This window comes from Salvelinus alpinus, chromosome 26, assembly GCF_045679555.1.
Source record: "Salvelinus alpinus chromosome 26, SLU_Salpinus.1, whole genome shotgun sequence".
NCBI lineage: Eukaryota > Metazoa > Chordata > Actinopteri > Salmoniformes > Salmonidae > Salvelinus > Salvelinus alpinus.
Window position 1 is genome coordinate 46,638,355 of NC_092111.1, and position 144,179 is coordinate 46,782,533.

Sequence of the window (144,179 nt, forward strand, 5' to 3'; positions counted from 1 at the left end):
ATCCAAAATGTCCCCCACCGGTACCCAGCACCTCTCCTCCGGACCGTACCCCTCCCAGTCCACGAGGTACTGCAGGCCCCTCACCCGGCGTCTCGAGTCCAGAATGGCCCGTATCGTATACGCCGGGGACCCCTCGATGTCCAGAGGGGGAGGAGGGACCTCCGGCACCTCACCGTCCTGCAGGGGACCAGCTACCACCGGCCTGAGGAGAGACACATGAAACGAGGGGTTAATACGATAATAGGAAGGGAGTTGTAATCGATAACACATCTCGTTTATTCTCCTCAGGACTTTGAAGGGCCCTACACACTGCGGACCCAGCTTCCGGCAGGGCAAGTGGAGGGGCAGGTTTCGGGTCGAGAGCCAGACCCTGTCCCCCGGTACAAACACGGGGGCCTCACTGCGGTGGCGGTCAGCACTCCTGGACGGCCCTCCAGGTCTCTTTGGAGCGCTGCACCCATTCCTCCACCGCAGGAGCCTCGGTATGGCTCGGATGCCATGCTGCCAGGACCGGCTGGTACCCCAATACACACTGAAAGGGGGACACGTTAGTAGAGGAGTGGCGTAGTGAGTTCTGGGCCATTTCGGCCCAGGGGATGTATCTCGCCCACCCCCCTGGCCGGTCCTGGCAACACGACCGCAGAAACCTACCCACCTCCTGGTTCACTCTCTCCACCTGCCCATTACTCTCGGGGTGATAACCGGAGGTCAGGCTGACCGAGACCCCCAAACGCTCCATGAACGCCCTCAATACTCGGGACGTGAACTGGGGGCCCCGATCAGAAACAATGTCCTCCGGCACCCCGTAGTGCCGGAAGACGTGGGTGAATGTTTGGCCCTGTCCGGGGGTATCATCGGATGGGGCCACAGTGTCTCCTGACCCCTCCTGTTTCAGCCTCCAGTATTTATGCTGCAGTAGTTTATGTGTCGGGGGGCTAGGATCAGTCTGTTATATCTGGAGTACTTCTCCTGTCTTATCCGGTGTCCTGTGTGAATTTAAGTATGCTCTCTCTAATTCTCTCCTTCTCTCTTTCTTTCTCTCTCTCGGAGGACCTGAGCCCTAGGACCATGCGTCAGGACTACCGGGCATGATGACTCCTTGCTGTCCCCAGTCCACCTGGCCTTGCTGCTGTTCCAGTTTCAACTGTTCTGCCTGCGGCTATGGAACCCTGACCTGTCCACCAGACGTGCTACCTGTCCCAGACCTGCTGTTTTCAACTCTCTAGAGACCGCAGGAGCGGTAGAGATACTCTTAATGATCGGCGTTGAAAAGCCAACTGACATTTACTCCTGAGGTGCTGACTTGTTGCACCCTCGACAACTACTGTGATTATTATTATTTGACCCTGCTGGTCATCTATGAACATTTGAACATCTTGGCCATGTTCTGTTATAATCTCCACCCAGCACAGCCAGAAGAGGACTGGCCACCCCTCATAGCCTGGTTCCTCTCTAGGTTTCTTCCTAGGTTTTGGCCTTTCTAGGGAGTTTTTCCTAGCCACCGTGCTTCTACACCTGCATTGCTTGCTGTTTGGGGTTTTAGGCTGGGTTTCCGTACAGTACTTTGAGATATCAGCTGATCTAAGAAGGGCTTTATAAATAAATTTGATTTGATTTGATCAGGTGTTGAATAATATAAGGGCTGCAAACCATTACAGACTACAAAGGGAAGCACAGCCGAGAGCTGCCCAGTGACACGAACCTACCAGACAAGCTAAACAACTTCTATGCTCGCTTCGAGGCAAATAACAGTGAAACATGCACCAGCTGTTAAGTATCTGGAGCATCAGCATTTGTGGGTTTGATTACAGGCTCAAAATGGCCAGAAACAAAGAACTTTCTTCTGAAACTTGTCAATCTATTCTTGTTCTGAGAAATGAAGGCTATTCCATACGAGAAATTGCCAAGGAACTGAAGATCTCGTACAACGCTGTGGACTACTCCCTTCACAGAACAGTGTAAACTGGCTCTAACCAGAATAGATAGAGGAGTGGGAGGCCCCAGTGCACAACTGAGCAAGAGGACAAGTACATTAGAGTGTCTAGTTTGAGAATCAGACGCCTCACAAGTCCTCAACTGGCAGCTTCATTAAATAGTACCCGCAAAACATCAGTCTCAACGTCAACAGTGAAGAGGTGACTGCGGGATGCTGGCCTTCTAGGCAGAGTTGCAAAGAAAAAGCCATATCTCAGACTGGCCAATAAAAAGAAAAGATTAAGATGGGTAAAAGAACACAGACACTGGACAGAGGAAGATTGGAAAGAAGTGTTATGGACAGACACATCTAAGATTGAGGTGTTCGGATCACAAAGAAGAACATTCGTGAGATGCAGAAAAAATGTAAAGATGCTGGAGGACTGCTTGACGCCATCTGTCAAGCATGGTGGAGGCAATGTGATGGCCTGGGGGTGCTTTGGTGGTGGTAAAGTGGGAGATTTATACAGGATAAAATGGATCTTAAAGAAGGAAGGCTATCACTCCATTTTGCAACGCCATGCCATACCCTGTGGACGGCGCTTAATTGGAGCCAATTTCCTCCTACAACAGGACAATGGCCCAAAGCACAGCTCCAAACTATGCAATAACTATTTAGGGAAGAAGCAGCCAGCTGGTATTCTGTCTGTAATGGAATGGCCAGCACAGTCACCGGATCTCAACCATATTGAGCTGTTGTGAGAGCAGCTTGAACGTATAGTACGTAAGAAGTGCCCATCAAGCCAATCAAACTTGTGGGATGGAGGATTCTTTGACGAAAGCAAAGTTTGAAGGACACAATTATCAATTCATTTAAAAATCATTATTTATAACCTTGTCAACGTCTTGACTATATTTCCTTATTCATTTTGCAACTCATTTCATGTATGTTTTCATGGAAAACAAGGACATTTCTAAGTGACCCCAAACTTTTGAACGGCAGTCTATATATTTTTTTACATCGTTTGCAAACTGATATGTGACATGTATTAATGCCAAAATAACATTCAAAACAGGCAACCCCCCAAACAATATGGGGCTCAAAACATGACTGAAGATTAGTAACAACCATACAGTAGAACATATGGCTGAAACTTAACAAAGTAACAGGAAGTAATTAATGGTAATTACCTATTATTACACAGCATGTAAACTCACCAATAAATTCCCCCTGAACTTACATTTTGATGCAAGTACAATCACACATTGGTGTTACTGTCGACAATAAAAAAGTCCTCAAATGTGCATCTTCTCCCTTCGGAAGACTCTGACCTGAGTGGGCGGGTGCAGTACCCAGATGCGCATTTCCAAGCGCTCTGATTGGTTTGGAATGGCAGGGCTCTGATGGGTGAGGGATAACTTAGGTAGGCTGAGCAGCCAAACAAACATGACCTTTAAGAGAGTAGAGCTACGGGGCACAGAAGAAGAGCTACGGGGCACAGGAGAAGAGCTACGGGGCACAGGAGAAGGGCTACGGGGCACAGGAGAAGAGCTACGGGGCACAGGAGAAGGGCTACGGGGCACAGGAGAAGGGCTACGGGGCACAGGAAAAGAGCTACGGGGCACAGGAGAAGAGCTACGGGGCACAGGAGAAGGGCTACGGGGCACAGGAGAAGGGCTACGGGGCACAGGATAAGGGCTACGGGGCACAGGAGAAGAGCTACGGGGCACAGGAGAAGAGCTACGAGGTACAGGAGAAGAGCTACGGGGCACAGGAGAAGGGCTACGGGGCACAGGAGAAGGGCTACGGGGCACAGGAGAAGAGCTACGGGGCACAGGAGAAGAGCTACGGGGCACAGGAGAAGAGCTACGGGGCACAGGAGAAGAGCTACGGGGCACAGGAGAAGAGCTACGGGGCACAGGAGAAGAGCTACGGGGCACAGGAGAAGGGCTACGGGGCACAGGAGAAGAGCTACGGGGCACAGGAGAAGAGCTACGGGGCACAGGAGAAGGGCTACGGGGCACAGGAGAAGAGCTACGGGGCACAGGAGAAGGGCTACGGGGCACAGGATAAGGGCTACGGGGCACAGGAGAAGAGCTACGGGGCACAGGAGAAGGGCTACGGGGCACAGGAGAAGAGCTACGGGGCACAGGAGAAGGGCTACGGGGCACAGGAGAAGGGCTACGGGGCACAGGAGAAGAGCTACGGGGCACAGGAGAAGAGCTACGGGGCACAGGAGAAGGGCTACGGGGCACAGGATAAGGGCTACGGGGAACAGGAGAAGAGCTACGGGGCACAGGAGAAGGGCTACGGGGCACAGGAGAAGGGCTACGGGGCACAGGAGAAGAGCTACGGGGCACAGGAGAAGAGCTACGGGGCACAGGAGAAGGGCTACGGGGAACAGGAGAAGGACTACGGGAAACAGGAGAAGGACTGTGGGGCACAGGAGAAGGGCTACTTGAAGGTGATTTGGCCATTTACAAAAAACATGCTCACTTGCCCCCATCCATTCCATTGATTGTTAGCTGAAGTTTATCGTGGCTATTTAAAGAACTCAACCATGGATTACAGTTTATTTTGGCCCAAAGACTACTTTCAGGGTGAGAAACCATCTAACATCAAGATGTAAAATAGTGAACTACTCCTTTAACACACACACTGTTCTCTGCACATTTCCAGCCCCATCAATTATCAGATCGATTCATCTCGCATTAGTGCCTGTGTCGGCGTGTTTTGCACCGGGTGAAAGTTGATTGCATTCGTTTTGGAACTGGGCTGCTTCCAGGGCTTGAGTCAGTTGTCCCATTCCATTCAAAGCCAACAGTGAAGTCGACTCAAAACAAAGTGATGTAGGAACACGTGGAGGAATGAGTGGCATTCTGTGTTTTCACATGCAAAGTGATGGCGTTTGAGCTTTATCTGCCTTCCCAATGAAAACGAATTAGAAAATTCAAACATTTATTTTATGGAAAAGAGATGTTGTAGGTTTCTGGACGATGCACCATGCTGCTTTTTTGACCGAGCGGCACAGATTACTGTTCGATTTATCAAGGCGCTCTTTAAAAACTTTTTTTAAATTAACAAATCAATACAGGAAGTACATGGGGGAACACAAGTATATATACATAATATACAAAGGACAATTGGGCTAGGGGGTACAATATCACATTACACAAGGACCTTAAGGGGCATTCACAGCTTTTTTGTTTGTAGAGTATTTGTCTTAAAATATAGTTAAATGTATTTTTGTAATGTAAGAAAATGTGGTGTTTTGTTTGTAAATGTACATTTGTGAATATGAAATTTGTCCAAAAGAATAATGAAATGAATTACATAAAATTGTTTCAACTTATTTCTATCATAGGTAAAGAATCAAAGCAGTACATCTCTCCACAATAGTGTAAAATCTTCATAAATGTGTTCAATTATAAATCTACTGGTGTCTTGCCACAGTTTTCTTACATGTAAACAATGGCAAAAAAGATGCAACACTGTTTCTGGGTGGTCATTACAAAAGGAACAATTTGAGTTGATGTTTTCCTTAAACTTCTTCATATAGTGGTTGGCAGGATAATAATTATGAATCATTTTAAATGAAACTTCCTTAATTTTGTTAACAAGTAGGTATGTGTGTGGCAACATCCAAACCTTTCCCCAACAGATAATATCAATTGAACCGTTCTGATAAGGCATGAGATAAGGGTATAGACACAACATCCTCGTATCGCTCTGTTGTTGAATGGAACAAAAGAGAACCAAATCTTTCCTACTGATGAGTCAACAGGGTTAATATGACAGGGAATGTTTGTTCTGAGGGTCTTAACGCGTTCCTGAATAATAAAGCAACACCTGACGGAATGGCATCTAAAACAATTGCAAAATCTTTAGGTGTTTCAGGGATCTTGTAAAGTGATCAGAATTCCTTATAACTAAGTTGTTTTTTAAAAACTCTGCATTTACAAGTTGGCTCACCAATAGGATATTATTTCGGAACCAATATTCTCAAAACAAATAAGTATTTTATACAATATATCCCGATTTTATCAAGGCGCTCCCCCCGCTTTCTCTCGATGACGTAACTGGCCTTTCCCGGTGCCCCGCCGCCCGCCCCGCCGCCTCCGCCCACCCCGCCGCCTCCGCCCACCCCGTCGTCCGCACCGCCGCCCTGTAAACAGCTTGTCAGACCGTCCAAGCCCCTCCCCCAGCTAGCAGCGGTAGCTAACAAGTTAGTGGTGCTAGCAGTGGCTAAGCTACATGCTAGCTGGCGCTTTGAGAAGATGGCAACGGACTGGCAAGCTTCAGCTATAGAGCAAGCCGAATTGATATCCAGTCGTCTAAGAGAGCTGTTATCCACCGGGGAGGGGTATATCCGATCGGAGTTTGGGGTGGAATTGGGCCTGACGCCTGAGCTGTACCCGTCATGGGTGATTCTCTCCACGGCGGTGGTTGGGCTGCTGGTGCTGCTGGTTCTGTCGTGGGCCGCGGTCTGTGGCGGACTCTTCGGTGGGAAAAAGCTAGGAGCTCCAGTTACACAAGACAGTGGTGATTCCCTCAAGGCCCAACTGAATAAGATTGTGAAGCCCGAGGCACAAAATAAAAAGACTAAAAAGAAATCTACTGAAAAGGTAGCTTCACATATAGCTAACTAGCTAGTTGTAAATGGCCATTGTCGTGGCACTGGCAAACTTCCATTCAGCTGAGTTTTGTGTTGTTGGCCGTCTAGCTAGCTGAATATCGAAACCATTTCTAAGATTTTGCTTTGTTTTGAAAGTTTACCTTGCAGATAGCTCTCTTCGTTAGTATGAGTCATCGTATTCTCATGTAATGTTAGTTAGCTATCAATTCCATGTGAATCATAAATTACCTACTAGCTTTGCAAGTTTAACTAGCTAGCCAATTTAGCTAGTTTGCGTAGTAAGCTGTCTGGCTGGTTAACCATAGCTTGTCTGATCACCGTCAGCCTGCCAGATGTCTTGGTTTATCATGTTATAGTTCAATATGTCGTTTCTCTCTCGGCCAACAGAAGGCTCAGTATAATGGACGAACAGTGCCAGAGCCTCAGGAGGAAGTGAGAGAAGAGATTACCAAACCTTCCCCAGAGATTAAAACTGAGGTTTGTACCTAACAATAACACATTTTTAAGTCTTCTGAAAGTGTATTTTGGATGACAAGGGGGAATGTATTTGTCATCCAATTCCAAAAGGCTAAGCGATCCTTGCACCTGCAAATCAGCATCTGTAGCAGTTAGAGTTGATGAAAGCCCTGTGTCCACAGTAGTTAGTTGATGAAAGCCCTGTCTCCACAGTAGTTAGTTGATGAAAGCCCTGTCTTCACAGTAGTTAGTTGATGAAAGCCCTGTCTTCACAGTAGTTAGTTGATGAAAGCCCTGTCTCCACAGTAGTTAGTTGAAAGCCCTGTCTCCACAGTAGTTAGTTTATGAAAGCCCTGTCTTCACAGTAGTTAGTTGATGAAAGCCCTGTCTCCACAGTAGTTAGTTGATGAAAGCCCTGTCTCCACAATAGTTAGAGTTGATGAAAGCCCTGTCTCCACAGTAGTTAGTTGATGAAAGCCCTGTCTCCACAGTAGTTAGTTGATGAAAGCCCTGTCTTCACAGTAGTTAGTTGATGAAAGCCCTGTCTCCACAGTAGTTAGTTGAAAGCCCTGTCTCCACAGTAGTTAGTTTATGAAAGCCCTGTCTTCACAGTAGTTAGTTGATGAAAGCCCTGTCTCCACAGTAGTTAGTTGATGAAAGCCCTGTCTCCACAATAGTTAGAGTTGATGAAAGCCCTGTCTCCACAGTAGTTAGTTGATGAAAGCCCTGTCTCCACAGTAGTTAGTTGATGAAAGCCCTGTATCCACAGTAGTTAGTTGATGAAAGCCCTGTCTTCACAGTAGTTAGTTGATGAAAGCCCTGTCTCCACAGTAGTTAGTTGATGAAAGCCCTGTCTCTACAGTAGTTAGTTGATGAAAGCCCTGTCTCCACAGTAGTTAGTTGATGAAAACCCTGTTTCCACAGTAGTTAGTTGATGAAAGCCCTGTTTCCACAGCAGTTAGAGTTGATGAAAGCCCTGTCTCCACAGTAGTTAGTTGATGAAAGCCCTGTCTCCACAGTAGTTAGTTGATGAAAGCCCTGTCTTCACAGTAGTTAGTTGATGAAAGCCCTGTCTCCACAGTAGTCAGTTGATGAAAGCCCTGTCTCCACAATAGTTAGAGTTGATGAAAGCCATGTCTCCACAATAGTTAGAGTTGATGAAAGCCCTGTCTTCACAGTAGTTAGTTGATGAAAGCCCTGTCTCCACAATAGTTAGAGTTGATGAAAGCCCTGTCTCCACAGTAGTTAGTTGATGAAAGCCCTGTCTCTACAGTAGTTAGTTGATGAAAGCCCTGTCTCCACAGTAGTTAGTTGATGAAAGCCCTGTCTCCACAGTAGTTAGTTGATGAAAGCCCTGTCTCCACAGTAGTTAGTTGAAAGCCCTGTCTCTACAGTAGTTAGTTGATGAAAGCCCTGTCTCCACAGTAGTTAGTTGATGAAAACCCTGTTTCCACAGTAGTTAGTTGATGAAAGCCCTGTTTCCACAGCAGTTAGTTGATGAAAGCCCTGTATACACAGTAGTTAGTTGATGAAAGCCCTGTATCCACAGTAGTTAGTTGATGAAAGCCCTGTCTCCACAGTAGTTAGTTGATGAAAGCCCTGTCTCCACAGTAGTTAGTTGATGAAAGCCCTGTCTCCACAGTAGTTAGTTGATGAAAGCCCTATCTCCACAGTAGTTAGTTGATGAAAGCCCTGTCTCCACAGCAGTTAGTTGATGAAAGCCCTGTCTCCACAGTAGTTAGAGTTGATGAAAGCCCTGTCTCCACAGTAGTTAGTTGATGAAAGCCCTGTCTCCACAGTAGTTAGTTGATGAAAGCCCTGTCTCCACAGTAGTTAGTTGATGAAAGCCCTGTCTCCACAGTAGTTAGTTGATGAAAGCCCTGTCTCCACAGTAGTTAGTTGATGAAAGCCCTGTCTCCACAGTAGTTCGTTGATGAAAGCCCTGTCTCCACAGTAGTTAGTTGATGAAAGCCCTGTCTCCACAGTAGTTAGAGTTGATGAAAGCCCTGTCTCCACAGTAGTTAGAGTTGATGAAAGCCCTGTCTCCACAATAGTTAGTTGATGAAAGCCCTGTCTCCACAGTAGTTAGTTGATGAAAGCCCTGTCTCTACAGTGGTTAGTTGATGAAAGCCCTGTCTCCACAGCAGTTAGTTGATGAAAGCCCTGTCTCCACAGTAGTTAGTTGATGAAAGCCCTGTCTCCACATTGTAATGAATGTATTGCTTTGTGCCGAGAAGGTGACACGGTGGCTCCAACACAGCACCCCTATCATTCATCTAGTGTGTATATACATCATTTCAATACACCCATTACCAGTGAATGAGCATAAGGACTACTATTGCTTGCGCTTTTTGAAAGTTTGACTTTTTGTTGTCTTTAATTGAATAGGTGAAGAAAACCAAGAAGAAAGACAAACCCGAGGTGAAACCAGCCAAGAAGGTTTCTGCTCGTGATGGCAAAGAGCCTGATGATGGTATGACCTTTAACCCCTGTATGAACCTGTCACCTTGGTTGACTTCTTTATACCCTTGTAGCTAAATGTATCCTGAGGAATTCTACTGATTTCATTCAGACTGTGCCGTTGAAGACCCTTGTATAAGGCCACAATGGCACTGTTAGGGGATTAGGCAGTGACTCACAGGACGCGTCTGAAATGGCATCCTATTCGCTACATAGTGCACTATATGGGGACTAGGGTGTAATTTGGGACGCGTCCCTAGTGTCCAACTGAACTTGCTTAGTCAGCTGGGTGAGAGGTTATGACTAATGGTTCTGGTCCAGGTCAGGAGTTCCAAACTTCATCTGGAAAGTGGCAGTTGTTTGGCCCAATCTGTTGCTTAATTTAAGGATTGTAAAATCATTCAGCGCGTTGTGTCAAGATCACAGATTTTAGAGAAACAACAAACGTCGGTACATATAAGTGTCTTATATCGCCTGAAAGCTTAAATTCGTGTTAATATAACAGCACTGTCCAATTTACAGTAGCTATTACTGCGAAAAAATGCCATACTATTGTTTGAGGAGAGCTCCTAACAACAAAAGTTTACACCGAGATAGGTTTGATAAATTCACCTCTGAAGGTGAAATGTGTACTTACATTCTGAAATCTTGCTCTGATTTATCATCCAAAGGGTCCCAGAGATAACATGAAGTGTCGTTTTGTTAAGATGAAATAATTGTTAATATCCTGAAAAGGTCCATATAGCAGAAGCACAATCGATTTAGTTTTTCCACTTGTTCAATTTGCAAAGAAGGGAGTCTGTGAAAATCTAACCCTAAACGTTGTTTCAACCAGTCAAATCACGTTCGTATTTATTCCTCAGAGATCCTAGAAGGTAACAAGACTTCACTATTTCATTAGGGCTGTAGTATATCCTATAGGACACCATATTTGGTCAGTGAGCGACGCCTTCATGGCACGCCGATGACGCTGGCAGCCATCTCTTGAACGACCAGCTTTGTCAAATAAGCACCAATCGGGGGTCAAACAAAGCTAGCTAGATAGCCAATGAGCTGGGCTTTACGGGAGTACCCGGAAACCATGTATATGTCATATAATGTAGCTACCAACCTTGTACGACAGCAAGCCTTTTCATTTTGGACAAAAATTATAAGGATTTTCAGAGTTATGAAAACTGGTTGTTTTGCAAATGTTGAACTTATATGGCTACTAATAATGGGAAAGCTAAATCAAAGTCCAAGTATACAGATTTGACGATATTCTTGCAGAAAAATTGAATATGAATGCGAATGTCTCCTTCACCATTTGCCCAAATGTACCCGTGGACTTCATATGAAGTGTTGAGGATCAGTCATACTTCAAGTTATCCATCTGAAACAGTGCACATACACTGCTGCCACCTTGTGGACACTATCAGAATTACAACCAGAGTGATGGCTATAACAGTGATCTTTCTCTTGCATTTCGAAGATGGTGGTTAAAAAAAACACTGGTTGTTTTAAAAATATTTTTTATATTTTCTTCTACCAGATCTATGGTGTTATATTCCCCTACATTCAATTCACATTTCCATAAACGTCAATGTGTTTCCTTTCAAATGGTACCAATAATATGCATATCCTTGCTTCAGGGCCTGAGCTACAGGCAGTTAGATTTGGGTATGTCATTTAGTTTGAAATTGGGGGGGGGGGAGGGGCTGTCCCTAAGAAGTTTTTAACGATTGATGTCATTTGACCTTGATCTTTGTAACATCAAGCTGTGTATAAACTTCCATGTTGGCCAAGCAGTAATTAAGGCTATGCAACTATCTGTATGATGACAGTCATTAAAACCTTTAAAAATCATCTTTTACATTAAGAGATGTATAAAGGTGGTCAAGGGGGGGGTGATGTTTCCCATAGATGCTGATCTTGGATCAGGTCAGGTCATTTCCATGTAAACGGACAACCAACATGACAAATGAAAGCTATGATAGTTTGTATTTGTGAGAAATTAAAGTGTTAAATTATACTGTGCATTCGTAAAGTATTCAGACCCCTTCCCTTTTCCACATTTTGTTACTTTACAGGCTTATTTTAAAATAAATATATAAAAATAATTTATATATATATATATAAATGTTAAAACATTTCTAAAAACCTGTTTTCGCTTTGTCATTACGGGGTATTGTGTGTAGATTAATGATTTTTATATATATATATTTTTTTATATACCTTATTTACGTAAGTATTCAGACCCTTTGCTATGAGACTCGAAATCAAGCTCAGGTGCATCCTGTTTCCATTGATCATCCTTGAGATGTTTCTACAACTTGCTTGGAGTCCACCTGTGGTAAAAGGCCTCACAGTTGACAGTGCATATCAGAGCAAAAACCAAGCTATGAGGTCGAAGGAATTGTCCGTAGAGCTCTGAGACAGGATTGTGTCGAGGCACAGATCTGAATGCCAAGCATCATGTCTGGAGGAAACCTGGCACCATCCCTACGGTGAAGCATGGTGGTGGCAGCATAATGCTGTGGGGATGTTTTTCAGCGGCAGGGACTGGGAGACTAGTCAGGATCGAGGAAGGGAAAGCTGAACGGAGCAAAGTACAGAGAGATCCTTGATGAAAACATCCTTCAGAGCGCTCAGGACCTCAGACTGGGGCAAAGGTTCACCTTCCAACAGGACAATGACCCTAAGCACACAGCCAAGACAACTCAAGAGTGGCTTCGGGACAGGTCTCTGAATGTCCTTGAGTGGCCCAGCCAGAGCCCGGACTTGAACCCGATCGAACATCTCTGGAGAGACCTGAAAATAGCTGTGCAGCGACACTCCCCTTCCAACCTGACAGAGCTTGAGAGGATCTGCAGAGAACAATGGGAGAAACTCCCCAAATACAGGGAAAGGAAAAGGGGGGATACCTAGTCAGTTGTACAACTGATTGCCTTCAACTGAAATGTGTCTTCCGCATTTAACCCAACCTCTGAACCAAGGAGGTGCGGCTTCGGCGCCCGGGGAACCGTGGGTTAACTGCCTTGCTCAGGGCTAGAACGACAGGTTTTTTACCTTGTTAGCTCGGGGATTCAATCCAGCAACCTTTCGGTTACTGGCCCAACACTCTAACCACTGTGTGCCAAGCTTGTCGTGTCATACTCAAGAAGACTCAAGGCTGTAATCGCTGTCAAAGGTTCTTCAACAAAGTACTGAGTAAAGGGTCTGTATACTTATTTAAATGTGATTATTCTTTTTGTTATTTTTAATACATTTGCTAAAATTTCGGATAACTTTTTTTAGCTTTGTCATTATGGGGTATTGTGTGTAGATTGCTGGGGGAAAAAATGTATCCCTTTTTATAATAAGGCTGTAACGTAACAAAATGTGGAATAGTCAAGGTGTCTGAATACTTTCCGAATGCACTGTATTTTACATTTCCAACCTAAAAAATAGGAATAAGCAAATGCTTTGATTTCTGGTCAAACAGGAAAAGGAAACGTCTAAGAAGGTATAAATAAACACAATAATGTTGACGTACAGACCCCTGCCAACTAATATGAACACTTATATTTAGTTAGACATTATTTTGCCTTATGTACGTTTTAAGAAACATTGCCTTGTGCCTTGAAATTCCATTACCAAAAGCCCACATATTTAAGATATAAAAATAAAAAAATCTCCCTCGTGAAGGAGGATAATGAAAGTTCACAGAAGGAACAAGTAAAGGACCTATCAATTAATTTGTTTGATATCAAATTTGTTTATGAATTAAGTGATTACAACTTAATTCTGTTCTTAAACTGGTAACAGAATTTCTGCAATTTTTAAATTTGCTACAATGGGAAATCAAAGTGGTCACCAACCACAGTTGGGTTCACAAGTTTGGACGGCACAGTAAAGTAAGAGTACTGTAACGTAGAGCACATGAGTTGAGTACAATATAATGTACTATAGTGGACTGGACTGAATCGTTGTTCACAGTATACTGAAACCAATGCACTTTTGATACACAGAAACGGTTCAGTACTATAATTTATGTTTGTTACTTCTGTCGAATGGATGGACTCTCAATCAGAATATCGCCAAGAGCCAAGAGCTCCACTTCCTCATTCTTTGCTAGAGCTGTCTGGCTGCATTGTTCGCTCTGACAATGACTGTGTGTACACTGAACAAAAATATATGTTAACATCCCTGTTAGTGAGCATTTCTCCTTTTGCCAAGGTAATCTATCCACCTGACAGGTGTGGCATATCGAGAAGCTGATTAAACTGCATGAGCAGTACACAGGTGCACCTTCTGGTGGGGACAATAAAAGGCCACTCTCAAATGTGCAGTTTTGTCACAATGCCACAGATGTCTCAAGTTGAGAGGGAGCGTATAATTGGTATGCTGACTGCAGGAATGTCCACCAGAGTTGTTGCCAGAGAATTTAATGTTCATTTCTCTACCATAAGCTTCCTCATTTTAGAGAATTTGTCAGTACGTCCAACTGGCCTCACAACCTCAGACCACGGCACACCAACCCAGCACCTCCCCATCCGGCTTCTTCACCCTGGGATCATCTGAAACCAGCCACCCAGACAGCTGTTGAAACTGTGGGTTTTCACAAATGAAGATTTTCTGCACAATCTGCCTTCGATGGCCACTGGCACACTGGAGAGGTGTGCACTTCAAGGATGAATCTCGGTTTCAACTGTACCAGGCAGATGGCATCGTGTGGGTGAGCAGTTTGCTGATGTCAACGTTGTGAACAGAGTTCCCCATGGTGGGGTTACGGTATGGGCAGGCATAAGCTACTGACAATGAACACAAATTGCCATCGATAAAATCCAATTGAATGCACAGAGATACCGTGATGAGATCCTGAGGCCCACTGCCGTGCTATTCATCCGCTGCCATCACCTCATGTTTTAGCATGATAATGTACGGCCCCATGTCCCAAGTTATCACATCATGTTTCAGCATTATTCATTTGAACTTTTTTTAAAACAAGCACACATAAAACTTGAAAAAGCCATACATGCACATGAATAAAATCATTGAGGATAACACACAATAAAGTCTGGGACTTACAAGGATCTGTATACTTCCTGGAAGTTGAAAATGTTTCATTTCTTCCATGGCCTGCATACTCACCAGACATGTCACCCATTGAGCATGTTTGGGATGCTCTGGATTGACGTGTACAACCACATGTTCCAGTTCCCGCCAATATCCAGTGACTTTGTACAGCCATTTGAAGAGGAGTGGGACAACATTCCACAGGCCACAATCAACAGCCTGATCAACTCTATGTGAAGGAGATGTGTCTCGCTGCATGAGGCAAATGGTGGTCACACCAGATACTGACTGGTTTTCTGATCCACGCCCCTACTTTTTAAAGTTAACTGTGACCTAAAGATGCAGGTCTGTATTCCCAGTCGTAAAATCCGTAGATCATGACCTGATGAATGTGTTTACATCAGCTGATTTCCTTATGAACTGTAACTCAGTCAAATCTTAATAATTTGGCATGTTTATATATTTGTTCAGTATATGTGAAGACTCTAGCGCATTTGCGAACAAGGAATTCTGATAAACATGGCGTCTCATGTGGGAGATCTATGTGGACAAAACATGTGCAGTTTGAGCTACTCCAGGAAGTGACGTTGCAGGCTAGCTCAGTGCTGCCCCCTCTCATTGAGCTACTCCAGGAAGTGACGTTGCAGGCTAGCTCAGTGCTGCCCCCTCTCATTGAGCTACTCCAGGAAGTGACGTTGCAGGCTAGCTCAGTGCTGCCCCCTCTCATTGAGCTACTCCAGGAAGTGACGTTGCAGGCTAGCTCAGTGCTGCCCCCTCTCATTGAGCTACTCCAGGAAGTGACGTTGCAGGCTAGCTCAGTGCTGCCCCCTCTCATTGAGCTACTCCAGGAAGTGACGTTGCAGGCTAGCTCAGAGCTCAGGCCGACCAGGGTACTGCAGGCTGCCATTAGCTACTGATTCTTAAAGTAATGGGTTCAAGGCCAATACATCTGGAGTAATGGAAAATAAATTATTGGTACCATGATTGTCTTTGAAATGTCTATTTATTTACACGAAGATTGGCATTTTCCCATTCACTATAATGGGGATCCTGTTTTCTGTAAACAATGCCTGCAGTACTGCGGTCGACCCTGAACTTTGGCTTCAATGAGGGGGGACAGTCGTTCTCCCTGCTCCGCACTCATGCTGCACAAAAGTTAACATACTTTAATAATTTAACATGGCATGTAGAAATGTTGAAACTGTTCATTACTGTTCGCAAAACAGCAATAGAATGCAAGAGGTACCAGTATTTTAAAACATTTAAAAAATAAATGTAACTTTTTATTTAACTAGGCAAGTCAGTTTTAGAACACGTCCTCATTTACAATGACGGCCTACCCCGAATTCGGACGACGCTGGGCCCATTGTGTGGAAGCTATGGGAGCTTCCAGCTTTAATTGGAGGCTGACTTCCCTTGCTAGCTGACGCTAACATTATTTCACTACCCTACTACTTGGTTTGTGATATGCTAACCATAGTGCAAAATATACTGATTTCAAAGCTGATTGTCCCCAAAACTTTATTAATCACTTCTTTGTTTCCCTCGCCTCCCGTCTGGTTTCCACTAGATGCCACAGCCACGTTCTGCCTCCCGTCTGATTTCCACTAGATTCCACAGCCACGTTCTGCCTCCCGTCTGGTTTCCACTAGATTCCACAGCCACGTTCTGCCTCCCGTCTGGTTTCCGCTAGATTCCACAGCCACGTTCTGCCTCCCGTCTGGTTTCCACTAGATTCCACAGCCACGTTCTGCCTCCCGTCTGGTTTCCACTAGATTCCACAGACACGTTCTGCCTCCCGTCTGGTTTCCACTAGATTCCACAGCCACGTTCTGCCTCCCGTCTGGTTTCCACTAGATTCCACAGACACGTTCTGCCTCGCGAATAACGTCATTACTTTCTCAGAGACAGCGCACACGTTTTATAAAAGAGATTGCTTCTTCTATGCAAATGTCAATCAGTACAATAACATATGTTCTCTTAGCATTTGCCAATAAAATCTGTCCTTAATTCAAGGGGTTGTTTGTCATCTATAGTCCCATGATACCAGCTAAAACAGGCTGACTAACTCAATGCATTCATTCTCCTATTGAATATGTGTTAACCTGTATTGGGACTAGACCTAGGCCACATCTTGATTTACCCAGTTTATCAAAAGAGATATACATTTGTACCGTTGTTGTTTTGTAGTTAGATTGGTAAGTCAAATGGATTGTATCATTGATTCATTAATGCATACATAGCTGTCTCTAAAACAATTTGACAAACATTTTCAAATGTAATGATATTGAACAGCGCAGTAGCTGAGATGATCTGTCTGGATAAAGTGTCATTCTGGGACTTTTTGGCTAATACGCCTTTGTTTTTGTGTCATGATGGTATCGGGTATCATGATATTTAAACCTGGTATCGAAGTAAAATTCTGATATCATGACGACACTAGTACTGGACTGTAGTCTAATCTACTATGCTTTGATGTCCAAACTTGTCAAACATGGAAGTCTATGATTGGTTCGGACCAACCAAATTTGTCATAGCTGACACCCCATTTCTTTCTGCAGACATTTTTGAATCTTAATCCAGAGCAGGTATTTAAACGTTTTTGGAAAACGTGGACACAACTTTTTGTGAAATTTTACCGAAATTCTGTTACCAAACTTTGCAAATGCACAGCTCTTTCAGTCAATGTTTTTGTAAAATGTTAGAAGTAGTCGTGCATAGAGTTGTATGGTTTGTTAAACTTCTAAATATTTTTTATTTATTTGGCATTGATTTGAAATGGAAAATCAGTCTCGGCGCAAATCCATTTCCTTGTAAATACCCTCAAGGTTAGAATGGGGGAGGGGACGCTGATCCTATATCTGGTTACCATGGAAATACACTCAAGATTAGAATGGGGGAGGGGACGCTGATCCTACTTCTGGTTGCCATGGAAATACCCTCAAGATTAGAATGGGGAGGGGACGCTGATCCTACTTCTGGTTACCATGGAAATACCCTCAAGATTAGAATGGGGGAGGGGACGCTGATCCTACATCTGGTTACCATGGAAATACCCTCAAGATTAGAATGGGGAGGGGACGCTGATCCTACTTCTGGTTGCCATGGAAATACCCTCAATGTTAGAATGGGGGAGGGGACGCTGATCCTACATCTGTACCCAGGGGAAAATTCACCCCAGATCTCTTAAAGTTAGGGAGATGAAACAACATTTATAATCCTAGTAGATTTAAAGAAACCAAACCCCTGCTCTCTCTTCCAGGTACGTGGGAGACTAAGGTGAGTAACCGGGAGAAACGGCAGCAGAAGAGGAAGGAGAAGGGGCCTGACGGGTCAGGAAGCCTGGAGGGGGTGGAGGTACCTCACCGCCAGGTGGAGCAGCCCCCTCTCACCGCCCCGGTCAACAGGAAGAACAGAGGTATGCCATCTGTATTAGGCTGGTAACTTTCCCACGTTTCCCAGAAATCCTGGTTGGAAGATCATCAGAATCAGTAAGGAATAAATAGGAAATCTGTGACTCTGGGCATTTTGGGAAAGTTACTGAGAGCTTGCAACCCTAGCACTGACTCACTGTGTCCTTTGTCTTCATAAAGTATGTCAGAGGCTCTCAAGGATATGTACCGGTGTGTAGTTAAAACATGTACTACATTGAACAGAGACGTGTGTAAGAAGCCGTTTACAGGGCCAGTTTATTCCAAAGCAGATGTCAGATTTCACTCCCCTTTTAGTTGGATTTGAACACCTGAAACTCCTTTCACTCATCTCCTGAGGAGGGCTCCGGTGTCATGTGATCTCCTGAGGAGGGCCCCGGTGTTATGTGATCTCCTGAGGAGGGCCCCGGTGTTATGTGATCTCCTGAGGAGGGCTCCGGTGTTATGTGATCTCCTGAGGAGGGCCCCGGTGTTATGTGATCTCCTGAGGAGGGCTCCGGATGTTGGGCATCCGTGATAGGTGCCTTTCAGAACCGCTGTCTGTTTGGTTGTCAGTGATTTTCTTTCTTAGTTCCCTTGTGAGCAACATTTTCAGTTTGTTCTCTCCATTGAGACAGTGTCTTCTCTTCCCCCGTAGAGCCCTTGCACCTGAGGACTGGGAAAGGAGATTCTATCACGACACCAGGTAAAGTACCGCTGTCTCCTAGTCTGATTCTTGTCCCGTCAATAACTAAACTGTTCAATCCTGTACAGACATATTTGATCCTGGACTGTCCTTTCCTGTGAAGAACAGCTTGTTGCATCCAGCTGAGTGTGTCCATGGAAGGATAACATATTTTCACTAAGCCAAAGTAACACTGACCGATCCATGTCTCCCTCTAGTGTCCACCAGCTGGAGAGAGGAGCCGTCAGTGAACGGTGGAGGGTGGCCAGATATCTCCATGAAGCTGCCCACCCATATATGCCCTTCAGACGGGGAGAAGTGGCCGGCCATCCCTAAAGGTCCCCGACACTTGAACTCCGAACCCACCTGGAGACAGGGCACTGAAGGTAACCTACTGGGCTTAACCCTAACCCACCTGGGGACAGGACACTGAAGGTAACTTACTGGGCTTAACCCTAACCCACCTGGAGACAGGACACTGAAGGTAACCTATTGGGCTTAACCCTAACTCACCTGGGGACAGGACACTGAAGGTAACTTACTGGGCTTAACCCTAACCCACCTGGGGACAGGACACTGAAGGTAACCTACTGGGCTTAACCCTAACCCACCTGGAGACAGGACACTGAAGGTAACCTACTGGGCTTAACCCTAACCCACCTGGGGACACCTAACCCACCTGGGGATAGGACACTGAAGGTAACCTACTGGGCTTAACCCTAACCCACCTGGGGACAGGACACTGAAGGTAACCTACTGGGCTTAACCCTAACCCACCTGGGGACAGGACACTGAAGGTAACCTACTGGGCTTAACCCTAACCCACTTGGGGACACCTAACCCACCTGGGGACAGGACACTGAAGGTAACCTACTGGGCTTAACCCTAACCCACCTGGGGACAGGACACTGAAGGTAACCTACTGGGCTTAACCCTAACCCACCTGGGGACAGGACACTGAAGGTAACCTACTGGGCTTAACCCTAACCCACTTGGGGACACCTAACCCACCTGGGGACAGGACACTGAAGGTAACCTACTGGGCTTAACCCTAACCCACCTGGGGACAGGACACTGAAGGTAACCTACTGGGCTTAACCCTAACCCACCTGGGGACACCTAACCCACCTGGGGACACCTAACCCACCTGGGGACAGGACACTGAAGGTAACCTACTGGGCTTAACCCTAACCCACCTGGGGACACCTAACCCACCTGGGGACACCTAACCCACCTGGGGACAGGACACTGAAGGTAACCTACTGGGCTTAACCCTAACCCACCTGGGTACAGGACACTGAAGGTAACCTACTGGGCTTAACCCTAACCCACCTGGGGACAGGACACTGAAGGTAACCTACTGGGCTTAACCCTAACCCACCTGGGGATAGGACACTGAAGGTAACCTACTGGGCTTAACCCTAACCCACCTGGGGACAGGACACTGAAGGTAACCTACTGGGCTTAACCCTAACCCACCTGGGGATAGGACACTGAAGGTAACCTACTGGGCTTAACCCTAACCCACCTGGGGACAGGACACTGAAGGTAACCTAGGCTTGGGTTTGGATGGTGGATTCATCATCTTGGTCCTGTTTAAAAGTTTTGGTTTTTCCATTTTAAGAGGTTGGACTTTTAGCACGTATAGCATTTTAGCACGTATAGCATTTTAGCACGTATAGCATTTTAGCACGTATAGCATTTTAGCACGTAAGGTGCACAGATTGGTGTCACCTCGTCAGTCAGTATGCGTTACACCTGTGCTGGTTGCCATCTCGTTAGTGGGAAAGTGTTTCACCTGTTGGCCCAGGTGCTATTTAGGAGTGGCTGGCCCAGTGCTCCAGTGGAGTTTAAGAGATGTTGGGGAGACACTTCACATCAGCTGAGGTGTGAATTCAAGCTCAAGCTATATAAGGTTGAAAGAAGTCTGAGTTTTGGTTTTCCCTGTTCGTTTTGCTCCATATTCTTTTTACTCCCTGTCCTAAGTTGTGTGTTTTCACCGCCCTTCATCCAGGACCAACCCCCTGGGTCAAAAAGCAGACCTTCCTACAGAGCACCAATGGGGAGAAAGAGCTCACACCTCCTTTCTACGTAACGTCTCAGTCAGGTCTGCGGTAGGAACCTCACCGACAGGTCTTGGTCTAAGATCTGCCTCGTCAAAATCTACCCAACAGGCAACCGAGAGAGAGCAGGGAAATTCTATACCATCCTCGACGAGAAAAGCAACATATCATTGGTGGTTCTTCGATATCTTCAGGGTACAAGGCCCCAGCTCTCCCTACTCCCTTAAGACCTGCGCTGGAGTGATGGAGACAAGTAGGAAGAAGAGGCAACGACTACCAGGTAGAATCTATGGATGGGCAAGTCAGTCTTCCACTGCCAACTCTCATCGAGTGTAATGAGATCCAGAACAACCGATCTGAGAAAGCAACTCCAGACGTAGCACTCCCCATGCTCACCTGAAACCCCCTGCTCACCTGAAACCCCCTGCTCACCTGAAACCCCCTGCTCACCTGAAACCCCCTGCTCACCTGAAACCCCCTGCTCACCTGAAACCCCCTGCTCACCTGAAACCCCCTGCTCACCTGAAACCCCCTGCTCACCTGAAACCCCCTGCTCACCTGAAACCCCCTGCTCACCTGAAACCCCCTGCTCACCTGAAACCCCCTGCTCACCTGAAACCCCCTGCTCACCTGAAACCCCCTGCTCACCTGAAACCCCCTGCTCACCTGAAACCCCCTGCTCACCTGAAACCCCCTGCTCACCTGAAACCCCCTGCTCACCTGAAACCCCCTGCTCACCTGAAACCCCCTGCTCACCTGAAACCCCCTGCTCACCTGAAACCCCCTGCTCACCTGAAACCCCCTGCTCACCTGAAACCCCCTGCTCACCTGAAACCCCCTGCTCACCTGAAACCCCCTGCTCACCTGAAACCCCCTGCTCACCTGAAACCCCCTGCTCACCTGAAACCCCCTGCTCACCTGAAACCCCCTGCTCACCTGAAACCCCCTGCTCACCTGAAACCCCCTGCTCACCTGAAACCCCCTGCTCACCTGAAACCCCCTGCTCACCTGAAACCCCCTGCTCACCTGAAACCCCCTGCTCACCTGAAACCCCCTGCTCACCTGAAACCCCTTGCTCACCTGAAACCCCATGCTCACCTGAAACCCCCTGCTCACCTGAAACCCCCTGCTCACCTGAAACCCCCTGCTCACCTGAAACCCCCTGCTCACCTGAAACCCCCTGCTCACCTGAAACCCCCTGCTCACCTGAAACCCCCTGCTCACCTGAAACCCCCTGCTCACCTGAAACCCCCTGCTCACCTGAAACCCCCTGCTCACCTGAAACCCCCTGCTCACCTGAAACCCCCTGCTCACCTGAAACCCCCTGCTCACCTGAAACCCCCTGCTCACCTGAAACCCCATGCTCACCTGAAACCCCCTGCTCACCTGAAACCCCCTGCTCACCTGAAACACCATGCTCACCTGAAACCCCCTGCTCACCTGAAACCCCCTGCTCACCTGAAACCCCCTGCTCACCTGAAACCCCCTGCTCACCTGAAACCCCCTGCTCACCTGAAACCCCCTGCTCACCTGAAACCCCCTGCTCACCTGAAACCCCCTGCTCACCTGAAACCCCCTGCTCACCTGAAACCCCCTGCTCACCTGAAACCCCCTGCTCACCTGAAACCCCCTGCTCACCTGAAACCCCCTGCTCACCTGAAACCCCCTGCTCACCTGAAACCCCCTGCTCACCTGAAACCCCCTGCTCACCTGAAACCCCCTGCTCACCTGAAACCCCCTGCTCACCTGAAACCCCCTGCTCACCTGAAACCCCCTGCTCACCTGAAACCCCCTGCTCACCTGAAACCCCCTGCTCACCTGAAACCCCCTGCTCACCTGAAACCCCCTGCTCACCTGAAACCCCCTGCTCACCTGAAACCCCCTGCTCACCTGAAACCCCCTGCTCACCTGAAACCCCCTGCTCACCTGAAACCCCCTGCTCACCTGAAACCCCCTGCTCACCTGAAACCCCCTGCTCACCTGAAACCCCCTGCTCACCTGAAACCCCCTGCTCACCTGAAACCCCCTGCTCACCTGAAACCCCCTGCTCACCTGAAACCCCCTGCTCACCTGAAACCCCCTGCTCACCTGAAACCCCCTGCTCACCTGAAACCCCCTGCTCACCTGAAACCCCCTGCTCACCTGAAACCCCCTGCTCACCTGAAACCCCCTGCTCACCTGAAACCCCCTGCTCACCTGAAACCCCCTGCTCACCTGAAACCCCCTGCTCACCTGAAACCCCCTGCTCACCTGAAACCCCCTGCTCACCTGAAACCCCCTGCTCACCTGAAACCCCCTGCTCACCTGAAACCCCTTGCTCACCTGAAACCCCATGCTCACCTGAAACCCCATGCTCACCTGAAACCCCCTGCTCACCTGAAACCCCCTGCTCACCTGAAACCCCCTGCTCACCTGAAACCCCCTGCTCACCTGAAACCCCCTGCTCACCTGAAACCCCCTGCTCACCTGAAACCCCCTGCTCACCTGAAACCCCCTGCTCACCTGAAACCCCATGCTCACCTGAAACCCCATGCTCACCTGAAACCCCCTGCTCACCTGAAACCCCATGCTCACCTGAAACCCCATGCTCACCTGAAACCCCTTGCTCACCTGAAACCCCATGCTCACCTGAAACCCCATGCTCACCTGAAACCCCATGCTCACCTGAAACCCCATGCTTACCTGAAACCCCATGCTTACCTGAAACCCCCTGCTCACCTGAAACCCCCTGCTCACCTGAAACCCCCTGCTCACCTGAAACCCCCTGCTCACCTGAAACCAAGCAAGTTAATGGGTCCCATGACTCACCATACGCCCACGCCCAGAAGCTTGACCTCGGGTGGGTCATAATAGGCAATGTCTGCCTGTGGAGCGTTCACTAGCCTCTCTCAGTGAGTACTTTTTACACAAACACTTTGGAGAAAGGACGCCCTACTCTCGTCGAGCCATGTCTCAAACTCTTCTTGGTGAAAGAAAGATTGCGGAATGTCCAAGCTCCCGATCAACCTGCATAAAGTCATTTCTTACAGTCCAAGATGCAGTCAACCTGCTCAAGAGAGCACAAGAGATTCTCGCCAACTCTAATCTGAGGTTACACAACATTGCCTCAAGCAAGGAGGTAATGGAAGCATTTCAATCTCAAGATCACGCAAATTACCTCAAAGATCTTGACATAGGGTCAGACACTCTGCCTATGCAGCGCAGCTTGGGTCTCAACTGGGACCTCAGGACCGAGACTTTCACCTTCAAGGTAGCCGAAGATGAGAAGCCCTTCACACACCGAGGAGTGCTATCAACTGGGAACAGCCTGTACGACCCACTGGGATTTGTGTCCCCTGTCACCATTCAAGGCAAGTCTATTCTCAGGGAGCTCACAATGGCCAACGGCGAATGGGACTCCCCCCTGCCTCCAGAAATGGAGGAGCCATGAGTTGCATGGAGAGAGTCTTTGAAAGAGCTATGTAACCTACAAAGCCCTTGGGCCACCACTAAGGTCTCACCCTCAGAAGCGAGACGAAGAGAACTATGCATATTCTCGGATGCATCCACGAAGGCAATAGCCGCAGTTGCCTACCTCAAAGTGACAGACGTCAAAGGTTTGAGTCACATGGGCTTTTGTTATGGGTAAAGCAAAACTGACGGCACGCCCAGAACACACGATTCCAAGGTTGGAACTCTGCGCAGCAGTCGAGTTGGCCGAGCTCATCACCTCAGAAATAGACATGGAACTTGATGATACAACCTTCCACACAGACAGCGAGGTGGTGTTAGGCTACATCTACAATGAGACCCGGCGTTTCTACGTCTGTCAGTAATCGAGTCCATCGGATAAGGAGATCTACACGTCCAGAACAGTGGTGCTATCTACCTACAGATCAGCATACCTCTGACACAACCTGGCTCTCTGGCACAGCGTTTCTGACACGCCAGTCTCTGTCTTGAAAGGGATGCTTTCCCCCCCCCCTCAGAGAGCTGACGTTTGCCCCACAAGTGTCCACACTGAAAGACAAATTCCTTACGCTTTTCAAGGTTCTCCACGTGGAAGTTGCCGACTCGTGCCATCACTCACCTCGTCCACATCCCTCGTCTCTTCATCAACACTACAGCGGGAAAAAACAGCAACTGAAAGGGCTGGCACTACTGTCAGACAGCATGCACACCAGACAGATTCTCTCAGTCAAAGGATATCGTCATACGGACAGTCCAAGAGGAAATCAATCCAAGAGAGTTTGAGTGGATCAGGAACCAGGAAAATAATCCCTAATAAAGCTCTCAGAGCCTTAGATCCATTAATTGATAAAGACAGCCTTCTGAAAGTTGGGGGTCGCGTCACAGAAGCAGAACTTGGACATGACGAGAAGAACCCCCTGATCATCCCGGGGAAGCATCACGTCGCAACTTTACTGGTGAGGCTTTAACACAAACGGATCCAACATCAGGGATGCCTTTTCACAGAGGGAGCCATCGGTACAACCGGTCTTTGGGTAGTTGGCGGTAAAAGGTGCGTGAACAGCATCATCCACCAGTGTGTCACCTGTCGGAGACTTCGCTGTCCTCCTTAGGCACAGAAGATGGCCAGCCTTCCTGCTGATCGTCTTTCCACCGAGCCTCTGTTCACCCATGTCAGCCTGGATGTGTTTGGTCCATGGACCGTTGCCTCTCGCCAGACAAGAGGCCTCGCCCACAGTAAGCGGTGGGCCGTCATATTCACCTGTATGAGCGCGAGAGCCGTTCATATTGAAGTCCTTGAGTCACTGGATACATCAAGCTTTATCAGCGCCCTGAGGCGTTTCTTCTCGATCCGAGGCCCAGCAAATCAGATTCGTTCCAACCATGGGACCAATTTCATTGGGGCCTGCAGGGAACATAAGATCCCCTCGAACATCAACGACGACTCCGTGGATACCTACCTGTCAGAATAGGGCTGCATCTGGATATTCAACCCGCCACATGCCTCTCACATGGGTGGTGCCTGGGAGAGGATGATTGGTGTAGAATCCAGGATTCTCCTTGCTATGTTCCTCCAACAGGGTCATTCAACGCTAAGTCACGAAACGCTCATTACTCTGATGGCAGAAGTGGCTGCCATCATCAATGCCAGACCTCTGGTTCCAGTCTCTACAGATCTAGATGACCCGCTCATACTTACACCTGCTGCTCTCCTCACACAGAAAGTGAGTATCCCTTCGAGTCCTGCTGGCGACTACGGAGCCAAGGACCTCTCTAAGCGGCAGTGGCTTCAGGTTCAACATCTTGCAAATACCTTCTGGGATAGGTGGAGGAAGCCATACCTGTCTTCACTTAAGATAAGAAGGAACTGGCAGTCAAACCAGCCCAACCCTGAGCCTGGAAGCATTGTGCTCCTCAAAGACAAACAAGTCAAGAGGAATGAATGGCCTGTTGGACTGGTCACTCAGGTCTTCCCCGGCAAGGATGGTAAAGTCGAGGTTAGACTCTGCAAGCAAGAAGGAACTATGCTCTTTCTTAGGCCCGTCCTTCTCCTCCCTCCAGAGGTCTAAACAAACAAGTTCTCTTATATGCACATTCCATAGTTATCAGAGTAGTTATCAGAGTTCTAATACTTACCTATATTACTAACCTTGAATTTAGCTCCCCATAGTGTTGATCTGGAGTATTTTCCTTTACTGGGAAAATGGACCTGTTTGGAGGAAGTTGTTCATTGTTGCCTCATGTAGAGTTCAGAGTGCTCTGTTTCAGTTGTCTGCTTACGATCTTCGTCCATCCATTACATTGTACGCCTTAGGAAGCTTTGTCAGTATTTTCATTCCTTTTGCATACATCTTTCCTTTCAAAGCATTATTTGGATGTATGTTTACTTTGTGGAATAGATGGACAGCACTAGCTTAATGCTACAGTGTGTTAGCCTAGCTTTTGCTTGTTGTCAGTGTGAGCAAAAAAATCAAGTTACGTTCATATCTAGTTTGTATTTTAGGACAGATTATATTGTTTTATGCAGACATTGTCTTTGTCTCAGTTTCACGCCGTTTCAACTCAATACATCTTGTGAACATGGAGATCATGCTTTGAGGATTATTGATGTGAATGCGTTTATTTTGCTGTCAAAATATGCACTGTAACGCATATGGAGGACAGTACAGTGTGTGTCAGTGCTGTGTGTACGTTGACTATGCAAATAACTTGGAATTTCCAACACATTGACTGTTCCTTATAAAAACATGAAGTGATGCAGTCTCTCCTCAACTCTTAGCCAAGGGAGACTGGCATACATAGTATTAATATCAGCCCTCTGATTATAATGAAGAGCAAGACGTGCCGCTCTGTTCTGGGCCAGCAGCACCTTAACTAGGCCTTCCTCTGCAGCACTGGACCACATGGCTGGACAATAACCAAGAGTGCACTGTACCTGGCATATGGCTGAGGTTGAAAAGCCAAAATTACAACAGGTTATGGTCAATAACATCAAAGGTTGCACTGTTGGTTCCCATCAGTTGGTATAGCCCACCTTATCATTCCATTTAATGACATTGTTCCCATCAGTTGGTATAGCCCACCTTATCATTCCATTTAATGACATTGTTCCCATCAGTTGGTATAGCCCACCTTATCATTCCGTTTAATGACATTGTTCCCATCAGTTGGTATAGCCTACCTTATCATTCCGTTTAATTACATTGTTCCCATCAGTTGGTATAGCCCACCTTATCATTCCATTTAATACCCTTGTCCCCATCAGTTGGTATAGCCCACCTTATCATTCCATTTAATACCCTTGTCCCCATCAGTTGGTATAGCCCACCTTATCATTCCATTTAATACCCTTGTCCCCATCAGTTGGTATAGCCCACCTTATCATTCCGTTTAATTACATTGTTCCCATCAGTTGGTATAGCCCACCTTATCATTCCGTTTAATTACATTGTTCCCATCAGTTGGTATAGCCCACCTTATCATTCCGTTTAATTACATTGTTCCCATCAGTTGGTATAGCCCACCTTATCATTCCATTTAATACCCTTGTCCCCATCAGTTGGTATAGCCCACCTTATCATTCCATTTAATGACATTGTTCCCATCAGTTGGTATAGCCCACCTTATCATTCCGTTTAATTACATTGTTCCCATCAGTTGGTATAGCCCACCTTATCATTCCGTTTAATTACATTGTTCCCATCAGTTGGTATAGCCCACCTTATCATTCCATTTAATACCCTTGTCCCCATCAGTTGGTATAGCCCACCTTATCATTCCATTTAATGACATTGTTCCCATCAGTTGGTATAGCCCACCTTATCATTCCGTTTAATTACATTGTTCCCATCAGTTGGTATAGCCCACCTTATCATTCCGTTTAATTACATTGTTCCCATCAGTTGGTATAGCCCACCTTATCATTCCGTTTAATTACATTGTTCCCATCAGTTGGTATAGCCCACCTTATCATTCCGTTTAATTACATTGTCCCCATCAGTTGGTATAGCCCACCTTATCATTCCATTTAATGACATTGTTCCCATCAGTTGGTATAGCCCACCTTATCATTCCATTTAATACCCTTGTCCCCATCAGTTGGTATAGCCCACCTTATCATTCCATTTAATGACATTGTTCCCATCAGTTGGTATAGCCCACCTTATCATTCCGTTTAATTACATTGTTCCCATCAGTTGGTATAGCCCACCTTATCATTCCGTTTAATTACATTGTTCCCATCAGTTGGTATAGCCCACCTTATCATTCCGTTTAATTACATTGTTCCCATCAGTTGGTATAGCCCACCTTATCATTCCGTTTAATTACATTGTCCCCATCAGTTGGTATAGCCCACCTTATCATTCCGTTTAATGACATTGTTCCCATCAGTTGGTATAGCCCTCTAGTCCTCTAAACGCTGTCACAGCCGTGTTGCTGAGAATCATTAGTACCAGTTGATAATATTGATATAAAAGACAGGCTAATTAAATCATTCTGCAGCGCAGTTTGAACCCGGCGCATGGTGTGATAGTTGGCTGTGTCATCACACAGTTCCATGATTAGTGCAGGTAATAGACCAGGGTATAACCTCCTATTGTACACTATTCTCCCTGTTATAACAGTCCCATGGTTAGTACAGGTAATAGACCAGGGTATAACCTCCTATTGTACACTATTCTCCCTGTTATAACAGTCCCATGGTTAGTGCAGGTAATAGACCAGGGTATAACCTCCTATTGTACACTATTCTCCCTGTTATAACAGTCCCATGGTTAGTACAGGTAATAGACCAGGGTATAACCTACTAGTGTACACTATTCTCCCTGTTATAATTATATGTACACTAATCTTCCAACATTACCATGGGTTGAAGAACTGAATGAATCAAACCACCATTTTCTTTATTTTGTGTGAAGGCTTTCCAGGCCAGTTTATGATTCATAAATACTTAACTTAACCTAAATAATCTACACAGAGTATTTTTCAATCTACCATTTGGTGCTGAAATGGAGACACATATTTAGATGACTTTCTTTGAATGACATTTATTCAGAGTGGGCAAGGTAGCCACACCTACAGAGCGTGTTACACGACAGAATAGAGCCCCACAGTGGATGTGTCATAAAACCTTGTGGTCAAACGGAAATGGTTCCAATCGTTTCCCCACCATTTATTTTAGAAACATTTAAAATAAGGGCTGTGTTTCGTTTAGGTTTGCCCTGGCGTGATGTTTTGATAACCGTGTAAATCTAGGACAAGGTGACTTTTATCAATATATTTGGCTCTATTTACTCTGATTCGAAAAAATGCTAATTAGCATCAAAGTAGACCTCATGCAAAACTACAAATCCCAGCATGCTCCTGCACCTCATCTCTAGCTGACACCTTTGCTAACAGGTATTTTGTCAATTAAAACTTACACAAGACTGTTCACAGAATTGTACATTTTTAAAGCAATTTATCCTATTTAATCTTTACTACTGTTAGTCTTTGGTTTTTCCATTTATATTGCGAGGTTGGACATGAGCACATAGGGCGCACCGATTTGGTGTTGCCTCGTTAGTCAGGATGTGTTACACCTTTGCTGGCCCAGGTGATATTTAAGAGTGGATGGCCCAGTGCTTCAGTTGTCTTGAGAGGTGGAGGGTTAACACCTTCAGTTGTCTTGAGATGTGGAGGGTTAACACCTTCAGTTGTCTTGATGTGGAGGGTTAACACCTTCAGTTGTCTTGAGATGTGGAGGGTTAACACCTTCAGTTGTCTTGAGATGTGGAGGGTTAACACCTTCAGTTGTCTTGAGATGTGGAGGGTTAACACCTTCAGTTGTCTTGAGATGTGGAGGGTTAACACCTTCAGTTGTCTTGATGTGGAGGGTTAACACCTTCAGTTGTCTTGAGATGTGGAGGGTTAACACCTTCAGTTGTCTTGAGATGTGGAGGGTTAACACCTTCAGTTGTCTTGAGATGTGGAGGGTTAACACCTTCAGTTGTCTTGATGTGGAGGGTTAACACCTTCAGTTGTCTTGAGATGTGGAGGGTTAACACCTTCAGTTGTCTTGAGATGTGGAGGGTTAACACCTTCAGTTGTCTTGAGATGTGGAGGGTTAACACATTCAGTTGTCTTGAGATGTGGAGGGTTAACACCTTCAGTTGTCTTGAGATGTGGAGGGTTAACACCTTCAGTTGTCTTGAGATGTGGAGGGTTAACACCTTCAGTTGTCTTGAGATGTGGAGGGTTAACACCTTCAGTTGTCTTGAGATGTGGAGGGTTAACACCTTCAGTTGTCTTGAGATGTGGAGGGTTAACACCTTCAGTTGTCTTGAGATGTGGAGGGTTAACACCTTCAGTTGTCTTGAGATGTGGAGGGTTAACACCTTCAGTTGTCTTGAGATGTGGAGGGTTAACACCTTCAGTTGTCTTGAGATGTGGAGGGTTAACACCTTCAGTTGTCTTGATGTGGAGGGTTAACACCTTCAGTTGGCGCGTCCTATTTGACTTGTAAAAAAAATTAAAACGTATTTTTTTTAAATTTTAAAAGTCCTTTATCTGATCTTCATTGTTTTTGTTTTGCTCCACTTTTTTGTTTACTTCCTTGGTGTGGGTTTTCTTTGTGTTTTCCTCTTCTTGGGTACATTTAGTGGGTCTCATGGTGGGTGTCTTTTAGGTCCCAGTTGTTGTTACTAGTCATCTTTCAGTGGACACCCCCATGAGTATCTTTCAGAACCGCTCCTAGAACTCCACCTGTTTTGGTTGTTGATGATTCTGTTAGTTCCCTCTTCTGTTTGAGATACATTATTTGGTTTTCTTGCTGGGAAACGTAACACTACAGTTAGCTAACATTAGTTAATCCAGAGATTCTTACCTTTGTCTCGATTCGTCAGTCTCGTCCAGATCATCATGGTATTTGTAGTTCTTTATGATAGCCGCATTAGCAGCTAATTAGCATTTCATTATGATAAAAGTCACCTTGTCCGAGAGAGATTTACATGGTTATCAAAACGTCACGCCGGGGTAAACCTACAAGGGGTTCTAAAATTCCCTTTGGGAATAAGAAATGGTGGAATAAACGATTGGGAAAATGACCCTGTTTGACTGCTAGGTTTTATGGGTATTATGACTCATACTGTGGTACTATAAGGTAAGTCTGAATACCAAATACTGAGAAGTGTGTACATTCATAAGTCTGAATCGGCCCCTTAACGTTTCCATCCGTTAGATGGATTTGAGAATAGCAACTGAATTTCAAAGCTTTTGTGTTTTTGGTTTCTATTGGTTTATTCCTTTTCCTTTTTCTGGATGTTCTGTGGGAATAACAGTCTCTATTGGTTTATTCCTTCCAGGGTCGTGGAGTGGGGTTGATGGGAGGATGAAGACTGAACTCAACACATTACCCTCTGTACTTGGACTGAAGACTACAGGTGATTAACACTGATGTCAGGGACTGTAGAATGGACTATTCTGTATGGTTTAGGAAGGCTAAGATGCTCTCTCTGTCTTCTCCAGAGCACATCACCCATCCTGCCTCTGAGCTACAGTGGGAATGCCCCTCTCCTTCTGATGAGTGGTCAGGATTAAGTAAGAAACAATTAGTTTTGAGTAAATGTGCTGTGATTTCTGCCTTCACTGGGCGGGTACGATATGTAACTTGGTATTTTCTCTGTTCTGTTTCCAGACGGTATTGCAGCAGCGGACCCCAGCTCAGACTGGAACGCCCCGACAGAGCCGTGGGGGAACTATGAGGGACCCCCGGTGGGAGAGGCCCCCGGCCCCCCGCCCCAGGACCCTGTACCCAACCACCCCCAGGGGGAACAGGGGTCAGACGATGACAAGGAGGATGACTCTGCCGGGGGGGCTGCCAGGCCCAAGAAGAAGAAGAAGAAGAAGAAGAAGAGGGCTGAGGAAGGTGTTGGTACAGGACAGGTAACAGACAGGTGGTGGTACAGGACAGGTAACAGACAGGTGGTGGTACAGGACAGGTAACAGACAGGTGGTGGTACAGGCCAGGTAACAGACAGGTGGTGGTACAGGACAGGTAACAGACAGGTGGTGGTACAGGACAGGTAACAGACAGGTGGTGGTACAGGCCAGGTAACAGACAGGTGGTGGTACAGGACAGGTAACAGACAGGTGGTGGTACAGGACAGGTAACAGACAGGTGGTGGTACAGGACAGGTAACAGACAGGTGGTGGTACAGGCCAGGTAACAGACAGGTGGTGGTACAGGCCAGGTAACAGACAGGTGGTGGTACAGGCCAGGTAACAGACAGGTGGTGGTACAGGACAGGTAACAGACAGGTGGTGGTACAGGACAGGTAACAGACAGGTGGTGGTACAGGACAGGTAACAGACAGGTGGTGGTACAGGCCAGGTAACAGACAGGTGGTGGTACAGGCCAGGTAACAGACAGGTGGTGGTACAGGCCAGGTAACAGACAGGTGGTGGTACAGGCCAGGTAACAGACAGGTGGTGGTACAGGCCAGGTAACAGACAGGTGGTGGTACAGGACAGGTAACAGACAGGTGGTGGTACAGGACAGGTAACAGACAGGTGGTGGTACAGGCCAGGTAACAGACAGGTGGTGGTACAGGACAGGTAACAGACAGGTGGTGGTACAGGACAGGTAACAGACAGGTGGTGGTACAGGCCAGGTAACAGACAGGTGGTGGTACAGGCCAGGTAACATACAGGTGGTGGTACAGGACAGGTAACAGACAGGTGGTGGTACAGGCCAGGTAACAGACAGGTGGTGGTACAGGCCAGGTAACAGACAGGTGGTGGTACAGGACAGGTAACAGACAGGTGGTGGTACAGGACAGGTAACAGACAGGTGGTGGTACAGGCCAGGTAACAGACAGGTGGTGGTACAGGACAGGTAACAGACAGGTGGTGGTACAGGACAGGTAACAGACAGGTGGTGGTACAGGCCAGGTAACAGACAGGTGGTGGTACAGGCCAGGTAACAGACAGGTGGTGGTACAGGACAGGTAACAGACAGGTGGTGGTACAGGACAGGTAACAGACAGGTGGTGGTACAGGACAGGTAACAGACAGGTGGTGGTACAGGACAGGTAACAGACAGGTGGTGGTACAGGACAGGTAACAGACAGGTGGTGGTACAGGCCAGGTAACAGACAGGTGTTGGTACAGGCCAGGTAACAGACAGGTGGTGGTACAGGACAGGTGGTGGTACAGGCCAGGTAACAGACAGGTGGTGGTACAGGCCAGGTAACAGACAGGTGGTGGTACAGGCCAGGTAACAGACAGGTGGTGGTACAGGCCAGGTAACAGATGTGTCTGCATCCCAAAGAAAGCTGTAATGAATATCTAGTGTTCTACATGACAGAGAATGATGTGTTGTATTTCCAGTGTCCTGTAACGTCTTGAACAGTTGAAACAGGATGTGAAAGGTGTGTGCCTGGTCATATTGGCAGCCTATTCCCTATATACAGGTAGTGCAGTGCTTTTAACCAAGGCCCTGGTCAAAAGTAGTACACTATAAAGGGAGTAGGGTGCTATTTTGGACGCAGACCTTGACTGTAGTGTGTTTTGTAACCAGCTATGACATGGTGTGACTTGTCCCTCTCTGTACAGGTGACCTCTGACAGCATGACAGTTACACCGGTGGAGAGTCCAGCACTTCCCCCAGCAGGGACCAAACAGTCCCAGCCGTCCTCACAGAGTAAGATACTAGTCGTAGCAACCTTAACCATAGTTTTCGTCCCAAATGGCACCCTATTCCCTTTATAGCGCACTACTTTCTAAATAGGGTGCCTTTTTGGGACAGTCAGTATGTTGCTACTCGTGTGTATCAGCACCAAACAGAAGGCAGATCTCTTATTGTGAAGCCAAACTATTTTCTTACAATGGTTGGCATCACTACTGCCGACTTTCCAAAGATCTCCCTGAAATTAAATATGGATGTTTTATTTCCATAATAAATATCATGTCTTTGTGTTTTTTGACATGCTGTCCATTCTTTTCTCTTCAGAAATATCCGACCCGAGCTTCGATGCTCCCAAGCCGTCCCAGAAGAAGAAGGTCCGGAAAGAGACAGGAAGTTAAGAAACAAGAACCCACATGAATTATTATGCAAAAGGATTGTTCAATGTGTTTATAAATGCAATCAATCATTTGCAAGTACAGACTTTTATACAGAATAGTTTGACTGTACTTTTTAAATATCCCCAAAAAAGAGAGAGAACAGTGAGTGTCCAGCTCATTTAGCTGGGGGTCTGGCGTCCAGCTCATTTAGCTGGGGTCTGGCGTCCAGCTCATTTAGCTGGGGGTCTGGCGACCAGCTCATTTAGCTGGGGGTCTGGCGTCCAGCTCATTTAGCTGGGGGCCTGGCGACCAGCTCATTTAGCTGGGGGTCTGGCGACCAGCTCATTTAGCTGGGGGTCTGGCGACCAGCTCATTTAGCTGGGGGTCTGGCGACCAGCTCATTTAGCTGGGGTCTGGCGTCCAGCTCATTTAGCTGGGGTCTGGCGACCAGCTCATTTAGCTGGGGGTCTGGCGACCAGCTCATTTAGCTGGGGGTCTGGCGTCCAGCTCATTTAGCTGGGGTCTGGCGTCCAGCTCATTTAGCTGGGGTCTGGCGTCCAGCTCATTTAGCTGGGGTCTGGCGTCCAGCTCATTTAGCTGGGGGCCTGGCGACCAGCTCATTTAGCTGGGGGCCTGGCGACCAGCTCATTTAGCTGGGGGCCTGGCGACCAGCTCATTTAGCTGGGGGCCTGGCGACCAGCTCATTTAGCTGGGGGCCTGGCGACCAGCTCATTTAGCTGGGGGCCTGGCGACCAGCTCATTTAGCTGGGGGCCTGGCGTCCAGCTCATTTAGCTGGGGGTCTGGCGTCCAGCTCATTTAGCTGGGGGTCTGGCGTCCAGCTCATTTAGCTGGGGGCCTGGCGACCAGCTCATTTAGCTGGGGGCCTGGCGACCAGCTCATTTAGCTGGGGGCCTGGCGACCAGCTCATTTAGCTGGGGGCCTGGCCCTATCAGCCTAATCGAACCTATGTACACTATATGCTACACTGAAGTGGAATAGGGGGGAGGTTATTAACTTGCGGTGAGGTACAAGTTTGTGAATTATTCAAAAGTAGTTTGTGTACCAGAGTCCTAGCTAGCTAGTACAGTGTTGCTCCACCTCCCACCTGTGTACCAGAGTCCTAGCTAGCTAGCTAGTACAGTGTTGCTCCACCTCCCACCTGTGTACCAGTCCTAGCTAGCTAGTACAGTGTTGCTCCACCTCCCACCTGTGTACCAGAGTCCTAGCTAGCTAGTACAGTGTTGCTCCACCTCCCACCTGTGTACCAGAGTCCTAGCTAGCTAGTACAGTGTCGCCCCACCTGTGTACCAGAGTCCTAGCTAGCTAGCTGGTACAGTGTCGCCCCACCTCCCGCCTGTGTACCAGAGTCCTAGCTAGCTAGCTAGTACAGTGTCGCCCCACCTGTGTACCAGTCCTAGCTAGCTAGCTAGTACAGTGTCGCCCCACCTGTGTACCAGTCCTAGCTAGCTAGCTGGTACAGTGTCGCCCCACCTCCCGCCTGTGTACCAGAGTCCTAGCTAGCTAGTACAGTGTTGCTCCACCTCCCACCTGTGTACCAGCGTCCTAGCTAGCTAGTACAGTGTCGCCCCACCTCCCACCTGTGTACCAGAGTCCTAGCTAGCTAGTACAGTGTCGCCCCACCTGTGTACCAGCGTCCTAGCTAGCTGGTACAGTGTCGCCCCACCTCCCACCTGTGTACCAGAGTCCTAGCTAGCTAGCTAGTACAGTGTCGCCCCACCTGTGTACCAGTCCTAGCTAGCTAGCTAGTACAGTGTCGCCCCACCTCCCACCTGTGTACCAGAGTCCTAGCTAGCTAGTACAGTGTCGCCCCGCCTGTGTACCAGTCCTAGCTAGCTAGCTGGTACAGTGTCGCCCCACCTCCCGCCTGTGTACCAGAGTCCTAGCTAGCTAGTACAGTGTTGCTCCACCTCCCACCTGTGTACCAGCGTCCTAGCTAGCTAGTACAGTGTCGCCCCACCTCCCACCTGTGTACCAGAGTCCTAGCTAGCTAGCTGGTACAGTGTCGCCCCACCTGTGTACCAGAGTCCTAGCTAGCTAGTACAGTGTCGCCCCACCTGTGTACCAGAGTCCTAGCTAGCTAGTACAGTGTCGCCCCACCTGTGTACCAGAGTCCTAGCTAGCTGGTACAGTGTCGCCCCACCTCCCACCTGTGTACCAGAGTCCTAGCTAGCTAGTACAGTGTCGCCCCACCTCCCACCTGTGTACCAGAGTCCTAGCTAGCTAGTACAGTGTCGCCCCACCTCCCACCTGTGTACCAGAGTCCTAGCTAGCTAGTACAGTGTCGCCCCGCCTGTGTACCAGTCCTAGCTAGCTAGCTGGTACAGTGTCGCCCCACCTCCCGCCTGTGTACCAGAGTCCTAGCTAGCTAGTACAGTGTTGCTCCACCTCCCACCTGTGTACCAGCGTCCTAGCTAGGTAGTACAGTGTCGCCCCACCTCCCACCTGTGTACCAGAGTCCTAGCTAGCTAGCTGGTACAGTGTCGCCCCACCTGTGTACCAGAGTCCTAGCTAGCTAGTACAGTGTCGCCCCACCTGTGTACCAGAGTCCTAGCTAGCTGGTACAGTGTCGCCCCACCTCCCACCTGTGTACCAGAGTCCTAGCTAGCTAGTACAGTGTCGCCCCACCTCCCACCTGTGTACCAGAGTCCTAGCTAGCTAGTACAGTGTCGCCCCACCTCCCACCTGTGTACCAGAGTCCTAGCTAGCTAGTACAGTGTCGCCCCACCTCCCACCTGTGTACCAGTCCTAGCTAGCTAGCTGGTACAGTGTCGCCCCACCTCCCACCTGTGTACCAGAGTCCTAGCTAGCTAGTACAGTGTCGCCCCACCTCCCACCTGTGTACCAGAGTCCTAGCTAGCTAGCTGGTACAGTGTCGCCCCACCTCCCACCTGTGTACCAGAGTCCTAGCTAGCTAGCTGGTACAGTGTCGCCCCACCTCCCACCTGTGTACCAGAGTCCTAGCTAGCTAGTACAGTGTCGCCCCACCTCCCACCTGTGTACCAGAGTCCTAGCTAGCTAGTACAGTGTCGCCCCACCTCCCATCTGTGTACCAGAGTCCTAGCTAGCTAGTACAGTGTCGCCCCACCTCCCACCTGTGTACCAGAGTCCTAGCTAGCTAGCTGGTACAGTGTCGCCCCACCTCCCACCTGTGTACCAGAGTCCTAGCTAGCTGGTACAGTGTTGCTCCACCTCCCGCCTGTGTACCAGAGTCCTAGCTAGCTAGCTAGTACAGTGTCGCCCCAACTCCCACCTGTGTACCAGAGTCCTAGCTAGCTGGTACAGTGTTGCTCCACCTCCCGCCTGTGTACCAGAGTCATAGCTAGCTAGTACAGTGTCGCCCCACCTGTGTACCAGTCCTAGCTAGTACAGTGTCGCCCCACCTGTGTACCAGAGTCCTAGCTAGCTAGTACAGTGTCGCCCCACCTCCCACCTGTGTACCAGAGTCCTAGCTAGCTGGTACAGTGTTGCTCCACCTCCCACCTGTGTACCAGAGTCCTAGCTAGCTGGTACAGTGTCGCCCCACCTCCCGCCTGTGTACCAGAGTCCTAGCTAGCTAGTACAGTGTCGCCCGCCTGTGTACCAGAGTCCTAGCTAGCTAGCTGGTACAGTGTCGCCCCACCTCCCACCTGTGTACCAGGGTCCTAGCTAGCTAGTACAGTGTCGCCCCACCTGTGTACCAGCGTCCTAGCTAGCTGGTACACTGTCGCCCCACCTGTGTACCAGAGTCCTAGCTAGCTAGTACAGTGTCGCCCCACCTGTGTACCAGCGTCCTAGCTAGCTAGTACACTGTCGCCCCACCTCCCACCTGTGTACCAGAGTCCTAGCTAGCTAGTACAGTGTCGCCCCACCTGTGTACCAGCGTCCTAGCTAGCTGGTACACTGTCGCCCCACCTCCCACCTGTGTACCGGAGTCCTAGCTTAAATATTGACCAATTGAAGTATAAAGATGGGTGAAGATATGAAGTATTTCCAGACACCAGTAGGGACAGTATGACATGAAGTACTTCCAGACACCAGTAGACAGTATGACATGAAGTACTTCCAGACACCAGTAGACAGTATGACATGAAGTACTTCCAGACACCAGTAGGGACAGTATGACATGAAGTACTTCCAGACACCAGTAGGGACAGTATGACATGAAGTACTTCCAGACACCAGTAGACAGTATGACATGAAGTACTTCCAGACACCAGTAGGGACAGTATGACATGAAGTACTTCCAGACACCAGTAGACAGTATGACATGAAGTACTTCCAGACACCAGTAGACAGTATGACATGAAGTACTTCCAGACACCAGTAGGGACAGTATGACATGAAGTACTTCCAGACACCAGTAGGGACAGTATGACATGAAGTACTTCCAGACACCAGTAGACAGTATGACATGAAGTACTTCCAGACACCAGTAGGGACAGTATGACATGAAGTACTTCCAGACACCAGTAGACAGTATGAGACATGAAGTACTTGCAGACACCAGTATGAGACATTAAGTACTTAGACACCAGTAGGGACAGTATGACATGAAGTACTTCCAGACACCAGTAGTATTGTGCCCCTCTGTGTATGAGAGGGTTCTTATCTTAAAACCTCTTCTCTTCCAACCTATCTGGTGGGAAAAGGCCATGCCATATGTACAGAATACAAGGGCTTTTCCTAATGTGTAATTTTTCTGGGATTGATTGATTGCACTGTCAGGCTGGATCCTATACGTTGTCTTTGTCTTTTCATGATTCTTTTTTAAAACGACCGTTTAGCAGAATGTGAAGGTGTAATTCCTGGTTGTGACTTTAGATGGAAGTCAATGTGCTGATGAGGGGGAGGAGGTGATGGGGTCCTGAAGATGAGAAGTCGTGTGGAGCAGCTTTAATTCCATGTCAGTCATTTTAAAGGTATCAGGAACTGAATTGTATTGCCTTAACCTGTAGTATATTAGTATGTGCATTTTATTTACATCTCTTTTGTGATAGTTTTCAGATCAAGGGCTGGGGAGTTACCGCATCCATCCTATTGCAAGTTTGGTTCTAAAAAAAAATGTATTTAGTCTCTTGACTGACGACCGTACTCATACAGTACGATTTAAAGAATGGGCAGGTCACTACTTCTGATTGGTACTTTATCACTCACTGTATATAGCCTTGAATGAGCGGAACGACTGGGCTTGAAGATTGAGGGCTGACAGCCTGCCCACGCTTTAGCTGAAATCAATTGGACTGTATTATTGGTAGCTTTTGAGTGTGTAAAGAAGAGCGTTGCCGAATGGAGGCTCTGAGCTCAGTGTTTTACATCCCATAGTTCTCTGTAGACTAGATCAGTCTGGTGACGCTGCACTCACCTGACTCTCTGTTGATTATTAACCTTTTAAAAGATGATTCAATCATGTATTTATACCTTCTCCTTTAGAAGAATGATTTTGTTTTATGAAGAAATGCAATGATTTTTCAAGGTTTGTTGAAATAAAACAATAAAACTCCTAATGCTTTACTGCAACTGCGACCAGTCTCTTATTAGACAGCAATTCAACACATTCACAGCAATTAATGTGTACATAATAGAGCTTGGGGTGATTTGGCCTAAAAATCATATCGCCATAATTTTTTTCAAACTTTATATAAAGATGAAATGTTTTCTCTTTGTTGTACAATTTAACAATCAAATACACTGCATTTGAAACAGTCAGCTATAATGTAATTAATTCAGGGCTTGTTGAGTTATACCTAGGCTAGATAAACCTTCCACAACACCCACTAATAATTACATTATTTTATCAAAAACGTTTAATCAGCTTTTTTTGGCAATAATCACTGTCGCTATCAAGTCTGTCTGAAAATACGCTTTTGTTACAGATTTAATCAGAACCATGCATAATGCACATTCACTAATAAAGACTGACTTGTTGTAGCAGCCATTATAGAACATTAGCACAGGTCTCAACTATCTCTCAAGCACAAGTCCACGTGCTAGTAAGTAGCCAGCTCATCTCTATGGGAATCTAGTGAGTAGCCAGCTCATCTCTATGGGAATCAAGTTATTGTTCATAGAAGGAAAAGAGTCAATTAAAATAAATTAATTAGGCCCTGATCTATGGATTTCACATGACTGGGCAGGGGTGTGGCCTGGGAGGGCATTGGCCCACCCACTGGGGAGCCAGGCCAAGCAGAATGAGTTTTCCCCCCACCAAAGGGCTTTATTACAGACAGAAATATTCAGTTTCATCAGCTGTCCGACGATCCCGCAGGTGAAGAAGCCGGATGTGGAGGTACTGGGCTGGCGTGGTTACACGTAGTCTGCGGTTGTGAGGCCGGTTGGACATACTGCCAAATTCTCTACATTGGCCTATGAGCTTCTGATAGGCTAATTGACATCATTTGAGTCAATTGGAGGTGTACTGTATTTCAAGGCCTTCCTTCAAACTCAGTGCGTCTTTGCTTGACGGGAAAATCAAAAGAAATCAGTCAAGACCTCAGGAAGTCTGGTTCATCCTTGGGAGCAATTTTCAAAAGCCTGAAAGTACCACGTTCATCTGTACAAACAATAGTACGCAAGTATAAACACCATGGGGCCAAGCAGACATCATACCGCTCAGGAAGGAGATGTGTTCTGTCTCCTAGAGTTGAACGTACTTTGGTGCGAAAAGTGCAAATAAATCCCAGAACGACAGCAAAGAACCTTGTGAAGATGCTGGAGGAAACGGGTACAAAAGTATCTATATCCACAGTAAAATGAGTCCTATATTGACATAACCTGAAAGGCCGCTCAGCAAGGAAGAAGCCACTGCTCCAAAACCGCCATAAAAAAGCCAGACAACGGTTTGCAACTGCACATGGGGACAAAGATCGTACTTTTTTGGAGAAATGTCCTCTGGTCTGTTGAAACAAAAATAGAACTGTTTGGCCATAATGTCCATCGTCCAACTTGTAAGTCGCTCTGGATAAGAGCGTCTGCTAAATGACTTAAATGTAATGTAAATGTTATGTTTGGAGGAAAAAGGGAGAAGCTTGCAAGCCGAAGAACACCATCCCAACCGTGAAGCACGGGGGTGGCAGCATCATGTGGGGGTGATTTGCTGCAGGAGGGACTGGTGCACTTTACTTTTCCTCATGATGCCATCTATTTTGTATGGATATATTGAAGCAACATCTCAAGACATCAGTCAGGAAGTTAAAGCTTGGTCGCAAATGGGTCTTCCAAATGGACAATGACCCCAAGCATACTTCCAAAGTTGTGGCAAAATAGCTTAAGGACAACAAAGTCAAGGTTTTGGAGCGGCCATCACAAAGCCCTAGCCTCCACATTGACTCTGTACCGTAACACCCTGTATATAGCCTCCACATTAACTCTGTACCGGTACCCCCTGTATATAGCCTCCACATTGACTCTGTACCGTAACACCCTGTATATAGCCTCCACATTGACTCTGTACCGTAACACCCTGTATATAGCCTCCACATTGACTCTGTACCGTAACACCCTGTATATAGCCTCCACATTGAAGCTTGGCTTCCTGAACTCGTTAGGAACTCACCTTTCATCTCATATTAATTGTGTACATCTATGACAGTGTTTGTTTAAAATATATAAACTCTTAGATGAATGGCTATAAATCGATCTCTGGATGTGCTGCCACCGCTCTCTCCTGCTGCACTACGATGTAACAATTGCAGGCATGTGCTTGGTCAACAGCTGTGGGGTAGGGTTCAGCCAGGAGGTAGTCTGAGGAGCTAAGTACATGGTAGGAGGGACATCCCAGCTTCAAGTGGTTTCAGGTCCTATGTCTCAGAAAATAAACAACCGTGTCCGTGGTAACCAACGCTATCGCTCAATGCAAGCCACGTCTTTCACTGGTTGAAATCTGGTCGGATGTTTTACAACCACAAAACAACCAGATTTAAGATGTAATTTTGACCTCGTGAAAAATGTCTTATTTTGGTTGATATCCGATTGAACTACTGACCAGTTATCTAAACGCTACTCAATTAGTAGACAAACTACACTGAACAAAAATATAAACGCAACATGTAAAGTGTTCGTCCCATGTTTCATGAGTTGAAATAAAAGATCACAGAAATGTTTCATACTCACAAAAAAACGAATCAAATGTTGCACAAATCTGTTTACATCCCTGTTACTGAGCATTTCTCCTTCGCAAAGATCATTTGCTGATGTCAACGTTGTGAACAGAGTGCCCCATGGTGGCGGTGGGGTTATGGTATGGACAGGCATAAGCTACTGACAACTCAAAAGCATTTTATCGATGGCAATTTGAATGCAGAGATACCGTGACGAGACCTGAGGCCCATTGTCGTGCCATTCGTCCGCCACCTTGTTTCATCATGATAATGTAAATCCCCATGTCGCAAGGATCAGTACACAATTCCTGGAAGCTGAACATGTCCCAGTTCTTTCATGGCCTGCATACTCACCAGACCTGTCACCCATTGAGCAAGTTTGGGATGCTCTGGATTGACGTGTAGGACAGCGTGTTCCAGGATTCAAATGGTGGTCACACCAGATAGTGACTGGTTTTCTGGTCCACGCCACTACCTTTTAAGGTATCTGTGACCAACATATGCATATCTGTTTTCCAAGTCATAAGAAATCCATAGATTAGGGTCTAATGAATTTCCTTATGAACTCAGCAGTCTTTGAAATTGTTGCATGTTGAGTTGATATTTTTGTTCAGTATAATATACTTTTCCAGTCAACACATTCCAGGGTTTTTATTTGTACTATTTTCTACATTGTAGAATAATAGTGAAGACATCAAAACTATGAAATAACGTAGTAACCAAAAAGTGTTAATCTAAATATATTTTTCAAAGTAGCCACCCTTTGCCTTGATGAGAGCTTTGCACACTCTAGAATAATAGTGAACACTAACCAAATCACAATGTAGAAAAGAAAGAATAACCCTTGAATGAGTAGGTGCGCTCTTTCCATGACAGACTGACCAGGTGAAAGCTATGATCCCTTATTGATGTCACCTGTTAAATCCACTTCAATCAGTGTAGATGAAGGGCAGGAATCAGCTTAAAGGATTATGAAGCCTTGAGACATGGATTGTGTGTCATTCAGAGGGTGAATGGGCAAGACAAAATATTTAAGTGTCTTTGAAGGGGTTATGGTAGTAGTGCTGCTGGGTTTCACGTTCAACAGTTTCCTGTGTGTATAAACAACGGTCAACCACCCAAAGGACATCCAGCCAGCCAACTTGACAACTGTGGCCGTGTCATTATAGAATGTAGCCGTATTCTATCCTGTGGCAGTAGGCCGTGACATTATAGGATGTAGTCGCATTCTATCCTGTGGCAGTAGGCCGTGACATTATAGGATGTAGTCGTATTCTATCCTGTGACAGTAGGCCGTGACATTATAGGATGTAGTCGCATTCTATCCTGTGGCAGTAGGCCGTGTCATTATAGAATGTAGTCGCATTCTATCCTGTGACAGTAGGCCGTGACATTATAGAATGTAGTCGCATTCTATCCTGTGGCAGTAGGCCGTGACATTATAGGATGTAGTCGCATTCTATCCTGTGGCAGTAGGCCGTGTCATTATAGAATGTAGTCGCATTCTATCCTGTGGCAGTAGGCCGTGACATTATAGGATGTAGTCGTATTCTATCCTGTGACAGTAGGCCGTGACATTATAGAATGTAGTCGTATTCTGTGGCAGTAGGCTGTATTTATCCTGTGGCAGTAGGCTGTATTTATCCTGTGGCAGTAGGCCGTCGTATTCTGACACCGTCTACTGCAACAGGATAGAATACAAGTAGCTAAATGTTTGTGCTCACTAAGAAAGACAGACCAAAGAAACACCATTCAACCAAGTTTATTTGTAACATTAAGAGTGAAAGGTCTACTTCTCCCCCTGCGGCTGGTCTGGCATACTCCTGATGATGTCAGAATCACCTGTTAATAGACCAATATTACATTTAGCATACAAGATCCAATCAACAACAGGTGATACAGGTAAAACCAGTGGTGTAAAGTACTTTAGTATCAACACGTTTGACTTTTTACTACATTCATTAAAAATATATATTTTTTACTCCATACATTTTGAATGCGTAGGACAAGAAAACGGTTTGATTCACACACTTAAAGGGAACGTCCCTACTGCCTCACTAAACATATGCTTCATTTGTAAATTGCAGCATGCCCCCTGCTATCCGTAAATAAATAGAAAATGTCTGCTTTGCTTAATATAAGGAATTAGAAATTATTTACACTTAAATCAAAAGTACAAGTATATTTAAAAACCAATACTTTCAGACTTACTCAAGTAGTTTTTTACTGGGTGACTTGAGTCATTTTCTATTAAGGTATCTGTACTTTTCCAACCACTGCTTAAAACTAACCAAGCTTTAGTTTGACAGAATCTAAGCTATATGGAATTGTGTTATGGTCATACCAAGGACCATTATGCTACTGATTTAAGACCTCTTGAAGTATTATATTATTTGATAGCCGGATCCACTAATTTTAAGGAGTGTCCACATACTTTTGTGGTGTAACTAGCTAGCCAGCCCATAGAGAGCGTTGTTGATTTTGTTGACGACTTGATTTCCCATGTTGCTACCATCCTTATTATAAAAAGCCAAAATGAAAGTGTTATTTAACACTACATTACAGGAATGAGAGTTTGTGGATTTTCCCTGTAGTGGTGGTTTTACATTTTGTACACCAGCTTCAAACAGCAGAAAATGTGAGATTATTGAAAACATTTCACATCAGTTTAGATGGTACAATGATTCTCTACACTATACTTTTTTGTTTTGTCACAAAATGAAATTAGGCAAACTTCAAATTTTAGCAACCAGGAAATGGTGGAGCAATTTCTGCATAGTGTATCTTTAACTTGAGGAGAACTAAGGCACCAATGAAGCAGGAAGTAACCTGAGCAGAGCGCCCAGTCAGTTCAGGTGAATGCACCATTGGGTGTTTAGCTAGTGAATCACTACTGCTGGTCAGACCCCCATATACCCAACTGGAGCAAAAAGCCACAATGGGAAAATTGGTGAGCAACAGTGTAAGACAAAAACATATACACATGTGTGAAACACGATTAAATCAAACACTCATGTCATGTGACAGCAGTTTGACAAGGTTGTGTTCACCATTCTCCTGATCTTCATGTCATCTCAAACTGCTCACTACTAAAGGATTGTCCAACTCTGCAGACAATACATCAACAGAATGGGCGTGGTAAACAGGACGTGCAGTCTGATTGGACACTCACCGGGGTCGATGATAGCCAGTGTGCACACCCGGAAGTACTTTCCGCAGGCCGTGCCCAGCTCGATGTTGTTCCCACTGTAGTGATGGACGCCAGTCTTGGCTAACATGGCATAGTACTCCACTTCAGACTTCCTGAGGAAGGACAAATACCTTTTAGCAAAGTATGACCACAGGTGTGCATTTATATATATTATTGTTGAATGAAACATGATCCCGTGTGTGTGTGGGGAAAGCAACATGAACACAAGTCCACTGCAACAGTGATCCACTTCTAATGCTGTAGTTGTGTGGGGCTCCCGAGTGGGACAGCGGTATATGGCACTGCATCTCAGTGCTAGAGGCGTCACTACAGACCCTGGTTCAATGCCAGGCCGTGATTGAGCGTCCCATAGGGTTGCGCACATTTGGCCCAGCATCGTCCGGGTTAGGGTTTGGCCGTCATTGTAAAATAAGAATTTGTTCTTCACTGACATGTCTAGTTAAATAAAGGCAGAGAATAAAAGGTGTCTGATTGCTGAATGACCAACTGCAGGTGCAGCCAGTAACAGACAATCAGCCCTCATTTGAATGTTCCTCCTGTTCTTACACACCTGCAAGCAGACCAATACAGGTGTGCCTTTGTAGGAGGAGTACAGAAAAATAAATTACCCATAAGAACACACAAGCAACACTTGATATGCTTATTTGGTTAATTCAATGTGACTTGTTCAATATCTAACTATTCTAAACACTTATGGAAGTAGAAATGGAACTATTAGGATTTCTGGGATCCCATTAGGAAGATTGTAAGTCCATCACACCAAGCTTAACTACCGGGCTGGCTTTGAAAATCCATTCACATGGTTCCGGACACTATGGTGGATGAGGGACCTGACGTGTATTCATTAAAATCGGTTTCCGTTGCAAGACGTGAAGTCTATTGCAAAACCCTTTGCAACGGGAACTGTTAACCATTTACTCGAGGGACTTCCATGAATTCGTCCAACAGCAACTCTAGTTTCCATTTGGGTAAACGGTTTCTGTTGCTAAATGTTTCGTAACGGAATCCGACTAATGAATACAACTCAGGCCAGCACAGTAAACTTTAGCTCACCAAGTTCGCGTGAAACGTGTATTATTGATAGCTTAAACTTCATTAGCTAATACTGCTACATAATTGTGATGTAGGCCCAACTAGTTACCTGAGGGCAGGTGTGTTGTTGGCCAGGATGACCAGCTTGGCTTTGCCCTGGCGGATCATCTTCTGAGACTGCTTGTATCCCAGAACATATTTACCGCTCTTCATCACCAGCTGGAGACGGGAGTTGATGGACTCCAGGGACTTTTTCTAACACCAAGAGACAAACATTTGTGAACTATGAATATAGCCCACATCCATTGAACCAAACATGATACGGTCTTCTAATTGAGATACGTGTGATTTGAGTGCATATAACATGCTAGTTTATTTCTTAATCTGCTTGGTTAACTATCAACATCCCACCCAACTGAGTAACGTTAGCTAACTAATTATACACGCCGACATGGTGTTGCAGAAGAGCTGTTAATTAGCTAGCTGGATTTAACATATTTCCGTTAACAGTACTGTTACATAGCGTTTCTCGATAAGCCAACTCAAAATACCCCAATGCAACCATTCAAATAGCCGTTTGGCTAACTAGTTCACGTTAACTAGTTGCTAACTGGCAAGTCGGCGAATGTTACGATAGAGCTAGCTATATGCCTAGATTAAGCAAATTGGCAAAAACTAAAAACTAATGTCCTGGGAATAAGAAAAAAGTGTATGTTGGGGCAAGTTAAACATTTGTACGGTCAACATTGACAGTTAGCTCAACACATGTGATGGTTTAGCCCAGATAGCACCACGATTCCACGTGAATTGCTTTCCACCACACACGCGTTCATGAGACCTCGACTCACCGTCTTCTTTGCGGCAACCATAGCTGCGATTTAGTCCGTTCTGGCCAACCTGAACAAAACATTTGAGATTGGACAATCGTACGTTAGTAATCAACCGGGTGATGTGCACCAAAATGGCCTAAATATATTTATTTTTAAAGAATAAACACAGAGCTGAACTTACAAGTATGTCTCTCCAATATGGCCTCGGAAAGAAAGGAAGTCCCAGCGTGCTTTGCGGCCCATTGGCTTGATCACGCGGGACCGCGTGGGGTGGTCCTGCGCAGACTCGCTGATCTGTGGAGAATGAGTATTAAATAAAGCCGGTGTGCGCCATTTCAGGTGATTTGTAGATCAGATCATGTCCACAGCGCCCTACCAGCCCGAGCATGTTATCGCGAGAAAGCAAGGGCCAATACACTACAGATCTAGAAACAGCTTTTATAATGGAAAGTGTTTATTTACCAACTAGAGGACAAACACAAAACTGATCCTGGTCTGTTTTTAGAGTCTGCTGTGTGTGTCATAATAATGGAACAGAAGGAAGAGAAAGGCCCACCTCGGCGGAAAATATGTCTCTCTCTCAATGAGTGTGTCGAATTTGGTCAACAAAAAAATTTATGGTTTATTTGCTACGTGAGATTTATTTGATCGAATAGAAGTTTCGTAATGCTTAAGTTGTTAAGAGTGTACTGATATAAGTAGGACACGTGACATCCCGGTAACTTTATATCGGAGTTGTCTCGAGATGGCTATGCATATTCATGAAATGATGCTATTAGCATAGCATCTCTCTCTCCATTGAATACAGGCGGTTGACATCACCAACCCTCGTCGATTATTTAAAAAAGTATTATTTCAATAATGATATCTAGCCCTATAATTTGTGACCACATGTCCCGGGATTGTGCGGGACAGTCCCGCATTTTGGCCCAAACAATCATGTCCCACATTTGATCAACAAATCTAAACACCACAACAACAACAAAGAAGTTGATTTGTCCCGTATTTCAGTCAGACATTCCGACTGGTCTCTTGCATTCACATTGAGTTTATGAAAAGAGTTATAGGCTATCATACGGATGTGGAGGACTAAGCCACTGGTGATGTTAAACACTTGAGTTCTGATATTCTGCAGAGCACAAGAGGAGATGTAGGCCGATCCTCAACCCATATTTCTCACATCTTTTCGGGCTAAATTCCAGCTGAATTTGGAGAGGACAGTGAGGCCTAACAACTTACAAAAAGTGTGCTGCTGATTAAGAGCTACAACAGTAACTATATAGCCGTATTAGCCTGAAAGGTAAGTAACTACATAGCCGTATTAGACTGAAAGGTAATTTCTTCAAACTTGTGAGGCTCTCCATCCTCATTATTTGCTCATGTAACGGATGTGAAATGGCTAGCTAGTTAGCGGGTACGCGCTAGTAGCGTTTCAATCAGTTACGTCACTTGCTCTGAAACCTAGAAGTAGTGTTTATTGCCCTGGCCACATCTGCAGTACTCATGCCTCCTTGCAGCATGCCAAAAGCACATTCACGCAGATGAGCAGGGACCCTGGGAATCATTCTTTTGGTGTTTTTCAGTAGAAAGACCTCTTTAGTGTCCCAACTTTTCATAACTGTGACCTTAATTGCCTTCCGTCTGTAAGCTGTTAGTGTCTTAACGACCATTCCACAGGTGCATGTTCATTAATTGTTTATGGTTCATTGAACAAGCATGGGAAACAGTGTTTAAACCCTTTACAATGAAGATCTGTGAAGTTTTTACGAATTATCTTTGAAAGACAGGGTCCTGAAAAAGGGCCGTTTCTTTTTTTGCTGAGTTTAGATGCGTGTTGACTGATTAGGACATGGGAATATAAGAGCATATGCTAGGCTAAATTACCAAACTAGTCATGCATAGCTCACCATATGATCCTCAAACCTGATAGTGAAAGAATCCAACATTATGCTACTTTTCAAACAAAGTCATTCGTTTTGTCTCCTATAGAAGGTTGTAGCGTAGCCTCCTCAATATCACAGAGACAAACTAAAGATATCCCATATGCATCGACCACGTCTTTCCCCGGCATTTTACAGCTTGTTTCTAGCATAACGCATTGTGTACTAAAGCGTTGCAATAGATTGCTTTATATAAATCAGGTCCAATTATTTAACAAAAAAAACACAATACCCTCACGTGCCGCCTCACTTCGAGCCCTGGTTTTAATTAAACACATCAAGCTCTTCACTGACACTGAGATATTTAAGGAGTGCATGGTAACTAGGGTTGAATAGCAGTACCGGGTTACCGAGATTTCCCACCCAAACCCACTCCGTTTTCCAGGAATAAATAACTGAGGAACCAGTAAATGATAATACATTATTTATATGAACAGCATGATGTAAAATGGAACTGTTAAATGATATGTGATGTCTAAATCTGGCTTCCCTTTGGCCTTCTCTCTGCTCTCTGCATGATCAATCCTCAACGCTCAGGGTGGGGACAGACAGTGCATTTCAGTATGGAGTGCAGTTCACAATGCATGTAGACCCATCATCTGATCATGGTTACATTTTTCTTGTGACAGGGTGTTGCAACACAATCTCACACTCAATTTGTGCACATATGTACAAAAAGTATTTCAGCAGATTTCGTGAGTTTTGTGTGGCTTAATTCGTGTGAAAAGACACATTTTTGTGCGACTTAATTCGTAGGAAAATTTATTTATTGGGGGCAAACTTCGGAACAATCTTTTGAAAGTTATTAGAGCAATGCATGATGGGCAATGGTGTTCTACACTTCCTTTTGTGTCACACATTTATTTATATAAAAAAACAAAAACAGGTTGTCACATAATAGTAGCCTCTATATAGCCTCATTACTAACCGGTACCCCCTGTATATAGCCTCATTACTAACCGGTACCCCCTGTATATAGCCTCATTACTAACCGGTACCCCCTGTATATAGTCTCATTACTAACCGGTACCCTCTGTATATAGCCTCATTACTAACCGGTACCCCCCTGTATATAGCCTCATTACTAACCGGTACGCCCCTGTATATAGCCTCATTACTAACCGGTACGCCCCTGTATATAGCCTCATTACTAACCGGTACCCCCTGTATATAGCCTCATTACTAACCGGTGCCCCCCTGTATATAGCCTCATTACTAACCGGTGCCCCCCTGTATATAGTCTCATTACTAACCGGTACCCCCCTGTATATAGCCTCATTACTAACCGGTGCCCCCCTGTATATAGTCTCATTACTAACCGGTACCCCCCTGTATATAGCCTCATTACTAACCGGTGCCCCCCTGTATATAGCCTCATTACTAACCGGTGCCCCCCTGTATATAGTCTCATTATTGTTATTTTACTGCTGCTCTTTAATTACTTGTTACTTTTATTTCTTCTTTTTTTTAACGGCATTGTTGGTTAGTGTCTCGTAAGCATTTCACTGTAAGGTCTACACCTGTTGTATCCGGCGCATGTGACTAATAAAATTGGCTCAGAATATCAAGCAGAACAGGAAAGGATAAACAACTAGCAGACGTTCCAATGAACAGGGGTTAACTTCTCGGTGCACATAAGATCACATCCCCTCCATTAGGTTTTCAGATCGAGTTCCTAATGGGAGAAAAGATTCTGTCCACTCAGATCACATGAATTCATTGCTTTTTAAAAACAAACCACGTATTTTAAGGCATTTATTCTCATCCAGTTAGTCTTTGGTAGTTGACAAACCTCAACAGTTGTATTATATACAGTATTACATCATAACATATCAAATACACACCACAGGGTTTCCATCGAAGCACTAGTCTATCATCCCCCAGGCAGGCTGCCACTACCATAGTGGAATGTACCAACTGCTATGAATAGTAGGGCTATATTCAAGGTGCGACCGTCCATGTAGAATGTCCCACCCACGTGGTAGCTAGGTGAATTACAACAACTAGGCTGCTTTCCAACCCCTACCCCGCATCCCATTTCCCTGTAACATGGTGGTTTGTGCCATCTGTGTTTAAGGGAACGTCCCTACCCTAAACCATAACACTTACCTAAGCTTGACCATTTTCATTTTCAACTTCAATGGGGTAACGTTAGAGTTACATTCTCAGGACCAATTGTCGTTATGGCTACAGCCTGTACAAGGATACCGGATAGCATGGACAATGGTGGTGGACGTCCAAAGGACCCCGGATAACAACTCACTTTCAGTTTCGTCCAACTTTCAACAGCCGTAAAAAAAATGTTATTGAAAATATATTTTATAGGGATTTAGATGGTTTCTCACACACGTTGTTTTCTCAAACTGAAATTGAGCGTAGAATTGTATCACCTGGAAATGACAGCCATTTCTACATTGGCCGCGCCTCTTAGTGACGCGGATGTAAAGAGGGTGAAGCTTCACATCTTGACAACAAACGAGCTTTTCTTTTCAACTAGAAAGTCTGCCGTTTACAATGCGTTGTTGTATCCTCCTTTAACAGTATTTTCCATATCGCTGGTCATTTCCCAAGAAGCAAATAAACCCAGACAGTATTGATCAATCAGAGGATGCTTTAAAAGGGAAAAACGTATATTTAAGAAAATATGTTAATCAATCATACTTTGGGATATAAGGCTACCTACAGGTTCATAATTAACAGAGGGATGTAAGGCTACCTACAGGTTCATAATTAACAGAGGGATATAAGGCTACCTACAGGTTCATAATTAACAGAGGGATGTAAGGCTACCTACAGGTTCATAATTAACAGAGGGATATAAGGCTACCTACAGGTTCATAATTAACAGAGGGATATAAGGCTACCTACAGGTTCATAATTAACAGAGGGATATAAGGCTACCTACAGGTTCATAATTAACAGAGGGATGTAAGGCTACCTACAGGTTCATAATTAACAGAGGGATATAAGGCTACCTACAGGTTCATAATTAACAGAGGGATATAAGGCTACCTACAGGTTCATAATTAACAGAGGGATGTAAGGCTACCTACAGGTTCATAATTAACAGAGGGATGTAAGGCTACCTACAGGTTCATAATTAACAGAGGGATATAAGGCTACCTACAGGTTCATAATTAACAGAGGGATGTAAGGCTACCTACAGGTTCATAATTAACAGAGGGATATAAGGCTACCTACAGGTTCATAATTAACAGAGAGATATAAGGCTACCTACAGGTTCATAATTAACAGAGGGATATAAGGCTACCTACAGGTTCATAATTAACAGAGGGGTGTAAGGCTACCTACAGGTTCATAATTAACAGAGGGATATAAGGCTACCTACAGGTTCATAATTAACAGAGGGATATAAGGCTACCTACAGGTTCATAATTAAGAGGGGTGTTAGGCTACCTACAGGTTCATAATTAACAGAGAGATATAAGGCTACCTACAGGTTCATAATTAACAGAGAGATATAAGGCTACCTACAGGTTCATAATTAACAGAGAGATATAAGGCTACCTACAGGTTCATAATTAACAGAGGGATATAAGGCTACCTACAGGTTCATAATTAACAGAGGGATGTAAGGCTACCTACAGGTTCATAATTAACAGAGAGATATAAGGCTACCTACAGGTTCATAATTAACAGAGGGATATAAGGCTACCTACAGGTTCATAATTAACAGAGGGATGTAAGGCTACCTACAGGTTCATAATTAACAGAGAGATATAAGGCTACCTACAGGCTCATAATTAACAGAGGGATATAAGGCTACCTACAGGTTCATAATTAACAGAGGGATATAAGGCTACCTACAGGTTCATAATTAACAGAGGGGTGTTAGGCTACCTACAGGTTCATAATTAACAGAGGGATATAAGGCTACCTACAGGTTCATAATTAACAGAGGGATGTAAAGGCTACCTACAGGTTCATAATTAACAGAGGGATATAAGGCTACCTACAGGTTCATAATTAACAGAGGGATGTAAAGGCTACCTACAGGTTCATAATTAACAGAGGGATGTAAGGCTACCTACAGGTTCATAATTAACAGAGGGATATAAGGCTACCTACAGGTTCATAATTAACAGAGGGGTGTAAGGCTACCTACAGGTTCATAATTAACAGAGGGATATAAGGCTACCTACAGGTTCATAATTAACAGAGGGATATAAGGCTACCTACAGGTTCATAATTAACAGAGGGATATAAGGCTACCTACAGGTTCATAATTAACAGAGGGATGTAAGGCTACCTACAGGTTCATAATTAACAGAGGGATATAAGGCTACCTACAGGTTCATAATTAACAGAGGGATATAAGGCTACCTACAGGTTCATAATTAACAGAGGGGTGTAAGGCTACCTACAGGTTCATAATTAACAGAGGGATATAAGGCTACCTACAGGTTCATAATTAACAGAGGGATGTAAGGCTACCTACAGGTTCATAATTAACAGAGGGATATAAGGCTACCTACAGGTTCATAATTAACAGAGGGATGTAAGGCTACCTACAGGTTCATAATTAACAGAGGGATGTAAGGCTACCTACAGGTTCATAATTAACAGAGGGGTGTAAGGCTACCTACAGGTTCATAATTAACAGAGGGATATAAGGCTACCTACAGGTTCATAATTAACAGAGGGGTGTAAGGCTACCTACAGGTTCATAATTAACAGAGGGATGTAAGGCTACCTACAGGTTCATAATTAACAGAGGGGTGTAAGGCTACCTACAGGTTCATAATTAACAGAGGGATATAAGGCTACCTACAGGTTCATAATTAACAGAGAGATATAAGGCTACCTACAGGTTCATAATTAACAGAGGGATATAAGGCTACCTACAGGTTCATAATTAACAGAGGGATATAAGGCTACCTACAGGTTCATAATTAACAGAGGGATATAAGGCTACCTACAGGTTCATAATTAACAGAGGGATATAAGGCTACCTACAGGTTCATAATTAACAGAGGGATATAAGGCTACCTACAGGTTCATAATTAACAGAGGGATATAAGGCTACCTACAGGTTCATAATTAACAGAGAGATATAAGGCTACCTACAGGTTCATAATTAACAGAGGGGTGTTAGGCTACCTACAGGTTCATAATTAACAGAGGGATATAAGGCTACCTACAGGTTCATAATTAACAGAGAGATATAAGGCTACCTACAGGTTCATAATTAACAGAGAGATATAAGGCTACCTACAGGTTCATAATTAACAGAGGGATATAAGGCTACCTACAGGTTCATAATTAACAGAGGGATGTAAGGCTACCTACAGGTTCATAATTAACAGAGGGGTGTTAGGCTACCTACAGGTTCATAATTAACAGAGGGATATAAGGCTACCTACAGGTTCATAATTAACAGAGGGATGTAAAGGCTACCTACAGGTTCATAATTAACAGAGGGATATAAGGCTACCTACAGGTTCATAATTAACAGAGGGATATAAGGCTACCTACAGGTTCATAATTAACAGAGGGGTGTAAGGCTACCTACAGGTTCATAATTAACAGAGGGATATAAGGCTACCTACAGGTTCATAATTAACAGAGGGATATAAGGCTACCTACAGGTTCATAATTAACAGAGGGGTGTAAGGCTACCTACAGGTTCATAATTAACAGAGGGATGTAAGGCTACCTACAGGTTCATAATTAACAGAGGGATATAAGGCTACCTACAGGTTCATAATTAACAGAGGGGTGTAAGGCTACCTACAGGTTCATAATTAAGAGGGGTGTAAGGCTACCTACAGGTTCATAATTAACAGAGAGATATAAGGCTACCTACAGGTTCATAATTAACAGAGGGATGTAAGGCTACCTACAGGTTCATAATTAACAGAGGGATATAAGGCTACCTACAGGTTCATAATTAAGAGGGGTGTAAGGCTACCTACAGGTTCATAATTAACAGATGGGTGTTAGGCTACCTACAGGTTCATAATTAACAGAGGGGTGTAAGGCTACCTACAGGTTCATAATTAACAGAGAGATATAAGGCTACCTACAGGTTCATAATTAACAGAGAGATAAGGCTACCTACAGGTTCATAATTAACAGAGGGATGTAAAGGCTACCTACAGGTTCATAATTAACAGAGGGATATAAGGCTACCTACAGGTTCATAATTAACAGCCCAATAATTGTTTAAAATAGTCCTGAGGGCCAGCAGAGCCATGGGAAGATAGGATAACTCCAGGTCACACTGACTACTGGGGTGGTGATGAGAGACAAAATGGAGGACATTTAATTCCAGACAGCTGTCAGGTCTCTCCTCTCCCTTGGTCAGGTCAGAAAGCACCAGGTCAGAATGCCTTCTCTAAGGTCCTCAGAATTCTGCTGCCAGAGTGCTGATCTAGCATCAGTTCTGCCTTTTCGATCATAAGGAATAAGATTACATGGAAAGTGGACCACATAGATCAGCACTGTGGAATGTGAGACGCTGTATGAACACGGGCCCAGGTCAGAATGTGTTCCTCAGGCTCTTCAGAAGTTCTGCTGTCTGCGTTTCTTGGCGTCCATTGCGTCGAGGATGGGTTGTCTCTTGGCGGTGTAGCGCTGACGCAGCTCCTCGATCTCTCTCTCCATCATGGGGTCCAGAGCCGTCAGACGCAGCTGCAGCTCCTCAAAGTCAAGGTTCTTCAGCTGCTTAGACAGAGAACACACACACAGGGACGCAGACACACACACACACACACACACACAGGGACGCAGACACACACACAGGGACGCAGACACACACACAGGGACGCAGACACACACACACACACACACACAGGGACGCAGACACACACACACACACAGGGACGCAGACACACACACAGGGACGCAGACACACACACAGGGACGCAGACACACACACAGGGACGCAGACACACACACAGGGACGCAGACACACACACAGGGACGCAGACACACACACAGGGACACACACACACACACAGGGACGCAGACACACACACAGGGACGCAGACACACACACACACACACACACACACACAGGGACGCAGACACACACACACACACACACACACACAGGGACGCAGACACACACACAGGGACGCAGACACACACACAGGGACGCAGACACACACACAGGGACGCAGACGCAAACACAGGGACGCAGACGCAAACACAGGGACACACACACACACACAGGGACGCAGACACACACACAGGGACGCAGACACACACACACACACACACACACACACACACACACAGGGACGCAGACACACACACACACACACACACACACACACAGGGACACACAGAGGGAGAAAGGCAACTTTAGAACACGGCACAACCTAAATCACTGTGTCAGATAGGAAGTAAAGACCAAGGGATGGACAGAGATGTCACGCGACTATTGATCACAGAGGTAATGTCACGCGACTATTGATCAGAGGTAATGTCACGCGACTATTGATCAGAGGTAATGTCACGCGACTATTGATCACAGAGGTAATGTCACGCGACTATTGATCACAGAGGTAATGTCACGCGACTATTGATCAGAGGTAATGTCACGCGACTATTGATCAGAGGTAATGTCACGCGACTATTGATCACAGAGGTAATGTCACGCGACTATTGACCAGAGGTAATGTCACGCGACTATTGATCACAGCGATACTGTCACGCGACTATTGATCACAGAGGTAATGTCACGCGACTATTGATCACAGAGGTAATGTCACGCGACTATTGATCACAGAGGTAATGTCACGCGACTATTGATCACAGAGGTAATGTCACGCGACTATTGACCAGAGGTAATGTCACGCGACTATTGATCACAGAGATACTGTCACGCGACTATTGATCACAGAGGTAATGTCACGCGACTATTGATCACAGAGGTAATGTCACGCGACTATTGATCACAGAGGTAATGTCACGCGACTATTGATCACAGAGGTAATGTCACGCGACTATTGATCAGAGGTCATGTCACGCGACTATTGATCACAGAGGTAATGTCACGCGACTATTGATCACAGAGGTAATGTCACGCGACTATTGATCAGAGGTAATGTCACGCGACTATTGATCACAGAGGTAATGTCACGCGACTATTGATCACAGAGATACTGTCACGCGACTATTGATCACAGAGATACTGTCACGTGACTATTGATCAGAGATACTGTCACGTGACTATTGATCACAGAGATACTGTCACGTGACTATTGATCACAGAGATACTGTCACGTGACTATTGATCACAGAGATACTGTCACGTGACTATTGATCACAGAGATACTGTCACGTGACTATTGATCACAGAGATACTGTCACGTGACTATTGATCACAGAGATACTGTCACGTGACTATTGATCACTGAGATAATTAGATTCCTATTAATCACAGAGATAATATTACATTCCTATTGATCACAGACATACTATTACATGCCACCAGGGGTCTTTTCACAGTCCCCAAATCCAGAACAAATTCAAGAAAGCGTACAGTATTATATAGAGCCTCTATTGCATGGAACTTCCTTCCATCTCATATTGCTCAAATAAACAGCAAACCTGGTTTAAAAAACAGAGAAAGCAAAGCCTCTCCCCTATTTGACCTAGATAGTTTGTGTGTATGTATTGATATGTAGGATACGTGTGCCTTTAAAAAATGTTTTGTAGTTCTGTCCTTGGGCTGTTCTTGTCTATTAATGTTCTGTTTCATGTTCTGTGTGGACCCCAGGAAGAGTAGCTGCTGCTTTTGCAACAGCTAATGGGGATCCTGATAAAAGCCCAATACCACTTTTTAAATGTATTGATCTGTATATGTTATGTACACATGTACACTACTGGTCAAAAGGTTGGACACACCTACTCATTCAAGGGCTTTTTTCATTTGGACTAGTGAAGACATCTAAACTATGAAATAACATATATGGAATCACATAGTAACCAAAAAAGTGTTAAACAAAAAAGTGTTAAACAAATCAAAATATACTTTATATTTGAGATTCTTCAAATAGCCACCCTTTGCCTTGATGACAGCTTTGCACACTCTTGGCAGTCTCTCAACCAAAACTAAAATTTGGACTCATATATGTACTTGGTCTTTTACCAAATAGGGCTATCTTCTGAATACCAAACCTACCTTGTCACAACACAACTGATTGGCTCAAACACATTAAGGATAGAAATTCCACAAATTAACTTAACAAGGCATACCTGTTAATTGAAATGCATTCCAGGTGACTACCTCTTGAAGCTGGTTGAGAGAATGACAAGAGTGTGGAAAACTGTCATCAAGGCAAAGCTTGGCTACTTTGAAGAATCTCAAACACTTTTTTGGTTACTACATGATTCCATATGTGTTATTTCATAGTTTTGATGTCTTCACTATTATTCTACAATGCAGAAAATAGTCAAAATAAAGAAAAACCCTGGAATGAGTAGGTGTGTCCAAACCTTTTACTGGTACTGTAGTTCTATAGATGGCTCTACATGCTGTTCTATATGTAGTTCTATGGATGGTTCTACATGTTGTTCTATGGATGGTTCTATATGTAGTTCTATAGATGGCTCTACATGCTGTTCTATATGTAGTTCTATGGATGGTTCTACATGTTGTTCTATGGATGGTTCTATATGTAGTTCTATGGATGGTTCTACATGTTGTTCTATGGATGGTTCTATATGTAGTTCTATAGATGGCTCTACATGCTGTTCTATATGTAGTTCTATGGATGGTTCTACATGCTGCTCTGTGTAGTTCTATGGATGGTTCTATATGTAGTTCTATGATGATTCTATATGTAGTTCTATGATGGCTCTATATGTAGTTCCATGGATGGTTCTACATGCTGTTCTATATGTAGTTCTATGGATGGTTCTACATGTTGTTCTATGGATGGTTCTATATGTAGTTCTATGGATGGTTCTATATGTAGCTCTATGGATAGTTCTATATGTAGTTCTATAGATGGCTCTGCATGCTGTTCTATATGTAGTTCTATGGATGGTTCTATGTAGTTCTATGGATGGTTCTATATGTAGTTCTATGGATGGTTCTATATGTAGTTCTATAGATGGCTCTACATGCTGTTCTATATGTAGTTCTATGGATGGTTCTACATGTTGTTCTATGGATGGTTCTATATGTAGTTCCAAGAATGGTTCTATATGTAGTTCTATGGATGGTTCTACATGCTGCTCTGTGTAGTTCTATGGATGGTTCTATATGTAGTTCTATGATGATTCTATATGTAGTTCTATGATGGCTCTATATGTAGTTCCATGGATGGTTCTACATGCTGTTCTATATGTAGTTCTATGGATGGTTCTACATGTTGTTCTATGGATGGTTCTATATGTAGTTCTATGGATGGTTCTATATGTAGCTCTATGGATAGTTCTATATGTAGTTCTATAGATGGCTCTGCATGCTGTTCTATATGTAGTTCTATGGATGGTTCTACATGTTGTTCTATGGATGGTTCTATATGTAGTTCTATGGATGGTTCTATATGTAGTTCTATGAATGGTTCTATATGTAGTTCCAAAAATGGTTCTATATATGGTTCTACATGCTGCTCTATGTGTAGTTCTATGGATGGTTCTATATGTAGTTCCATGGATGGTTCTATATGTAGTTCTATGATGGTTCTATATGTAGTTCTATGATGGTTCTATATGTAGTTCTATGATGGCTCTATATGTAGTTATATATGTTGTTCTATGGATGGTTCTATATGTTGTTTTATGGATGGTTCTATATGTTGTTCCATGGATGGTTCTATGTTGTTCTATGGATGGTTCCATATGTTGTTCTATGGATGGTTCTATGTAGTTCTATGGATGGTTCTACATGTTATATATGTAGTTCTATGGATGGTTCTATGTAGTTCTATGGATGGTTCTATATGTTGTTATATATGTAGTTCTATGGATGGTTCTATATGTAGTTCTATGGATGGTTCTATGTAGTTCTATGGATGGTTCTATGTAGTTCTATGGATGGTTCTATGTAGTTCTATGGATGGTTCTGTTGTTCTATGGATGGTTCTATATGTAGTTCTATGGATGGTTCCATATGTAGTTCTATATATTGTTCTATATGTAGTTCTATGGATGGTTCCATATGTAGTTCTATATATTGTTCTATATGTAGTTCTATGGATGGTTCTATGTAGTTCTATATGTTGTTCTATATGTAGTTCTATGGATGGTTCTATGTAGTTCTATGGATGGTTCTATGTAGTTCTATGGATGGTTCTATGTAGTTCTATGGATGGTTCTGTTGTTCTATGGATGGTTCTATATGTAGTTCTATGGATGGTTCCATATGTAGTTCTATGGATGGTTCCATATGTAGTTCTATATATTGTTCTATATGTAGTTCTATGGATGGTTCTATGTAGTTCTATATGTTGTTCTATATGTAGTTCTATGGATGGTTCTATATGTTGTTCTATGGATGGTTCTATATGTAGTTCTACGGATGGTTCCATATGTAGTTCCACGGATGGTTCTATATGTCGTTCTATGGATGGATGATTAGGTGTAACTCACAAAGTCAAAGTCTCCGTCCTGAGGAACCTTCCAGTTGTCAGGGAAGACGTTCTTAGCCTGGCTGATGTGATAGCCTGGTTCCTCCTGCTGGTTATGGTTATAGCTCTCCTGTTGGACCTTGTTAGAGTCCTGCTTGTCAAAGTAGTCCATGAAGGAGGGTCTCAGGGCCTGCTGGGAGGTGGGGTGTCCTGTGGAGAGAGGAAACATTTACTCTTCCTAATGAATAACACAACCACACGGTGTGGAGGGAGGTAGAGCTAGGCATGTTGGAGTAATAAACACATGTTAGGGATACTCCTGGATCTTTACGTCCTTTATGTCCAGTATGAAGGAAGTTGGAGCTAGTTTCTATGTCTCGGTGTCCAGAATGAAGGAAGTTGGAGCTAGTTTCTATGTCTCTGTGTCCAGAATGAAGGAAGTTGGAACTAGTTTCTATGTCTCTGTGTCCAGGATGAAGGAAGTTGGAGCTAGTTTCTATGTCTCTGTGTCCAGAATGAAGGAAGTTGGAACTAGTTTCTATGTCTCGGTGTCCAGTATGAAGGAAGTTGGAACTAGTTTCTATGTCTCTGTGTCCAGAATGAAGGAAGTTGGAACTAGTTTCTATGTCTCTGTGTCCAGTATGAAGGAAGTTGGAGCTAGTTTCTATGTCTCTGTGTCCAGGATGAAGGAAGTTGGAACTAGTTTCTATGTCTCTGTGTCCAGGATGAAGGAAGTTGGAACTAGTTTCTATGTCTCTGTGTCCAGAATGAAGGAAGTTGGAACTAGTTTCTATGTCTCTGTGTCCAGGATGAAGGAAGTTGGAACTAGTTTCTATGTCTCTGTGTCCAGTATGAAGGAAGTTGGAACTAGTTTCTATGTCTCTGTGTCCAGGATGAAGGAAGTTGGAACTAGTTTCTATGTCTCTGTGTCCAGGATGAAGGAAGTTGGAACTAGTTTCTATGTCTCTGTGTCCAGGATGAAGGAAGTTGGAACTAGTTTCTATGTCTCTGTGTCCAGTATGAAGGAAGTTGGAGCTAGTTTCTATGTCTCTGTGTCCAGAATGAAGGAAGTTGGAACTAGTTTCTATGTCTCTGTGTCCAGGATGAAGGAAGTTGGAACTAGTTTCTATGTCTCTGTGTCCAGAATGAAGGAAGTTGGAACTAGTTTCTATGTCTCTGTGTCCAGTATGAAGGAAGTTGGAGCTAGTTTCTATGTCTCTGTGTCCAGTATGAAGGAAGTTGGAGCTAGTTTCTATGTCTCTGTGTCCAGAAAGAAACTAGTTCCAACTTCCTTCAATGTCTCTGTGTCCAGTATGAAGGAAGTTGGAACTAGTTTCTATGTCTCTGTGTCCAGAATGAAGGAAGTTGGAACTAGTTTCTATGTCTCTGTGTCCAGAATGAAGGAAGTTGGAACTAGTTTCTATGTCTCTGTGTCCAGGATGAAGGAAGTTGGAACTAGTTTCTATGTCTCTGTGTCCAGTATGAAGGAAGTTGGAACTAGTTTCTATGTCTCTGTGTCCAGGATGAAGGAAGTTGGAACTAGTTTCTATGTCTCTGTGTCCAGTATGAAGGAAGTTGGAGCTAGTTTCTATGTCTCTGTGTCCAGTATGAAGGAAGTTGGAACTAGTTTCTATGTCTCTGTGTCCAGAATGAAGGAAGTTGGAACTAGTTTCTATGTCTCTGTGTCCAGTATGAAGGAAGTTGGAGCTAGTTTCTATGTCTCTGTGTCCAGTATGAAGGAAGTTGGAGCTAGTTTCTATGTCTCTGTGTCCAGAATGAAGGAAGTTGGAACTAGTTTCTATGTCTCCGTGTCCAGGATGAAGGAAGTTGGAACTAGTTTCTATGTCTCTGTGTCCAGTATGAAGGAAGTTGGAGCTAGTTTCTATGTCTCTGTGTCCAGTATGAAGGAAGTTGGAGCTAGTTTCTATGTCTCTGTGTCCAGTATGAAGGAAGTTGGAGCTAGTTTCTATGTCTCTGTGTCCAGAATGAAGGAAGTTGGAACTAGTTTCTATGTCTCTGTGTCCAGAAAGAAACTAGTTCCAACTTCCTTCAATGTCTCTGTGTCCAGTATGAAGGAAGTTGGAACTAGTTTCTATGTCTCTGTGTCCAGAATGAAGGAAGTTGGAACTAGTTTCTATGTCTCTGTGTCCAGAATGAAGGAAGTTGGAACTAGTTTCTATGTCTCTGTGTCCAGAATGAAGGAAGTTGGAACTAGTTTCTATGTCTCTGTGTCCAGTATGAAGGAAGTTGGAGCTAGTTTCTATGTCTCTGTGTCCAGTATGAAGGAAGTTGGAGCTAGTTTCTATGTCTCTGTGTCCAGAAAGAAACTAGTTCCAACTTCCTTCAATGTCTCTGTGTCCAGTATGAAGGAAGTTGGAACTAGTTTCTATGTCTCTGTGTCCAGAATGAAGGAAGTTGGAACTAGTTTCTATGTCTCTGTGTCCAGAATGAAGGAAGTTGGAACTAGTTTCTATGTCTCTGTGTCCAGTATGAAGGAAGTTGGAACTAGTTTCTATGTCTCTGTGTCCAGGATGAAGGAAGTTGGAACTAGTTTCTATGTCTCTGTGTCCAGTATGAAGGAAGTTGGAACTAGTTTCTATGTCTCTGTGTCCAGGATGAAGGAAGTTGGAACTAGTTTCTATGTCTCTGTGTCCAGAATGAAGGAAGTTGGAACTAGTTTCTATGTCTCTGTGTCCAGGATGAAGGAAGTTGGAACTAGTTTCTATGTCTCTGTGTCCAGTATGAAGGAAGTTGGAACTAGTTTCTATGTCTCTGTGTCCAGGATGAAGGAAGTTGGAACTAGTTTCTATGTCTCTGTGTCCAGGATGAAGGAAGTTGGAACTAGTTTCTATGTCTCTGTGTCCAGGATGAAGGAAGTTGGAACTAGTTTCTATGTCTCTGTGTCCAGTATGAAGGAAGTTGGAGCTAGTTTCTATGTCTCTGTGTCCAGGATGAAGGAAGTTGGAACTAGTTTCTATGTCTCTGTGTCCAGAATGAAGGAAGTTGGAACTAGTTTCTATGTCTCTGTGTCCAGGATGAAGGAAGTTGGAACTAGTTTCTATGTCTCTGTGTCCAGTATGAAGGAAGTTGGAACTAGTTTCTATGTCTCTGTGTCCAGTATGAAGGAAGTTGGAGCTAGTTTCTATGTCTCTGTGTCCAGAATGAAGGAAGTTGGAACTAGTTTCTATGTCTCTGTGTCCAGAAAGAAACTAGTTCCAACTTCCTTCAATGTCTCTGTGTCCAGTATGAAGGAAGTTGGAACTAGTTTCTATGTCTCTGTGTCCAGGATGAAGGAAGTTGGAACTAGTTTCTATGTCTCTGTGTCCAGGATGAAGGAAGTTGGAACTAGTTTCTATGTCTCTGTGTCCAGTATGAAGGAAGTTGGAACTAGTTTCTATGTCTCTGTGTCCAGTATGAAGGAAGTTGGAGCTAGTTTCTATGTCTCTGTGTCCAGGATGAAGGAAGTTGGAACTAGTTTCTATGTCTCTGTGTCCAGGATGAAGGAAGTTGGAACTAGTTTCTATGTCTCTGTGTCCAGTATGAAGGAAGTTGGAGCTAGTTTCTATGTCTCTGTGTCCAGTATGAAGGAAGTTGGAGCTAGTTTCTATGTCTCTGTGTCCAGAATGAAGGAAGTTGGAACTAGTTTCTATGTCTCTGTGTCCAGAATGAAAGAAGTTGGAGCTAGTATGTCCAGTATGGATATCGGTATTCGCGAGCATGCTCGCTGTTCCCATAGACTTCCAAGTGATTGCGCTAACGCTAGTTAGCAACTTCCTTCAAACTGTATCCCTTGAATATAATAATTTTCCAACTGTAAAGGTTTATATCTAGGAGGAATAGATAAGGTTTTAAAATATACTGAACAAAAATATAAAAACGCAACATGTTTTTCATGAACTGAAATAAAAGAGCCCAGAAATGTTCCACAATGCACAAACAGCTAATTTCTCTCAAATGCACACATTTGTTTATATCCCTGTTAGTGAGCCTTTTTCCCCCCCCCAAGATAATCCATCCACCTGACAGGTGTGGCATATCAAGAAGCTGATTAAACAGCATGATTATTACACAGGTGCACCTTGCACTGGGGACAATAAAAGGCCACTAAAATGTGCAGTTTTGTCACAACACAATGCCAAAGATATCTATATTTTTTAAGGAGCGTACAATTGGCATGCTGCCTACAGGAATGTCCACCAGAGCTGTTGCCAGATAATTGAATGTTAATTTCTCTACCACAAGCCGCCTCCAATATTGTTTTAGAAAATTTGGCAGTACGTCCAACCGGCTTCACAACCGCTGACCACATGTAACCACGCCAGCCCAGGACCTCCACATCTGGCTTCTTCACCTGCGGAATATTCTGAGACCAGCCACCCGGACAGCTGATGAAATTGAATATTTCAGTCTGTAATAAAGCCCTTTTGTGGGGAAAAACTCATTCTGATTGGCTGGACCTGGCTCCCCAGTGGGTAGGCCTATGGCTGCGCCCCTGCCCAGTGGGTAGGCCTATGGCTGCGCCCCTCCCCAGTGGGTAGGCCTATGGCTGCGCCCCTCCCCAGTGGGTAGGCCTATGGCTGCGCCCCTCCCCAGTGGGTAGGCCTATGGCTGCGCCCCTGCCCAGTGGGTAGGCCTATGGCTGCGCCCCTCCCCAGTGGGTAGGCCTATGGCTGCGCCCCTCCCCAGTGGGTAGGCCTATGGCTGCGCCCCTGCCAAGTCTTGGGTCTAAAGAAGTTATTTCAATTGACTGACTTCGTTATATGAACTGGAACCTAGGAATTGTTGTATTTTGCATTGATATATTTGTTTACAGTAGCAACATTACTAAAGACAGATAAAGCTACAGGACGGACAGCTACAGGACGGAGGTCCTGAGGTTGGGGGTTTAAGTCTTTCTCCATGTGCATTTTGTCTCAAATCAAATAAATCACAAAAACTAGATAATGTCAGCTACAGCCTACAGTACTACACTGACAGCTCACTATAATAAATATAACTAAATGATCACCAAATATACTATGTTACAGCCTACAGTACTATGCTGACCAGCTCTACTCACTCCTCATGGAGCCTTCGTCGTTGTCCTCCTCCTCCTCATCACTGTTGATGACCATGGTTCCCAGGTCTGCCTCTAACATGGTACTGCCGTGCTCGATCATGGTCTGAGCTCCGTCACTCATGGTGCTGGTTGCTCTCATGGTGCCAGCCCCCTCTGACCCAGACTTCACCATGGTGTGGGAGTCCACCTCCACCTCCTCTTCCTGGACGCAGAGAGAGAGGACGGTCAGGTCAATCAAACTAACTTGTAAAGTCCTTTTTACATCAGCAGGTGGACAGTAAGGTACTGGGATTCATTCATACAAATACCCACTAACTGCAGAAAGTGCAGGCCCAAACCTGAGCTGTGTAGAAGGACATGTTACCCAGGAAATAAAATGTTACGTTCAAAGTATCAACTGCAAATATATCAAGTGTGTGCTGGTCCCATTACTCTGCTTTCATACTAGGTATTAACACAAAAACAACATTTTAAGTGAAAAATAAGCCTTGGTCTTAAGCAACAAAAGGAAATTCACACAAGCACCAATGTGTAATCCACCCATGCTCTACCAAGGTTTTTCCCAACACACAGCGTTGACCTACTACAGTAGTTATGTTGGTCTATTGTACTTCAACAGTATGTAGGCAGGTTGCTTAGGATTCAAACCTTCTTTGTGGAAGAACGTAGGACTGGCATTTGGACATGAGCTAGCTGACGTTATTCTAAAATGGATTAAATTATTTCAATCAATCTACACACAATACCCCATAATGACAAAGCAAAAACAGGTCGACATTTTTGTAACTTTATAACAAATAAAAAACAGATATACCTTATTTACATAAAAGGTATTTCTGGGGGGTCTGAATACTTTCCGAATGCACTGTATGTTGAATGAGCATGGAGACTAGAGAGCCTCACAAGTTTGACGAAATGACCTTTATATATTTCAGTCTAACACGGATATTTATTTACTTACTTTTGGAGCACCAATTATATTACCAAAGACATCTTAAATTTGTATTCAATAATTTTTTGACACGTATAATATAACAGCACAATAATTTTAATTCAGGGTTTTTTGGGGGCTCATATATAGGCCTATGCATATGGGTGTTGGGAATTAAAAGCACTGTCCATTTTGTTGTGTATCAACTGTAATACTGTTGTGATGATAAGTGTTTGATGTGACTTTAGATTGCATTGACGTCAGAGTGGTTAGAGGGACAATAGAGCCCTGAGTACCAGGTTTACTGCGGTCATGACTCGTGACTGCCGGTGTGGCAGTAATACGGCCACCGCACCAGCCCTAGTTGCATCCCCCCCATTAGAGTCCCAGACACTTGTAGAATCTATGCCAAGACGCATTGAAGCGGTTCTGGCTCGTGGTGGGCCAAGGCCCTATTAAGACACTGTTGGTGTTTCCCTTATTTTGACAGTTACCTGTAGCTTCTATGTGAAGTGTTGAGGTCAGCTGTTGTTGTCTAGCTAGCTAATGGCTAAAGTAATTTGTGTAAATGTTCCATGACCAAATGAAGCTCCCTTTTCTTTTCCTGTTCAGCAGACTGGTGGTAGCTAACTATTAAGATACGTTTTATTGGTGTCATATTGGCTTAGATGGAATGGGAGAAATATTTTAATATAACATTCAGCATCAACCAATCCCTACTTGTAGTTGACTATCATCAGAACTATAATGCCCCTAGAAGACCAGCCATTAAGGCAGCTTGGTGAACATGTCTGAACCCAGCTGCTTTAATGGCTGTGTACTGTGTACATAGATCCTAGACTAGACGTACAGAGTCGTCCTCCTGCTCCAGCTCTCTCTGCTGCTCCTGGTGTCTCTTAACCTTCATCTCCATGGACTCAGTGATCAGGTCTCTCAGGATGGTGACTGGCTTGGCTACCGTGATGAACGGATGCTACAGGAGAGAGCGAGAGGAGGAAGACAGTGATCAGTGATCAGGTCTCTCAGGATGGTGACTGGCTTGGCTACCGTGATGAACGGATGCTACAGGACAGAGCGAGAGGAGGAAGGCAGTTAGTTGACGAAGCGCCACATGCCTGCCAGTGGTTTAATATGTTGGTAGAGGAAGGGACAGCATAGACAGATAAATGTCTGATGAGCTACAGAAGACCACATTATGATGTTCTACCAGGAGTCTGTCTGTCTCACCTAGTATACAGGAGTCTGTCTGTCTGTCTCACCTAGTATACAGGAGTCTGTCTGTCTCACCTAGTATACAGGAGTCTGTCTGTCTGTCTCACCTAGTATACAGGAGTCTGTCTGTCTCACCTAGTATACAGGAGTCTGTCTGTCTGTCTCACCTAGTATACAGGAGTCTGTCTGTCTGTCTGTCTCACCTAGTATACAGGAGTCTGTCTGTCTGTCTCACCTAGTATACAGGAGTCTGTCTGTCTGTCTGTCTCACCTAGTATACAGGAGTGTGTATGTCTCACCTGTGATAGTCACCTGTGGTAGTCGTCCGTCTGTCTCACCTGTGGAAGTCGTCTCGTCTGTGTCTCACCTGTGGTAGTCGTCTCGTCTGTGTCTCACCTGTGGTAGTCGTCTCGTCTGTGTCTCACCTGTGGTAGTCGTCTCGTCTGTGTCTCACCTGTGGAAGTCGTCTCGTCTGTGTCTCACCTGTGGAAGTCGTCTCGTCTGTGTCTCACCTGTGGTAGTCGTCTCGTCTGTGTCTCACCTGTGGTAGTCGTCTCGTCTGTGTCTCACCTGTGGTAGTCGTCTCGTCTGTGTCTCACCTGTGGTAGTCGTCTCGTCTGTGTCTCACCTGTGGTAGTCGTCTCGTCTGTCTCACCTGTGGTAGTCACCTGTGGTAGTCGTCCGTCTGTCTCACCTGTGGAAGTCGTCCGTCCATGTGTCTCACCTGTGGTAGTCGTCTGTCTTTCTGTCTCACCTGCCAAAGCAGCAGCTACTCTTCCTGGGATCCAGCAAAATTAAGGCAATTTATACAATTTTAAAAACATTACAATACATTCACAGATTTCACAACACACTGTGTGCCCTCAGGCCCCTACTCCACCACTACCACATATCTACAGTACTAAATCCATGTGTATGTGTGTATAGTGCGTATGTTATCGTGTGTCTGTGACTATGTTTGTGTTTCTTCAGTCCCCGTTGTTCCATGAGGTGTATTTTTATCTGTTTTTACATCTGATTCTACTGCTGCATCAGTTACCTGATGTGGAATAGAGTTCCATGTAGTCATGGCTCTATGTAGTACTGTGCTCCTCACATAGTCTGTTCTGGACTTAGGGACTGTGAAGAGACCTCTGGTGGCATGTCTTGTGGGGTATGCATGGGTGTCTGAGCTGTGTGCCAGTAGTTTAAACAGCTTTCAACATGACAATACCTCTCACAAATACAAGTAGTGATGAATTCAATCTCTGCTCCACTTTCAGCCAGGAGAGATTGACATGCATATTATTAATATTAGCTCTCTGTGTACATCCAAGAGCCAGCCGTGCTGCCCTGTTCTGCGCCAATCTCCACATCTCCACTTCCTCCCCATCTCCACTTCCTCCCCATCTCCACTTCCTCCCCATCTCCACTTCCTCCCCATCTCCACTTCCTCCCCATCTCCACTTCCTCCCCATCTCCACTTCCTCCCCATCTCCACTTTCTCCACTTCCTCCCCATCTCCACTTCCTCCCCATCTCCACTTCCTCCCCATCTCCACACTGTATACAGATGTTTCTATTGTGTACGTTTGTTTATGTGTAACTCTGTGTTGTTGTATGTGTCGCACTGCTTTGCTTTATCTTGGCCAGGTTGCAGTTGTAAATGAGAACCTGTTCTCATCTGGCCTACCTGGTTAACTAGCCTACCTGGTTAACTGGCCTACCTGGTTAACTAGCCTACCTGGTTAACTAGCCTACCTGGTTAACTGGCCTACCTGGTTAACTGGCCTACCTGGTTAACTGGCCTACCTGGTTAACTAGCCTACCTGGTTAACTAGCCTACCTGGTTAAATAGCCTACCTGGTTAAATAAAGGTGTAATAAAATAAATACAAATCTTAGCTACTGTTGTATCAATATGTTTTGACCATGACAGTTTACAATCCAGGGTTACTCCAAGCAGTTTAGTCACCTCAACTTGCTCAATTTACACATTGTTCATTACAAGATGTAGTTGAGGTTTAGGGTTTAGTGAATGATTTCTCCATAATATTTTACGCTGCTGCTACTCTCTATTCATCATATATGCAGTCACTTTAACCATATCTACATGTACATAGAACCTCAATCAGCCTGACTAACCGGTGTCTGTATGTAGCCCCGCTACTTTTATAGCCTCGCTGCTGTATATAGCCTGTCTTTTTACTGTTGTTCACCTAATACCTTTGTTGCACTATTGGTTAGAGCCTGTTAGTAAGCATTTCACTGTAAGGTCTACTACACCTGTTGTAGAAACTTTGATTTGATTTTGTTTTGAAATACAATGCTTTTAGTTTTGGAAATATTTAGGACCAACTTATTCCTTGCCACCCACTCTGAAACGAACTGCATCTCTTTGCTAAGTGTTGCAGTCATTTCAGTCGCTGTAGTAGCTGACGTGTATAGTGTTGAGTCATCTGCATAGACACTCTGGCTTTACTCAAAGCCAGCGGCATTTCGTTAGTAAAGATTTGAAAAAGTAAGGGGCCTAGACAGCTGCCCTGGGGAATTCCTGATTCTACCTGGATTATGTTGGAGAGGCTTCCATTAAAGAACACCCTCTGTGTTCTGTTAGACAGGTAACTCTTTATCCACATTATAGCAGGGGGTGTAAAGCCATAACACATATGTTTTTTCAGCAGCAGACTGTGATCGATAATGTCAAAATCTGCACTGAAGTCTAACAAGTCAGCCCCCACAATCATTTTATCATCAATTTCTCTCAGCCAATCATCAGTTATTTGTATAAGTGCTGTGCTTGTTGAATGTCCTTCCCTATGAGCTGAAAGTCTGTTGTCAATTTGTTTACTGTGAAATAGCATTGTACCTGGTCAAACACCATTTCTTCCAAAAGTTTACTAAGGGTTGGTAACAGGCTGATTGGTGGGCTATTTGAGCCAGTAAAGGGGGCTTTACTATTCTTAGGTAGCGGAATGACTTTAGCTTCCCTCCAGGCCTGAGGGCACACACTCTCTAGTAGGCTTAAATTCAAGATGTGGCAAATAGGAGTTGCAATATCGTCTGCTGTTATCCTCAGTAATTTTCGATCCAAGTTGTCAGATCCCGGTGGCTTGTGGTCGTTGATCGACAACAATACTTTTTTCACCTCGTCCATACTGACTTTACAGAATCCAAAAGTACAATTCTGGTCTTTTATAATTTGGTCCGATATACTTAGATGTGTAGTGTCAGCATTTGTGTGTGTGTCTGTCTGTGTCTCACATGTAGTAGTTGCGTGTGTCTCACCTGTAGTAGTTGCCCGTGTCTCACCTGTAGTAGTTGCGCGTGTCTCACCTGTAGTAGTTGCGCGTGTCTCACCTGTAGTAGTTGCGCGTGTCTCACCTGTAGTAGTTGCGCGTGTCTCACCTGTAGTAGTTGCGCGTGTCTCACCTGTAGTAGTTGCGTGTCTCACCTGTAGTAGTTGCGCGTGTCTCACCTGTAGTAGCTGCGTGTCTCACCTGTAGTAGTTGCGCGTGTCTCACCTGTAGTAGTTGCGCGTGTCTCACCTGTAGTAGTTGCGCGTGTCTCACCTGTAGTAGTTGCGCGTGTCTCACCTGTAGTAGTTGCGCGTGTCTCACCTGTAGTAGTTGCGCGTGTCTCACCTGTAGTAGTTGCGCGTGTCTCACCTGTAGTAGTTGCGCGTGTCTCACCTGTAGTAGCTGCGTGTCTCACCTGTAGTAGTTGCGCGTGTCTCACCTGTAGTAGTTGCGCGTGTCTCACCTGTAGTAGTTGCGCGTGTCTCACCTGTAGTAGTTGCGCGTGTCTCACCTGTAGTAGTTGTGTGTCTCACCTGTAGTAGTTGCGCGTGTCTCACCTGTAGTAGCTGCGTGTCTCACCTGTAGTAGTTGCGTGTCTCACCTGTAGTAGTTGCGTGTCTCACCTGTAGTAGTTGCGTGGCTGTAGCTCTCTGTTCTGGGTTCTTCACCAGACATTTCTTTACAAAGTGTGTGAAGTCATCTGTCCACAGCTCAGGCTTCCTGAACGTAGGCGGTGGGTTGGTTGGGATCATGAAAATAGCCTGACAGTAATACAGACGAAGAAGAGACAGAAAACACCTAGTGAAGCAGGTAGTATAGAAGCCTCTCTGTAACCCTAATGAATGTCTATTGACCGCTTGGTACGGCACCTCTCTGTAAACCCTAATGAATGCCTTTAATTCTAAATAAATCACAGTGTCACCAGCAAAGCCCCCGCACACCATCACACCTCCTCCTCCATGCTTCACGGTGGGAACCACACCATCACACCTCCTCCTCCATGCTTCACAGTGGGAAACACACATGCGGAGATCATCCGTTCAGCCACACCACATCTCACAAAGACACGGCGGTTGGAACCAAAAATCTAAAATTTGGACTCATCAAACCAAAGGACAGATTTCCACTGGTCTAATGTCCATTGCTCGTGTTTCTTGGCCCAAGCAAGTCTCTTCTTCCTATTGGTGTCCTTTAGTAGTGGTTTCTGATTCATGCAGTCTCCTCTGAACAGTTGATGTTGAGATGTGTCTGTTACTTTGTACTCTGTGAAACATTTATTTGGGTTGCTATTTCTGAGGCTGGTAACTCTAATGAACTTATCCTCTGCAGCAGAGGCAACTCTGGGTCTTCCTTTCCTGTGGCAGTCCTCATGAGAGCCAGTTTCATCATAGCGCTTGATGGTTTTTGCGTCTGCACTTGAAGAAACTTTCAAAGTTCTTGAAATTTTCCAGATTGACTGACCTTCATGTCTTAAAGTAATGATGGATTGTTGTTTCTCTTTTCTTATTTGAGCTGTTCTTGCCATAAAATGGACTTGGTCTTTTACCAAATAGGGCTATCTTCTGTATACCACCCCTACCTTGTCACAACACAACTGATTGGCTCAAACGCATTAAGGAAAGAAATTCCACAAATTAACTTAACAAGGCACACCTGTTAATTGAAATGCATTCCAGGTGACTACCTCATGAAGTTGGTTGAGAGAATGCCAAGAGTGTGCAAAGCTGTCATCAAGGCAAAGCTTGGCTACTTTGAAGAATCTCAAATATATTTTGATTTGTTTAACACATTTTTGGTAACTACCTGATTCCATATTCTACAATGTAGAAAATAGTCTAAATAAAGAAAAACCCTGGAATGACCAGTCAAAAGTTGACACCTACTCATTCCAGGGTTTATCTTTATTTTTACTATTTTCTACATTGTAGAATAATAGTGAAGACATCAAAACTATGAAATAACACATATGTAATCATATAGTAACTAAAAAGGGTTATAAAATATATTTGGAAGAATCTAAAATATATTTGTTTATTTGTGATTCTGTGACATCCAAGTGTTTGTGGAGTATTCCAGATGTCTTATTTTTCAGTCACCAGCTCGGTGAATTATTATCAACATGTAGACTAACCTCCCTGAACTGTCCTGCCCAAACTCAGACTCACCCTCATGGGATGTATATCAGCGTAGGGAGGTTTGCCCTCAGCCATCTCTATAGAGGTGATGCCCAGGGACCAGATGTCTGCCACACAGTTATATCCTATCTCCTGGATGACCTCTGGAGCCATCCAGAACGGAGTCCCGATCACCGTGTTCCGCTTTGCCATCGTGTCCTAGACAGGGACAGAATAATATGGACATTAGTCTAACCTATATATAAACTTCTGTGATTCACTGCTACAATCACTACACTAAAATCAAGATAATAAGAACTCCTGATAAAACTGACACCAGATTACATCGGTAGACAGAGTCAGAATTCACTTCAGCGAGACAGAGAGTTGAAGACAGACAGGCATACAGACCGTGAGTTGTCCCGCTACTCCAAAGTCAGCCAGTTTGGCATGGCCCTCTGTGTTGAGGAGAATGTTGCCTGCCTTGATGTCTCTGTGGATCTTCCTCATGAAATGCAGATACTCCAGACCTTTCAATGTGGACTTGAGGATGGTGGCAATCTCATCCTCTGTGAGCTATACAAGAGGAGATGGTATTAATGATTCATTCTGATAATTCAGTAGTCTATGAATACACATTAACATGAGAAACGAATGGTAAAAGGTTACCGAAGCACCAAAGGTCATCTTCATTGTCACACTTTTAGTCAATATACTGACCGTCTTATTGCGTAGTCTGATGATGTCTGAAACAGAGCCGGCTCCACAGTACTCCATCACTATCCACAGGTCTGTGTTCTTAAAGTAGCTGCCATAGTACTTCACCACATAAGGACTGGACAGGAGACAGAACAAACATTTACTGGTGAAAGGTGAGCAAACAGAGTGTGGTACTGGTTCTAGTAACAGAGTGTGTGGTACTGGTTCTAGTAACAGAGTGTGTGGTACTGGTTCTAGTAACAGAGTGTGTGGTACTGGTTCTAGTAACAGAGTGTGTGGTACTGGTTCTAGTAACAGAGTGTGTGGTACTGGTTCTAGTAACAGAGTGTGTGGTACTGGTTCTAGTAACAGAGTGTGTGGTACTGGTTCTAGTAACAGAGTGTGTGGTACTGGTTCTAGTAACAGAGTGTGTGGTACTGGTTCTAGTAACAGAGTGTGGTACTGGTTCTAGTAACAGAGTGTGTGGTACTGGTTATGTGATTATGGAGGAGGAGACTGTTCTCCTCTCACTAGCCTCTGGAGCCATGCTAGCTCTGCCTGTTGAAAGGCTGGGCCAGAGAGTCTATCCTCTCATACAGACCTGTCACACTGCTGCATGATGGATATCTCCTTGATGATCTCCTGGAGGTCTGACTCAACAGGCACCTGTTTGATAGCCACCACCTGGCCTGACTCCTTATGGATGGCTTTAAACACACTGCCATAGGACCTGGGGGAGATGAAGACAGTGGAAATGATGCAGAAAGTACCAAAGACCAGGGCCCAGATTCACAAAACACTTATTATGCAAAAATGTAAGCATCTTAAGGAAAAATAAGAAGTTCCTAAGATAGTTTGTAAGGGCAATTCCTCAACAATATCTTAAAATACATATTAGTTCCATCAGTTGTTGTATAAATAATCTAGTCATTATTATTATGTCAATTTACATGAACATCTATTTATTTTCATTATAAGTGTTATTCAGGTTATAATGCTGTAAGGAAATGAATGATGAATGAATATTCTCACCCTTCACCAAGTTTTTCCAGAACATCAAATACCTCCTCTGGTTGCTTTGTGAGACTGTCTTCACTCAGTTTCTTCAGCTTGCTGTGGAGGAAGTTTGAGCATGAACAATAGAAATATAATGAATAGAACAGGCATCCCCATTCAAGTCAATGATGGCAGACTGGCAGTCAATGAGTGTACCCATGCCTGGAAGTAAAAGCAGGAAGTGTACCCTTCAATCTGCACTGTGATTTGTTGAGTGAACAAAAAAAATACATTCCATGAGCTACATCAGTTAGCATCATATGAATTAGCGTTCTACATTACCATGGCAATCCAGCATCAGTTTTAAGAACATTTTAAATTAGCATGGAAATGATTGCATCACAATACCAGGCAGCAAGTGCGAGTGTTATTTATTCGTTTTCTAGTCAAATTGCCAGGGTTAGGGGTTCAATATCTTTCTATTAATTCAATTTCTACAGTATGAGCAACATGACTGGGATTGTGGAACTGTGTCGACATGGATTTTAATGTAATTTATGTCAAAGTATCTAGCTAGCTTTTCAGGCAAAAATGTAAACATTACATATAATAATTTTCAGCTAATGTTAGACCGTTTCCGTCTAACTAGACAACTAGCTAACGGTGGCTAGCTAGCCGTTAGCTAAATTAAAGTAAAGCATAAAGTGTCTAGTTAGATAACTACAAGTCAAACTTTGACTCAAAATGGTGAAGCTAACACTCTAGCTAGCTAGCTTATAAAACATGACAAATATTGTTAGCAAACTTGCTAATGTGTCTAGCTGGTTAACGAAGCCAACGTTACAGCCACAGATAGAAAAATATTTGCTACAGCTATCAAGGCTAACGTTACTTAATTTAGCTAGCTAGCTTCTACTTTTCCAAGCGAAAGTACACACACACCCTTTGGGCGCTGTCGGCTCCATGGTTTACAACTTCAGATGGTCACCCTGGAGATTAAAACGCTAAAATATAACAAATTCAAACAAATATTTGTGCTATTTTCATTTTCTGTTTCTGTCGTTGTTTTCAGGCAAGAGGGCCAGCTGTAGTGTCAAAGATTCTTCTTCTTTAAGTTTTATTGGCGAATCGCAACCAACTGAGGCGCATACACCGCCACCTACTGTACTGGAGTGTGAGGCCACACCACCCCTACCACCTCCGATACTTCGCCTCCTGTCTTCAGCTCACTCTGCTTACACTTTCTACCATTCTTCTTTAACAAACCATCTCCCATCTCCCTTTTTAACCAATTCAAGCTTACCCTCTTCCTCCCTCTCTCTTAGACCCCTCTGCCTCTCTTTTTCCCTCCATTCCTCCTAATCCAAGTATACGTGTCCTTATGTGTCCTTATGATAATACTGACATATATATTGTTCTTGCCTTCTCAAGGAACGCCATTTAACCGGCTACCACAATCTCCGTAGACGCTGCCGCGGTCATCCCCCTCTTCAAAGGGGGTGACACCCTAGACCCAAACTGTTACAGACCTATGTCCATCCTGCCCTGCCTATCTAAAGTCTTCGAAAGCCAAGTTAATAAACAGATCACTGACCATTTCGAATCCCATCGTACGTTGTCCGCTGTGCAATCCGGCTTCAGAGCTGGTCACGGGTGCACCTCAGCCACGCTCAAGGTACTAAACGATATCATAACCGCCATCGATTAAAGACAGTACTGTGCAGCCGTCTTCATCGACCTGGCCAAGGCTTTCGACTCTGTCAATCACCGTATTCAATAGCCTTGGTTTTTCTAATGACTGCCTCGCCTGGTTCACCAACTACTTTGCAGACAGAGTTCAGTGTGTCAAATCGGAGGGCATGTTGTCCGGACCTCTGGCAGTCTCTATGGGGGTACCACAGGGTTCATTTCTCGGGCCGACTCTTTTCTCTGTATATATCAATGATGTCGCTCTTGCTGCTGGTGAGTCTCTGATTCACCTCTACGCAGACGACACCATTCTGTATACTTCTGGCCCTTCCTTGGACACTGTGCAACTAACCTCCAAACGAGCTTCAATGCCATACAACACTCCTTCCGTGGCCTCCAACTGCTCTTAAACGCAAGTAAAACCAAGTGCATGCTTTTCAACCGTTCGCTGCCCGCACCCGCCCGCCCGACTAGCATCACCACCCTGGACGGTTCCGACCTAAAATATGTGGACAACTATAAATACCTAGGTGTCTGGCTAGACTGTAAACTCTCCTTCCAGACTCATATTAAACATCTCCAATCCAAAATCAAATCTAGAATCGGCTTTCTATTTCGCAACAAAGCCTCCTTCACTCATGCCGCCAAACTTACCCTAGTAAAACTGACTATCCTACCGATCCTCGACTTCGGCGATGTCATCTACAAAATAGCTTCCAACACTCTACTCAGCAAACTGGATGCAGTCTATCACAGTGCCATCCGTTTTGTCACCAAAGCCCCATATACTACCCACCACTGCTCACTCACGATAACAACACCCACCCGTAGCACACGTTCCAGCAGGTATATCTCACTGGTCATCCCCAAAGTCAACACCTACTTTGGCCGCCTTTCCTTCCAGTTCTCTGCTGCCAGTGACTGGAACGAATTGCAAAAATCGCTGAAGTTGGAGACTTTTATTTCCCTCACCAACTTTAAACATCAACTATCTGAGCAGCTAACCGATCGCTGCAGCTGTACGTAGTCCATCTGTAAATAGCTCATCCAATCTACCTACCTCATCCCCATACTGTTTTTATTTTATTTACTTTTCTGCTCTTTTGCACACCAGTATCTCTACTTGCACATCATCATCTGCTCATTTATCACTCCAGTGTTAATCTGCTAAATTGTAATTACTTCGCTCCTATGGCCTATTTATTGCCTACCTGCTCATGCCTTTTGCACACACTGTATATAGACTTTCTTTTTTCGACTGTGTCATTGACTTGTTTATTGTGTTATTGGCTTGTTTATTGTTTACTCCATGTGTAACTCTGTGTTGTTGTCTGTGTCACACTGCTTTGCTTTATCTTGGCCAGGTCGCAGTTGCAAATGAGTACTTGTTCTCAACTAGCCTACCTGGTTAAATAAAGGTGAAAAAATAAATAATAATAATCAATATCTACCTCAACGCTTTTCCATTTTAAAAAAGCGCACTCTTCCAACCACATCCACCCTTCCACACATCCCCCAGTTGAGTTTCCCTTCCTATAGAAGAACAGATTTCCCGCCATGAACCTTTCTTTGAAATCCAGCCAACACTCTCTTTCTCTGAAAGACTATCATGCTATCAAATGTCAAATTATTAAAGTTTTAAAAGCCTTATCACATGCTTCAGTCCACCAAGGAACTATATTTCGTCTACCTTCCCCCCATCTTATTTGAATAGCATATTTGGCATCGTCAAAGATTTTTTATAACTAACCCATTTTATAACTTACTCATTGTGTGGCAGTATCAAAGATAATCAAGACAAACCACAGCCTGTCATTTGCAATGGGAACAATTGAGTCATAGTGGGCAGAACAAGCAACGAGGGGGCAGAGCCATGCACGAGTTAGCCTATTGGTGTGTTCTAGCATATATTTTAATTTTTCCGTTAGGGAACGCCTACTCTGTGAAGTGTTCATGTGCAATAACTCTATTTTATTTTATTTAACCTTTATTTAACTAGTCAGTTAACTAGTCAGTCAAGTCAGTTAATAAGAACAAATTGTTATTTACAATGATGTCCTACCAAAAGACAAAAGGCCTCCTGCGTTTGTTTTAAACTTTGGCAAAGGGTGAAGTCTACAATACTTATTCCACTCTGTTTGTAACATATTTTAGTTTTGGGAACAGAAAACTGTATTGAGATCAAATGTTTCAACGATGAGAACATTTTGTAGAATTTCGGCCCAAATCCCTCGTCCCATCTTCCCACACTGCCCGGCACTGGGCTTCCTGTCATCACCATATTTGGTAGTGAGTGGAAACGCCAAACGGATGCTTCACATTTATACATCCGGTCTCATTGTTCTATCTGTGGTGGTATCGTCTTCTGGTTTGCAGTGTGTAACGGCGCTTACATTAACCGAACAGCTCTCTCTGCTGCTCTGGAGCTATGAACGTAAAATCATCCAGTCCGTCGAGAAAAAAATCAAAGTATAGCTAGTGACAAACATAGAAAGACTCCTATGTACCGATTGTTATATTTAATTTGACATCAAACTGCTAGAAAATATATTGAATAAAGCGTAATTGTAAATAAGAATTTGTTCTTAACTGACTTGCCTATTTAAAAAAAGGTTAAATAAAAAATAAAAACTGGCCAAGCATAATGGACCAATTACAATGGAGGATTAGGTAACCAATCACGAATCACGTTGTTACGACGTCCAGTACGACTGCGCACGCTGGCATGAGAGAAACAAAAATATATTTATCAACTTTCTAAACCGGTAGGCTACCTAAATGAATAATTATTTCATATTGAATTGGTTTTGAACACGCGATATATGCTTTGATATTTCTCCGTTATTATTTTGAAGTTAGCCTGCTAACGCTAGCCAGGAAACCATTCATAGCAGGGTAACTAAGGCTAAACCACAAATACAAGGAGTTAGTTATCATAATATTTGGCGAAATTGCTGTGAGATAATTATGCTTTTGGCTCACTTAGCAAACACACACATGTTCACAATTATTTTGTGTGGTAGTACAGGAGTGGCCTGAGGGCATACACTTATTGTGTTGTGAAATGTATTGTATTGTTTTTAAAATGGCATAACTGCCTTCATTTGTCTGGACACCAGGAAGGCAGCAGCTAATGGGGATTCATAATACATAGAAATACACTCTCAAATGGTACTGACAATCTAGTCTGATTTTTCTCCAGATTCAAGCATGGACGCTCAAAAAGACGTGCAACCCCCCAAGCAACAGCCTATGATATACATATGTGGGGGTAATGTCTGCTGTTCTGAAACTAATATTCTATTATACTGTACATGGGGGTGCTATTTTTCTAAAAATCCATGCTTTGTCTTTGTACTGTAACTAAGACTGTTAGTGACTTTTCATAACATGCCCCCTCCGTTGTCTACTCTTGTTTTGTTCACCCATATCTATACGTGTATCTACGTGGTTGATGTACTACTGCAGCTCCTGCCTTACAGAATGCTTACCAGTATGTCTGCTGTAGTAGTGTCTGAAATGTTGTTTTCTCTCCAAACAGAATGCCACACTGAAAATGAAATTAAGGCTCGTGATCCAATCAGATGCAGAGAGTGTGGATACAGAATCATGTACAAGAAGAGAACAAAGAGATGTATCCTTTTAAATAGTGTTTCTGCTGCACTTATTTTGCCGTGGCGCTGCTATTTGCCAGAGAAAAATCATTGCCGCCAAGCAAAAAAAATATGGAATGTGAAAATATATTTCTGCTGAGGCGCACTTTGAAGTTGGCAGAACAGTAGACATTTTACTTTTCCTGTGCAAATGAAATGAGGGATTAATAGAAAATCTGACAAGCCCATAGTAGAATAGTTGATCTATTTACCAAGTTGGCTTGTGTGTTCTATGCGAAAGGAATATTCTATTGTGTCTCAAGTTATGAGTGCCATAGTGCATTGTGTCAAGAAGCAGTGCGGCTTGGTTGGGTTGTGTTTCGGAGGACACTCGGCCTTCGCCTCTCCCGAGTCTGTACGGGAGTTGCAGCAATGAGACAAGACTGTAACTACCAATTGGATACCACGAAAAAGGGGTACATTTTTTAAAATATTTTTTTATTTTATGAGTGCCATAGGGAATATGGATTCTGACAAGCCGTCAATGAACAACAATTCTCGCAGTCGCAGAAACAAATATTCCCAATATGTTAAAATAATTCTAACAAATAATTTGACCAATGTGTTATTGGGCTCATTTCTGGCTGTGGAAATTCTATTTTAGATGGTGTTTGCATACTTTTATTGTCATTCATTTTGGAGTAGAATGACCTTTTTAAAAGGTCACCAGAACAGAGCTTCGGTCCTTCTACATAAGAATTCTAGGAGGGACCCCCCCCCCCCCCCTCCACAGCCTTTTCCCCTCACACTGCTGCACATTTATCCAGAGGAAACACTGCTTTTATATATATGCACAGATTTGAATTTGATGCTTTGAAACCTCTCTGTACGAGTGAACCATTAGTGTACATTATAGAAAATTGCCCTGTGATAGACTAACATCGTGTCCAGAGGGTGTACTTGTACATCAAGCTGACTCACGCTACAAAAACAGGAGATAGACTCCTGCTCATATTAGCCGTTATGGCTCGCACAAGCCAAGGCTACTTACTATATGAAATAATATTTTCCATTCTTGTTGCTATTCCTCGACTCCCAGACTCCAGTGGTTGTGTTTGACGCGCGGTGAAGTGGACGACTACAACATTGACTCATTTTTGTTCTGTTTTTAGTGTGTCACAGTGTTGCACCAAGTCACCAACACTTCATATTCTTTCTAGGAAACCCCACAGGCTTGGGAAGCAGTGCCAGTATTTGGTGCCCAGTTGGTTGATTATGTTCCTGCAACTGTAATCAATGATAGATATGGTTTATAAAATACATCCTGATTGATTGAACTTGTGGTTTTTGCACATCGAGAAATGAAACAGTGAACAATATTTTATCATTTGTAAATACCAAGATGCACATCTGTTAATTAGAAACAACAGAATCTATATAAATCAGATTTAAACAACAGTTGGCCTTCGACTCAACAACCCTGAAGCAACTATCAGCAGACATAAAATAGATATTGGACACTGGAGGAGAAAAGCACCAGGAATGGACGGCTTTCTCATAGAATTAACATTTTGGGACAAATTAGCCCCCCTATTTACACAAATCACTCAATTTTTTACCTTTATTTAACTAGGCAAGTCAGTTAAGAACAAATTCTTATTTTCAATGACAGCGGGTTCAGATGTCCAGATTTTAACATAACTGAAATAACTGTTTCATACATGGAACTAGGGGGTGCTGAATTGGGCGGCAGCGTAGCCTAGTGGTTGGACTAGTAACTGAAAGGTTGCAAGTTCAAGCTCCCTGTTCAGGGGCAGAATGACAGATTTGTAACTTGTCAGCTTGGGGATTTGAACTTGCAACCTTTCAGTTACTAGTCCAACGCTCTAACCACTAGGCCACGCTGCTGCCCAATTCAGTACTTCCCAGGACTCTGGAGAGTCCCCTGCTCATTATAGATCCATAAGTTTAATAAATTGTGACAAAATAATAACAAAGCTCATAAGCAATAGAATGGCAAATGTCTTATCAGATTTTATACATATCAATCAAACAGGATTTATTAAAAATGTACACAAACAAATACAAGAACATGTTTCAGTTTAATACAATACGCTAAAAAAAACAAGATCTAGATTTATCAATGTCTGTTGATGCCGATAGGCTTTCGGCTATCTTGAATGGCCTTTTCTGTTCAAAACTTTGGAAGCTTTTAACTTTCCAGCTGAAATAATACATTTAATAAAAACATTTCTGTAAATGTCCTAAAGCAAACATATACACAAATAATACATTATCTGATAAAATTTCTTTAGAAAGGGGAACAAGACAGGGATGTTGTCTCCACTCTCATGTTTGCACTGGAAATTGAACTGCTTCCAGAAATAATTAGACAGGACACAAACATCAGTATTGATAAACATGAATATAAACTAAACATATTTGCTGATGATCCCCCCTCATATACCTGACCAATATTGAAAACTCGACCCCCTTGCTAAAAATATTTTCAGAATGTTCTAAAATCTCAGGATATAAAATTAACGTGGATAAAAAAAAGAAAGAAAGCATAACTCATGATCTACAGCAGTCCTTTAAGTTAGGGGTGTCAAACTTATTCCATGGAGGGCCTAGTGTCTGCTGGTTTTTGGTTGTTCCTTTCAATTAAGACCTAGACAATGGAAACGACAGATCTTTTATTGAATATCTACATAGGTGTACAGAGGCCCATTATCAGCAACCATCACTCCTTTCTCACATGGAATAGCCTTCATTTCTCAGAACGAGAATAGGCTGACGAGTTTCAGAAGAAAGCTCTTTGTTTCTGGCCATTTTGAGCCTGTAACCGAACCTACAAATGCTGATGCTCCAGATACTCAACTAGCCAGTTTTATTGCTTCTTTAATCAGAACAACAGTTTTCAGCTGTTTCCAGCTACAATAGTCATTTACAACATTAACAATGTCTTCACTGTATTTCTGATCAATTTGATGCTATTTTAATGGACAAAAAATTAGCTTTTCTTTCAAAAACAAGGACATTTCTAAGTGACCCCAAACTTTTGAACGGTAGTGCACATGTTTTCTGCTGGTTAAGACATCTCCACTACAGGACTTTAATGAGTGTATGAAGAGAATTCTCTTGGTAGATAATGCGGTCGGCATTTGATTGTAAGATATTCTAGGTCAGGTGAACAAAAGGACTTGAGTTCCTGTATGTTGTTATGATCACACCGGAACTCAAGTCCTTTTGTTCACCTGACCTAGAATATCTTACAATCAAATGCCAACCGCATTATCTACCAAGAGAATTCTCTTCGATTATAATCACAGTCGTGTATATATCCCCCCCAAGCAGACACCTCGACAGCCCTGAAAGAACTTCATTGGACTCTATGTAAACTGGAAACCACATATCCTGAGGCTGCATTTATTGTAGCTGGGGATTTTAACAAGGCTAATCTGAAAACATGGCACCCAAAATCTTATCAGCATATCGAAGCGCGACCCGGGATGGCAAAATCCTGGATCATTGTTACTCTAACTTCCGAGACGCATGCAAAGCCCTCCCTCGCCCTCCTTTCGGCAAATCTGACCACGACTCCATTTTGTTGCTGCCAGCCTATAGACAGAAACTAAAACAGGAAACGTGTGCTCAGGTCTGTTCAACGCTGGTCCGACCAATCTGATTCCACGCTTCAAGATTGCTTCGATCACGTGGACTGGGATATGTTCCGGATAGCCTCAGACAACAACATTTACGTATACGCTGACTCAGTGAGCGAGTTTATTAGCGAGTGCATCGGTGATGTTGTACCCACGGCGACTATTAAAACCTTCCCCAACCAGAAACCGTGGCTTGATGGCAGCATTCGCGCAAAGCTGAAAGCGCGAACCACTGCTTTTAATCAGGGCAAGGCGACCGAAAACATGACCGAATACAAACAGTGTAGCTATTCCCTCCGCAAGGCAATCAAACAAGCAAAGCATCAGTATAGAGGCAAAGTAGAGTTGCAATTCAACGGCTCAGACACAAGAGGTATGTGGCAGGGTCTACAGTCAATCACGGACTACAAAAAAAAAAAAAAAACCCTGTCGCGGACATCGGCGTCTCGCTCCCAGACAAACCAAACTTCTTTGCTCGCTTTGAGGACAATACAGTGCCACCGACACGGCCCGCTACCAAAACCTGCGGGCTCTCCTTCACTGCAGCCAATATGAGTAAAACATTTAAATGTGTTAACCCTCGCAAGGCTGCAGGCCCAGACGGCATCCCCAGCTTAAAGATGGCCACCATTGTTCCTGTTCCCAAAAAAGCCAAGGTAACTGAGCTAAACGACCATCGCCCCGTAGCACTCACTTCCGTCATCATGAAGTGCTTTGAGAGACTAGTCAAGGATCATATCACCTCCACCCTACCTGACACCCTAGACCCACTCCAATTTGCTTACCGCCCCAATAGGTCCACAGACGACGCAATCACAATCACACTGCACACTGCCCTAACCCATCTGGACAAGAGGAATACCTATGTAAGAATGCTGTTCATCGACTACAGCTCAGCATTCAACACTATAGTACCCTCCAAACTCGTCATTAAGCTCGAGACCCTGGATCTCGACCCCGCCCTGTGCAACTGGGTCCTGGACTTTCTGACGGGTCGCCCCCTGGTGGTGAGGGTAGGGAACAACATCTCCACCCCGCTGATCCTCAACACTGGGGCCATGCACGCTTCCAACTCAATCATCAAGTTAGCAGATGACACAACAGTAGTGGGCTTGATTTTTTATTTATTTATTTATTTTTATTTAACCTTTATTTAACCAGGTAGGCAAATTGAGAACACGTTCTCATTTACAATTGCGACCTGGCCAAGATAAAGCAAAGCAGTTCGACACATACAACAACACATAGTTACACATGGAGTAAAACAAACATATAGTCAATAATACAGTGAAAAAAATAAGTCTATATACAATGTGAGCAAGTGAGGTGAGATAAGGGAGGTGAAGGCAAACAAATATATGTATAAATAAATAAAAATATAAAAAGGCCATGGAGGCGAAGTGAATACAACACAGCAAGTAAAATAAAAACTAAAAACACTGGAATGGTTGGTTTGCAGTGGAAGAAAGCGCAAAGTAGAGACAGAAATAATAGGGTGCAAAGGAGCAAAATAAATAAATAAATACAGTAGGTAAAGAGGTAGTTGTTTGGGCTAAATTATAGATGGGCTATGTACAGGTGCAGTAATCTATGAGCTGCTCTGACAGCTGGTGCTTAAAGCTAGTGAGGGAGATAAGTGTTTCCAGTTTCAGAGATTTTTGTAGTTCGTTCCAGTCATTGGCAGCAGAGAACTGGAAGGAGAGGCGTCCAAAGGAAGAATTGGTTTTGGGGGTGACTAGAGAGATATACCTGCTGGAGCGCGTGCTACAGGTAGGTGCTGCTATGGTGACCAGCGAGCTGAGATAAGGGGGGACTTTACCTAGCAGGGTCTTGTAGATGACCTGGAACCAGTGGGTTTGGCGACGAGTATGAAGCGAGGGCCAGCCAACGAGAGTGTACAGGTCGCAGTGGTGGGTAGTATATGGGGCTTTGGTGCCAAACGGATGGCACTGTGATAGACTGCATCCAATTTATTGAGTAGGGTTTTGGAGGCTATTTTGTAAATGACATCACCGAAGTCGAGGATTGGTAGGATGGTCAGTTTTACAAGGGTATGTTTGGCAGCATGAGTAAAGGATGCTTTGTTGCGGAATAGGAAGCCAATTCTAGATTTGACTTTGGATTGGAGATGTTTGATGTGAGTCTGGAAGGAGAGTTTACAGTCTAACCAGACACCTAGGTATTTGTAGTTGTCCACATATTCTAAGTCAGAGCCGTCCAGAGTAGTGATGTTGGACAGGCGAGCAGGTGCAGGCAGCGATCGGTTGAAGAGCATGCATTTAGTTTTACTTGTATTTAAGAGCAATTGGAGGCCACGGAAGGAGAGTTGTATGGCATTGAAGCTCGCCTGGAGGGTTGTTAACACAAAAGAAGGGCCAGAAGTATACAGAATAGTGTCGTCTGCGTAGAGGTGGATCAGAGAATCACCAGCAGCAAGAGCGACATCATTGATGTATACAGAGACGAGAGTCGGTCCAAGAATTGAACCCTGTGGCACCCCCATAGAGACTGCCAGAGGCCCGGACAACAGACCCTCCGATTTGACACACTGAACTCGATCAGAGAAGTAGTTGGTGAACCAGGCGAGGCAATCATTAGAGAAACCAAGGCTGTCGAGTCTGCCGATGAGGATGTGGTGATTGACAGAGTCAAAAGCCTTGGCCAGGTCAATGAATACGGCTGCACAGTATTGTTTCCTATCGATGGCGGTTAAGATATCGTTTATGACCTTGAGCGTGGCTGAGGTGCACCCATGACCAGCTCTGAAACCAGATTGCATAGCGGAGAAGGTATGGTGGGATTCGAAATGGTCGGTAATCTGTTTGTTGACTTGGCTTTCGAAGACCTTAGAAAGGCAGGGTAGAATAGATATAGGTCTGTAGCTGTTAGGGTCAAGAGTGTCCCCCCCCTTTGAAGAGGGGGATAACCGCAGCTGCTTTCCAATCTTTGGGAATCTCAGACGACACGAAAGAGAGGTTGAAGAGGCTAGTAATAGGGGTGGCCACAATTTCAGCAGATAGTTTTAGAAAGAAAGGGTCCAGATTATCTAGCACGGCTGATTTGTAAGGGTCCAGATTTTGCAGTTCTTTTAGAACATCAGCTGACTGTATTTGGGAGAAAGAGAAATGGGGAAGGCTTGGGCGAGTAGCAGAGGGGAGGGCAGTGCTGTTGTCCGGGGTAGGGGTAGCCAGGTGGAAAGCATGGCCAGCCGTAGAAAAAAATTACCAACAACGAGGAGATAGCCTACAGGAAGGAGGTGAGGGCACTTGGAGTGTGGTGTCAGGAAACAACCTCTCATTCAACGTCAACAAAACAAAGGAGATGATCGTGGACTTCAGGAAACAGCAGAGAGAGCACCCCCCCATCCACATCGATGGAACAGTAGTGGAGAAGGTGGAAAGTTTTAAGTTCCTCGGCGTACACATCACGGACAAACTGAAATGGTCCACCCACAAAGACAGTGTGGTGAAGAAGGCGCAACAGCGCCTCTTCAACCTCAGGAGGCTGAAGAAATGTGGCTTGTCACCAAAAGCACTCACAAACTTCTACAGATGCACAATCGAGAGCATCCTGTCGGGCTGTATCACCGCCTGGTATGGTAACTGCTCCGCCCTCAACCGCAAGGCTCTCCAGAGGGTGGTGCGGTCTGCACAACGCATCACTGGGGGAAAACTACCTGCCCTCCATGACACCTACACCACCCGATGTCACAGGACGGCCAAAAAGATCATCAAGGACAACAACCACCCGAGCCACTGTCTGTTCACCCCGCTATCATCCAGAAGGCGAGGTCAGTACAGGTGCATCAAAGCAGGGACCGAGAGACTGAAAAACAGCTTCTATCTCAAGGCCATCAGACTGTTAAACAGCCATCACTAACATTGAGTGGCTGCTGCCAACATACTGACTCAAATCTCTAGCCACTTTAATAATTAAAAATGGGATGTAATAAATGTATCACTAGTCACTTTAAACAATGCCACTTTATATAATGTTTACATACCCTACATTACTCATCTCATATGTATATACTGTACTCTATACCATCTACTGCATCTTGCCTATGCCTTTCGGCCATCGCTCGTCCATATATTTATATGTAGATATTCTTATTCATTCCTTTACACTTGTGTGTACAAGGTAGTTGTTGTGAAATTGTTCGATTACTTGTTAGATATTACTGCATGGTCGGAACTAGAAGCACAAGCATTTCGCTACACTCGCATTAACATCTGCTAACCATGTGTATGTGACAAATAACATTTGATTTGATTTGTAGAATAGTGTCATGTTTCTACTGGTCAAGACATCTCCACTACAGGACCTTGATGAGTGTGGATGGTGAATAGTGTCATGTTTCTACTGGTCAAGACATCTCCACTACAGGACCTTGATGAGTGTGGATGGTGAATAGTGTCATGTTTCTACTGGTCAAGACATCTCCACTACAGGACCTTGACGTTGTCCCAGACCTGCTGTTTTCAACTCTTAATGATCGGCTATGAAAAGCCAACTGATATTTATTCCTGATTATTATTTGACCATGCTTGTCATTTATGAACATTTTGAAAATCTTGGCTCTCTCTAATTCTCTCTTTCTTTCTCTCTCTCGGAGGACCTGAGCCCTAGGACCATACGTCAGGACTACCGGGCATGATGACTCCTTGCTGTCCCCAGTCCACCTGGCCTTGCTGCTATTCCAGTTTCAACTGTTCTGCCTGCGGTTATGGAACCGCCACCTGTCCCAGACCTGCTATTTTCAACTCTTAATGATCGGCTATGAAAAGCCAACTGAAAATTATTCATGATTATTATTTGACCATGCTTGTCACTTATGAATATTTTGAACATCTTGGCATAGTTCTGTTATAATCTCCACCCGGCACAGCCAGAAGAGGACTGGCCACCCCTCATAGCCTGGTTCCTCTCTAGGTTTCTTCCTAGGTTTTGGCCTTTCTAGGGAGTTTTTCCTAGCCACCGTGCTTCTACACCTGCATTGCTTGCTGTTTGGGGTTTTAGGCTGGGTTTCTGTACAGCACTTCGAGATATTAGCTGATGTACGAAGGGCTATATAAAATAAACTTGATTTGATTTGATGAGTGTGGATGGTGAATAGTGTTTATTGTATTGACTGAAGGGTTCAGCTGTCTGTTTGTCCCCAAGGAGTAGGAGTCCAAAGTAGGTTCGGACTTTCCTAGTCTAGGAGTATAACCTTACACATCTATACATATGCTAATTATAAGTTAGGAGTTACCTAGTCTAGGAGTATAACCTTACACATCTATACATATGCTAATTATAAGTTAGGAGTTTGCTAGTCTAGGAGTATAACCTTACACATCTATACATATGCTAATTATAAGTTAGGAGTTTCCTAGTCTTGGAGTATAACCTTACACATCTATAAATATGCTAATTATAAGTTAGGAGTTTCCTAGTCTAGGAGTATAACCTTACACATCTATACATATGCTAATTATAAGTTAGGAGTTACCTAGTCTAGGAGTATAACCTTACACATCTATACATATGCTAATTATAAGTTAGGAGTTTGCTAGTCTAGGAGTATAACCTTACACATCTATACATATGCTAATTATAAGTTAGGAGTTTCCTAGTCTTGGAGTATAACCTTACACATCTATAAATATGCTAATTATAAGTTAGGAGTTTCCTAGTCTAGGAGTATAACCTTACACATCTATACATATGCTAATTATAAGTTAGGAGTTACCTAGTCTTGGAGTATAACCATACACATCTATACATATGCTAATTATAAGTTAGGAGTTTCCTAGTCTAGGAGTATAACCTTACACATCTATACATATGCTAATTATAAGTTAGGAGTTACCTAGTCTTGGAGTATAACCTTACACATCTATAAATATGCTAATTATAAGTTAGGAGTTACCTAGTCTAGGAGTATAACCTTACACATCTATACATATGCTAATTATAAGTTAGGAGTTACCTAGTCTTGGAGTATAACCATACACATCTATAAATATGCTAATTATAAGTTAGGAGTTACCTAGTCTAGGAGTTTCACCTATAAATATCTATAAATATGCTAATTATTTTGACACCCTAAAGAGATACTGGAGCAATATCATTCATAGCACTCTATCATTAATATTACTACTTACTGGATATGACTTTGAACTGTATGCAGAGGCCTATGGACCCTGGTCAGAAGTAGGGTACTTCATAGGGAGTAGGATGCCATTTAGGATGTATGGTAGTGCACTACTTAGGGAATAGGATGCCATTTAGGATGTATAGTAGTGCACTACTTAGGGAATAGGATGCCATTTAGGATGTATAGTAGTGCACTACTTAGGGAATAGGATGCCATTTAGGATGTATAGTAGTGCACTACTTAGGGAATAGGATGCCATTTAGGATGTATAGTTAGTGCACTACTTAGGGAATAGGATGCCATTTAGGATGTATGGTAGTGCACTACTTAGGGAATAGGATGCCATTTAGGATGTATAGTAGTGCACTACTTAGGGAATAGGATGCCATTTAGGATGTATAGTAGTGCACTACTTAGGGAATAGGATGCCATTTAGGATGTATAGTAGTGCACTACTTAGGGAATAGGATGCCATTTAGGATGTATAGTTAGTGCACTACTTAGGGAATAGGATGCCATTTAGGATGTATAGTTAGTGCACTACTTAGGAAATAGGATATTTCACTGGTTTCCCAGAGAGTTCTGTTCCTGAAGTGTCCCCAGAGGTAGATCCTCATTCTTCCCTGACATCACCTAACTGCTGGCAGCATAACTGGCTCCTCTCTCCTGCCAAGCACCAGTTCTCCCGCATGCAGTGGCCTCATGAAACATCTCTCCTCTCTCAGCACTGCAATGCAACAACACCGCCCCCTTTTGTGATGTCACTGCTGACTCCACCAGTAGGGGCGTGTCCTGACACCAGATCTTCCATCCAGCTTAGACTAGGCTGCTGCTCTAGGGGGAGGAAAGCTTTGACACTGCAGCGTACAGAGATAATAATGGGGAATGCACAGGATAAGCCCTCTGGAACCGGGGGGGCTAAAACGGACCAGGCCACCCCGGGATTCAGGAGGAGAAGCAGGGCCGGGAGTACGGAGAAGCCCAAGGCAGGGAAGGGTCCCCCAGAGAAGGGGTCGATGGCCAACGGAGCCACCCAGGGGGACAGGAACCAGAGTAAGGACATCCCACCAGACACCAGCTATCTGGACGCCCCTGCTGGAGCTCTGCCTCCCCACCTGGGCCGGCTCAAGAACGAGGGTAACCACCTCTTCAAAAACGGACAGTTTTCAGATGCTGTGGAGAAATACTCTGCGGCCATCGATGGCTGCTGTGACGCAGGTGGAGTACAATCAATAGCAGTGGCTTGTTACCGAGTTAGATGTCTCAGGATGGGGTTTAGTCTCAGAGTTCATGACATCATACATGTCTTTGATGTGTGTTTCATCTCAGCAGGCAGCAGCGTGTTACTCAATCAGGACCGGCTCTAGCCTTTTGGGGGCCCTAAGCTAGATTTGGTTGGGGGGCCTCACACCTTACGTAAGCGGGTGTTTGAAAAGCCAGATATTTCAGCCTGTTTTGATGGGATGGAGTTTTGGCCATCCATGGTGACATCACCATGTGTTAAATTAGTTAATAGACCAATAAGAAGAGAGTTCCCAACCTCTCTCTCAGACCACTCCCGGACAGTTCCAGCAAAATTCTTGATTAAGAAATTGCCTTTTGCGAAGAAGCTATTTTAGTTAAATTTTGAACCATTTTAATTTAAAACAATCCCAGTATGGTACTTAAATGTTACAAGAAATGATTTAATATTGAGATAAAAACTGCTGCATTGGACCGTTAAAGCATGTTTCCTGCAATTCTTATTCTACACATTTTGACATGGGGAGGAGAGAAAGTTGCAATTGTACAACACATTTTATGCAATTCTACCCATTTTACCATGAGATATTTATTTAGCAGTTTTAGAGTAAATTTCCTACAATTCTACACATTTTACCATGACTTATGCCATGTTAATGATATCTGAGTGAGAATGACTAACAAAATCAATGGGGGGCCCCCTGCAGGTCAGGGCCCCTGGACACGTGCCCTGCGGGCCTGGTCGATATTTGGCCGTGATTACTACAAGTTTAGATAGCTGGCAAAAAAATTGTTAGCTGACGGCTAATTGAGTGACTGTCGGTGATGGACATAACAAGACAAACTGCTGATACACAACCACATTTCTAAGTGACACCTTGGTGTGTATTCTACTATTTTAACTCTCAATAGTAAGTTGAGACCCCGACTGAGTTCCTAATTTACAACAACAACAAATGTCAGAGGGCCCTAAGTGACCGCTTATATCGCTTATGCCTGGAACCTGCCCTGAACTCAATATTTCAGGTTCCAGCAGTGAAGGAAAGTGGGTTAGTGCAAAATCCCTTTAATACAACTGAGGAAACAGCCCTACACTAGATGTTTTAACAGGAAACAGGCCTACACTAGATGTTTTAACAGGAAACAGGCCTACACTAGATGTTTTAACAGGAAACAGGCCTACACTAGATGTTTTAACAGGAAACAGGCCTACACTAGATGTTTTAACAGGAAACAGCCCTACACTAGATGTTTTAACAGGAAACAGCCCTACACTAGATGTTTTAACAGGACACAGGCCTACACTAGATGTTTTAACAGGAAACAGGCCTACACTAGATGTTTTAACAGGAAACAGGCCTACACTAGATGTTTTAACAGGAAACAGCCCTACACTAGATGTTTTAACAGGAAACAGCCCTACACTAGATGTTTTAACAGGAAACAGCCCTATACTAGATGTTTTAACAGGACACAGGCCTACACTAGATGTTTTAACAGGAAACAGCCCTACACTAGATGTTTTAACAGGACACGGGCCTACACTAGATGTTTTAACAGGACACAGGCCTACACTAGATGTTTTAACAGGAAACAGCCCTATACTAGATGTTTTAACAGGACACAGGCCTACACTAGATGTTTTAACAGGACACGGGCCTACACTAGATGTTTTAACAGGAAACAGCCCTATACTAGATGTTTTAACAGGACACAGGCCTACACTAGATGTTTTAACAGGAAACAGGTCTACACTAGATGTTTTAACAGGACACGGGCCTACACTAGATGTTTTAACAGGAAACAGCCCTATACTAGATGTTTTAACAGGACACAGGCCTACACTAGATGTTTTAACAGGACACGGGCCTACACTAGATGTTTTAACAGGAAACAGGCCTACACTAGATGTTTTAACAGGACACGGGCCTACACTAGATGTTTTAACAGGACACAGGCCTACACTAGATGTTTTAACAGGACACAGGCCTACACTAGATGTTTTAACAGGACACGGGCCTACACTAGATGTTTTAACAGGAAACAGGCCTATACTAGATGTTTTAACAGGAAACAGGCCTATACTAGATGTTTTAACAGGAAACAGGCCTATACTAGATGTTTTAACAGGAAACAGGCCTATACTAGATGTTTTAACAGGAAACAGGCCTACAATAGATGTTTTAACAGGAAACAGGCCTATACTAGATGTTTTAACAGGAAACAGGCATATACTAGATGTTTTAACAGGAAACAGGCCTATACTAGATGTTTTAACAGGAAACAGGCCTATACTAGATGTTTTAACAGGAAACAGCCCTATACTAGATGTTTTAACAGGAAACAGCCCTATACTAGATGTTTTAACAGGAAACGAAGCCTACACTAGATGTTTTAACAGGAAACAGGCCTATACTAGATGTTTTAACAGGACACGGGCCTACACTAGATGTTTTAACAGGACACGGGCCTACACTAGATGTTTTAACAGGAAACAGGCCTACACTAGATGTTTTAACAGGAAACAGGCCTACACTAGATGTTTTAACAGGAAACAGGCCTATACTAGATGTTTTAACAGGAAACAGGCCTACACTAGATGTTTTAACAGGAAACAGGCCTACACTAGATGTTTTAACAGGACACAGGCCTACACTAGATGTTTTAACAGGACACAGGCCTATACTAGATGTTTTAACAGGAAACAGCCCTATACTAGATGTTTTAACAGGACACAGGCCTACACTAGATGTTTTAACAGGAAACAGGCCTACACTAGATGTTTTAACAGGAAACAGGCCTACACTAGATGTTTTAACAGGAAACAGGCCTACACTAGATGTTTTAACAGGAAACGGGCCTACACTAGATGTTTTAACAGGACACGGGCCTACACTAGATGTTTTAACAGGACACAGGCCTACACTAGATGTTTTAACAGGACACAGGCCTACACTAGATGTTTTAACAGGAAACAGGCCTACACTAGATGTTTTAACAGGACACGGGCCTACACTAGATGTTTTAACAGGAAACAGCCCTATACTAGATGTTTTAACAGGAAACAGGCCTATACTAGATGTTTTAACAGGAAACAGGCCTACACTAGATGTTTTAACAGGAAACAGGCCTACACTAGATGTTTTAACAGGAAACGGGCCTACACTAGATGTTTTAACAGGACACAGGCCTACACTAGATGTTTTAACAGGACACAGGCCTACACTAGATGTTTTAACAGGAAACAGGCCTACACTAGATGTTTTAACAGGACACAGGCCTACACTAGATGTTTTAACAGGACACGGGCCTACACTAGATGTTTTAACAGGAAACAGGCCTACACTAGATGTTTTAACAGGACACAGGCCTACACTAGATGTTTTAACAGGACACGGGCCTATACTAGATGTTTTAACAGGACACGGGCCTATACTAGATGTTTTAACAGGAAACAGGCCTACACTAGATGTTTTAACAGGAAACAGGCCTACACTAGATGTTTTAACAGGAAACAGGCCTACACTAGATGTTTTAACAGGAAACAGGCCTACACTAGATGTTTTAACAGGACACAGGCCTACACTAGATGTTTTAACAGGACACAGGCCTACACTAGATGTTTTAACAGGACACAGGCCTACACTAGATGTTTTAACAGGAAACAGGCCTACACTAGATGTTTTAACAGGACACAGGCCTACACTAGATGTTTTAACAGGACACAGGCCTATACTAGATGTTTTAACAGGACACGGGCCTATACTAGATGTTTTAACAGGAAACAGGCCTACACTAGATGTTTTAACAGGAAACAGGCCTACACTAGATGTTTTAACAGGACACAGGCCTACACTAGATGTTTTAACAGGAAACAGGCCTACACTAGATGTTTTAACAGGACACAGGCCTACACTAGATGTTTTAACAGGACACAGGCCTACACTAGATGTTTTAACAGGAAACAGGCCTACACTAGATGTTTTAACAGGACACAGGCCTACACTAGATGTTTTAACAGGACACAGGCCTATACTAGATGTTTTAACAGGACACGGGCCTATACTAGATGTTTTAACAGGAAACAGGCCTACACTAGATGTTTTAACAGGAAACAGGCCTACACTAGATGTTTTAACAGGACACAGGCCTACACTAGATGTTTTAACAGGAAACAGGCCTACACTAGATGTTTTAACAGGACACAGGCCTACACTAGATGTTTTAACAGGACACGGGCCTACACTAGATGTTTTAACAGGAAACAGCCCTATACTAGATGTTTTAACAGGACACGGGCCTATACTAGATGTTTTAACAGGACACGGGCCTATACTAGATGTTTTAACAGGAAACAGCCCTATACTAGATGTTTTAACAGGACACAGGCCTACACTAGATGTTTTAACAGGAAACAGGTCTACACTAGATGTTTTAACAGGAAACAGGCCTACACTAGATGTTTTAACAGGACACAGGCCTACACTAGATGTTTTAACAGGACACGGGCCTACACTAGATGTTTTAACAGGAAACAGGCCTATACTAGATGTTTTAACAGGAAACAGGCCTATACTAGATGTTTTAACAGGAAACAGGCCTATACTAGATGTTTTAACAGGAAACAGGCCTACACTAGATGTTTTAACAGGAAACAGGCCTATACTAGATGTTTTAACAGGAAACAGGCCTATACTAGATGTTTTAACAGGAAACAGGCCTATACTAGATGTTTTCACAGGAAACAGCCCTATACTAGATGTTTTAACAGGAAACAGCCCTATACTAGATGTTTTAACAGGAAACGAAGCCTACACTAGATGTTTTAACAGGAAACGGGCCTACACTAGATGTTTTAACAGGACACGGGCCTACACTAGATGTTTTAACAGGACACGGGCCTATACTAGATGTTTTAACAGGAAACGGGCCTACACTAGATGTTTTAACAGGAAACGGGCCTACACTAGATGTTTTAACAGGACACGGGCCTATACTAGATGTTTTAACAGGACACAGGCCTACACTAGATGTTTTAACAGGACACAGGCCTACACTAGATGTTTTAACAGGACACAGGCCTACACTAGATGTTTTAACAGGAAACAGGCCTACACTAGATGTTTTAACAGGACACGGGCCTATACTAGATGTTTTAACAGGAAACAGGCCTACACTAGATGTTTTAACAGGAAACGGGCCTACACTAGATGTTTTAACAGGAAACAGGCCTATACTAGATGTTTTAACAGGAAACAGGCCTACACTAGATGTTTTAACAGGAAACAGGCCTACACTAGATGTTTTAACAGGAAACAGCCCTACACTAGATGTTTTAACAGGACACAGGCCTACACTAGATGTTTTAACAGGACACAGGCCTATACTAGATGTTTTAACAGAAACAGCCCTATACTAGATGTTTTAACAGGACACAGGCCTACACTAGATGTTTTAACAGGAAACAGGCCTACACTAGATGTTTTAACAGGAAACGGGCCTACACTAGATGTTTTAACAGGAAACAGGCCTATACTAGATGTTTTAACAGGAAACAGGCCTACACTAGATGTTTTAACAGGAAACAGGCCTACACTAGATGTTTTAACAGGACACAGGCCTACACTAGATGTTTTAACAGGACACAGGCCTATACTAGATGTTTTAACAGAAACAGCCCTATACTAGATGTTTTAACAGGACACAGGCCTACACTAGATGTTTTAACAGGAAACAGGCCTACACTAGATGTTTTAACAGGAAACAGGCCTACACTAGATGTTTTAACAGGAAACAGGCCTACACTAGATGTTTTAACAGGAAACAGGCCTACACTAGATGTTTTAACAAGACACGGGCCTATACTAGATGTTTTAACAGGACACGGGCCTATACTAGATGTTTTAACAGGACACAGGCCTACACTAGATGTTTTAACAGGACACAGGCCTACACTAGATGTTTTAACAGGACACAGGCCTACACTAGATGTTTTAACAGGACACAGGCCTACACTAGATGTTTTAACAGGAAACAGGCCTACACTAGATGTTTTAACAGGACACAGGCCTACACTAGATGTTTTAACAGGACACAGGCCTATACTAGATGTTTTAACAGGACACGGGCCTATACTAGATGTTTTAACAGGAAACAGGCCTACACTAGATGTTTTAACAGGACACAGGCCTACACTAGATGTTTTAACAGGACACAGGCCTATACTAGATGTTTTAACAGGACACGGGCCTATACTAGATGTTTTAACAGGACACAGGCCTACACTAGATGTTTTAACAGGACACAGGCCTACACTAGATGTTTTAACAGGACACAGGCCTACACTAGATGTTTTAACAGGACACAGGCCTACACTAGATGTTTTAACAGGACACAGGCCTACACTAGATGTTTTAACAGGACACAGGCCTATACTAGATGTTTTAACAGGAAACAGGCCTACACTAGATGTTTTAACAGGACACAGGCCTACACTAGATGTTTTAACAGGACACAGGCCTACACTAGATGTTTTAACAGGACACAGGCCTACACTAGATGTTTTAACAGGAAACAGGCCTAGACTAGATGTTTTAACAGGACACAGGCCTACACTAGATGTTTTAACAGGACACGGGCCTACACTAGATGTTTTAACAGGACACAGGCCTAAGAGGCCCACTGTTAGTGATGTAGGATATTGTGGGTACTTGAACAATGAAGGGCGTCATAAGGACTGCGACAGGAAGATCATGTTCCTCCCAGCTGCTGGGTGTAGGCCATGGAGGAAAGGGGTTTAAGACCCAGGTTCACATTAAGTGTCACTCGTTCCTAGTTTCTACAGGGTCCATTTCCTGGCACACAGGCCTCTTTGTTGTCATTGGGCTTTATGACAGTCATCCCAGAGCCCTCATCAGCCAATCCCTTTTGCTGGTAGTGTGCCTGGAGCAGGGGGCTAGTGGCATGCTGCTGCGTAAGCATTAACATTACACTCCTGCAAATTGGATTCAGTTGAATTTCCAAAACATCACGAAAGCTCATGGGTGGCAACACAAATAGATGCTAGTCGCAGGGAAAAACACAACAGCCAACAACATTATCCAGATTGACAGGAATCCATCACTACTGTGTAATCAATGATGATGGTCAACAATGGCTGATGCTGCAGATTGAGCTCCTTGGAGAAAGGGCAGTGGAAAGCTTTTTCCTTGTAAATGGATTGACAATGCAAACTGTACAGTGTGCACACACACCCACTCAACACCATAGCACGTTTGACTGAGATCTGAGCAGAGTACGGACAAAATGCTCTCTGCTATTTTCGTTGCTCGCTTTGTTCTTTTTTAAATTATATTTTTATTTAAATGACTTTGAAATACAAGTTGTGTTTGTTGTTAAAGGTATAGAGAGGACCTGTGTATTCTCTACTCTAACAGAGCTACTTGTTGTTAAAGGTATAGAGAGTGGAGAGGACCTGTGTATTCTCTACTCTAACAGAGCTGCTTATTGTTAAAGGTATAGAGAGTGGAGAGGACCTGTGTATTCTCTACTCTAACAGAGCTACTTGTTGTTAAAGGTATAGAGAGTGGAGAGGACCTGTGTATTCTCTACTCTAACAGAGCTGCTTATTGTTAAAGGTATAGAGAGTGGAGAGGACCTGTGTATTCTCTACTCTAACAGAGCTGCTTGTTGTTAAAGGTATAGAGAGTGGAGAGGACCTGTGTATTCTCTACTCTAACAGAGCTGCTTGTTGTTAAAGGTATAGAGAGTGGAGAGGACCTGTGTATTCTCTACTCTAACAGAGCTGCTTGTTGTTAAAGGTATAGAGAGTGGAGAGGACCTGTGTATTCTCTACTCTAACAGAGCTGCTTGTTGTTAAAGGTATAGAGAGTGGAGAGGACCTGTGTATTCTCTACTCTAACAGAGCTGCTTGTTGTTAAAGGTATAGAGAGTGGAGAGGACCTGTGTATTCTCTACTCTAACAGAGCTGCTTGTTGTTAAAGGTATAGAGAGTGGAGAGGACCTGTGTATTCTCTACTCTAACAGAGCTGCTTGTTGTTAAAGGTATAGAGAGTGGAGAGGACCTGTGTATTCTCTACTCTAACAGAGCTGCTTGTTACCTGAAGGATGGGAGCAACACCGAGTGTATCCAGGACTGCACCAGGTGAGGAGGCCTTGCTATCGTCCCTTCTACAGGCCAATACTACAAACACTACTGCTACTGCTACTACTACTACTACAAACACTACTGCTACTGCTACTACTACTACTACTACTACAAACACTACTGCTACTGCTACTACTACTACTACTACAAACACTACTGCTACTGCTACTACTACTACTACAAACACTACTGCTACTACTACTACTACAAACACTACTGCTACTGCTACTACTACAAACACTACTGCTACTGCTACTACTACAAACACTACTGCTACTGCTACTACTACAAACACTACTGCTTCTGCTACTACTACAAACACTACTGCTACTACTACTACTACAAACACTACTGCTACTGCTACTACTACTACTACAAACACATTATTCACAGACTGTCTGCCTCTGTTCACTACAAACACATTATTCACAGACTGTCTGCCTCTGTTCACTACAAACACATTATTCACAGACTGTCTGCCTCTGTTCACTACAAACACATTATTCACAGACTGTCTGCCTCTGTTCACAGACTGTCTGCCTCTGTTCACAGACTGTCTGCCTCTGTTTACAGACTGTCTGCCTCTGTTTACAGACTGTCTGCCTCTGTTTACAGACTGTCTGCCTCTGTTTACAGACTGTCTGCCTCTGTTCACAGACTGTATGCCTCTGTTTACAGACTGTCTGCCTCTGTTCACAGACTGTCTACCTCTGTTCACAGACTGTCTGCCTCTGTTCACAGACTGTCTGCCTCTGTTCACAGACTGTCTGCCTCTGTTCACAGACTGTCTGCCTCTGTTTACAGGTTAGACAAATGGCATGTGTTTTAGGTTTCCATCCACACACACCATCTCTCTATCACGTGTTTCTAAATGGCAGACATGATCTGCTGCAGCCTAGAGTGTGTCAGGACTGAGGTGAAGTCTTGTCCCACCACCTGGAACACAACGTGACCAACCGCAAAGTGGGGGTTGTGATCCTCTCTCTGTCTCTCTCTGTCTCTCTGATCCTATTAACCCCAGGGCATTGGTGCTGCAGCCCTTCTCCCTGAAGCCCCTCCTCCGCAGAGCCACGGCCTATGAGTCAATGGAACGTTACCGACAGGCCTACGTGGATTTTAAGACTGTTCTGCAGATAGACATCGGGGTGCAGGCGGCACACGACAGTGTCCACAGGTAAACCAAGGATTTAAAGCAGCCCCCCTCAGAGGACATTGTGTATGGCCATACAACCATGATAGTGTCTTACAGAAAATGGGGGTTCCCTTGCAGTGAAATTCTGATGTGAAAATGAATTTGCAGTTGTCTCTGCTCATGTCAAGATGGTGTCAGGGTATATTTTAGGATGTGAACTGTGTGACCTGAGTGTCTTTTCCTCCAGGATCACCAAGCAGCTTATTGAGCAGGACGGCCCTGACTGGAGACAGAAGCTTCCGGAGATCCCTCTAGTCCCACTGTCAGCTCAGCAGCACCACAGGCAGAAAGACCCCAGCGCTGAGCTGGTCCAGGCTAGAGAAGGTCAGAAATCACTTCCTGTTTACTGGCTAGCCACATCACTTCCTGGTTACTGGCTAGCCACATCACTTCCTGGTTACTGGCTAGCCACATCACTTCCTGGTTACTGGCTAGCCACATCACTTCCTGGTTACTGGCTAGCCGTACCGTGAAATTACCAAATATGGAAGACTACTTTCTGTCCACTAGTTCAGACCGAGCAGATATCAACCAGTTTGAACATGTTTCATCGTGATCTAATGACCGGGTATTGAACCTGGGTTGTCCATGCAATTCAAGACAGCTTTAGTCCACTGAGCTAAAGCCTAGGCAATACACAAGTCTTCAGGTCTGAGGGTTACTCATCACAATGAAACATGCGTAGTTGACCAAATCCAAGCAGCTGAAGTTGTGTTCTTGATCTAATAGCTGCAACACAGGGACTCTGAGTGAATGGTAGACGTATTCCTGATGAGGTGTCTCAAGGGGAATCAATGAATTATGTAGAGTGTAACCTGATACCCACGGGTCAGCCAGTCACAGTGACAATGGCACCGGAGGGGACGGCTGACGTTTTACGGGCTCCTAACCAATTGTGCTATTTTGTGTTTTTTTGTGTGTTGTTTGTAACTTATTTGTACATAATGTTTCTGACCGAAAAGAGCTTCTGGACATCAGAACAGCAGTTATTCACCTTCGAACTGGACAACGATGTTGTCTTCAATGAGTCTGACGCGAAGGATGTTGCTCCCGGACCAGGCTCAAATCCACGTCATTCACATGAAGAGGAGACGGAGATCCGATTCCCAGACTTTCCATAACAAAGCCATCACCTACAAAGAGATGAACCTGGAGAAGAGTCCCCTGAGCAAGCTGGTCCTGGGGCTCTGTTCACAAACACAAACAGACCCCACAGAGCCCCAGGACAGCAACACAACTAGACTCAACCAAATCATGAGGACACTAAAAGATAATTACTTGGAAAGAATGAACAAAAAAACTGAGTGAACTAGAATGCTATTTGGCCCTAAACAGAGAGTACACAGTGGCAGAATACCTGACCACTGTGACTGACCCAAACTTAAGGAAAGCTTTGACTATGTACAGACTCAGTGAGCATAGCCTTGCTATTGAGAAAGGTTGCCGTAGGCAGACCTGGCTCTCAAGAGAAGACAGGCTATGTGCACACTGCCCACAAAATGAGGTGGAAACTGAGCTGCACTTCCGAACCTCCTGCTCAATGTATGACCATATTAGAGACACATATTTCACTCACATTACACAGTCCCACAAAAAAAAAATTGTTTGTTGATAAACTCCCATATCTATTGGATGAAATACCACAGTGTGACATCACAGCAGCAAGATTTGTAACCTGTTGCCACAAGAAAAGGGCAACCAGTGAAGAACAAACACCATTGTCATTACAACCCATATTTATGTTGATTTATTTTCCCTTTTGTACTTTAACTATTTGCACATCGTTGCAACACTGTATATAGACATAATATGACATTTGAAATGTCTTAATTTTTTGGGAACTTTTGTGAATTTTATACTTACTGTTCACCTTTTATTGTTTATTTCACTTTTGTTTATTATCCATTTCACTTGCTTTTGCAATGTAAACATATGTTTCCCATGCCAAGGCCCCTTGAATTGAATTGATAAAGGGGGCACAGATCTGGGTGCCTTGTGAGAATTTGTCGGCGAGTGGGTAACCCGCTTCTACCATCCGTTCTACTGGCCAACGTGCAATCACTGGAGAATAAACTGGATGAGCTCCGTTCGAGACTATCCTACCAACAGAGACATTAAAAACTGTAATATCTTATGTTTCACCGACGACACAGATAATATACAGTTGGCTGGGTTTTCCGTGCTTTGGCAAGACAGAACAGCGACCTCTGGTAAGACGAGGGGTGTTGCTTGCCTGAGGTAAAGTACCTCATGATAAGCTGTAGACCACACGATCTACCAAGAGAGTTCTCATCTATATTTTTAATTGTTGCCTATTTACCACCACAAACCGATGCTGGCACTAAGACTGCACTCAACCAACTGTATAAGGCCATACATAATTATTTATTTTTATTTATTTAACCTTTATTTAACTAGGCAAGTCAGTAAAGAACAAATTCTTATTTACAATGTCGGTCTACCCCGGCCAAACCCAGACGATGCTGGGCCAATTATGCGCCACCCTATGGGACTTCCAATTGCGGCCGGATGTGATACAGCCTGGATTCGAACCAGGAACTGTAGTGACACCTCTTGCATTGAGATGTATTGCCTTAAACCGCATTGTCACTCGGGAGCAAACAAGAAAATGTTCATCCTGAAGCGGCGCTCCTAGTGGCCGGGGACTTTAATGCAGGCAAACTTAAATCCGTTTGACCGCATTTCTACCAGCATGTTAAATGTTCAACCAGAGGAAAAAAACTTTAGACCACCTTTACTCCACACACAGAGGCGCGTAACAAAGCTCTCCCCCACCCTCCATTTGGCAAATCTGACCATAATTCTATCCTCCTGATTCCTGCTTACAAGCAAAAATTTAAGCAGGAAGTACCAGTGACTCGCTCAATACGGAAGTGGTCAGATGACGCGGATGCTACACTACAGGACTATTTTGCTAGCACAGACTGGAATATGTTCCGGGATTCATCCAATGGCATTGAGGAGTATACCACCTCAGCCACCGGCTTCATCAATAAGTGCATTGAGGACGTCATCCCCACAGTGACCATACGTACATATCCCAACCAGAAGCCATGGATTACAGGCAACATCCGCACTGAGATAAAGGCTAGAGCTGCCGCTTTCAAGGAGCAAGACGCTTATAAGAAATCCCGCTATTCCTTCAGACAAACCATCAAACAGGCAAAAGCGTCAATACAGTACTAAGATTGAATCCTACAACACCGGCTCTGACACTCGTCGGATGTGGCAGGGCTTGCAAACTATTACGGACTACAAAGAGAAACCCAGCCGTGAGCTTCCCAGTGACTCGAGCCTACCAGATGGGCTAAATTTATTTTTATGCTCGCTTTGATGCAAGCACCAGCTGTTACAGATGCTTTCCATAGCCGGTGTGGGCAAGACCTTTAAACATGTCAACATTCAGAAGGCCGTGGGGCCAGATGAATTACCAGGACGTGTACTCGGAGCATGTGCGGACCAACTGGCAAGTGTCTTCACTGACATTTTCAACTTTCCCTGATTGAGTCTGTAATACCAACATGTTTCAAGCAGACCTCCACAGTCCCTGTGCTCAAGAATGCCAAGATAACCTGTCTAAATGACTATTGCCACGTAGCACTCACATCTGTAGCCATGAAGTCCTTTGAAAGGCTGGTCATTGCTCACATCAACACCATCATGCCAGAAACCCTAGACCCACTCCAATTCGCATACCGCCTCAACAGATCCACAGATGATGCAATCTCTATTGCACTCCACACTGCCCTTTCCCACCTGGACACAAGGAACACCTATGTGAGAATGCTGTTCCTTGATTACAGCTCAGCGTTCAACACCATAGAGCCCACAACGCTCATCACTAAACTAAGGACCCTGGGACTAAACACCTCCCTCTGAAATTAGATCCTGGACTTCCTAACGGGCCGCCCCCAGGTGGTAAGAGTAGGCAACAGCACATCTGCCATGCTGATCCTCAACACGGGGGCCCCTCATGGGTGCATGCTTAGTCCTCTCCTGTACTCCCTGTTCACTCATGACTGCATGGCCAAGCATGACTCTAACAGCATCATTACATTTGCTGATGACATAATGGTGGTAGGCCTGATCACCGACAACGATGAGACAGCCTATAGGGAGAGAACTGGCAGTGTGGTGCCAGGACAACAACTTCTCCCTCAACGTGATCAAGACAAAGGAGATGATTGTGGACTACAGGAAAAGGAGAGCCGAACACGCCCCCATTCTCATCGACGGGGCTGTAGTGGAGCGGGTTGAGAGTTTCAAGTTCCCTGGTGTCCACATCACCAACAAACTAACATGGTCCAAACACACCAAGACAGTTGTAAAGAGGGCACAACAATGTCTATTCCCCCTCAGGAGACTGAAAATATTTGGCATGTGTTCCCAGATCCTCAAAAAATTATACAGCTGCACCATCAAGAGCATCCTGTCTGGTTGCATCACCGCTACAAAGGGTAGTGCATACGGCCCAGTACATCACTGGGGCCAAGCTTCCTCCCATCCAGGAGCTCTATACCAGGCGGTGTCAGAGGAAGGTCCCAAAAATGGTCAAAGACTCTAGCCACCCTAGTCATAGACTGTTCTCTCCGCTACCGCACGGCAAGCGTTACCGGAGCACCAAGTCTAGGTCCAAAAGACTCCTTAACAGCCTCCCCCCTTTTTGTTTTTACACTCGCTAGAGGGTAACCTGATACCCACGGGTCAGCCAGTCACAATGTGGTAGTGATGTAGAGTGTAACCTGATACCCACGGGTCAGCCAGTCACAATGTGGTAGTGATGTAGAGTGTAACCTGATACCCACGGGTCAGCCAGTCACAGTGTGGTAGTGATGTAGAGTGTAACCTGATACCCACGGGTCAGCCAGTCACAGTGTGGTAGTGATGTAGAGTGTAACCTGATACCCACGGGTCAGCCAGTCACGGTGTGGTAGTTATGTAGAGTGTAACCTGATACCCACGGGTCAGCCAGTCACGGTGTGGTAGTGATGTAGAGTGTAACCTGTTACCCACGGGTCAGCCAGTCAGTGTGGTAGTGATGTAGAGTGTAACCTGATACCCACGGGTCAGCCAGTCACGGTGTGGTAGTGATGTAGAGTGTAACCTGTTACCCACGGGTCAGCCAGTCACAGTGTGGTAGTGATGTAGAGTGTAACCTGATACCCACGGGTCAGCCAGTCACAGTGTGGTAGTTATGTAGAGTGTAACCTGATACCCACGGGTCAGCCAGTCACAGTGTGGTAGTGATGTAGAGTGTAACCTGATACCCACGGGTCAGCCAGTCACAGTGTGGTAGTGATGTAGAGTGTAACCTGTTACCCACGGGTCAGCCAGTCACAGTGTGGTAGTGATGTAGAGTGTAACCTGATACCCACGGGTCAGCCAGTCACAGTGTGGTAGTGATGTAGAGTGTAACCTGATACCCACGGGTCAGCCAGTCACAGTGTGGTAGTGATGTAGAGTGTAACCTGATACCCACGGGTCAGCCAGTCACAGTGTGGTAGTGATGTAGAGTGTAACCTGATACCCACGGGTCAGCCAGTCACAGTGTAGTAGTGATGTAGAGTGTAACCTGATACCCACGGGTCAGCCAGTCACAGTGTGGTAGTGATGTAGAGTGTAACCTGATACCCACGGGTCAGCCAGTCACAGTGTGGTAGTGATGTAGAGTGTAACCTGATACCCACGGGTCAGCCAGTCACAGTGTGGTAGTGATGTAGAGTGTAACCTGATACCCACGGGTCAGCCAGTCACAGTGTGGTAGTGATGTAGAGTGTAACCTGATACCCACGGGTCAGCCAGTCACAGTGTGATAGTGATGTAGAGTGTAACCCACGGGTCAGCCAGTCACAGTGTGGTAGTGATGTAGAGTGTAACCTGATACCCACGGGTCAGCCAGTCACAGTGTGGTAGTGATGTAGATGTAACCTGATACCCACGGGTCAGCCAGTCACAGTGTGGTAGTGATGTAGAGTGTAACCTGATACCCACGGGTCAGCCAGTCACAGTGTGGTAGTGATGTAGAGTGTAACCTGATACCCACGGGTCAGCCAGTCACAGTGTGGTAGTTATGTAGAGTGTAACCTGATACCCACGGGTCAGCCAGTCACAGTGTGGTAGTGATGTAGAGTGTAACCTGATACCCACGGGTCAACCAGTCACAGTGTGGTAGTGATGTAGAGTGTAACCTGATACCCACGGGTCAGCCAGTCACAGTGTGGTAGTGATGTAGAGTGTAACCTGATACCCACGGGTCAGCCAGTCACAGTGTGGTAGTGATGTAGAGTGTAACCTGATACCCACGGGTCAGCCAGTCACAGTGTGGTAGTGATGTAGAGTGTAACCTGATACCCACGGGTCAGCAAGTCACAGTGTGGTAGTGATGTAGAGTGTAACCTGATACCCACGGGTCAGCCAGTCACAGTGTGGTAGTGATGTAGAGTGTAACCTGATACCCACGGGTCAGCCAGTCACAGTGTGGTAGTGATGTAGAGTGTAACCTGATACCCACGGGTCAGCCAGTCACAGTGTGGTAGTGATGTAGAGTGTAACCTGATACCCACGGGTCAGCAAGTCACAGTGTGGTAGTGATGTAGAGTGTAACCTGATACCCACGGGTCAGCCAGTCACAGTGTGGTAGTGATGTAGAGTGTAACCTGATACCCACGGGTCAGCCAGTCACAGTGTGGTAGTGATGTAGAGTGTAACCCACGGGTCAGCCAGTCACAGTGTAGTAGTCATGGAACAAGCAGGGTCAGGTTGCCTGTCTGCTGCTGGCTTCATCACCACAACATTCTGTTGATTATCTCACCACAGACCGACCGTTAGTTTTTACCCACTGTCCAGAGTCAGACTGGTAGAAAGAGATTGTCCATGCAGATTATTCAGAAATAGATACAGATGAATAAAACAGGATCCGTCATGTGAGACACCAGCACTCCTTAAGGGAGCATCTTTAATCAGACTTCTCTACCCAGACTACCCAGTGTGCTGAATATGAAATGTAATATCTGTTGAGCAGAATGTTGTGCTGTGGATCAGTAGTTCATCAAGTCACAGCTCCGTTAAACTCAACAGAGGCTCAACCACTCAGCTTTTGCTCATTGACATTAGAAGTCATTGTAGGAAAGTTTTTTTTATATATTTACAGTCAGCTAGAAGTAGTTTGATTAGTTAGAAAAACAAATCATATTGCTATGAGTCTGCAGATTTCCTCTTGCATCACTACTGATAACTGCTTCTCTCTCTCCGCAGCCAAAAAAGCAGAGTCTCGCTTTGCCTCTCTCAAAACAGAAGGAAATGAGCATGTCAGGAGAAGCCAGTTCCACGACGGTCTAGAGAAGTACAGTGAATGCCTTAAGATCAAACCTGACGACTGTTCCTGCTTTACCAACAGGTGACCCCTAACCCTGCTAGCATGCTAACCCTAACCCTGCTAGCATACTAACCCTAACCCTGCTAGCATGCTAACCCTAACCCTGCTAGCATACTAACCCTAACCCTGCTAGCATACTAACCCTAACCCTGCTAGCATACTAACACTAACCCTGCTAGCATACTAACCCTAATCCTGCTAGCATACTAACCCTAATCCTGCTAGCATACTAACCCTAACCCTGCTAGCATACTAACCCTAATCCTGCTAGCATACTAACCCTAATCCTGCTATCATACTAACCCTAACCCTGCTATCATACTAACCCTAACCCTGCTATCATACTAACCCTAATCCTGCTAGCATACTAACCCTAATCCTGCTAGCATACTAACCCTAACCCTGCTAGCATACTAACCCTAATCCTGCTAGCATACTAACCCTAACCCTGCTAGCATACTAACCCTAATCCTGCTAGCATACTAACCCTAACCCTGCTAGCATACTAACCCTAACCCTGCTAGCATACTAACCCTAATCCTGCTAGCATACTAACCCTAACCCTGCTAGCATACTAACCCTAACCCTGCTAGCATACTAACCCTAACCCTGCTATCATACTAACCCTAATCCTGCTAGCATACTAACCCTAATCCTGCTAGCATGCTAACCCTAACCCTGCTAGCATACTAACCCTAATCCTGCTAGCATACTAACCCTAATCCTGCTATCATACTAACCCTAATCCTGCTATCATACTAACCCTAACCCTGCTAGCATACTAACCCTAACCCTGCTAGCATACTAACCCTAATCCTGCTAGCATACTAACCCTAATCCTGCTAGCATACTAACCCTAACCCTGCTAGCATACTAACCCTAACCCTGCTAGCATACTAACCCTAACCCTGCTAGCATACTAACCCTAATCCTGCTATCATACTAACCCTAACCCTGCTAGCATACTAACCCTAATCCTGCTAGCATACTAACCCTAATCCTGCTAGCATACTAACCCTAATCCTGCTAGCATACTAACCCTAACCCTGCTAGCATACTAACCCTAACCCTGCTAGCATACTAACCCTAACCCTGCTAGCATACTAACCCTAATCCTGCTAGCATACTAACACTAACCCTGCTAGCATACTAACCCTAACCCTGCTAGCATACTAACCCTAATCCTGCTAGCATACTAACCCTAACCTGACAAGTGTTCCTGCTTTAGCAACAGGTGACCCCTACCCCTAATCCTTCAGATCAAACCTAAGTTAATACGTACAGTGGATAATAGGAAGTGCTTATAGACAAGATTTACATTTGAGTTATTTAGCAGATGCTTTTATCCAGAGCCACTTACAGTTTATGAATTCATCATAACCACATATCTCAGTCAAGTCAGTTTTTCCTCAGTACTGTCCATGCTAGTAGAGGGAAGTCAGTTTTTCCTCAGTACTGTCCATGCTAGTAGGGGGAAGTCAGTTTTTCCTCAGTACTGTCCATGCTAGTAGAGGGAAGTCAGTTTTTCCTCAGTACTGTCCATGCTAGTAGAGGGAAGTCAGTTTTTCCTCAGTACTGTCCATGCTAGTAGAGGGAAGTCAGTTTTTCCTCAGTACTGTCCATGCTAGTAGAGGGAAGTCAGTTTTTCCTCAGTAATGTCCATGCTAGTAGGAGGAAGTCAAGTGCGAGTGGCATTTATTTGATTTATTTTTATATGATTGTAACCACAGTTCTTTATCAGTGTAGTACTATACACAAATGATGCATGACCACTTTCAAGCCCACTCTCAGTCCTTAACCCCTACCCTTCACCTCCAGAGCCATCTGTTATCTGAGACTGGGTTGTTTTGAAGAGGCCAGACAGGACTGTGACTCCGCCCTCAAGCTGGAACCAACCAATAAGAAGGCCTTCTATAGACGGGCGCTGGCGTTTAAAGGCTTACAGGTGGTTATCTATTATTCAAAGTCCTAGTTGGTTCAGCGCATGTTTTTGTGTGAAGAACAAGGAAAACCAATGAACACTGTGTTTTCCAAAAACAGAAAAACGGCTTGTTTTTTGTTAACTCATTAGATAAACCAAAAACCATTAACAAGTGGGTGGGGTTACATGTGGAATGCATTTCATTGGCCAAATGCACAACCAATAGTTCCTGTCCCTTCAAAATAGGAGTTCACCCTTCTATATTCATCTACTATCTATTAAGTCACCAATTAATAGCTATTTATTCATCTATTAATGTCAAGATACAGTGATATTTCTCCATTTGTATTTTAGATTTACGATTATAAGATAGTCACAACAATGATGGTGATGATTGATCTATTAATGAGTTACTGTAAATGGTTAGCTGGTTAGCAAATTGATCAGAAAAAATCCCCCGCCAGTCTCAACATCAACAGTGAAGAGGCAACTCAGGGATGCTGGCCTTCTAGGCAGAGATCCTCTGTCCAATGTCTGTGTTCTTTTACCCATCTTAATCTTTTCTTTTTATTGGCCAGTCTGAGATATGTCTTTTTCTTTGCAACTCTGCCTAGAAGGCCAGCATCCCGGAGTCGCCTCTTCACTGTTGACGTTGAGGCCGGTGTTTTTCAGGTACTATTTAATGAAGCTGCCAGTTGAGGACTTGTGAGGCGTCTGTTTCTCAAACTAGACACTCTAATGTACTTGTTCTCTTGCTCAGTTGTCCACCGGGGCCTCCCACTCCTCTTTCTATTCTAGTTAGAGCCAGTTTACACTGTTCTGTGAAGGGAGTAGTACACAGCGTTGTACGAGATCTTCAGTTTCTTGGCAATTTCTCGCATGGAATAGCCTTAATTTCTCAGAACAAAAATAGACTGACGAGTTTCAGAAGAAAGTTCTTTGTTTTTGGCCATTTTGAGCCTGTAATCGAACCCACAAATGCTGATGCTCCAGATACTCAACTAGTCTAAAGAAGGCCAGTTTTATTGCTTCTTTAATCAGGACAACAGTTTTCAGCTGTGCTAACATAATTCCAAAAGGGTTTTCTAATGATCAATTAGCCTTTTAAAATTATTAACTTGGATTAGCTAACACAACGTGCCATTGGAACACAGGAGTGATGGTTGCTGATAATGGGCCTCTGTACGCCTATACAGATATTCCATTAAAAATCAGCCGTTTCCAGCTACAATAGTCATTTACAACATTAACAATGTCTACACTGTATTCTGATCAATTTGATGTTATTTTAATGGACAAAAAATGTGATTTTCTTTCAAAAACAAGGACATTTCTAAGTGACCCCAAACCTTTGAACGGTAGTCTACGTACAGACATGGACACACTCGAACACTCCAACATAGTTTGCAAAGGCAGTAATTGTTTAGTGAGTAAAAATAAAACTTATCAACAATATAAATAGTAAAGTAAGGTAAAGATACCCCAAAACACTACTTAAATAGTACTTTAAAGTATTTTTTACTTAAGTACTTTACGCCCCTGGCATTAATATATGACTTAATAGGTATTTATAGATGTCTTGATAGATAGTAGATTAATAGAATGAAGTTGGAAGGATGAACTGCTATTTTGAAGGGACAGGAAGTGTTGGATGTGCATTTGGAAAATGACAGGCATTCAACATGTAACCGCACCCACTTGTGAAAATAGAAACGTTAAGTCGTTTTTTTGTTTATTTGCAAAAAAACGAGATGACAAAAAAACAAGCAATTTTTGGGTCAATGTAAAATAAAAAAATAAAAAGCCTTTTTCACGTTGCGGATTTTTCTGTTATAAACTTGGAAAAAATGGTTTTGTGCCCATGTTTTTGTGTGAAGAACAAGGAAAACCAATGGACACTATCGCCCTTGAGGATTGAAGAGATGCAACATGTTTTTATTATTATTGTCCAGCCATGTGGTCCAGTGCTGCAGAGGAAGGCCTAGTTAAGGTGCTGCTGGCCCAGAACAGAGCGGCACGTCTTGCTCTTCATTATAATCAGAGGGCTGATATAAATACTATGCATGCCAGTCTCTCTTGGCTAAGAGTTGAGGAGAGACTGACTGCCTCACTTATTCTTTCTATAAGAAACATTGTGTTGAAAATCCCAAATGGTTTGCATAGTCAATTTACACACAGCTCCAGAACAAATTCAAGAAAGCGTACAGTATTATATAGAGCCATTATTGCGTGGAACTTCCTTCCATCTCATATTGCTCAAATAAACAGCAAACCTGGTTTCAAAACACAGAGAAAGCAACACCTCACGGCACACCACCTCTCCCCTATTTGACCCAGATAGTTTGTGTGTATTGATGTAGGATACGTGTGCTGTTTTTTAATATGTATGTAGTTCTGTTCTTGTCTATTAATGTTCTGTAATATGTCATGTTTTGTTTGGACCCCAGGAAGAGTAGTTGCTGCTATCGCAACGTCTAAATGGCATCCTAGTAAAATACCAAATACCATTGATTTTGAACCGCTTTTTGACATTTTAACCCCCCCCCCTTCTCTCACTTTTTCTCCCCACACTCTCACCCTTTCTTCATCCTCGCTCTCATTTCCTATACCCTGCTCTCTTCTCCCCCTCTCCTTCCCTTCCCAGGACTACCTGTCTTCCAGCAGTGACCTCCAGGAGGTGTTACAGCTGGACCCTAACGTCCAGGAGGCTGAACAGGAGCTGGAGACTGTGACAGGGCTGCTCAGACAGAGCCTCATGGACGGAGCCCAACTCACACCCAGGGTAGGTACCCAACACTCACCCAGGGTAGGTACCCAACACACACCCAGGGTAGGTACCCAACACACACCCAGGGTAGGTACCCAACACTCACCCAGGGTAGGTACCCAACACTCACCCAGGGTAGGTACCCAACACTCACCCAGGGTAGGTACCCAACTCACACCCAGGGTAGGCACCCAACTCACACCCAGGGTAGGCACCCAACTCAAACCCAGGGTAGGTCCCCAACACAGACCCAGGGTAGGTCCCCAACACACACCCAGGGTAGGTACCCAACTCACACCCAGGGTAGGTACCCAACTCACACCCAGGGTAGGTACCCAACTCACACCCAGGGTAGGCACCCAACACTCACCCAGGGTAGGTCCCCAACTCACACCCATGGTAGGTACCCAACACACACCCAGGGTAGGTACCCAACACACACCCAGGGTAGGTACCCAACTCACACCCAGGGTAGGTACCCAACACACACCCAGGGTAGGTACCCAACTCACACCCAGGGTAGGTACCCAACACACACCCAGGGTAGGTACCCAACTCACACCCAGGGTAGGTACCCAACACACACCAGGGGTAGGTGCCCAACTCTCACCCAGGGTAGGTACCCAACTCTTTATTCCACTTCAGGTTTGATGTCAGAGATGAGACTGAACTCTTTATTCCACCTCAGGTTTGATGTCAGAGATGAGACTGAACTCTTTATTCCACCTCAGGTGTGATGTCAGAGATGAGACTGAACTCTTTATTCCACCTCAGGTTTGATGTCAGAGATGAGACTGAACTCTTTATTCCACCTCAGGTTTGATGTCAGAGATGAGACTGAACTCTTTATTCCACCTCAGGTTTGATGTCAGAGATGAGACTGAACTCTTTATTCCACTTCAGGTGTGATGTCAGAGATGAGACTGAACTCTTTATTCCACCTCAGGTTTGATGGCAGAGATGAGACTGAACTCTTTATTCCACCTCAGGTTTGATGGCAGAGATGAGACTGCCACAGAAGACTGAATAGGAGGCTGATGAAAGAGAGAGAGACTGATGGAGACCTGGGAGTGGCCACAGGGAAGGCTGTTCAGGCCTCAACTCATCATCCCTCACAGAGTTGACGTGAACTAAGGTGAACTATGCTGGATGTTGGGCTCTGACTCCATCTGCCTTCAAAGAGCATCATTAAAGCGTCGACGACGGCAGAGCGTTCTTCAGTAATTCACAGCAGGCAGCTGCATCCTTCATTTCCATTCTGGAGACTCTATAGATACTTTAGATGGAATGCAGCTTCTTACATTTACATTTGTCATTTAGCAGATGCTCTTATCCAGAGAGACTTACAGTAGTGAGTCATTTAGAAGATGCTCTTATCCAGAGAGACTTACAGTAGTGAGTCATTTAGAAGATGCTCTTATCCAGAGAGACTTACAGTTAGTGCATCCTTTACCTCGGCATGCTCAGACTCCCTGCAGCAACACACTGTAGAGAAAGGATGCGTCACAAACGGTGCCCTACTCCCTATGAAGTGCACTACATTTGACCAGGGCTCATAGGTCTATAATCAAATGTAGTGCACTATATAGGGGATAGGGTGCCATTTGGGACTCAAGCCCAAATCTTATAAAGCTAGGAGTGACTAGTTTTCTTGCAGAAGTATTTGATTTCTTCCCACTAACAGCAGATTATGCAGACCGGCGGTATTACAGATTGGAGAAGCGATCGACAGAAGCTCTAGAAGCACACTGGAACACAATGTGGGAGAGATGTGGTGTGCCTTATCGAGATTCAAGTTGAACCAGATATTTGGGAATTGTAATCTGAACCTCAGAGAAATAACATCCTTGTATATATGTAATAAACTGCTGCTTTGATACACTGCAGAGTATTTTACAAAGAGGAAACCAAAAAATATGTTGCCACTGTATTGACTGTCATGTATGTACCTTTTCAACCATAAAAGGGCACTGTTGGCTAATTAATGCATAATGAAAGATGGACAACTGTGTATATCATGTACTGTATGCTTTTAATCTCAGGTTCAGTCTTGAACATGACCATGATTGTATGGTAAATGTTAGCTCTGATCCATGGCGTTAGAGGAATTGTAACAGCCTGGACCAGAGCTAGGTAAATGTGTATAGTAGTCAAACACTGATCTGCTAGTTTTCAGATGATGCTTTATAACACCCCCAAACCCCCTCAGATAGTTATCTGTTGAGTTAGAGATGTCCCCTTCAGATAGTTATCTGTTGAGTTAGAGATGTCCCCTTCAGATAGTTATCTGTTGAGTTAGAGATGTCCCCTTCAGATAGTTATCTGTTGAGTTAGAGATGTCCCCTTCAGATAGTTATCTGTTGAGTTAGAGATGTCCCCTTCAGATAGTTATCTGTTGAGTTAGAGGTCAACCCCTTCAGATAGTTATCTGTTGAGTTAGAGATGTCCCCTTCAGATAGTTATCTGTTGAGTTAGAGATGTCCCCTTCAGATAGTTATCTGATGAGTTAGAGATGTCCCCTTCAGATAGTTATCTGTTGAGTTAGAGATGTCCCCTTCAGATAGTTATCTGTTGAGTTAGAGATGTCCCCTTCAGATAGTTATCTGTTGAGTTAGAGATGTCCCCTTCAGATAGTTATCTGTTGAGTTAGAGGTCAACCCCTTCAGATAGTTATCTGTTAGGTTAGAGGTCAACCCCTTCAGATAGTTATCTGTTGAGTTAGAGATGTCCCCTTCAGATAGTTATCTGTTGAGTTAGAGATGTCCCCTTCAGATAGTTATCTGTTGAGTTAGAGGTGTCCCCTTCAGATAGTTATCTGTTGAGTTAGAGGTCAACCCCTTCAGATAGTTATCTGTTGAGTTAGAGATGTCCCCTTCAGATAGTTATCTGTTGAGTTAGAGATGTCCCCTTCAGATAGTTATCTGTTAGGTTAGAGGTCAACCCCTTCAGATAGTTATCTGTTGAGTTAGAGATGTCCCCTTCAGATAGTTATCTGTTGAGTTAGAGGTCAACCCCTTCAGATAGTTATCTGTTGAGTTAGAGATGTCCCCTTCAGATAGTTATCTGTTGAGTTAGAGGTCAACCCCTTCAGATAGTTATCTGTTGAGTTAGAGATGTCCCCTTCAGATAGTTATCTGTTGAGTTAGAGATGTCCCCTTCAGATAGTTATCTGTTGAGTTAGAGATGTCCCCTTCAGATAGTTATCTGTTGAGTTAGAGGTCAACCCCTTCAGATAGTTATCTGTTGAGTTAGAGATGTCCCCTTCAGATAGTTATCTGTTGAGTTAGAGGTATTTCAGTTCGTGTCTGAAGCTGATGAGTAAGAAGCTGCTTGTGTTGAATGCATTGTGAATGTTCTGCTTTCACCACAGGTCTCTTTACAACATAGAGCCCTCTGAGGTGGTTGTTCATGATTAAACACTTCTGCTTTGTACTGTATACCATGTTTTCATTCTGAAAGAGGTCTAGAGTTGACTTCATGCAGTCAGGTACTGACTTTAAAAAAATATGTTTATTTTAATTTTTTTTAAGTTACAGTCCTACTGTAGGACTGATGATATGAAGCAACTTACTTGATGACTCTCAGTATTTTAGTTGTCCCGATGACAAATCCATTTTGTATGTTCAACAACAAAGTATTAGCCTGAGTCCCAGTCTGTTTGAGCTGTCAGGAGACCACAGATCTGGGACCAGGCTATAGAAGGAGACAACAGATCTGGGACCAGGCTATAGAAGGAGACCACAGATCTGGGACCAGGCTATAGAAGGAGACAACCAGATCTGGGACCAGGCTATAGAAGGAGACAACAGATCTGGGACCAGGCTAACAACTTACATTCAAAACTGAAAAAGGAAATATTAATTGTCCACTTAGAACTCGATTCATGGTTTTATTTTTGTGAAATATGCATTTTACATACCAATTATGAAGCAAATTAGAAAACAAATATACAAATACCATAAGCTCCAATCGCTCTCTACAAGTTAGACACTAGTCTTCAAAGTATCATACAGAATCACATGAAGTGGGAAAAGGAGGGTTGAAACAAACGGACAAACTGCAGCTTGTGGCACGTTACCGATCCAGACGGATAGTTGAGCAGCACCACAACAGCAGATAAATGAACAGTCTGGACTTTTAGTTTAAAACATCCCTCCATGCATTCTGAGCATTGCAGGTACATGAACGTAGATTCCGTCCTAACGGAACTGATTCATTTAACACGTACTAAGACGTCAAAGAAGAGGTTTCCCCTCCTCTCTGAAGACGTCGTCCCTTGTCTCATTCTTGTTGATGAAACGATATCCATTGTTGACGTTGAACCACTTGACTGTACCTCTTTGGCAGGCTAGGTGGTTACCAGTTTGGTGTTTCCATTAGCATTGTTAAACACAATGATGGGGATGGTTAGCATCTCTTAACTCGACTTGTTAAACACAATGATGGGGATGGTTAGTGTTATGTTCCCCAGTTTCTGTGTTGTTGTGGGTTTGTATGTGTATGTATTTCAGGAAATGGCTTCCTGGATTCCCCCAAGCAGCTGATTGGTCGGCACCATTGCAGATTGGAGCTGACTCCGCCCTCTCGTCAGGGGATTCAGCTGTCTGCAATTAAAGACTCCTTCTCCAGCTGTATAAAAGCCAGTGTTCCTTTGCTCAGAGGAGGAGCTTAATGAAATGTCCTGTCTTGGTTGTTGCTCAGAGGGAGCTGATTGGTATGTCCTGTGCTGGTTGTTGCTCAGATAGGTTTTTGTAAAGTATTTTTTAGCTGGTCCTGCTGAGGTATGTTTTTGTCACAGACTGTTTCGATTATTGAAACTGTACACGTTATGTTAGTATTATTCTGTTTTTGTTCCCAGGGGGGACGGGGAAGGCACCTAGGGAGTGATTAGGCAAGAGGCCTGTGGGCATACATATACCCGTAGTATATTCACTGTCTAGGCACCCTAGGTAAGACCTGGGTGGACCATCCCCTGTATTTTAGCTAGTGCGCCAGGTGGTGCTAGTTTGGTAAGTTGTGGGTAGGTAGGTAAGGTAGGAGAGGGGGCTCTTTAACTTTCTTTGCTTTGGTTCCGTCCAGACCCTTTTCCCCAAATTACCATGGGAAGGAAATAAATTCCCTGTAAACGGTAAAATATTCTGCCTCTGTCATCCTTACCCACACCTGCAGTCACATACCTCTTTTACCCACACCTGCAGTCACATACCTCTTTTACTCCACCTGCAGTCACATACCTCTTTTACTCCACCTGCAGTCACATACCTCTTTTACTCCACCTGCAGTCACATACCTCTTTTACCCACACCTGCAGTCACATACCTCTTTTACTCCACCTGCAGTCACATACCTCTTTTACCCACACCTGCAGTCACATACCTCTTTTACTCCACCTGCAGTCACATACCTCTTTTACTCCACCTGCAGTCACATACCTCTTTTACTCCACCTGCAGTCACATACCTCTTTTACCCACACCTGCAGTCACATACCTCTTTTACTCCACCTGCAGTCACATACCTCTCATTCCACGGGGAGTTGCGTGTAGCAGGGTGTTGCGTTCCCTCCAAGAGGCGTGCATAACAGTTAGCATCTCTTGACTTGAGTTGTTAAACACAATAATGATGGTGAGGTTAGCGTCTTGACTTGTTAAGCACAATTATGATGGGGATGGTTAGCATCTCTTAACTCGACGTGTTAAACACAATGATAATGGGGATGGTTAGCATCTCTTGACTTGTTAAACACAATGATGAGGGGGATGGTTAGCATCTCTTGACTTGTTAAACACAATGATAATGGGGATGGTTAGCATCTCTTCACCTGACTGGTTAACCTCACTAGGGCGTGTGGGACGCGACCCACCTGGCCAACATCCAGTGAAATTGCAGAGCGCCAAATTCAAAAACAGAAATACTCATAAAAATTCATGAAACATACAAGTGTTATACATAGGTTAAAAGATAAACGTCTTGTTAATCCAACCACGGTGTCAGATGTCAAAAAGGCTTTACGGTGAAAGCATACCATGCGATTATCTGAGAAAAGCACCCAGCAGACAAATCATTACAAACAGTTAGCAGCCAAGAAGAGGAGAAACAAAAGTCAGAAATAGCGATAAAATGTATCACTTACCTATGATGATCTTTATATGTTTGCACTCACAAGACTCCCATTTACTAAATAAATGTTCGTTTTGTTCGATCAAGTCCCTCTTTATATCAAAAAACCTCTGTTTTGTTAGCGTGTTTTGTTCAGTAAAACACTGTCTCAAACAACAGCCGGTGAAATTGCAGAGCGTGAAACTCAAAGAAACAGAAATTCTCATAATAAACATACATAAAAGATACAAATGTTATACACCAGCTTAAAGATAAACTAATTGTTAATCCAACCGCTGTGTCAGATTTCAAAAAGGCTTTACAGCAAAAGCAAACCATGCGATTATCTGAGAAAAGCGCTCAGCAGACAAATCATTACAAACAGTTAGCAGCCAAGAAGAGGAGTAACAAAAGTCAGAAATAGCGATAAATGTATCACTTACCTTTGATGATCTCCATATGGTTGCACTCCGAAGACTCCATGTTACACAACAAATGTTCGTTTTGTTCAATAATGTCCCTCTTTATGTCCAAAAACCTCCGTTTTGTTGGTGCACTTTGTTCAGCAATCCATTGGAACAAAGTACGGTCACAACAGACAGACGAAAAATCAAAAAAGTACAATAGAAGTTCGTAGAAACATGTCAAACAATGTTTAAAATCAATCCTCAGGTTGTTTTTGTCACAAATAACGATTATATTTAAACCGGACAAAAGCTTCGTCAATAGAAAGGGAGAAACAAGAAAGGCGCATTCCCGATCACTCGCTGGACTCATGTCTGGAAATTTCCACTGTCCACACATTGAAAGTGCTGTATCTCCCTAATTTTTCAGAGTAAAAGCCTGAAACAATGCCTAAAGACTGGCCACATGTAGAAGAAGCCATAGAAATCGTGAACTGGGTCCTAAGTCTTTGTATGGTGGATAGGCTTTCAATGGAAAAACAGCCTTTGAAAATAATAGTACTTCCTGGATGGATTTTCCTCAGGTTTTCGCCTGCCATATCAGTTCTGTTATACACACAGACATTATTTGTACAGTTTTGGATGCATATCCTAGCTTATGGGCCTGAGTAGCAGGCAGTTTAATTTGGGCACGCTTTTCATCCAAATATCCGAATGCTGCCCCCTACCCTAGTGAAGTTAAACACGATGATGGGGATGGTTAGCATGTCTCGACTTGACTTGTTTAAATATATATATTTCACCTTTATTTAACCAGGTAAGCTAGTTGACAACAAGTTCTCATTTACAACGGTGGGTCTGGCGACGAATATGTAGCGAGGACCAGCCGACTAGAGCGTACAGGTCGCAGTGGTGGGTAGTATATGGGGCTTTGGTAACAAAACGGATGGCACTGTGATAGACTGCATCCAGTTTGCTGATTAGAGTATTGGAAGCTATTTTGTAGATGACATCGCCGAAGTCGAGGATCAGTAGGATAGTCAGTTTTACTAGGGTAAGTTTGGCGGCATGAGTGAAGGAGGCTTTGTTGCGAAATAGAAAGCCGATTCTAGATTTGATTTTGTATTGGAGATGTTTAATATGAGTCTGGAAGGAGAGTTTTCAGTCTAGCCAGACACCTAGGTATTTGTAGTTGTCCACATATTTTAGGTCAGAACCATCCAGAGTAGTGATGCTAGTCGGGCGGGCGGGCGAGTGCGGGCAGCGAACGGTTGAAAAGCATGCATTTAGTTTTGCTTGCACTTAAGAGCAGTTGAAGGCCACAGAAGGAGAGTTGTAATGGCATTGAAACTGATCTGGAGGTTAGTTAACACAGTGTCCAAAGAAGGGCCAGAAGTATACTTGATGTGGATTCTACACTTTAGGACTGTTTTGCTAGCACAGACTGGAAAATGTTCCGGGATTCATCCAATGTCATTGAGGAATACACCACCTCAGTCATCGGCTTCATCAATAAGTGTATCGATGACGTCGTCCCCACAGTGACTGTACGTACATATCCCAACCAGAAGCCTTGGATTACAGGCATCGAGCTAAAGGCTAGAGCTGCCGCTTTCAAGGAGCGGGAGACTAATCCGGACGCTTATAAGAATTCCCGCTATGCCCTCAGATGAACTATCAAACAAGCAAAGCGTCAATACAGAATTAAGATCGAATTCTCCTACACCGGCTCTGACGATCGTCGGATGTGGCAGGGCTTGAAAACTATTACGGACTACAAAGGGAAACCCATACACGAGCTGCCTAGTGATGCGAGCCTACCTGACGAGCTAAATGCCTTTTATTTTCGCTACGAGGCAAGCAACACTGAGCTGTTCTGGATGACTGTGTGATAACGCTCTCGGTAGCCGATGTGAACAAAACCTTTAAACAGGTCAACATTCACAAAGCCGCAGGGCCAGACGGATTACCAGGACGTGTACTCAAAGCATGCGCGGACCAACTGTCAAGTGCCTTCACGGACATTTTAAACCTCTTCCCGACTGAGTATGTAATACCTACACGTTTCAAGCAGACCACCATAGTCCCCGTGCCCGAGAAACGAAGGTTACCTGCCTAAATGATTACCGCCCCGTGGCACTCACCCCGGTAGCCATGAAGTGCTTTGAAAGGCTGGTCATGGCACACATCTATAGCATCCTCCCAGACACTCTAGACCCACTCCAATTCACATACCACCCCAACAGATCCACAGATGATGCAAACTCAATCGCACTCCACACTGCCCTATGTCACCTGGACAAAAGGATCACCTATGCGAGAATGCTGTTCATTGACTACAGCTCAGCGTTCAACACCATAGTGCCCACGAAGCTCATCACTAAGCTAAGGACTGTGGAACTAAACACCTCCCTGTGCCACTGGATACTGGACTTCCTGACGGGAGTAAGAGTAGGCAACAACACATCTGCCACGCTGATCCTCATCACTGGGGCCCCTCAGGGGTACGTGCTTAGTCCCCTCCTGTATTCCCTGTTCACCCACGACTGCGTGGCCAAACACGACTCCAACACCATCATTAAGTTTGCAGACGACACGACAGTGGTAGGCCTTATCACTGACAACGATGAGACGGCCTATAGGGAGGAGGTCAGAGAACTGGCAGTGTGGTGCCAGGACAACAACCTCTCCCTCAATGTGAACAAGACTAAGGAGCTGATCGTGGACTACAGGAAAAGGCGGGCCGAACAGGCCCCCATTAATATCAACAGGGCTGTAGTGAAGCGGGTCGAGAGTTTCAAGTTCCTTGGTGTCCACATCACCAACGAACTATCATGGTCCAAACATACCAAGACAGTCAAGAAGAGGACACGACAAAACATTTCCCCCCTCAGGAGATTGAAAAGATTTGGCATGGGTCCCCAGATCCTCAAAAGGTTCTACAGCTGCACCATCGAGAGCATCCTGACTGGTTGCATCACCGCCTGGTATGGCAACTGCTCGGAATCTGATCGTAAGGCGCTACAGAGGGTAGTGCGAACGGCCCAGTACATCACTGGGGCCAAGCTTCCTGCCATCCAGGACCTATATAATAGGTGGTGTCAGAGGAAAGCCCATTAAATTGTCAGAGACTCTCTGCTACCGCACGGCAAGTGGTACCGGAGCGCCAAGTCTAGGACCAAAAGGCTCCTTAACAGCTTCTACCCCCAAGCCATAAGACTGCTGAACAATTAATAAAATAGCCACCGGACAATTTACATTGACCGCCCCCCCCCCCCCCCCTCCCTTTTGTACACTGCTGCTACTCGCTGTTTGTTACCTATGCATAGTCACTTCGCCCCCACCTACATGTACAGATTACCTCAACTAGCCTGTACCCCCGCACACTGACTCGGTACCGGTGCCCCCTGTATATAGCCTCGTTATTGTTATTCTTATTGTGTTACTTTTTATTTTAATCTACTTGGTAAATATTTTCTTCTTCTTGAACTGCACTGTTGGTTAAGGGCTTGTAAGTAAACATTTCATGGTAAAGTCTACACTTGTTGTATTCGGCGCATGTGACAAATAGTTTGATTTGACATTGTGTTCAAACTTGACACTGGAGGTCAACATCATTGCAGAGACTGAATTGTTATGGTTACAGGTAAAACCAGTGGTGAACACAAAAAAATAGGAGAAGACTGAAACAGTGGTGAAGCAATTGCCACTTCAGGGACATGCGCTTTGGTGCTGGAGGTAGATGATCAATCTCACAAGGTTCCTTTAGTCATAGTAAAGGGAGAAAAAACACCTTTCATTGGGTTAAAGTCATGTAACTTACTGGATCTAGTGAAACAGGTCCATACAGTGAATAGTGAAGTTACTAATGTTGAAGATGCTGGTGTTTTTCAGGGATTAGGACAACTCAAGGTGCAACACAAATGGAGTCAGAGCAGCCAAATAGACCAGTGATCCATGCACCTCTCCTTTGTGAATGGAAGTTGCTAGCAAGCTAGCTAATGTTAGCCAGTTAGCTTGAGTGCTTGACGGCTGTTGTGAGGTCAGAACGTTAAGATCAACCCTACTTTTCTTCCAGAGTGTCCAGTGTGCGCTCTGAACGCTCCGAGAGTGAAACGCTCTGAATTTACAAACGGACAACCTGACAACTCTCTGAGTTTATGAACGCCCAGAGCGCACTCTGAGCACACTCTGGCACTCCAGATTAAATTTACGAACACACCCGTAGTATAAACCAGCCTTTAGTCTTGAAGTCTTTGGTTGTTTAGTACATGGCCTCACATGTGAATCCTTAAAGAGATGGGCGGGCTAAGGCTTTAGAGGGTGTGAACGATGCTGAATGGATGTAGACAAAGAAAAACTTGGGGATACAAGTTTATCGACTTTCAAAGCAGAATTACTTTCTCATTGTTTCCTCAACTGTAGTGTATGATATTCAATTTTCTAGCTCTGAGTCTCTACTTTTATCCAATGTAAAAAAAAAATATATATTTTTGCTACATAAGACTGAATCAAGCCGGTCGGTCACACATTGACCTTCTTAGCCAGTTTGCAGGCCTTCTCCGGTGAGTTGAGGATCTCATAGAAGACAGAGAGGTTGAGGGCCAGGCCCAAACAGATGGGGTGGGTGGGCTGCATGTCGCACGCTGCCTGGTCGGCCTTCTGGGAGTTACTGATGATTGCTGAGGCGAGGAGAGAGCGAGAGGAGACAGATATGAGTTTCATTTTGACAATAATCAGAATACAGAAAGTCAGTATTTCCTGTTAATGCAAAAAAAATTTAACTAGGAAAGTCAGTTAAGAACAAATTCTTATTTTCAATGACGGCCTAGGAACAGTTAACTGCCTTGTTCAGGGGCAGAACGACAGATTTTTACATTGTCAGCTCGGGGATTCGATCTTGCAACCTTTCGGTTACTAGTTCAACGCTCTAACCACTAGGCTACCTGCCACCCCTATTTACGAAACCATGTATTAAATTCTAAGTACAATACTAATCCAGAAGTGAAAGACGTTCCAAAATGGAGAAAGAAACTAAAAGGCATGTCATACATTTTGTCTGGACTATCTGAAAACCTGCTGTTTCAAATGAGCCTGCTAGTAGGTGGAGACACAGATCACTCCAAACTGCTTGTTGAGTACCCCCAGGGCATTTAAGGAGTGATAGATGGATGACTCCTCTCAGATACCACCATCTTTGGGGGTCATCATATTCATCATCCTAAAGATAAGTGTTGACAATCAGTCCTTAGCGTAGAGTGGGTTAGTGTTAGTGGAGTAGTTAATGTGTGGGTGAGAGGTCAGAACAGGGACTGTAGCAACACTGAGTAGTGATTAGGGATAGGGAGTCATCAGAAACCAGTTTTAGCTGGGTGAGAGGTCAGAACAGGGACTATAGCAACACTGAGTAGTGATTAGGGATAGGGAGTCATCAGAAACCAGTTTTAGCTGGGTGAGAGGTCAGAAAAGGGACTGTAGCAACACTGAGTAGTGATTAGGGATAGGGAGTCATCAGAAACCAGTTTTAGCTGCTGACAGTATTCAAGAAATCTCCCAGTAGATAATACTCCTGTTCTGTCAATAGGATTGTGAACTGGGTGGTCATACTTCAGAACCATTCCTACACAACCAACTATAGTATAGAATGGACGATACTACTGTGGCATTTACTCTGTAGCTTACAGCGCCTTCTGAAAGTCTTCACACCGCGTGACTTTTTTTGTGTTACATCCTGAATTTCAAATCGATGTATCACTGTTCTACCCACAATACCCCATAATGATGATGTATCACTGGCCTACCCACAATACCCCATAATGATGATGTATCACTGGCCTACCCACAATACCCCATAATGATGATGTATTACTGGCCTACCCACAATACCCCATAATGATGATGTATTACTGGCCTACCCACAATACCCCATAATGATGATGTATTACTGGCCTACCCACAATACCCCATAATGATGATGTATCACTAGCCTACCCACAATACCCCATAATGATGATATATTACTGGCCTACCCACAATACCCCATAATGATGATGTATCACTGGTCTACCCACAATACCCCATAATGATGATGTATTACTGGCCTACCCACAATACCCCATAATGATGATGTATCACTAGCCTACCCACAATACCCCATAATGATGATGTATTACTGGCCTACCCACAATACCCCATAATGATGATGTATCACTAGCCTACCCACAATACCCCATAATGATGATGTATCACTGGCCTACCCACAATACCCCATAATGTCAAAGTGGAATAATGTTTTCATTTTTTTTATAATCTCAAATTAATTAAAAATGAACATCTGAAATGTCGAGTCAATAAGTATTCAACCCATTTGTTATGGCAAGCCTAAATAAAATTTGCTTAACAAGACAAGTCGCATGGACTAACTGTGTGCAATAATAGTGTTTAACATGATTTTTTAATGACTACCTCATCTCTGTACCCCACACATACAATTATCTGTCAGGTCCCTCGGTAGAGCAGTGAATTTCAAACACAGTTTCAACCACAAAGACCAGGGAGGTTTTCCAATGCCTCGCAAAGAAGGGCACCTCCATTGGTAGATGGGTAAAAATAAGAAAGCATACACTGAAAATCCCTTTGAGCATGGTGAAGTTATTAATTACACTTTGGATGGTGTCTCAATACACCCAGTCACTACAAAGATGCAGGCGCCTTTCAAAACTCAGTTGCCGGAGAGGAAGGAAAACGCTCTGGGATTTGAAAATCAGGCCAATGGTGACTTTAAAACTGTTAGAGTTTAATGGCTGTGATAATGGCTGCTGGCCCAGACGGCATCCCTAGCCACGTCCTCAGAGCATCCGCAGACCAGCTGGCTGGTGTGTTTACGGACATATTTAAATCGCTCGCTATCCCGTCTGTTGTCCCCACATGCTTCAAGATGTCAACCATTGTTCCTGTACCCAAGAAGGCAAAGATAACTGAACTAAATGACTAACGCCCCGTAGCCCTCACCTCTGTCATCATGAAGTGCTTTGAAAGACTAGTCAAGGATCATATCACCTCCACCTTACCCGACACCCTAGACCCACTTCAATTTGCATACCGCCCCAACAGGTCCACAGACGATGTAATCGCCATCACACTGCACACTGCCCTATCCCATCTAGACAAGAGGAATACCTATGTAAGAATGCTGTTCATTGACTACAGCTCAGCATTTAACACCATAGTAGCCTCCAAACGTATCATTAGGCTGAAGGCCCTAGGTCTCAACCCCTCCCTGTGCAACTAGGTCCTGGACTTTCTGACGGGCCGCCCCCAAGTGGTGAAGGTAGGAAACAACATCTCCACTTGGATTAACCTCAACACTGGGGCCCCACAAGGGTGCATGCTCAGCCCCCTCCTGTACTCCCTGTTCAAGTTAGCAGATGACACAACAGTAGTGGGCTTGATTACCAACAACGATGAGACAGGCTACAGGAAGGAGGTGAGGGCACTCGGAGTGTGGTGTCAGGAAAACAACCTCTCACTCAACGTCAACAAAACAAAGGAGATGATCGTGGACTTCAGGAAACACCCCCCTATCCACATCGAAGGGACAGCAGTGGAGATGGTGGAAATGTTTAAGCTCCTGAGTGTACACATCACAGACAAACTGAAACCTTTAGACACAAACTGAAATGGTCCACCCACACAGACAGTGTGGTGAAGAAGGCGCAACAGCGCCTCTTCAACTTCTAGAGGCTGAAGAAATATGGCTTGTCACCCAAAACCTTGACAAACTTTTACAGATGCACAATCGAGAGCATCCTGTCGGGCTGTTTCACAGCCTGGTACGGAAACTGCACCACCCTCAACCGCAAGGCTCTCCAGAGGGTGGTGCGGTCTGCACAATGCATCACCGGGGGCAAACTACCTGTCCTCCATGACACCTACAGCACCCGATGTCACAGGAAGGCCAAAAGGATAATCAAGGACAACAACCACCCGAGCCACTGCCTGTTCACCCCGCTATCATCCAGGCGAGGCGAGGTCAGTACAGGTGCCTCAAAGCTTGGACAGAGACTGAAAAACAGCTTCTATCTCAAGGCCATCAGACTGCTAAACAACTCAGAGAGAGGCTGCTGCCTACATTGAGACCTAATCACTGGACACTTTAATAAGTGGATCACTAGTCACTTTAAATAATGCCACTTTAATAATGTTTACATATCTTACATTTCTCATATCACATGTACCTACTGTATTTTATACCATCTGTTGCACCTTGCCTATGCCGCTCGGCCATCACTCATCTATATATTTATATGTACATATTCTCATTCACCCCTTTAGATTTGTGTGTATTAGGTAGTTGTTGTGGAATTGTTAGATTACTTGTTAGATATTACTGCACTGTTGGAACTAGAAGCACAAGCATTTCGCTACACCCACAATAACATCTGCTAACCATGTGTATGTGACCAATAAAATTGTATTTGATTGTGGTTACTTCACAATACTAAGCTAAATGACAGAGTGAGAAGAAGGAAGCTTGTACAGAATAAAAAATACTCCAAAACATACATTCTGTTTGCAACAAGGCACTAAAGTAAATCTGCAAAAAAAGTGGAAAATAAATTTACTTTTTGTCCTGAATACAAAGTGTTATGTTTGGGGAAAATGCAATACAACACATTACTGAGTACCACTCTCCATATTTTCAAGCATAGCGGTGGCTGCATCATGTTATAGGTATGCTTGTAATCGTTAAGGACTGGGGAGTTTTTCAGGATAAAAAAGAAGCTAAGAAGCTAAGCACAGGCAAAATCCTAGTGTCACGCCCTGATCTGTTTCACCTGTTCCTGTGATTGTCTCCACCCCCTCCAGGTGTCGCTTATTTTCCCCAGTGTATTTATCCCTGTGTTTCCTGTCTCTCTGTGCCAGTGTTTTTCCCGTACTCCTTTTGCTATTCTCTTTTTGATAGTCTTCCCGGTTTTGACTCCTGCCTGATCATCCTGCCTGCTCTTCGGTACCTTTTGGACTCTCAACTGGTTTTGTCCCTTTTGCCTGTCCACGACTATTCTCTTGCCTTCCCCTATTGGATTAATAAATATTGTAAGACTCCAACCATTTGCATTTGGGTCTCGCCTTGTGTCATGATACCTAGAGGAAAACCTGGTTCAGTCTGCTTTCCACCAGACACTGGGAGATGAATTCACCTTTCAGCAGGACAACAACCTAAAAAACAAGGCCAAATCTACACTGGAGTTGCTTACCAAGAGGACATTGAATGGTCCTGAGTTGCCTAGTTACAGTTTGGACTTAAACGTGATTGAAAATCTATGGCAAGACTTGAAAATGGTTGTCTAGCAACAGGCTTGGGCAGTATCCAGATGTTAATATCGTCATACTGTCCATCTCTCACAAGGGGCGCCAAAAACGCAAGAAAATCCCATTGGGCCTCCATTACCAGGATGCTAAATGAGCGAAAACAAACAAACTAATGGCAAAGATAGGCAAATCCAATTCATATAATTACTGTATACCAGCACAGCTTAGTAGTCCCATGTAGCTCAGCTGGTAGAGCATGGTGCTTGCAACACCAGGGTTGTGGGTTCAATTCCCACGGGGGATGTATGGACTCACAGTACATTTCTTTTCCACTTTTTTTTGCAGATTTACTTTAAGAGCGTCTGCTGAATTACTAAAAATGTTTTCGTTTTTTAAGTAGTTACCAAATGTAATTTCGGTGGACAATTAAGAGAGAAAGTGAACAAGAGACATTGTGCAAATGAACAAAGTTGTGATGCAGAGGGGGGAAGAACAGAGGAGGAAGAGCAGCATGTGTACACAGAGTAGAGGGGGGAAGAACAGAGGAGGAACAGCAGCATGTGTACACAGAGTAGAGGGGGGAAGAACGGAGGAGGAAGAGCAGCATGTGTACACAGAGCAGAGGGGGGAAGAACGGAGGAGGAAGAGCAGCATGTGTACACAGAGTAGAGGGGGGAAGAACGGAGGAGGAAGAGCAGCATGTGTACACAGAGTAGAGGGGGGAAGAACGGAGGAGGAAGAGCAGCATGTGTACACAGAGCAGAGGGGGGAAGAACGGAGGAGGAAGAGCAGCATGTGTACGCAGAGCAGAGGGGGGAAGAACAGAGGGGGGAAGAACAGGGACAAAATGGCAACTGTACAGATAACTCAGATAAGAGCTCTTTGACATTTTGGCAGAAAGCCATTATAAGATGTCCGATGGCAACATATTCATCACCTCATGTATGCCGTACAACAGAGACTCGCTGATAGATATAGACCGCTGTGGACTCACCATCTCCCTAAGGACTCACCATCTCCCTATGGACTCACCTTCTCCCTGTGGACTCACCCCCTCCCTGTGGACTCACCTGCTCCCTATGGACTCACCATCTCCCTGTGGACTCACCATCTCCCTGTGGACTCACCAGGTCCCTATGGACTCACCAGGTCCCTATGGACTCACCAGCTCCCTATGGACTCACCAGCTCCCTATGGACTCACCATCTCCCTATGGACTCACCAGCTCCCCTATGGACTCACCATCTCCCTATGGATATGGACTCACCATCTCCCTGTGGACTCACCATCTCCCTATGGACTCACCATCTCCCTATAGACTCACCATCTCCCTATGGACTCACCAGCTCCCTATGGACTCACCTTCTCCCTGTGGACTCACCCCCTCCCTGTGGACTCACCAGCTCCCTATGGACTCACCATCTCCCTGTGGACTCACCACCTCCCTATGGACTCACCAGGTCCCTATGGACTCACCAGCTCCCTATGGACTCACCAGCTCCCTATGGACTCACCAGCTCCCCATGGACTCACCATCTCCCCATGGACTCACCAGCTCCCCTATGGACTCACCAGCTCCCCTATGGACTCACCATCTCCCTATGGATATGGACTCACCATCTCCCTGTGGACTCACCATCTCCCTATGGACTCACCAGGTCCCTATGGACTCACCATCTCCCTATGGACTCACCATCTCCCTATGGACTCACAATCTCCCTATGGACTCACCAGCTCCCCTATGGACTCACCATCTCCCTATGGACTCACCATCTCCCTATGGACTCACCATCTCCCTGTGGACTCACCATCTCCCTATGGACTCACCATCTCCCTATGGACTCACCACCTCCTTAAGGACTCACCATCTCCCTGTGGACTCACCATATCTAGCAACAATCAACAACCAATTTGACAGATTGAAGAATTTAAAAAAATAATAATGGACAAATGTTGCACAATCCAGGTGTGGAAAGCTCTTAGAGACTTACCCAGAAAGACTCACAGCTGTAATCGCTGCCAAAGGTGATTCTAACATGTATTGACTCAGGGGTCAAAGGTGATTCTAACATGTATTGACTCAGGGCAGTGGTCAACAACCGCTTGATCCAAGGCATTCCTTGTCGATCACCAAACATTTCTATTAAAAAAACAGCGTTAAAGCATTGCATTCCTATTTTTTTTTATTCATTTCGCGCTGTTGGCAGTGGGTGAACTTGATTCAACAGCCCTGTTGGCGGTAGGTGAACTTGATTCAACAGCCCTGTTGGCAGTGGGTGAACTTGATTCAACAGCCCTGTTGGCAGTGGGTGAACTTGATTCAACAGCCCTGTTGGCGGTAGGTGAACTTGATTCAACAGCCCTGTTGGCGGTAGGTGAACTTGATTCAACAGCCCTGTTGGCAGTAGGTGAAATTGATTCAGCAGCCCTGTGCCGGGAAGGAAAAGTGTTCCCATTTTTAACCATTTCATGTGTCTGATCAGATAGCTCAGATCACCATGTCTGCACAGTTTCCTCGAACCATAGACTGTAAAAAGAAGCCTCGAACGCACAGCAAAGTTGATAAGCCTGTTGTGAGATTTAAAACCATGACTAGAGAGACTCAACGAATACAGAAAAGAGCTGCTGTTTTTATGAGTAAGTTCATGTTTAAGTTGTTCAGCACTGTCAACTTCCACTCAGGCCTCACCCTGCGCCACAGCTGCAATGGAGTGTAGCAAGCTGCGTTATAATTAGCAGCTTGTCTTTTTAATATCGAGGAATATTTCACTTTCTCTGGTCATAGGAGTAACAACATGAATTGGTGCATGAGGCAGAAATAATGCAGTGTGACTTCTGTTTCAGCATCAGCTGGAAGACTGTGTCCCCATTTCTCAGCGGAAGGAGGGAGAGCGGAGGGAGGGAGAGCGGAGGGAGGAGGGAGGGAGAGCGGAGGGAGGAGGGAGGGAGAGCGGAGCGAGGAGGGAGGGAGAGCGGAGGGAGGAGGGAGGGAGAGCGGAGGGAGGGAGAGCGGAGGGAGGAGGGAGGGAGAGCGGAGGGAGAGCGGAGGGAGGAGGGAGGGAGAGCGGAGGGAGGAGGGAGGAGGGAGGGAGAGCGGAGGGAGGAGGGAGGGAGAGCGGAGGGAGGAGGGAGGGAGAGCGGAGGGAGGAGGGAGGAGGGAGGGAGAGCGGAGGGAGAGCGGAGGGAGGGAGAGCGGAGGGAGGACGGAGGGAGAGCGGAGGGAGGGAGAGCGGAGGGAGGGAGGGAGGGAGAGCGGAGGGAGGGAGAGCGGAGGGAGGAGGGAGGGAGAGCGGAGGGAGGAGGGAGGGAGAGCGGAGGGAGGAGGGAGGGAGAGCGGAGGGAGGAGGGAGGGAGAGCGGAGGGAGGGAGAGCGGAGGGAGGAGGGAGGGAGAGCGGAGGGAGGGAGAGCGGAGGGAGGAGGGAGGGAGAGCGGAGGGAGGGAGAGCGGAGGGAGGAGGGAGGGAGAGCGGAGGGAGGGAGAGCGGAGGGAGGAGGGAGGGAGAGCGGAGGGAGGGAGAGCGGAGGGAGGAGGGAGGGAGAGCGGAGGGAGGAGGGAGGGAGAGCGGAGGGAGGGAGAGCGGAGGGAGGGAGGGAGGGAGAGCGGAGGGAGGAGGGAGGGAGAGCGGAGGGAGGGAGAGCGGAGGGAGGAGGGAGGGAGAGCGGAGGGAGGAGGGAGGGAGAGCGGAGGGAGGGAGAGCAGAGGGAGGAGGGAGGGAGAGCGGAGGGAGGAGGGAGGGAGAGCGGAGGGAGGGAGAGCGGAGGGAGGAGGGAGGGAGAGCGGAGGGAGGAGGGAGGGAGAGCGGAGGGAGGAGGGAGGGAGAGCGGAGGGAGGGAGAGCAAAGGGAGGGAGAGCGGAGGGAGGGAGAGCGGAGGGAGAGCGGAGGGAGGGAGGGAGGGAGAGCGGAAGGAGGGAGAGCGGAGGGAGGAGGGAGGGAGAGCGGAGGGAGGGAGGGAGGGAGAGCGGAGGGAGGGAGGGAGGGAGAGCGGAGGGAGGGAGGGAGGGAGAGCGGAGGGAGGGAGAGCGGAGGGAGGGAGGGAGGGAGAGCGGGAGGGAGGGAGAGCGGAGGGAGGAGGGAGGGAGAGCGGAGGGAGGAGGGAGGGAGAGCGGAGGGAGGGAGGGAGGGAGAGCGGAGGGAGGGAGAGCGGAGGGAGGAGGGAGGGAGAGCGGAGGGAGGAGGGAGGGAGAGCGGAGGGAGGAGGGAGGGAGAGCGGAGGGAGGAGGGAGGGAGAGCGGAGGGAGGGAGAGCGGAGGGAGGAGGGAGGGAGAGCGGAGGGAGGGAGAGCGGAGGGAGGGAGAGCGGAGGGAGGGAGGGAGGGAGAGCGGAGGGAGGGAGAGCGGAGGGAGGGAGAGCGGAGGGAGGAGGGAGGGAGAGCGGAGGGAGGGAGGGAGGGAGAGCGGAGGGAGGGAGAGCGGAGGGAGGAGGGAGGGAGAGCGGAGGGAGGAGGGAGGGAGAGCGGAGGGAGGAGGGAGGGAGAGCGGAGGGAGGGAGGGAGGGAGAGCGGAGGGAGGGAGGGAGGGAGAGCGGAGGGAGGGAGAGCGGAGGGAGGAGGGAGGGAGAGCGGAGGGAGGAGGGAGGGAGAGCGGAGGGAGGGAGGGAGGGAGAGCGGAGGGAGGGAGAGCGGAGGGAGGAGGGAGGGAGAGCGGAGGGAGGAGGGAGGGAGAGCGGAGGGAGGGAGGGAGGGAGAGCGGGAGGGAGGGAGGGAGGGAGAGCGGAGGGAGGGAGGGAGGGAGAGCGGGAGGGAGGGAGAGCGGAGGGAGGGAGGGAGGGAGAGCGGAGGGAGGGAGAGCGGAGGGAGGGAGGGAGGGAGAGCGGAGGGAGGGAGGAGCGGAGGGAGGAGGGAGGGAGAGCGGAGGGAGGGAGAGCGGAGGGAGGGAGAGCGGAGGGAGGGAGGGAGGGAGAGCGGGAGGGAGGGAGGGAGGGAGAGCGGGAGGGAGGGAGAGCGGAGGGAGGGAGGGAGGGAGAGCGGAGGGAGGGAGAGCGGGAGGGAGGAGGGAGGGAGAGCGGAGGGAGGAGGGAGGGAGAGCGGAGGGAGGAGGGAGGGAGAGCAGAGGGAGGAGGGAGGGAGAGCGGAGGGAGGGAGGGAGGGAGAGCGGAGGGAGGGAGAGCGGAGGGAGGAGGGAGGGAGAGCGGAGGGAGGGAGGGAGGGAGAGCGGAGGGAGGGAGGGAGGGAGAGCGGAGGGAGGAGGGAGGGAGAGCGGAGGGAGGGAGAGCGGAGGGAGGGAGAGCGGAGGGAGAGCGGAGGGAGGAGGGAGGGAGAGCGGAAGGAGGGAGAGCGGAGGGAGGGAGGGAGGGAGAGCGGAGGGAGGGAGGGAGGGAGGAGCGGAGGGAGGGAGGGAGGGAGAGCGGAGGGAGGAGGGAGGGAGAGCGGAGGGAGGGAGAGCGGAGGGAGGAGGGAGGGAGGGAGCGGAGGGAGGGAGAGCGGAGGGAGGGAGAGCGGAGGGAGGGAGGGAGGGAGGGAGCGGAGGGAGGGAGGGAGGGAGAGCGGAGGGAGGAGGGAGGGAGAGCGGAGGGAGGGAGAGCGGAGGGAGGGAGGGAGGGAGAGCGGAGGGAGGGAGAGCGGAGGGAGGGAGGGAGGGAGAGCGGAGGGAGGGAGAGCGGAGGGAGGGAGGGAGGGAGAGAGGGAGGGAGGAGGGAGGGAGAGCGGAGGGAGGAGGGAGGGAGAGCGGAGGGAGGGAGAGCGGAGGGAGGGAGGGAGGGAGGGAGGGAGGGAGAGCGGAGGGAGGGAGGGAGGGAGAGCGGAGGGAGGGAGGGAGGGAGAGCGGAGGGAGGGAGGGAGGGAGAGCGGAGGGAGGGAGAGCGGAGGGAGGGAGGGAGGGAGAGCGGAGGGAGGAGGGAGGGAGAGCGGAGGGAGGGAGGGAGGGAGAGCGGAGGGAGGGAGAGCGGAGGGAGGGAGAGCGGAGGGAGAGCGGAGGGAGGAGGGAGGGAGAGCGGAAGGAGGGAGAGCGGAGGGAGGAGGGAGGGAGAGCGGAGGGAGGAGGGAGGGAGAGCGGAGGGAGGAGGGAGGGAGAGCGGAGGGAGGAGGGAGGGAGAGCGGAGGGAGGGAGAGCGGAGGGAGGGAGGGAGGGAGAGCGGAGGGAGGGAGAGCGGAGGGAGGAGGGAGGGAGAGCGGAGGGAGGAGGGAGGGAGAGCGGAGGGAGGAGGGAGGGAGAGCGGAGGGAGGAGGGAGGGAGAGCGGAGGGAGGGAGAGCGGAGGGAGGAGGGAGGGAGAGCGGAGGGAGGGAGGGAGGGAGAGCGGAGGGAGGAGGGAGGGAGAGCGGAGGGAGGGAGGGAGCGGAGGGAGGAGGGAGGGAGAGCGTAGGGAGGAGGGAGGGAGAGCGGAGGGAGGAGGGAGGGAGAGCGGAGGGAGGAGGAAGGGAGAGCGGAGGGAGGGAGAGCGGAGGGAGGAGGGAGAGCGGAGGGAGGGAGAGCGGAGGGAGGGAGAGCGGAGGGAGGAGGGAGGGAGAGCGGAGGGAGGAGGGAGGGAGAGCGGAGGGAGGGAGAGCGGAGGGAGGGAGAGCGGAGGGAGGAGGGAGGGAGAGCGGAGGGAGGAGGGAGGGAGAGCGGAGGGAGGGAGAGCGGAGGGAGGAGGGAGGGAGAGCGGAGGGAGGAGGGAGGGAGAGCGGAGGGAGGAGGGAGGGAGAGCGGAGGGAGGGAGAGCGGAGGGAGGAGGGAGGGAGAGCGGAGGGAGGGAGAGCGGAGGGAGGAGGGAGGGAGAGCGGAGGGAGGGAGAGCGGAGGGAGGAGGGAGGGAGAGCGGAGGGAGGAGGGAGGGAGAGCGGAGGGAGGGAGAGCGGAGGGAGGAGGGAGGGAGAGCGGAGGGAGGGAGAGCGGAGGGAGGGAGAGCGGAGGGAGGAGGGAGGGAGAGCGGTGGGAGGGAGAGCGGAGGGAGGAGGGAGGGAGAGCGGAGGGAGGGAGAGCGGAGGGAGGGAGAGTCGGGTGAGGCAGCCTCACCGCTGCTCCCTCCCCTCAGACTGACCATCAGTCCAGTAAAAAATGTGTATATATATTACTATGCTCACTCAGCTGTGCCTCACAAGTAATACAACAAATGGTCTATTACCAGGGTGATCATATACCTACATTTTTTAAATATAATTTTACGACCAGTGTGGTACACCGCAGTGATATCTCAGATGTACCCTAAGGTTATCCCCGTCGAGGGGCTTGTCCGCTCCTCTCTGTTCTCGTGGGGAAGTTTACAACTTGATTTGTTTCCTGATCGGGCGGCCTAGTAGAGTGTTGTACGTAGTCTCGACTCCCCCACTGGTCCCAGGCACAAAATAAAAGGTTGGACCCGTTGTACGAGTTGTCAGCAGCCGCGTTGCTAGAAGATTGACTGTAACCAACCAAATTTCCTGGTGTTTGTGCTGCGAACTGACACAAGGATATTCTTCTGTGATATCGCACAGTGGGGGTCATCGGGTCAGTGGCGGGTCATAATCTCACATAGATTATAGTGACAACATTGAAACATTTCAAAGAGCGTTGACTAACACCCCAGTTACCGGTTTGTCCATCATGTTTGGAGTAGGAATCAGCCCACATTAGGAACTAGAGGAGAATAGAGCTGATAGTACCATGTACTGTATAGTACTGAGAGTTAGACAGTCCAGGCTACACTACAGTATATCTACAGTAGACCTCTTATGTACTGTATTTTATTATCTACAGTAGACCTCTTATGTACTGTATTTAAAAATATATATATTTCACCTTTATTTAACCAGGTAGGCCAGTTGAGAACAAGTTCTCATTTACAACTGCGACCTGGCCAAGACAAAGCAAAGCAGTGTGACAAAAACAACAACACAGATTTACACAAAAACAAACGTACAGTTAATAAAGCAATAGAAAAATCTATATAAAGTGTGTGCAAATGTAGTAACATTAGGGAGCTAAGGCAATAAATAGGCCATAGAGGCGAAATAATGACAATTTAGCATTAACACTGGAGTGATAGATGTGCAGATGATGTGCAAGTAGAGATACTCGGGTGCAAAAGAGCAAGAGTATAAATAACAATATGGGGATGAGGTAGTTGGGTGGGCTATTTACAGATTGGCTATGTACAGGTACAGTGATATGTAAGCTGCTCTGACAGCTGATGCTTAAAGTTAAAGAGGGAGATATGAGTCTCCAGCTTCAGTGATTTTTGCAATTCGTTCCAGTCACTGGCAGCAGAGAACTGGAAGGAAATGCGGCCAAAGGAAGTGTTGGCTTTGGGGGTGACCAGTGAAATATACCTGCTGGAGCACGTGCTACGGGTGGGTGTTGCTATGGTGAGCAGTGAAATATACCTGCTGGAGCACGTGCTACGGGTGGGTGCTGCTATGGTGACCAGTGAGCTGAGAGAAGGCGGGGCTTTACCTAGCAAAGACTTATAGATGACCTGGAGCCAGTGGGTTTGGCAACAAATATGTAGCGAGGGCCAGCAAACGAGAGCATACAGGTCGATGTGGAGGGTAGTATATGGGGCTTTGGTGACAAAACGGATGGCACTGTGATAGACTACATCCAATTTGCTGAGTAGAGTGTTGGAGGCTATTTTGTAAATGACATCGCCGAAGTCAAGGATCGGTAGGATAGTCAGTTTTACGAGGGTATGTTTGGCAGCATGAGTGAAGGAGGCTTTGTTGTGAAATAGGAAGCCGATTCTAGATTTCATTTTGGATTGGAGATACTTAATGTGAGTCTGGAAGGAGAGTTTACAGTCTAACCAGACACCTTTCAACTGTTCTGCCTGCAGTTATGGAACCCCTACCTGTCCCAGACCTGCTGTTTTCAACTCTTAATGATCGGCTATGAAAAGCCAACTGACATTTATTCCTGATTATTATTTGACCATGCTTGTCATTTATGAACATTTTGAACATCTTGGCTCTCTCTAATTCTCTCCTTCTCTCTTTCTTTCTCTCTCTCGGAGGAACTGAGCCCTAGGACCATACGTCAGGACTACCGGGCATGATGACTCCTTGCTGTCCCCAGTCCACCTGGCCTTGCTGCTGTCCCAGTTTCAACTGTTCTGCCTGCGGTTATGGAACCCCTACCTGTCCCAGACCTGCTGTTTTCAACTCTTAATTATCGGCTATGAAAAGCCAACTGACATTTATTCCTGATTATTATTTGACCATGCTTGTCATTTATGAACATTTTGAACATCTTGGCCATGTTCTGTTATAATCTCCACCCGGCACAGCCAGAAGAGGACTGGCCACCCCTCATAGCCTGGTTCCTCTCTAGGTATCTTCCTAGGTTTTGGCCTTTCTAGGGAGTTTTTCCTAGCCACCGTGCTTCTACACCTGCATTGCTTGCTGTTTGGGGTTTTAGGCTGGGTTTCTGTACAGCACTTCGAGATATTAGCTGATGTACGAAGGGCTATATAAAATAAACTTGATTGACCTAGGTATTTGTAGTTGTCCACATATTCTAAGTCAGAACCGTCCAGAGTAGTGATGCTAGTCGGGTGGGCGGGTGAGGGCAGCAATCGGTTGAAGAGCATGCATTTAGTTTTACTAGTATTTAAAAGCAGTTGGAGGCCACGGAAGGAGTGTTGTAAGGCATTGAAGCTCGTCTCGAGGTTTGTTTGTTAACATAGTGTCCAAAGAAGGGCCAGATGTATACAGAATGGTGTCGTCTGCGTAGAGGTGGATCAGAGACTCACCAGCAGCAAGAGCGACATCATTGATGTATACAGAGAAAAGAGTCGGACCGAGAATTGAACCCTGTGGCACCCCCATCGAGACTGCCAGAGGACCGGACAACAGGCCCTCCGATTTGACACACTGAACTCTATCTGAGAAGTAGTTGGTGGACCAGGCGAGGCAGTTATTTGAGAAACCAAGGCTGTTGAGTCTGCCGATAAGAATGCGGTGATTGACAGAGTCGAAAGCCTTGGCCAGGTCGATGAATACGGCTGCACAGTAATGTCTCTTATTGATGGCGGTTATGATATCGTTTAGAACCTTGAGCGTGGCTGAGGTGCACCCATGACCAGCTCTGAAACCAGATTGCATAGCGGAGAAGGTACGGTGGGATTCGAAATGGTCAGTGATCTGTTTGTTAACTTGGCTTTCGAAGATTTTATAAAGGCAGGGCAGGATGGATATAGGTCTCTAACAGTTTGGGTCTAGAGTGTCTAGGCCCCTCTTCAAAGTTAATTGACAGCATGCCAGGGCGGATTGTGGAGGTCTTGAAATAGAAGGGTCAACACTGCAAATATTGACTCTTTGCATCAACTTCATGTAATTGTCAATAAAAGCCTTTGACACTTATGAAATGCTTGTAATTATACTTCAGTATTCCATAGTAACATCTGACAAAAATGTCTAAAACACTGATGCAGCAAACTTTGTGGAAATTAATATTTGTGTCATTCTCAAAACTTTTGGCCACGACTGTAGATGGTTGTCCAGAAGAGCCTGCAGACAACACATGGGAGGAAATACGAAACATCGAATACATTAGATTCAGAATGTCCTGTCACCATTTCAAACACAAAACACAGCCCAACACACTAAACTTCAGTTGCATACCCAACACACTAAACCTCAGTTGCATACTCGGCTGAACCGGGCTCCGGGCAGCCGAGCGAAATGGAGGAAAACTCGCCTCCCTGCGGACCTGGCATCCTTTCACTCCCTCTCTACATTCTCCTCTTCTGTCTCTGCTGCTAAAGCCACTTTCTACCACTCTAAATTCCAAGCATCTGCCTCTAACCCTAGGAAGCTCTTTGCCACCTTCTCCTCCCTCCTGAATCCTCCTCCCCCACCCCCCCCCTCCTCCCTCTCTGCGGATGACTTCGTCAACCATTTTGAAAAGAAGGTCGACGACATCCGATCCTCGTTTGCTAAGTCAAACGACACCGCTGGTTCTGCTCACACTGCCCTACCCTGTGCTTTGACCTCTTTCTCCCCTCTCTCTCCAGATGAAATCTCGCGTCTTGTGACGGCCGGCCGCCCAACAACCTGCCCGCTTGACCCTATCCCCTCCTCTCTTCTCCAGACCATTTCCGGAGACCTTCTCCCTTACCTCACCTCGCTCATCAACTCATCCTTGACCGCTGGCTACGTCCCTTCCGTCTTCAAGAGAGCGAGAGTTGCACCCCTTCTGAAAAAACCTACACTCGATCCCTCCGATGTCAACAACTACAGACCAGTATCCCTTCTTTCTTTTCTCTCCAAAACTCTTGAACGTGCCGTCCTTGGCCAGCTCTCCCGCTATCTCTCTCAGAATGACCTTCTTGATCCAAATCAGTCAGGTTTCAAGACTAGTCATTCAACTGAGACTGCTCTTCTCTGTGTCACGGAGGCGCTCCGCACTGCTAAAGCTAACTCTCTCTCCTCTGCTCTCATCCTTCTAGACCTATCGGCTGCCTTTGATACTGTGAACCATCAGATCCTCCTCTCCACCCTCTCCGAGCTGGGCATCTCCGGCGCGGCCCACGCTTGGATTGCGTCCTACCTGACAGGTCGCTCCTACCAGGTGGCGTGGCGAGAATCTGTCTCCGCACCACGTGCTCTCACCACTGGTGTCCCCCAGGGCTCTGTTCTAGGCCCTCTCCTATTCTCGCTATACACCAAGTCACTTGGCTCTGTCATATCCTCACATGGTCTCTCCTATCATTGCTATGCAGACGACACACAATTAATCTTCTCCTTTCCCCCTTCTGATAACCAGGTGGCGAATCGCATCTCTGCATGTCTGGCAGACATATCAGTGTGGATGACGGATCACCACCTCAAGCTGAACCTCGGCAAGACAGAGCTGCTCTTCCTCCCGGGGAAGGACTGCCCGTTCCATGATCTCGCCATCACGGTTGACAACTCCATTGTGTCCTCCTCCCAGAGTGCTAAGAACCTTGGCATGATCCTGGACAACACCCTGTCGTTCTCAACTAACATCAAGGCGGTGACCCGTTCCTGTAGGTTCATGCTCTACAACATTCGCAGAGTACGACCCTGCCTCACACAGGAAGCGGCGCAGGTCCTAATCCAAGCACTTGTCATCTCCCGTCTGGATTACTGCAACTCGCTGTTGGCTGGGCTCCCTGCCTGTGCCATTAAACCCCTACAACTCATCCAGAATGCCGCAGCCCGTCTGGTGTTCAACCTTCCCAAGTTCTCTCACGTCACCTCGCTCCTCCGCTCTCTCCACTGGCTTCCAGTTGAAGCTCGCATCCGCTACAAGACCATGGTGCTTGCCTACGGAGCTGTGAGGGGAACGGCACCTCCGTACCTTCAGGCTCTGATCAGGCCCTACACCCAAACAAGGGCACTGCGTTCATCCACCTCTGGGCTGCTCGCCTCCCTACCTCTGAGGAAGTACATTTCCCGCTCAGCCCAGTCAAAACTGTTCGCTGCTCTGGCACCCCAATGGTGGAACAAACTCCCTCACGACGCCAGGTCAGCGGAGTCAATCACCACCTTCCGGAGACACCTGAAACCCCACCTCTTTAAGGAATACCTAGGATAGGAGAAAGTAATCCCTCTAACCCCCCCCCCCCCCCCTTAAAAGAGTTAGATGCACTATTGTAAAGTGGTTGTTCCACTGGATATCATAAGGTGAATGCACCAATTTGTAAGTCGCTCTGGATAAGAGCGTCTGCTAAATGACTTAAATGTAAATGTACTGTCACCAGAACGACCACTGTCACCATAACGACCACTGTCACCATAACCACTTGGTAAAATATGATCTGAACCACCACCAGCCTCAATTCTCCCTGTCTGTCTGCTTGTCTGTCTGTCTGTCTGTCTGTCTGCTTGTCTGTCTGTATCCACAGGGGCCTGAAATCTGTCCCCATTTACAAAAGAGAGCATCATGGAGGCTAACTATGGCGTTATGATGCCTCGTTTCAAACAATGTGCTCTGAGCACATGCAGAACTGCAGACTCCTTTAACATCCATGCAATGTTTACCAGCCAGTCAGAGTGACAGGGAGGGTGTGATCTCCTATAGTAGGTCAAAGAGACCTGGGACAGAGGAGGTTCAATTTAGAGCTCTGCACAGGCATGCATTTTAATCCCGAGCCCAACCCCTGCCTGCAACATTCAGGCTCTACTCTACACAGGCCTGACTGCTTCTGCCTGAAACTCGAAATAACTTCCTCTGTTAGTAAATCCATTAGCTGCTCCTCTGTCTTTCACTCGATCACTCCCTGCCCGCAGGCAGCTCGCTCTGCATGTACTCTGTTTATGGCGGCTTGGAGTCTGTGTATCCATAGCAACGGCTCAGCTTGTGCTGTTCTGCCAGAGCTATTAGAGAAAGGAGGAGATAGGAATGGCAATGACCGGAGGAACGTATAACGCCCCACCCAGCACTGTCGACCAATCGCGTTTGCGTTGTCATGCTGCGTCACGCGTTGCTAAGCTAATCGTCATGCAATCCCTTCTCAAAGTCAGGGTATAAGTCGAGAAACATGCCTATTTTTCTCGAAAGTACGTAATGCCACGATTCCAAAGCTATACAGTATTACAGATAGCAAGTTAATTATCTCAAATCTCAGAAAATATTTGTAATGTTGTACTTCTTGTTGACGAAATGTTCATGCTAATGTTTTTTAGCTAGCGCCCAATTGACTCCCATTCACTCCTTGAAGGAGAGCTCTCCTTGTCCCATCATCACCCAGAATGCACCGTGGGCCCATTGACGTAGCATGGGCAAGGTACACAATGGGCCTTAATACGATTCCGATAGAGTTTCCCATCTCCTCAAAAGTATCTCTGGCTCTGCTCAACGAACGAAGAGACATGAGAGCACTTAGTTACTTTTGGTCTCTCTAAACTCCGACAACTCAAGGAACGTAATTTTTTGGGGTGAAATTATCTCGCCTGTCTTGAAGCACTTCTGGCACCATGTTATGATCTTAGTCAGATATGACTGTATTGCGCAGCAGAGACGAGCGACTGGCTCAGCTTCAAACTGTTAGTCATCATTTTAGTGAATCCCAAGCCCTACCCGTTCCCAAGTTATTGACGAAAAAACTGTCCCTACCCGGCGCTAACTCTCTAGCTCAACTATTGCCCTGTGACTCCTCACCATACACGGAACAATACATTAAACACAGGCCCAGCTGCCCTTACTGCTATACCCAGACCTGGGTTAAAAAACGAGTGTTATCGAATGCTTTAGCCTGCCTAGAGTCAAGTGCCAGACTGACAGGGCTTGTCAAATCCTGTTATCTTATGCTTTAGCCTGCCTGGTTCTTGTCGTGTGGGAGATCTTTGTGGGCTATACTCAGCTTTGTCTCAGGGTAGTAAGTTGGTGGTTTGAGGATATCTCTCAGGTGGTGTCAATCAATCAAATGTATTTATAAAGCCCTTCTTACATCAGCTGATGTCACAAAGTGCTGTACAGAAACCCAGCCTAAAACCCCAAACAGCAAGCAATGCAGGTGTAGAAGCACAGTGGCTAGGAAAAACTCCCTAGAAAGGCCAGAACCTAGGAAGAAACCTAGAGAGGAACCAGGCTATGAGGGGTGGCCAGTCCTCTTCTGGCTGTGCCGGGTGGAGATTATAACAGAACATTGCCAAGATGTTCAAATGTTCATAGATGACCAGCAGGGTCAAATAATAATAATCACAGTGGTTGTAGAGGGTGTAACAGGTCAGCACCTCAGAGTAAATGTCAGTTGGCTTTTCATAGCCAATCATTAAGAGTATCTCTACCACTCCTGCTGTCTCTAGAGAGTTGAAAACAGCAGGTCTGGGACAGGTAGCATGTCCCTCTAATGCTCTCTCTAATTCTTTCCCTTTTTCTCTCTTTCTTTCTCTCTCTCTCTCGGAGGACCTGAGCTCTAGGACTATGCCTCAGGACTACTTGGCTTGATGACTCCTTGCTGTCCCTAGTCCACCTGGTCGTGCTGCTGCTCCAGTTTCAACTGTTCTGCCTGCGGCTATAGAACCCTGACCTGTCACTGGACGTGCTACCTGTCCCAGACCTGCTGTTTTCGACTCTTTCTCTCTACTCAGGAGCCCTCTAGCGCTGAGATGCAGAGCCTTAGACCGCTGTGCCACTCAGGAGCCTGAGGGATGGGAAACTCCAGTCCTCTGGGGCCTGACACACTAACACACCTGACACACTAACACACCTGACACACTAACACACCTGACACTGCTGTAGGCTATACCTCAGTAAACACGGCCCGACGAGGACTGGAGTTGGCCCTCCCTGCTGTAGGCTATACCTCAGTAAACACGGACCGACGAGGACCGGAGTTGGCCCTCCCTGCTGTAGGCTATACCTCAGTAAACACGGCCCGACGAGGACTGGAGTTGGCCCTCCCTGCTGTAGACTATACCTCAGTAAGCACAGACCGACGAGGACTGGAGTTGGCCCTCCCTGCTGTAGGCTATACCTCAGTAAACACGGCCCGACGAGGACTGGAGTTGGCCCTCCCTGCTGTAGGCTATACCTCAGTAAGCACAGACCGACGAGGACTGGAGTTGGCCCTCCCTGCTGTAGGCTATACCTCAGTAAACACGGCCCGACGAGGACTGGAGTTGGCACTC

The 144,179-nt window shown here is 45.4% G+C and overlaps 5 protein-coding genes across 33 annotated transcripts; 3 read left to right on the forward strand and 2 right to left on the reverse strand.

Annotated features, from left to right (window-relative positions):
• The first annotated feature begins 6,087 nt into the window (after nucleotides 1-6,087).
• Nucleotides 6,088-39,674, forward strand: mtdha (metadherin a). 3 transcript variants are annotated; one of them, XM_071369094.1, is made up of 12 exons: nucleotides 6,088-6,540; nucleotides 6,939-7,028; nucleotides 9,396-9,480; nucleotides 17,767-17,922; nucleotides 18,573-18,620; nucleotides 18,818-18,985; nucleotides 31,456-31,533; nucleotides 31,619-31,690; nucleotides 31,788-32,018; nucleotides 32,803-32,819; nucleotides 33,707-33,794; nucleotides 34,104-39,674. In XM_071369094.1, the coding sequence occupies exons 1-12, from the start codon at nucleotides 6,193-6,195 to the stop codon at nucleotides 34,175-34,177; spliced, it is 1,455 nt and encodes a 484-aa protein (XP_071225195.1). In that variant the 5' UTR covers nucleotides 6,088-6,192; the 3' UTR covers nucleotides 34,178-39,674. The 3 variants fall into 3 exon arrangements, with proteins under 3 accessions (XP_071225195.1, XP_071225194.1, XP_071225193.1); XM_071369093.1 differs by lacking the exon at nucleotides 32,803-32,819 and adding an exon at nucleotides 33,279-33,295; XM_071369092.1 differs by lacking the exon at nucleotides 32,803-32,819 and having other exon boundaries at nucleotides 31,788-32,035.
• A 4,325-nt stretch (nucleotides 39,675-43,999) lies between these two features.
• LOC139555367 (large ribosomal subunit protein eL30) lies at nucleotides 44,000-47,596 on the reverse strand. Its single transcript, XM_071369124.1, has 5 exons — nucleotides 47,508-47,596; nucleotides 47,345-47,393; nucleotides 46,606-46,751; nucleotides 45,426-45,556; nucleotides 44,000-44,095 (listed from the first exon to the last, which is right to left on the reverse strand). Exons 2-5 carry the CDS (start codon nucleotides 47,363-47,365, stop codon nucleotides 44,043-44,045), a joined length of 351 nt encoding a protein of 116 aa, XP_071225225.1. The 5' UTR covers nucleotides 47,366-47,393; nucleotides 47,508-47,596; the 3' UTR covers nucleotides 44,000-44,042.
• Nucleotides 47,345-76,212, reverse strand: LOC139555366 (serine/threonine-protein kinase 3). Of its 26 annotated transcripts, none has more exons than XM_071369115.1 (15): nucleotides 76,045-76,212; nucleotides 75,139-75,219; nucleotides 74,708-74,836; nucleotides 74,128-74,242; nucleotides 73,819-73,983; nucleotides 73,459-73,626; nucleotides 71,917-72,054; nucleotides 67,656-67,778; nucleotides 65,875-66,076; nucleotides 60,838-61,025; nucleotides 55,420-55,953; nucleotides 55,053-55,344; nucleotides 49,499-54,832; nucleotides 47,508-47,620; nucleotides 47,345-47,393 (listed from the first exon to the last, which is right to left on the reverse strand). In XM_071369115.1, the coding sequence occupies exons 1-11, from the start codon at nucleotides 76,065-76,067 to the stop codon at nucleotides 55,792-55,794; spliced, it is 1,494 nt and encodes a 497-aa protein (XP_071225216.1). In that variant the 5' UTR covers nucleotides 76,068-76,212; the 3' UTR covers nucleotides 47,345-47,393; nucleotides 47,508-47,620; nucleotides 49,499-54,832; nucleotides 55,053-55,344; nucleotides 55,420-55,791. The 26 variants fall into 26 exon arrangements, with proteins under 26 accessions (XP_071225216.1, XP_071225219.1, XP_071225215.1 ...); XM_071369118.1 differs by having other exon boundaries at nucleotides 55,053-55,089; nucleotides 55,273-55,953; XM_071369114.1 differs by having other exon boundaries at nucleotides 55,053-55,089; nucleotides 55,236-55,953.
• Nucleotides 76,213-79,432: 3,220 nt separating this feature from the next.
• LOC139555368 (DNA-directed RNA polymerases I, II, and III subunit RPABC4) lies at nucleotides 79,433-81,716 on the forward strand. Its single transcript, XM_071369125.1, has 4 exons — nucleotides 79,433-79,556; nucleotides 79,994-80,062; nucleotides 80,333-80,425; nucleotides 81,491-81,716. The coding sequence occupies exons 2-4, from the start codon at nucleotides 80,002-80,004 to the stop codon at nucleotides 81,511-81,513; spliced, it is 177 nt and encodes a 58-aa protein (XP_071225226.1). The 5' UTR covers nucleotides 79,433-79,556; nucleotides 79,994-80,001; the 3' UTR covers nucleotides 81,514-81,716.
• A 9,267-nt stretch (nucleotides 81,717-90,983) lies between these two features.
• spag1a (sperm associated antigen 1a) lies at nucleotides 90,984-116,313 on the forward strand. 2 transcript variants are annotated; one of them, XM_071369084.1, is made up of 8 exons: nucleotides 90,984-91,409; nucleotides 99,498-99,597; nucleotides 100,622-100,774; nucleotides 100,980-101,116; nucleotides 108,068-108,209; nucleotides 110,007-110,133; nucleotides 112,754-112,891; nucleotides 113,823-113,845. In XM_071369084.1, exons 1-8 carry the CDS (start codon nucleotides 91,070-91,072, stop codon nucleotides 113,826-113,828), a joined length of 1,143 nt encoding a protein of 380 aa, XP_071225185.1. In that variant the 5' UTR covers nucleotides 90,984-91,069; the 3' UTR covers nucleotides 113,829-113,845. The 2 variants fall into 2 exon arrangements, with proteins under 2 accessions (XP_071225185.1, XP_071225184.1); XM_071369083.1 differs by lacking the exon at nucleotides 113,823-113,845 and adding an exon at nucleotides 113,866-116,313 and having other exon boundaries at nucleotides 90,985-91,409.
• Nucleotides 116,314-144,179: the final 27,866 nt, after the last annotated feature.

What these genes read in the sequence shown, in the direction of transcription:
- mtdha (XM_071369092.1), top strand. Translation starts at nt 6,193, where the DNA reads ATGGCAACGGACTGGCAAGCTTCAGCTATAGAGCAAGCCGAATTGATA. An exon ending in AGATTCTATCACGACACCAG is followed by an intron (nt 18,621 to 18,817) that starts GTAAAGTACCGC and finishes GTCTCCCTCTAG; the next exon opens with TGTCCACCAGCTGGAGAGAG. An exon ending in GTCCCAGCCGTCCTCACAGA is followed by an intron (nt 33,795 to 34,103) that starts GTAAGATACTAG and finishes TTTTCTCTTCAG; the next exon opens with AAATATCCGACCCGAGCTTC.
- spag1a (XM_071369084.1), top strand. Translation starts at nt 91,070, where the DNA reads ATGGGGAATGCACAGGATAAGCCCTCTGGAACCGGGGGGGCTAAAACG. An exon ending in CGATGGCTGCTGTGACGCAG is followed by an intron (nt 91,410 to 99,497) that starts GTGGAGTACAAT and finishes TTGTTGTTAAAG; the next exon opens with GTATAGAGAGTGGAGAGGAC. An exon ending in TGGCGTTTAAAGGCTTACAG is followed by an intron (nt 110,134 to 112,753) that starts GTGGTTATCTAT and finishes TTCCCTTCCCAG; the next exon opens with GACTACCTGTCTTCCAGCAG.
- LOC139555368 (XM_071369125.1), top strand. Translation starts at nt 80,002, where the DNA reads ATGGACGCTCAAAAAGACGTGCAACCCCCCAAGCAACAGCCTATGATA. An exon ending in TATGATATACATATGTGGGG is followed by an intron (nt 80,063 to 80,332) that starts GTAATGTCTGCT and finishes CTCTCCAAACAG; the next exon opens with AATGCCACACTGAAAATGAA. An exon ending in CAAGAAGAGAACAAAGAGAT is followed by an intron (nt 80,426 to 81,490) that starts GTATCCTTTTAA and finishes CCCAGACTCCAG; the next exon opens with TGGTTGTGTTTGACGCGCGG.
- LOC139555367 (XM_071369124.1), bottom strand. Translation starts at nt 47,365, where the DNA reads ATGGTTGCCGCAAAGAAGACG. An exon ending in TGGTTGCCGCAAAGAAGACG is followed by an intron (nt 46,752 to 47,344) that starts GTGAGTCGAGGT and finishes TCTTGGTGTTAG; the next exon opens with AAAAAGTCCCTGGAGTCCAT. An exon ending in ACTGGCTATCATCGACCCCG is followed by an intron (nt 44,096 to 45,425) that starts GTGAGTGTCCAA and finishes GTCTATTAACAG; the next exon opens with GTGATTCTGACATCATCAGG.
- LOC139555366 (XM_071369115.1), bottom strand. Translation starts at nt 76,067, where the DNA reads ATGGAGCCGACAGCGCCCAAAGG. An exon ending in CTGGAAAAACTTGGTGAAGG is followed by an intron (nt 74,837 to 75,138) that starts GTGAGAATATTC and finishes CATCTCCCCCAG; the next exon opens with GTCCTATGGCAGTGTGTTTA. An exon ending in TCAGACTACGCAATAAGACG is followed by an intron (nt 73,984 to 74,127) that starts GTCAGTATATTG and finishes CCTCTTGTATAG; the next exon opens with CTCACAGAGGATGAGATTGC.